The sequence below is a fragment of the Quercus lobata genome, chromosome 2 (genome assembly GCF_001633185.2).
Source record: "Quercus lobata isolate SW786 chromosome 2, ValleyOak3.0 Primary Assembly, whole genome shotgun sequence".
NCBI classification, from domain to species: Eukaryota; Viridiplantae; Streptophyta; class Magnoliopsida; order Fagales; family Fagaceae; genus Quercus; species Quercus lobata.
In genome coordinates this window covers 26,773,344-26,916,124 of record NC_044905.1, presented here as the reverse complement: position 1 = coordinate 26,916,124, position 142,781 = coordinate 26,773,344, and the positions used below count along the sequence as shown (strand labels likewise).

The 142,781-nt window shown below is 38.4% G+C and overlaps 10 protein-coding genes and 1 pseudogene across 19 annotated transcripts in view; 9 read left to right on the top strand and 2 right to left on the bottom strand.

Annotated features, from left to right (window-relative positions):
- The window catches only part of LOC115975144 (nuclear pore complex protein NUP98A-like), a 6,869-nt gene extending 1,842 nt beyond the window's left edge, over positions 1–5,027 (top strand). For 3 of the 6 annotated variants that reach the window (XM_031095814.1, XM_031095816.1, XM_031095817.1), the window contains exons 2-7: positions 1–671; positions 794–1,021; positions 1,114–2,205; positions 2,484–2,687; positions 2,783–3,220; positions 4,541–5,027. The exon at positions 1–671 is cut by the window's left edge. In XM_031095814.1, the coding sequence (XP_030951674.1) occupies positions 1–671; positions 794–1,021; positions 1,114–2,205; positions 2,484–2,687; positions 2,783–3,198 (2,611 nt within the window). In that variant the 3' untranslated portion in view covers positions 3,199–3,220; positions 4,541–5,027. Of the gene's footprint in view, positions 672–793; positions 1,022–1,113; positions 2,206–2,483; positions 2,688–2,782; positions 3,221–4,512 lie in introns of all 6 variants that reach the window. The other 3 variants (XM_031095820.1, XM_031095819.1, XM_031095818.1) reach the window with 3 other exon arrangements.
- Positions 5,028–17,045: 12,018 nt separating this feature from the next.
- Positions 17,046–22,785, top strand: LOC115975145 (nuclear pore complex protein NUP98A-like). Of its 5 annotated transcripts, none has more exons than XM_031095823.1 (7): positions 17,046–17,294; positions 18,305–18,895; positions 19,018–19,239; positions 19,336–19,932; positions 20,059–20,268; positions 20,380–20,867; positions 22,220–22,785. In XM_031095823.1, the coding sequence occupies exons 2-7, from the start codon at positions 18,355–18,357 to the stop codon at positions 22,289–22,291; spliced, it is 2,130 nt and encodes a 709-aa protein (XP_030951683.1). In that variant the 5' UTR covers positions 17,046–17,294; positions 18,305–18,354; the 3' UTR covers positions 22,292–22,785. The 5 variants fall into 5 exon arrangements, with proteins under 5 accessions (XP_030951683.1, XP_030951684.1, XP_030951682.1 ...); XM_031095824.1 differs by having other exon boundaries at positions 18,302–18,895; XM_031095822.1 differs by having other exon boundaries at positions 17,046–17,449.
- A 7,373-nt stretch (positions 22,786–30,158) lies between these two features.
- On the top strand, positions 30,159–39,156 carry LOC115975143 (nuclear pore complex protein NUP98A). The gene is made up of 13 exons (XM_031095813.1): positions 30,159–30,287; positions 30,744–30,813; positions 31,743–32,048; positions 33,343–33,975; positions 34,087–34,314; positions 34,405–34,928; positions 35,431–35,518; positions 35,625–35,685; positions 36,427–36,565; positions 36,659–36,775; positions 36,874–37,051; positions 37,431–37,493; positions 38,195–39,156. The coding sequence occupies exons 2-13, from the start codon at positions 30,798–30,800 to the stop codon at positions 38,821–38,823; spliced, it is 2,982 nt and encodes a 993-aa protein (XP_030951673.1). The 5' UTR covers positions 30,159–30,287; positions 30,744–30,797; the 3' UTR covers positions 38,824–39,156.
- A 1,906-nt stretch (positions 39,157–41,062) lies between these two features.
- On the top strand, positions 41,063–42,129 carry LOC115975142 (60S ribosomal protein L9-like). Its single transcript, XM_031095812.1, has 3 exons — positions 41,063–41,531; positions 41,644–41,766; positions 41,881–42,129. The coding sequence occupies exons 1-3, from the start codon at positions 41,157–41,159 to the stop codon at positions 41,965–41,967; spliced, it is 585 nt and encodes a 194-aa protein (XP_030951672.1). The 5' UTR covers positions 41,063–41,156; the 3' UTR covers positions 41,968–42,129.
- Positions 42,130–42,852: 723 nt separating this feature from the next.
- Positions 42,853–49,142, top strand: LOC115962174 (WAT1-related protein At1g43650-like). Its single transcript, XM_031081064.1, has 8 exons — positions 42,853–42,931; positions 46,211–46,421; positions 46,622–46,684; positions 47,099–47,215; positions 47,656–48,058; positions 48,177–48,282; positions 48,570–48,615; positions 48,740–49,142. The coding sequence occupies exons 1-8, from the start codon at positions 42,853–42,855 to the stop codon at positions 48,951–48,953; spliced, it is 1,239 nt and encodes a 412-aa protein (XP_030936924.1). The 3' UTR covers positions 48,954–49,142.
- Positions 49,143–50,511: 1,369 nt separating this feature from the next.
- On the top strand, positions 50,512–52,774 carry LOC115977988 (WAT1-related protein At5g64700-like). Its single transcript, XM_031100019.1, has 6 exons — positions 50,512–50,957; positions 51,144–51,323; positions 51,415–51,667; positions 51,769–51,927; positions 52,029–52,180; positions 52,435–52,774. The coding sequence occupies exons 1-6, from the start codon at positions 50,770–50,772 to the stop codon at positions 52,607–52,609; spliced, it is 1,107 nt and encodes a 368-aa protein (XP_030955879.1). The 5' UTR covers positions 50,512–50,769; the 3' UTR covers positions 52,610–52,774.
- Positions 52,775–65,036: 12,262 nt separating this feature from the next.
- Positions 65,037–98,787, top strand: LOC115962163 (annotated as a pseudogene).
- A 9,723-nt stretch (positions 98,788–108,510) lies between these two features.
- On the top strand, positions 108,511–110,300 carry LOC115962153 (zinc finger BED domain-containing protein RICESLEEPER 2-like). Its single transcript, XM_031081043.1, has 3 exons — positions 108,511–109,759; positions 109,913–109,940; positions 110,204–110,300. The coding sequence occupies exons 1-3, from the start codon at positions 108,511–108,513 to the stop codon at positions 110,298–110,300; spliced, it is 1,374 nt and encodes a 457-aa protein (XP_030936903.1).
- Positions 110,301–111,002: 702 nt separating this feature from the next.
- On the top strand, positions 111,003–111,942 carry LOC115962143 (endochitinase A1-like). The gene is made up of 3 exons (XM_031081032.1): positions 111,003–111,489; positions 111,566–111,736; positions 111,848–111,942. Exons 1-3 carry the CDS (start codon positions 111,003–111,005, stop codon positions 111,940–111,942), a joined length of 753 nt encoding a protein of 250 aa, XP_030936892.1.
- A 2,186-nt stretch (positions 111,943–114,128) lies between these two features.
- LOC115962132 lies at positions 114,129–114,881 on the bottom strand. Its single transcript, XM_031081022.1, has one exon. It carries the CDS (start codon positions 114,879–114,881, stop codon positions 114,129–114,131), a length of 753 nt encoding a protein of 250 aa, XP_030936882.1.
- A 1,680-nt stretch (positions 114,882–116,561) lies between these two features.
- On the bottom strand, positions 116,562–117,734 carry LOC115962123. Its single transcript, XM_031081011.1, has one exon. It carries the CDS (start codon positions 117,732–117,734, stop codon positions 116,562–116,564), a length of 1,173 nt encoding a protein of 390 aa, XP_030936871.1.
- Between the last annotated feature and the right edge of the window lie 25,047 nt (positions 117,735–142,781).

Here is a 142,781-nt window from a genome sequence, read left to right as displayed (position 1 = left end):
TACCATTATGAGCAACCCAACCTTTAGTTCAACAAGTCCTGCAAAGATTGAAGTCATTGTGTTGAGTGTCCCTGTATTTAGATCTGATGGAGCATTTGGAGCTACAAGCAGTCCTATGTTTGGTTCATCCAGTACTTCTATATTGGGTTCTTCAAGCACACCAACATGTGGTGCCTTAAGTACTCCTGCTTTTGTGTCTTCTAGTGTCCCTTCCTTCAGTGTTGGGTCCACTTTAGATTTTGGCCAATCAACTCCTGCAATTAGTGCTGCAAGCATACCTACATTTGGTGTTATGAGCACCCTTGCCTTTAGTGTTACAAGCACCCCAACCTTTAGTTCAACAGCAAGTCCTGCATTCTTTGTGTCAATTACTCCTGTATTTGGTTCTAGTGGAGCAATTGAAGCTTCAAGCAGCCCTATATTTGGTTCATCTAGTACTTCTATGTTTGGTTCGTCAACCACTCCTGCATTTGGTGCCTCGAGCATGCCAACACTTGGTGTCCCAACTACTCCTGCATTTGGTTCCTTTAGTGCTTCTGCTTTTGGGGCTTCTAGTAACCCATCTTTCAGTGTTGGTTCCACTTCAGCTGTTGGCCAATCGACTTCTGCATTTGGTAGCAGCCCATTTGGTACCACTGCCACTCCTTTTGGAGCTCAGAATTCTCCTTTTGGTAAGTTATTTTGTGACAAGCTTCCTTATTTGTATGGCGGACTTTTGTAGGATTATACATCTTTATTTTTGTATCTTAATCAATAATTATTGAAATTTGTCTCCATATGAGCTGTTGTACAGGAGCACAATCTACAGCACCAGCATTTGGTGGCACTGGCATTGAGCAGTCACCTTTTGGGAGTCAACGTGGGGGAAGTAGAGTAGCTGCTTACACTCCAACAACTGAAGCAGACAGTAGTGCTGGTGCACAGGCTGGTGGGAAATTAGAGTCAATATCAGCTATGCCTGTATACAAAGATAAAAGCCATGAGGAGCTGAGATGGGAGGACTATCAATTGGGAGATAAACGTACATTTTTTAAAATGTGTCAAAATTCTAAAATTTTTATGGTGCTTACAGCCAACTATAATAAGACTTTATATTATAATTTGAAATTTCAGGTGGACTTGCTATGACCACCTCTGCCTTTAGTGCTACGTGCACCCCAAGGTCCCCAACCTTTATTTCAACAGAAACTCCTACATTGTGTAGCATAGGGATTGCATTTGGTGTGTCAAGTGCCCCTGTATTTGGATCTGGCAGAGCATTGGGAGGTTCAAGCACACCTGTATTTGGTGCTACGAGCACCCCAGCCTTTGGTACAAGAGCAACGCCTGCATTTGTTAGCAAAGGGACAACATTCGGTGTGTCAAGTGCCCCTGCATTTGGATCTGGTGGAGCATTTGGAGCTTCAAGCAGTCCTATATCTAGTTCTTCAAGCACCCCTGTATTTGGTGCATCAAGCATGACTGCATTTAGTGTCTCAAGCACGCCTCCGCTTGGTACCTTAACTACTCCTGCATTTGGTGCCTCAACTGCACCTGCTTTTGGGGCTTTGAGCATGCCTGCATTTGGTGCTACGAGCACCCCAGCCTTTGGGACAACAGCAACTCCTGCATTTGGCAGCAAAGGGGCAACATTTGGTTTGTCAAGTGCCCCTGCATTTGGATCTGGTGGAGCATTTGGAGCTTCAAGCAGTCCTATATCTAGTTCTTCAAGCACCCCTGCATTTGGTGCGTCGAGCATGACTGCATTTAGTGTCTCAAGCACGCCTGCGCTTGGTACCTTAACTACTCCTGCATTTGGTGCCTCAACTACGACTGCTTTTGGGGCTTCGAGCATGCCTGCATTTGGTTTTATGAGCACCCCAGCCTTTGGTACAACAGTAACTCCTGCATCTGGTAGCAAAGGGACGACATTCGGTGTGTCAAGTGCCCCTGTATTTGGATCTGGTGGAGCATTTGGAGCTTCAAGCAGTCCTATATCTAGTTCTTCAAGCACACCTGCATTTGGTGCATCGAGCATGACTGCATTTAGTGTCTCAAGCACGCCTGCACTGGGTACCCTAACTACTTCTGCATTTGGTGCCTCAACTACACCTGCTTTTGGGGCTTCAAATGCACCATCCTTCAGCTTTGGGTCCACTTCAGCATTTGGTAGCAGCCCATTTGGTACCACCACTACTCCGTTTGGAGCCCAGAGTTCTCCCTTTGGTGAGTTATTTTGTGCCAAGTTTCTTTGTTCTTGTGAGGAATTTTGTTAGGTTATACATCTTTAATTTGGTATCTTATTCAATGTCATTTTGTGTCCAGCTTTTTTGATAACTCTTAACTTTTATGTACAGTATTTTAAAACCTCAATTTTTCAAAGTACAAGCATACTTTAACATATTTTCAGCAAAAACAATCAGCAAAAAGTTAAATAAGCTGATGCCAAATACACACTAATAAATATTGAACTTGGTCTCCTCTCCTTATGAGCTACTGTACAGGAGCTCAACCTACAACAACATTTTGTAGCACTGGCTTTGGGCTTGGGAGTAAACGTGAGGGAAGTAGAGTAGCTGCGTACACTCCAACATCCGAAGCAGATGGCTGTGCACAGGCAGAATTAGAATCAATATCAGCCATGCCTGAATACAAAGATAAAAGTCATGAGGAGCTGAGATGGGAGGACCATCAATTGGGAGATAAAAGTACATTTTTTTAAATGGGTCAAAATTTAACAATTCTTATGGTACTTACTGCCAGTGATAATAACTAACACTTTACATTATAATTTAAAATTCAGGTAGACCACTTCATCTTCCTGCTGGTGGGATTTGCTTTGGTTTGTCTCCCTCACCAACATATGGCCAATCAGCTGCAAGTCCTAGCCTTGGTGGTTTAACTTTTGCAGGGTCAGCTACTCCTACGTTCGGTTCTTCACCTTTTAGCACGTCAACTTCATCCAGCCTTTTTGGATCAACATCATTATCAACAACAAATGTATTTGGATTTAGTTCATCTCCATCTATTTTTGGTTCACCATCATCTCTCTTCAACTCTGGTCCATCTCAGGCAACAAATCCAGCATTTGGTAGGTACACTCAGTCATCCCCACTATTCCAATCATCTACGCCTGCAATCGGGCAGACAGGCTCTACTTCTGGACAGACAACTTCCCTTGGGCAGAGTACAAGTTCACCCATTGGTCAAGGAATCTAGTGCTTCCTCTACTGGATTTAGAGTAAGTACTTCTTTGAGCACATAGCCCCTTATTAATTCTAGCAACTCATTAGGTTTCAATCAATGAAATGCAAATAGCTCTATAATTGATTGAAGTTTCTCTCATTATGTCATTTTTAGAGCTTTTTGTTTCATTTGTTTAATGTAGGTTTTGAAAGAAAATAGGAAAATAATTAATAATATGATTTCTAGTATGAGTTTCTTCAATTTTGGTTCGATGATGCCTATATGCTATTTCCAATACTCATCTGTGCTATGCTGCGTTGATTGGAGCAAGAGGAAAAGATTCCTTCCCATTTTTCTCTCTTTGTTAGGTTCTAATATTGGTCATCACCAACTTATTATCTCAAATGGGTCTTGATTTAATGCACAATGTATGATCGGATGGGAACGGGACGTAAGAGGCAAGAAATGTTGTCGATACTATAGGAGTTAGCTCATACTTGTTTTAAGGCCACTAGCCAAAGGGCCTTATGGGCTGAACGGAGCATAACAAGAGAAACAGAGTGGTTATTTTGGGAATTTGCACCGGGTAGGGTTATGGTATATATAAACACTGTTGTAACCCTAATTTCTCATTTAGTGGATTATTAGTTGCCCGCTCCCATGGACAAAGGCACATTGCCAAACCACTTAAGTTCTTTGTGTTGATTTCTATCTTCTCTCTTCTTTAATCTTGTGTAACCTGATTTTCACAACAAATACAAATAAATTTAGTGTGAAGTACTACTTTGGCAAATTTGGCTTTCATAAAATTCTTCTTTTTGTTATATAATTTACACTTGAGCAAAGATTGAAGAAACTTAATAATGCTATTCATTTGTGTCTATTTATTACGGCTTATTAGCTAGCCATCATTTTTTTCCCAAATTATTGGGTATAGCTTCTTAAAGTCTCATGTTTGTTGGAATTTTTCCTCTCGGACCTTTATGGCCATTATTGTACCAGGCTCTGTCCTGACCAAGCTGTTACTGCTTCCTTATCTTAGTTAATGAAATTATCCAGTTTACCAATATACATATATATATATATATATATTAACAAGTAGACACTTATGGCATAGTCTTTATGAGCCACAATTAAAATATTGTAGTTTCTTTGTGACAATTCATTGGTTGGTGTAGAACTACTCTTGTTGTCTTATTTAGTGAATGCGAGTATTATTTGATTTTGTAAATGTAAGTTGCTTCTTGTTATAGTGCCTGCAATTTCATGCTCATGTTGTCTAATTCTGGGTCACAAGACCAATGTTGAATAAATTTGTTGCTTTAAGGTATATATAATTCTTGACAGTTTCTTTACTCGGTTTCTACTGCTCCAGAAGAGGCGCCTATCCCTCTGCCCAACCAAGCCACCAACACCATAGTAGATGCACCTGCACAAGAGGAAGTTAAGGGTGACTAGTCTTTTTAGTCTTCTCAATAGGTGTAGTTGGAGGCAACTGCAAGAGCCATTCCAGTGGAAGCATCGCTGAACATCTTGATGCCAACTTTTTTTTAAGTCAATTTATAATTTTCTCTTCACTTCTTGCAGCTAGAGTTAAGGTACAGGAACCTCTTGGCAAGCTGAAGTCAGATATCATATACTGAGAAGCTAATACTTCAGAAGTGCTGATGTGCTGGCACTAGAAGAGGCTGTGCAGCTGACCTAAGTTCAGAGAAGTGTGTTTTTTATCCTCTTCCATATGTGAATCCGCATCTTTTGTGGGATTCCCATGAACTTGACATTTGACAACCCTCTATGTATATAATCGAAGGGCACTTGTACTTGTTTAATATATAATCAATAAAACCTTCTGGTGTAGGGAATGTGTGTAGGCTGAACTGTTTTTAGTTTTGTTTAGCAATGGAAGTTGCTTAGAACATTTAGTAGGTGGTTAGGCACCTCTACAAGAACACTAAGTTCCAATGAAAAGCACACAAAGGCTTAAAATCACTAATTCTCAAAAATTCATCACTAAAATGAGAGTACAAGAGTACTTATACAATTTGTCCTACAACTAACAGCCATTAGTTTCTTGCCAAGTGTCAAACTAACACTAGTTACATCTAATACAAGTAACTAATTCATCACTTCCTGTCTCAAAAAAAGAATAAAGGTGCTTCAAAAAAAGAATAAAGGCTTAAAATCACTAATTCTCTAAAATTCATCACTAAAATGATCACAAAAATGAGAGTACAAGAGTACTTATATAGTCTGTCCTACAACTAACAGCCATTAGTTTCTTACCAAGTGTCAAAATAACACTGGTTACATCTAATACAAGTAACTAATTCATCACTTCCTGTCTCAAAAAAAGGATAAAGGTGCTTCAAATATAACTAAGTTAATAATAAAGTGCGTTAACAACTATTTTTCATTTGTTGATCCTGCTTTGAAGCGCATGGCCATGCGTACTCGATAAATTTGTCTGCCAAAAATTCTAATCAAAGGTGTTCTAGGATCTTTTGATGGGTCAAAAGAAGTTTTCTATAGTCATGTACAATTAATAGTTAAACACATTAGGGCATTCAGGTGGCAAATTGGCTGTTGTGTTGCTAAGCTTTCTATCTTTTGGTAGAGATTTCTGGATTCTACAGTGGTATCCTTCCCCGTTCCTGAAAGCTACTTTTATATTTTGTTTGCATAGAGGGGGAGTAGAGGGAAATAAAGCAGAGGAAGGAAGAGTAAGTTAAATTATCATGTTTTGTTGAAATGGCTTGAATTTTAATGACGGTGGATTAACATTTCGGCTAAGCATTAAATGCTATGTTGTATGAATAGTCAAAGAAAATGGCAAGGAAACAAAACCGACTTGAACAATATTCATGCATGCTGAAATTTTAGACTTCTTGGTTGATAGAAGTCTTGCATTCCTATTGGTCTAGAACACTTGAAATGCAGCCGAAATATGTGACTTCATTGAATTCATGAATTGTCAAGGAGTGTAATGAATTCTTAAGCAATAAATTGCTTAGCCACTATTGTTGACTTCCTTAGTAATAGAAGTCTCTAGTGTACTGAAATTTGGTATTTCGGCTAGAGCTTGGCTATAAATAGAGATGGAGCAATTGAGAGCAAAGAAGGCTGTGTGAGAAAAAAAAGAGTTCCTACGTGAGCCTAGGGAGATAGATAATTTCTTCTGTGTGTGTGCACCAGAGCTAGGAAGTTGTGTCTTGCAAATTGTCTAAATACAATAGGGTGTTCTCTACTTATTTGTGAGAGAACCAAGGGTGTATTTGGGGTTTGGGTTTGTGTGAGAGTGTCTTCAAGTCATTGTTGTAATCTCCACATTTATAGTAAAATTTATTCTGTCGCCTCTCGTGGACGTAGGCATATTGCCAAACCACGTAAATTCCATGTGTCATATTATCTTCTCTCTCTCTTCTTTAATCTTGTGTAAACAAATTAATTTCACCCAATTTTTACAACAACTGGTATCAGAGCTCCAGGTTGATTTATTCAATGGAGATCAACGCTTCTATTGCCAAGTTAGATGTAGTTAAGTTCGACGGAACTGGTAACTTCGGGCTATGGCAAAGAAGGGTGAAAGATCTGTTGGTACAACAAGGTTTGGTGAAGTGCTATAAATGCCAAAAGAAGGGGCATATTAAGCGAGATTGTCCAGAGTGGAAAAGATACAAGGACAAATACAAGGAAGGGTCATCAAGATCTGCAAACATTGTGGTAGCAGATTCAGATTCAGATGGAGATATGCTTTCTGTTTCATCTAGTACCAGTAGGCTAAACGATTCTTGGGTTCTGGATTCAGCATGTTCTTTCCACATAACTCCTCATAGAGATTGGTTTGACACTTACAAGTCGGTTAATTGTGGTTCTGTTCTAATGGGAAACGATGCTACTTGCAAAGTTGTTGGAATAGGAACAATTAAGATAAAGATGTTCGATAATGTGGTGAGGACATTAGGAGAGGCACGACATGTTCCAGAGGTGAAAAAGAATTTGATTTCATTGGGAACCCTAGACTCTAATGGCTATTGCTATAAGTCTGAGAATGGGTCAATGAAGGTGTCAAAAGGCGCTATGGTTGTGATGAAGGGGCAGAAAGTAGAAGGTAATATCTACAAGCTACTCGGCAATACCATTGTAGGTGGAGCTGCTGCAGTGACTAAATCTGAGAAGGATGATACACTCTTGTGGCATATGCGACTAGGGCATATGAGTGAGCGTGGTATGAGGGAATTGCAGAAGAGAAATCTGTTGGCTAGAGTTAAGTCATGTAAGTTAGATTTCTGCAAATACTGTGTCATGGGAAAGCAGTGTAGGATGCGATTCAAAATAGCCATGCATAAGACAGAGGGTATATTGAATTATGTACACTTTGATATTTGGGGGCCGGTGCAAGTGGTCTCTAAAGGTGGAGCTCGGTATTTTATGAGTTTCATTGATGATTATTCCAGAAAGGTTTGGGTCTACTTCTTGAAAAACAAGTCTGAGGCATTTGCAAAGTTCAAGAAGTGGAAAGTCGAAGTGGAGAACTAGACTGGAAGGAAGATCAAGTGCCTAAGATCTGATAATGGCACTGAATACAAGGATGGGGAGTTATTGAAGTTTTGTGAAGAGTATGGTATCAAGAGGCACTTTACAATACGAAGAACACCTCAACAGAATGGAATGGTTGAGAGACTTAACCAAACAATCGGTGAGATAGCTAGATGCATAAGACTGAATGCTGGGTTTCCTAAAGTCTTCTGGGCTGAAGCAGTGAACATGGCTTGTTACATTTTTAACCGATCACCTAGAGCTGCACTTGATGGGAAAGTTGTTGAAGAGGTATGGACAGGGAAAGAAGTTGATTACTCGTTGATGAGGATATTCGGGTGTCCAGCCTATGTTCATATTCCTATCGAAAAAAGGTCAAAACTTAATTCAAAATCCAAGAAGTGTATTTTTCTCGAGTTCGAGAAAGGAGTAAAAGAGTACAAGAATTGGGATCCAGTGGCGCAAAAGGTGGTGATTAGCAGGGATGTGGTGTTTGACTAGAAGTCCATGGTGAAAGATTTCAGAAAGGAAGAAGAGTCTCAAGAAAAGGGAAGCAGTAGTGACAGCAATAGATCAATGGTGTAGGTGGAGCTAAATGAAGTGGAGTCTCAGCCAGAGAAGGAACCTCACAATAGTGATCAAGAATATCACAACATGATATCAAAATGGCCCAAACGCAACATAAGACCACCGGTCAGGTATGGTTTCGAGGATCTTGCTTCTTATTGTTTAGTAATCAGTAGTGGGGATCCTTTCACTTTTCAGGAAGCAATTGATAGCTCTGAAAGGGACAAGTGGATGGAAGCTATGGTGGAGGAGATGGAGTTCTTGAATAAGAACAAGACTTGGGAGTTGTCAGAACTTCCAAAGGGAAAGAAACCGATAGGTTGCAAGTGGGTGTTCAGAAAGAAGGAAGCAGTATCAGAAAAGGAAGGAGAATGGTTCAAAGCACGATTGGTAGCAAAGGGATATTCACAAAGATATGGGATTGACTACGATGAGGTTTTCTCACCTATGGTCAGGCATACTTCTATCAGGGTAGTGCTGGCCTTGGTAGCACATCAGGATCTAGAATTGGAACAACTGGATGTGAAGACAGCATTCCTTCATGGGAATTTGGAGAAAGAAATCTTCATGGAACAACCAGAGGGGTTCAAGAAACCTGGTACGGAGAATCCTGTCTGCAGATTGAAGAAGTCACTCTATGGGCTTAAACAATCTCCCAGACAATGGTACAAGAGGTTTGATTCCTATATGATCCAGATCGATTATACCCGTTGTGAGTATGATTGCTGCGTATATGTTAAGATTCTTGATGATGGTTCTTATATTTTCTTGTTACTGTATGTTGACAACATGTTAATTGCTACAAAGAGCATGTGTGAGGTTGACAGGTTAAAAGCTTTGTTGCGCAAAGAGTTTGACATGAAAGACTTGGGTACTGCTAAGAAAATTTTGGGTATGGAGATTTGTAGGGATAGAGATTCAAGAAAGCTGTGGATATCTTAGAAGAACTATATCAGAAAAGTTTTTGAAAAATTCAACATGCAAGATGCTAATCCTGTAAGCACTCCATTGGTGAATCACTTCAAATTATCTAGTAGCCAATGCCCGAAGAATGAAAAAGAAATTGAAGACATGTCAAAGGTTTCATATGCAAGTGTAGTTGGGTGTTTAATGTACGCGATGGTTTGCACCAGGCCAGATTTGGCTCATGCAGTAAGCACTGTCAATAAGTACATGGCAAACCTAGGTAGAGAGCACTGGAATGCAGTGAAGTGGATATTCAGATATCTGAATGGAACCGCGGGATATGAGATCCTATTTGCGAGGCAACATGGTGATAATTCAGTGGTAGGATATGTGGATTCAGACTATGCAGGCAATATAGATGATAAAAGGTCTACAATAGGTTATGTGTTCACACTGCTAGGAGGGCTTGTTTGTTGGAGATCCACACTACAATCCCTAGTAGCCGTGTCTACTACAGAAGCTGAGTACATGGCGGTAGCTGAAGCTACAAAGGAAGCACTGTGGTTGAAAGGGCTAGTCAAAGAGCTTGGTTTGAACCAAGGAGGAGTTCAGTTGCATTGTGACAGTTAAAGTGCCATTTACTTGGCAAAACATCAGGTTTATCATGCTAGGACAAAGCATATTGATGTGAGATTCCATAAGATAAGGGAGTTGACTGCTACAAGAGAAATTATTTTTGAGAAGATTGACACTTCAGAAAATGCAGCTGATATGTTTACGAAGCCGGTACCTACAAGCAAGTTCAAGCACTGCTTGGACTTGATCAGTGTTTGTGGTTTGTGATAGCCCGTAAGGGCTAAGGTGGAGGCGATTGAAAATTTTAGTTTGTGAAGCTTGATACAATTCAAGCCAAGGTGGAGATTTGTTGAAATAGCTTGAATTTTAATGACGGTGGATTAACATTTCGACTAAGCATTAAATGCTATGTTGTATGAATAGTCAAAGAAAATGGCAAGGAAACAAAACCGACTTGAACAATATTCATGCATGGCTGAAATTTTAGACTTCTTGGTTGATAGAAGTCTTGCATTCCCATTGGTCTAGAACACTTGACATGCAGCTGAAATATGTGACTTCATTGAATTCATGAATTGTCAAGGAGTGTGCTAGCCGAATTGAATGAATTCTTAAGCAATAAATTGCTTAGCTACTATTGTTGACTTCCTTAGCAATAGAAGTCTCTAGTGTGTTGAAATTTGGTATTTCAGCTAGAGCTTGGCTATAAATAGAGATGGAGCAATTGAGAGCAAAGAAGGCTGTGTGAGAAAAAAAAGAGTTCCTACGTGAGCCTAGGGAGATAGATAACTTCTTCTGTGTGTGTGCACTAGAGCTAGGAAGTTGTGTCTTGCAAATTGTCTAAATACAATAGGGTGTTTTCTACTTATTTGTGAGAGAACCAAGGGTGTATTTGGGGTTTGGGTTTGTGTGAGAGTGTCTTCAAGTCATTGTTGTAATCTCCACAGTTATAGTAAAATTTATTTTGTCGCCTCCCGTGGACGTAGGCATATTGCCGAACCACGTAAATTCCCTATGTCATAATATCTTCTCTCTCTCTCTCTTCTTTAATCTTGTGTAAACAGATTAATTTCACCCAATTTTTACAACGTGTTTTAATTTTTTTAAGGGTGGAGGGGGAGGGGTTTGGAATGATTTGGAGGGGTTCTAATTACTTCTAACCCCTTATTTTTAATTCTCCCAAATTGGAGAGATTTGAAGGGAAAGTGGAGTATAGAAATGCTTGACCAAATAAATTACTCAATTTACCCTTATTATATTAACAAAATTACAAATTATGAAAAGGCTAATTATTCCTCTCCCCCTTACTTAATTTTAAAAAATCCAAATAAGGTAGAGAATAACCATTCCCTTCTACTTTCCTCCCCTCTACTCTCCTCTCCCTCCAAACTTCCAAATATAGCATTAGAGAGGAGAGAATATCAGCTATATATTCTTGAGATCAATAATTTCCTTGCATCAAACATTGATAATACATAGAGGGCTTACTACAGGGAGGCTCATAATTCTTGAAAATGTTTCCAAGTCTTGGTTGGGTGGGTTCTTCAATATGAACTTCCCCTATGTTTGGTTTGCCATCGTCTATTCCTTTATGTGAAGTCCTTAAGCTCATGATATTTACCATGACCAAGGATTATTCTAAGAAGGTGAAAGGAAGGTTTGTACACGCGTAAAATTTGAACTGAAATCATGACTCAAGTCACCATTTCAATTCCGATCTCGCTTATGTACAGTCGTGTAAAAGTGTGTATAATAACTAATAAACATTAATTATAAATGGAAAAAGTTAACGACTATCCTAAGAACATTGTTTTAAGAAATATTTTTAGAAATATTTTATAGGTAAATAAAAAAATAACTTTTTTATTTTTTATTTTCCATAAAAGTGTTACTAAAATTTTCTTAAAATTATGCATTAACAAATGCCTAAAGGCATCCATTAACCGAACCAATCATAAAATAATAATCCCCATGGCTAGCTTCTAGAATCCAATTTTTATTATATTCTTTTGTATGAAACTTTTGTGCAATTTGTTTTTGATTTTGTGTGTGTGTGAGTATATATACACACGATTTTAGATTAAGTCTTGTGGGGGGCACGAGGATCCAAGACAGTCAATAAAGGGGGTAAGGGCATTTCCAAGGAGCTAGACCTCGAGGAGTGTAAGGACTAAGGCCCAAAATAGTGTATTGGGCCTTAGGCCTTGTTCGAGGACATAAACAAGTTCAAGGAGGAACGAATAGTTACTAAGGAATTCCCAATTGAAATCTCACAAGTGGGGTATGAATAGAAGGATATCCAAAGAGGAATACCTCCTCGGATACGACAAATGTAGTCCAAGTATGTACTAAATTGCCCCGTGAACATATGAGAAGGAAGGAAACTCAAAATATCTAAGGAAAAGTTGCTACCATCGCATTAAATGCATTGCAACTACTTTTCTAGCCACATTTATGTGGAGAAGACCTCTGAACAATGCTTCCTTGGCTACCACAACTCACAGAAGGCTGAAAGGAGTGTCTGATGGGACGAGTACTCAAGTAGAGACTCAGATGATCAACAAGTGTAGGATTAAGATGATCCAAGAGCAGCTATATAATGTGAAAGACCCTCCGTGAGAAGGGGATCGAAAAAGAAAGAGAAAAAAGACGAAGCAATCTAAATCATTCTGAGTGAACATTATATCTAGATTTAACCTTCTCGGACTGGAAGTTTATTGGTATCAGCATCCTTGGTTTGTGTTTGAATGTCATGCAATTCAATACTAACTGTTGTCCAATTTATAAGGACCTAGTTCTTTGACCCATTCTCTACAAATTCATTGTATTGGGCTCACTGGACCAAAATTCTATACATTTTGGGCTTAGGCCTCAAACTATGACCTTACAGGGAGTATTGGCGGGATGTCCTCAGAAAGTACTCCCTTAACTCATATAGAGGTTGAATGGCCACAATTGGTGAAGGCACCGAGGACACCCACCTAACCTCAGAAAGTCAAGAGGCAGAGTTAAAAGGAGCATAGCACAACCCAAAAGTGGAAAAGGGTAACTAAGCATTGAAGAAGGAAGAGAAGAAAAAGGAATGACAAAGCAACCATCCCCTCTACATTAAATACACTGCAACCACTTAGCTGGCCGCATTAATGGGGAAATAACCAAGAACAGTACCCACACAGCTCACATCTTAGTGTAAAACCTTCTAGCAAGGTCTTGATAGGACAAGTATCAAGGAAGTCTGATCCTAGCCCTCCAAATGTAGAGTCTAGATGCATTTTGACTAATTATATAATGCCAAGAAGCACCTGGATCAGGGACAGATTTGGGAGAGAAAAAGAGAGATTATCCAATTGTAACCTCTTCCTCGGACTGAACCTAAGGACGAACACTTATCCATTTCTAGACTTTTTCTAATTGAATACATTCAATCACACCTGAGATTAACTTGGCTATCATTATTTATCTTGCCACGGGTATTTATAGATTGACCTTGCATCCCATCTCTAAAATTAATTGTGTGAGCAGAAGGTAACACGTTAAAATCTGTTTAATCCATTAGTTCCACTTTTTGCCCGCCACAAGTCTCATGTTCTTAACTTTGTCAATTAAAGTCCCAAGCTTATGAAATTATTTCAACGTGAGACCACGCCTATCTCCATGATTCATTTATGTTATTTTGGATAGTAATGTAATAGAGAAAACGGTGAACTATTGATAAAATCTTATGTTTCACTTAGGTTAATTTATTTTGATTTCTTAATACTCCTTTTCACTATAAGAGAAGCTTTTTCTTTCTACCATCTCTATTCATTTATGAACAAGTTTTAGGTGAAATGCGAAGTTTAATCAATAGTTTCCCACTTATTTATGCTTTGCTACTACTTAGTAATATAGATGAGCAAAGGCTTCAAATTGAAATGATTTCATAAATTGGGAAGTTTAATTGACAAAATTAAAAACCTAAGACTTAATCTAAAATATGGTATAAACTTTGGGTCTTTTATGTAATTTTACCTAAATTTATTTAGTGGGAAAATAACATTGACACATGAGAGAAAAGTTGTATTTGACTTTCTTTTTCTTTTCTTTTCTTTTCCAGCCTTTGGTTTGTTTATTTGCCATGTGTCTTTCATCTAATTAAAAATTGGAGGAAATGAGAGGATTTTGAATGGAAGGGGAGATAGACCATATATTTTTATATAAGTATTGTGGGGGGACATGGATCAAAGGTAGTTAATGAGGCCACAAGAGTAATTCCGAGGAGGGGAATTATACAGAGAGGACTTGTTTAACTAGTAAGGAGTTCGGGATGATGCTACTGATGAAGATATCAAGGATTCCTACTTAACCTCAGGAAGGTTGAGAATCCGGAATGAAGGAAGCATGGTGCGATCCCCAAGGAGACAAAGGTAACTTGGTTCTGAACAAGGAAGAAAAGAAAAAGAAAGGACAAGGCAGTCATCCCCATATCAAATGCATTGCAACCACTTATCTGGCTGCATTAATGGAAAAATGACCATGAATAGTGTCCTTCACAACTCATATTTTGTTGTAGAAATCTTCTAGCAAGGTCTTGATGGGACAAGTATCAAGAAAATCTTATCTCAACCCACCAAGTGTAAGATCCAGATGCATCCTTTCTAATTTATATAAAACCAAGGAGCACCTGGATCAAAGTGGGCGGGAGATTGAAGGGAGAAAAACAAAAGAAAGAGAGAAACCATTCAGCTATACTTTCATCCTCAGATTGAACCTGAGGACGAACACTTAACTAATTTCTACGCTATTTCTAATTGAATATTTCCATTTTGCATAAGAAAATTCAACTCTGATCTTTGTTTCATGTTGCACAACAGGTATTTCATGGTTGACCTTGCATCCTATCTCTATAAATTCATTGTGTGAGTGAACTGTAGTTTAATTAAAACCAATATTAATTAACCGATTTACTTTTCGCCCTCCACAAGTATCATTTAAAATGTATCATTTTACTTATCTTTCTGTTAAATTTATGAAAGAGCACGTTAGTACTCATTGAAACATTTGCATTTTATTTTAAAGCATATGAAAGAAAATTTGAAATTAACTCAAATAAAGAAAAGCCTATTTTAATCTAGAAAAAGAGAGAGTAAATTTTAAGCCCAATAATTTAAGAATGTAACGAATAGCACATGTAATTTTGCAAGTAATAGGTTAAACCCTAACGTTTCCAAAAAGTATGGTACTAAACTCTGCGATTTCAAAGATTACAAATTATACCCTCAACATATATGAAACTCCAAACATAATGCATTTCTACTTAAATGGGTTAAAGTTTAAATTGTTACTTATTGAAATTTCAAGGTTTAATTTTTAGTTTTTGAAATTATAATAGGGATGACAAAATTCCCTACTTTGTCTAACTTGTCCTATCTCGCACTGATTTTCCAGCTCTTTAGAACTGATAGGGTGAGGGACATGATTTGCTTGCTCCACCTTATCTTGCCTAGTCCTAGATTTGTGTGTTTCTATAGACAAAAGAGATTAAATTATATTTAGATAAACACACACACACACACACATATATATATATATATATATATATATATATATATATCCAACTTATAAATAATTTCATTTTTTATACATATTCTATTATCAAAAAAAAAAAAATTTATTTTTGTCTCTCTTAGCATATTCATGACACCCCTCCTATTTTGCTTCCATTTTTGTCTTGTTGATGTTTAAGTAACTTCATTAGGAATGGTAGAATATCTCCAACCGTCATGCCCCAAACTTGCCATGCTTTTACCTCAAAAAGGGAATGGGGCACCTTGATCCAATCCCCCTCCCCTACACTCTGCCTCATTGCCATCCAAATTATAAGATTTATTTATTTTTTTTTAATTTTGAAATAAAGTGTTAAATTTATTAGATAAGGTTTTGGTCCAGTGCTCATGTAATGGACTTGACACAATGCTGATATGTGACAAATTTTGGATAAGTATCCACATTGTTTTGAATCCATTACATAGGAGCATTGAGTGATAGGCGTGTAAAAATAGAATTTGTAAGGCATAATTACTACTGCTCTTCCACCAAATTTAAGTTCTACAAGAACACTAGACTCAATGGCAAAGCTAGAAAAATTTTCTAAGAGGGGTTAAGCTAAATACTATAACAAAATTCTTTATAAAAAAAGTATTAATATATAATTAACTTTAACTTAACAAAGTTTCCTACTTTCTTTCACGGTTATATTGAGCTTGAACTAAATTTTTTTTAGCCAATTTTTTTTTTCTACTATAAAGCTAAGCAATCACTCAAAAACTCATTCTCATATCTATAATGGTAATCTATGATCATGTTCAAAGAAACAATATCTATTAAGTTCACATCTTTGTGCAATTTTCAGTATTTTGGATAAAGAATTGAGCAATGGCATCCAAATTTTGAACACTTTTTCTTTTAAAATATGCATCAATTGTGAATGATTTCCTTCCTTAAATTACTAACACTTTTTCTATTACTCTTTTTTTTTGTCACACATACTACTTTATCAAATAAAACTATGTAAATAAAAAATAAAAAAACAAAAAAAAAACCATAAGACAATAACAAACTTTAGGGTATGTTTGGTAAATATGTTTAAACACATATTTTTAGTTTTCAAGCAATATTATATGTATTTTCACACATTTTTTCACCCACACGTATTTTTAAAAACTACAAACAACATTATCAAATGGGCCCTTAATTACTTAAACCATTTTCAAATAAACTAACTATCAAAGATATGAAGTTTCCCAAAAAAAAAAAAAAAAAAATCAAAGATATGACATAAAGAAGAAAACGCCAACAAGAAGACTCCACTACTAGAGATTCGTTTGGTACATGTATTTAAACAATAATTTTTAATTTTTTTGGTACATGTATTAAACAACCAGTTTTTTTAAAATACATGCGTTTAAAATAATATACCAAACGGCTCCTAAACTTCAAAATATTCAAAACGGAGAGAGAATGACAGAAATAAATAATAGAGAGAGATACAGATACTACTGCTCCACTACCACTGGTCTGGAGGAAGGTGATCGCCGATCATCAGAGCAGAGCAGACGAAAGGGAAGATTTCTTTATATTTGCGAGGGATCATTGATTTTTTTTTCCCTTACTTGGCTGATTTGGGTATTTGCTATAGATTTTTTTTTTTTTGGTTTGGATTTGAAAATTTGTTATTGAATTGAATTTGGGCCAGACGCTTTTTTTTTTTTTTTTTGGGTCTTTGTATCAATTGAATTTTTTTTTTTTTTTATATATATCTGGGCTTTTCTATGGAAATTCAAGATTAAGGAGACCAAAGCAACCAATAAATTTTAAAAACGTTTCTGGTATTGACGTACTTTTCACGCAGAGTAAGTGAAACTGTGAAAACGTGAGTGGCTTAATTTAAACGCAGCCCAAATATTATATATACGCAGTGAGAGGCAGTTCACAACCTTAAAAATAAAATTCTAGTGTGTTACTACTGTTTATGCTTTGATACCAAATATCTACGATTCACCACGGTATGTACCTTCCTTCAAAACATGTGATTTTTTTGACATAAAACTGTTTTACAGTAACTTTTTTTTTGAGAGATGCGATGACCTTTTTAGTTCCATACAAGTACAACATAATTCAACCACGCACAACCAAACATGCCAATGTCTCACCCGTAGAGGTTTATTATTTTCCAATCTCTTTCATCTTTATTTTCTATAATATACAAACTTGGAGTTATTTGTTTCCCATTAGATGAAGTTGTGCTGGAGTTTGAATTAAACATGGATTTTGTTTTTCATATCAAATGGGTTTATTCTTGAGACACTCTGGTTTGACATGCACTGGCAGTTGATGCAATGCACAAAAGCTTTTGGGCTGATTGTTAAAATCAGTTTGTCTTGTGTGGAAATTTTTTAAGTTCTTCACTAGTTTCATAGAATCATGTCTCTTGTATTTCTCTTCTTGCCAGACAAGTCATTTGTCAGAATTATGGTATTTTTTTTTTTTTTTTTTGGTATTGTTTCGTTGTTGTGTATTTATTGGAATTGCTTTGGGAAAGCCAATTATAGAGGACAGGGTTATGAAGTTATGAGGGAAAGGATTATCATAAATGAAGTAATAGAACTTAATAGTGCTTATTCTAGCTACAGTTTTTTTATTTTATTTTTTTTTTATTTTATTTTTATCATTTTGGCAATGGGGTTGGTTTCCTCTTGACAGTTTGAACAGCTAGTCAAATATTAACTAAAGTATTAAATTGGTTTGTTTTAAGTTCATATTTATTTACTTTTGAGTAAATGGATGCTTGCATTCTTTTTCCATATGAATGAGTTTATCTTGAATGAACATCCTCTACAATTGGCTATAAAGACAAGATTACTGGAGAGTAACTACTTCTATATATGATCTCTTAAGCATATGGACATCTTAGTACTCTTTGCAAAAATAGTTTTTAATCTACTGAACATGTGTTCTTTACTCTTTTTAAGTTGTTTTTTTGAACTGATAGCTCTCATCTGTCTTTGGTTAGAAGACTTCTCTTGGAGGCTTTGGGTCCACTCTTACCCGAACAAGACCCTATAGATGCATAATTTAACAATCACATCTGGAATTAGAAGTAGCATATTTGGTTCCTCCACACCTTTTGGTGCAACAAGTCAGTCTGCATCTGGTGCAAGCAGCACCCCTGCCTTTAGTGTTACAACCATGCTTTCATTTAGTGCTACAAGCACACCTGCAATAGGTGCCATGCCCACCCCTACCTTTGAGGTTAGCATCCCTGCCTCTGGTGCTATAAGCAACCTTGCCATTAGTGTTACAAGCACCCCAACCTCTAGTTCAACATCAAGTCCTGCATTCTCTGTTTCAATTACCCCTGTATTTGGATCGGGTGGAGCAATTGGAGCTTCAGGCAGTCCTGTATTTGGTTCTTCAAGCACTCCTGCATTTGGTGTCTCAACTACTCCTATATTTGGTTCCTTTTCTATTACCCTGTCTCTCAGTGTTGAGTCCACTTCAGCTTTTGGCCAATCAACTTCTGCATTTGGTAGCAGCCCATTTGGTACCACTGCTACTCCTTTTGGAGTTCAGAATTCTCCTTTTGGTGCTCAGAATTCTCCTTTTGGTAAGTTATTTTGTGACAAGCTTCCTTATTTGTATGACGGACTTTTGTAGGATTATACATCTTTATATTTGTATCTTGTTCATTAATTACTGAACTTTGTCTCGTTATGAACTGTCGTATAGGAGCCCAGTCGACAACGCTAAGATTTGGTGGCACTAGCATTCAGCAGTCGCCTTTTGGGAGTCAAAGTTGGGGAAGTAGAGTAGCTGCATACACTCCAACAACTGAGTTTCAGAATGGGGCACCAACTGCTGGGAATTTACAGTCATTATCAGCCATGCCTGTCTACAAAGATAAAAGTCATGAGGAGCTGAGATGGGTGGACTATCAAGTGGGAGATAAAGGTAAATTATTGAAAACATGTCAAAATTCTGAAATTCTTATGCTGCTTACAGCCAACAATAATAAGTAAGACTTTATATTATAATTTGAAATCTCAGGTAAACCAGCTATGACCGCCTTTAATGTTTCAAACACCCCTGCCTTTAATTCTATGTGGACCCCAAATTCAACAGCAACTCCTAGAATTGGTAGCATGGGGACTGCATTTGGTTTGTCGGGTGCCCCTGTATTTGGATCCGGCAGAGTATTTGGAGGTTCAAGCAGTCCTGTAATTTGTTCTTCAAGCACACCTGCATTTGATGCCTATGCGCCTGCATTTGGTGCCTTTTGCAGGCGTGCATTTGGTGCCTCAATTTCTCCTGCATCTGGTGCCACAAGCACACCTGCATTTGGTGCTGTGAGCACCCCAGCCTTTGGTTCAACAACAACTCCTGCATTTGGTAGCACAGGGATTGCAATTGGTGGGTCAAGTGTCCCTGTGTTTGGATCTGGTGGTGCATTTGGAGCTTCAAGTAGGCCTATATTTTCTTCAAGCACCCCTAAATTTGGTGTGTCAAGCTCACCTGCATTTGGTGCCTCACCTACTGCTGCCTTTGAGGCTTTTAATGCCCCATCCTTCAGCCAATCAACTTCTGCATTTAGTAGCAGCCCGTTTAGTAATACCACTACTCCATTTGGAGCCCAGAGTTCTCTTGGTGAGTTATTTTGTGACAAGCTTCCATCTTTTTGTGAGGAATCTTGTTAGCTTCTACATGTTTAATTTTGTATCTTATTTAATAATCATTGACCTTGGTCTCCTCTCCTTATGAACTGCTGTACAGGAGCTCAACCTACAACAGCATTTGGCAGCACTGGCTATTGGCAATCACCTTTTGGGAATCAAGCTGGTGGAACTGCGTACACTCCAAAATCTGAAGCTGACTGCAGTGCACAGGCTGCTGGGGAATTAGAGTCAATATCAGCCCTGCATGAATACAAAGATAAAAGTCATGAGGAGCTGAAATCGGAGGACAATCAATTAAGAGATACAGGTATATTTTTTGAAAATGTGTCAAAATTTTAAAATTCTTATGGTGCTTACTGCTCACTGCCTACTGCCAGGGATCATAACTAACATGTTACATTATAATTTGAAATTATAGGTGGACCACTTTGCGTTCCTGTTGGTGGGATATTCTTTAGTTCGTCTCACTCACCAACATTTGGCCAATCAGCTGCGAGTCCTTTCTCTTTCTCAATGCCTTCCAATCAATTTGCACCAAAAACTTCCAGCCTTGGTGGTTTAACTTTTGCCGGCTCAGCTACTCCTGCATTCAGTTCTTCACCTTTTAGCAAGTCAACTTCACCCAGCCTTTTTGGATTAGCATCATTATCAACAACAACAAATACATTTGGTCTTAATTCATCTCCATCTATATTTGGTTCAGCACCATCTTTCTTCAACTCTGGTCCATCTCAGGCAACAAATCCAGCATTTGGTAGTTACACTCAGCCATCCCCAGTATTGCAATCATCTACGCCCACAATCAGGCAGATTGGCTCTACTTTTGGACAGACAACTTCCCTTGGACAGAGTACAGGTTCACACTTTGGTCATGAAATATGTGGTGCTTCCTCTACTGGATTTAGGGTAAGTACTTTATCAAGCAGGTTATCCTTGATTAATTCTAGCAATACATTTGGGTTATGATCAATCAAATGTGAATAACTCTTAAAATTATTGAAGTTTCTCTCATTATGTCATTTTTTGAGCTTTTTGTTACATATGTTTAATATAGGCTTTGAAAGAAAAAAGCAAAATAATTAATAGTATGATTTCTAGGCTGTTTTGATTGGACCAAGAGGGAAAGATTCCTCCCCATTTCTCTCTTTGCTAGGCTCTAATATTGGCCATCACCCATTTGTGATCTCAAATGGGTCTCAATTCAATATTCAATGCACAATGTGTGATTGGATGGGAAGGGAATGGTAGCGGTAAGAAATGTAGGGGATACTGTTGTAGTTGGCTCATATTGTTTATAGGTCACTGGCCAAAGGGCCTTATGGCTGAACAGAGTGGAGTGTAACAAATGGAACAAAGTGGGTATTTTGGGAATTTGCATTGGGTAGGGTTATGTTATATAAACACCATTGCAACCCTAATTTCTCATACTATGGATTATTAGCCGCTCACTCCCACGGATGAAGGCACATTACAGATCTGCACTAGAATAAGCCATGGGCATGTAAATAAATTAGAAAAAAAATTATGTTATTATCTTGGAATAATTATAAGAGTAATGTTTTTACACATCATCAACATTTATTAGTTATCTTTGACTAGAACGATTTTTTATTTTTGAAGCCATATTTCTGAATTGATTGTTAAAGTAGTTGCATTATATCAATTTATTATTTATGTATGTTGATTGGATGAATTCAGCTAGCCCTTTCTCATTTTTGCACCTAATGGTGGTAGTAAGTCAGCAAGTCTCTTGGATCTTGAAGAGTCCATATTGTAGCCTTTAACTAGTCTTATTGTGGTACTTCTGACCTTTGGAGGATTGTATACCCTCTCTTCTCACCTTGCTTTGAACCAATTTCTTATAGTAGGCAATTTGTTACTTTCTAGGTTTGTTCTCTATATTTCTGAACTCATGTGCATTGAAAAGAAGAAACTTGATTTCTTCTATTTTGATGATATATTTGTTCTTAGTAGTGTTTTTGTCCTATTTTCCAAGTTTGTTCTGTATATATCTGAACTCAAGTGTATTGAAAAGAAAAAACTTTTTTTTTTCTATTTTGATTATAATGTTTGTTCTTAGCAGTGTTTTTGTCCTGTGTCTAGGCTTGTTATGTATATTTCTAGGTTTGTTATGCATATTCCTGAACTTGGTTGTATATTTCTAGGCTTGTTTTGTATATTTTTTAATTTGTTAGTCATTGTCTTTTTGTTTGTATAAAATTTAAGCTCACCTATTTGTTTTGATGTTATTTTAACAGGATGACAAAAATTCCTCTCAGGGCACGAATACTGTGGTTGGTTGGGTACCTTTCGGTTGGCATGGAGTTTGAGACTAAGTAGCATGGATACTTCCACAATGTGGTTGTTTTTGAAACTTAGTAGCATGGATAGTGAGGAATTTGGTTATGTGACTTATAAATTTTTTGTATTCTACATTGGCTCTAATATGACACAAGCTTGTCCGAAATTGCAAGGAGTGCATGTTGCTAATGCTGATGGAGTGCATATTGATAATGCTGATAAGGGTGCAGAGATAAGTGATGGCTGATAAGGCTTGCCTGCTAAGGACAGAATGCTTGTTGGTTGCCCAGCTTTTTTTTTATATATAGGAATTGTTAGTTGATCAGGTTGTTAGCTATTGTTTAAATAAGGATTGCTAATACTTCAATTAGGATTGCTAGTGGTAAGGTTTACCAGGTAGAATTGCCAAATTTCCTAGCATTATCACTTGTTATTTTGAATTTCCAAGCATTGAATTCGCATTTAAGCAAAGAATGAAATAGAGAAGGCAAGCAAATTAATTCCAGAAAATTTTCTACTCTTTTGTCACGTTCTTGGAGGCTAGTCTATTTTGACTGCAATTTCTATTACCAAACCTGGGTTGTACCACCTCAAATTTAATTGTGCTTTATATTACACATATATGGCATAATGCCACGTTCTATCTCTTGATCCAAGGGTTGAAATCATCTTAGGAGTGCAAAATTTCACTAAAGCAACACTACTAGTGTTTCAAAAATCAAAATTTCACTAATATCATGCTTATTGCAAGGCTTATGAACTTAAAAGCAACATCTAACCATAATTGTGCCCTTTAAAGTTTAAACATAAAAGTGCCAAAATAGGGCATGTACAATTTCCTGCTGTAGTATCCTGCTTCACCGGAAATAAACATATGGAATTTAGTATAATTTTTCACAAAAATTGTGGTTACAAATCCCTCCTCTCTAATAAATTCCACAAAGGCAAAACATCTTACAACAGTGAGATCCCCAATTGAAAATTATAAAAAATAAAAAATAAAAAAGTTGAAAGTAAAAGAAAGGTTATTGCAAGCCCTCTTTTCATGTTCATTAAATGATCACTATTTAGTGACTGGCAATATAAACACAACCGATTGTTCCTATTTTTAACCACATTTAGATGGTCTTGGTTCTCCAATCCTTGGACTACATGGCCCTCTTACACTAAGCACAGGAGATTGTATACATTATCTAACAATAGTGGCCTCTGAAAGACTTCTAGATTCTTTGGATGATGTTACATTGTGGATTGTTACCTTGGGACTGTACATCCTTAAAAATCTCACCCCTTCTAGCTGTAATTAATAAGTCCTCAAAAAAGAAAGGGATTTGATCACTTCCTACAAGATTTTAGTACAAACGCCAAAAAAAAAGTTTGCGCAATCCAACAGGGAAACTTCCTACATGAAGTAGTGAACCTAAAAAAAGGCCTCATTGGTCTCAGTAAAGACTATCTCATTTGCTTTTTTTTGGGGATTAGTAATAATAAAGAGTGTCTCAAATTTTCAACCGAAGTCCAAATTCATCCTTGAAAAAAAAAACATGAAATGCCAATATTAGATGATAATTTGACCAAGACAAGTAAAGCAGTTTAAAAATTAGTATGCAAGCCATGAAAAAAAAACACGAAATTCCAATATGAGATTATAATCTGACCAAGACAAGCAAAGCAGTTTAAAATTTAGTATGCAAGCCTAAGATGAGCTCAAGTAATCGATATCATAATTTTACGTCAAAAGCCTACTGCAATGATCTAAAATTCATTACAATCATCTCTGTCATTCCTTTACCCTAGGGATTACTCTAATTCCAGCACAGGCATATGCATATTCTAGAGGTGAATAGCGTAAAAGTTTAAACTACCTCGAATCATATATACTGTTGGGGTTGGGGCTTTGTTTTGTTACCAAAAGGAAACTCTATAAATGATATCACAAATTGCATAACAATTGGGCCTAAGATTATACAAATTTTACCAAACAAATAAGTAATTAGAAAGAAAGATCAGAAAACAAAGTGCACTGAACCACACTAACCCCTAATTTGTTTAAAACTTTCATACAATCTGCTTTGGTTTTGTGCATGTATATGGATTGAGATCCAGTGCATCTTGCAATTACAATACTCATATGAGATGTAAAAGTTAATGAAAAAAAAGGGTAAAAAAATATTTTTAAACTTTTACATCTCACATGTGTGGTAATTACCAATTACATGATGCAATTGCACCATATCCAAATCCGTACGTGTATGTATACATACACGCTTCAAAATAAGGTATGAAGGTTTTAATTTTGTTGATTAAAGTTTCAAATTTATGAAATTATTTCAATGTGAGACCATGTCTATCTCCATAGTTCATTTATGTTACTTCTGGGAAGTATGAATCAGTAAAAAGAATTTTAATTGTTGATAAAACCTTGTTTTTCGTTAGATAATTTATTTTGATTTCTTGATACTTTTTTTTTTGATAAACATTTCTTGATACTTTTTGTTTCGCTATAAGCGAAGTTCTTTTGTCTCTAACATCTTTGTAAAATGGTTTAAAATAATGATATTTGAAAAAGTTTTAGGTGGTTCCTATTATTCTATGCTTTCTTACTACTCCTTAATGCATAAGGACAGAGACTTCAATTTGAAACGAGTTCATAAATTAGGGACTTTAATTGATAAAATTAGATACTTGAGACTTAATTTGAACTATGGTATAAAGTTTGGGTCTTTAATGTAATTTTCCCTAAAATTTATTTATTTATTTATTCATTTTTGAGTAAATCCCTAAAATTTTTTTAATCTAACGTTAAGATTGCTAAAAGCTTATTTTGGCAAGTCTTTAAATCCAAATGACTTCAACTTTAGCACCTTTCACAATTTTTTTAAAAATAACAAATAAAATGGGTCTTCCTACATATCTTATTGTAGGATAATTTATTTATTTATTCTCTCTATTACCTAGTCCATACAAATTCTAGGTTGATTTGATATGAAATGGTTGTATTGACATGCAAAAAAGTTGATAAGATTAATATGAAAAATATACTTCAGATTTACAAACTCATTCTTGAATTTTTTTTTTCTCCTTTTTTTTTATTATTTATATATATCATTTTTGTCATTTCATTTTACCTTTCTTCTATTAAATTTATGCAAGAGCATGTTAGTATTCTGTTGAAAAGTATGCATTTTTTTGATAGCATATAAAAGAAAGTATGAAATTAAGATCTCTTAAATTTCATAGAGATTAAATTGTAACATTTTTTAATTTCAAGGACAAGAACAAAATTAAATCAAGAAAACCCTATTTTAATTTAGAAAATTGTACATTTAAACCTTATAATGTAGGAATGTAACAAATGAAACATGAAATATCCAAAAATAATGTAAGGACTCAATTTGTAACGATCCCAAATTAATATTGGGTTCGCACGTTAAAGGCCCAAACAATAAAATTTGTAGAGAGTGGGCTGAAAGGCTAGGTCTTGGTCACCGGACAGTGGTTGGTCATTGCGTTCATGGTAATCGCACAAGGGTGAACCGTGCTTGTCCAAGAAGTCTTTCTCCTCGGCACAAACTGGGAGGCTTTGCTTCTTGGCCTTTTTTCTCCCCTCTTCTTTTGGCTTGCTTATTTCTCCTTTTATATTGGCCTTTAGCCTCCCTCTAACGTCCACGTGTAGGTTTAGCTTTCCAAAGCTGATACTTGTCCTATCAGCCTATACTCAAAGTGGTTGGGGGTGGTTGTAAAAGCTGAAAAGTATTACTCTGTCAAGCGCAGAATACTTAATCGCAGTAATGGTAGCCCTTCACTTGTCCTTTGTTGCCACACTATTTAGGGGTCTTTTCCCCATCAATGCAAAAGTGTTTAGCTTTTCCATGAACTGTTCCTATACCGTACTTCCTCTTTCTTTCAGGAGCGCTTTGGGATGCTGAGGACATCATTGTCCTCGGCTTTATCTCTAGGCCATTTGGACTTTCGTTGCATATCCTCGGCAATATCTTTCCTCGGCTCGGGCCTTAGGTCTTAATGTAAAGTGGGCTGGGGTCACAAATTCTCTGGCCCCACAATAACCCCTTAAAATCCTGATGTCCGACATCTCGGTCGGAGATGATGGTTTTGGTGATGTCAGGCCTATGTCACGGCTTACCCAGCCTTGTCCTTCATCAATGTCGGTGCCTCTTCATTTGCCTAGGACACGCTTCTGGTTATGAGACATTCCTTTAATTTTACTCACACCGCGTTCCTGTTGTTTCGGTGCACGAGGTGCGTCTTTAATAAGTTCCCTTTGCGAGGTGACGCAAATCCAACGGTCGAAGACGGTGTTGGGAGTTGAGTGGAATTTATCTCGTTTGTAGCTTTTCTTTGGAAATTTGTACAGATTAAATGCCACTATGCTTGTCCCCCATATAAGAAGCGCAGTGGGAGGTTATTTTCTTTATTCATAGACTCTTTAAGCCTTCCAAATCCCTAACCTCCCAGTTGTGCCCATAGCCCCCGTTACTAGTGTGACTAAGCCCTAGGGAGTGATATGGTCAAATCTAGGATGAGGGCAAAGGGACCACACCTTATCCAAAAGCATTGGATTTCCCTGAGGCTCAAGATGGCCTGGTCAGGGTAAGGGAGACAAAGACTCAGGACATTTCTTCCCCTTGATAAGGCGAGAAAGGAGCCCTTTCTTCCTTCAGCCAAAATCCGAAGCAGGTAGAGGTTGCATCAAATCTTTGGTGCGACAGAACTAAGGTTTCTCATCGTCAGTACCATCCGCTCTCTCTCGAGCGCTGCTAATATGACACCTGCCTGATGGGAGTCAGAGCTGGTACAGGGATCTGGCGTCCCCGCTTCTTCCTCCCTTCCTTCCCTGGTGCCACCTTTTGCCTCCGCTTCTTCTTCTCTTCCATCATTGGGGCCATCCTGACATGCTTAGCCGCTGCTAGAGTAGAATTTTAAAGGATTTAACGTTCCCCTGTATCTTTTTCTTTTTGCTTTTCTTTTTTACTTCTGTAGTTAGCTTTCGATATAGGCTTGTTTAAGCCCCTTATTGTACGCTGTACCACTTCTTTGTCTAATAAAAGATGACTTTATCTCATTTTGCGTGTTCTTTCATTTCTTCTGTAATTATTTTGTGAATGGATGTGTTGGTACCCTTTTCTTTTGAACAATACTTAGGGCCGAAACTCTTGTTAACAAAAAGCTATCACTTTGAACTTATTAAAACTGACAGGCACAATAATGCCGACTTGAAGTAGGTTAGCCATATGAGACTGACCGAAATAACCGTTGAATGCTCTGTATTGCATATGAGGTGATCACCCGAGGATGGGTAACCTAAAATGAACCATCTGAGAGGGTCGTCAAGCACTAGGATGCTTTGCCACCTTTCTGTCTGACAATATTCATAGCCCCTATAGGTTTGAGTCCGAAGACCATGCAATACCTTGGTTCTGTCCAAAACTTAGATTTTCTTTAAATAGTTGGTTTCCCCATAGATTTGAGTCCGAGGACCATGCAATACTTTATTTCTGTCCAAAACTTAGATTTTCTTTAAGTAGTTGGTTTCCCCATAGGTTTGAGTCCGAGGACCATGCAATACCTTAGTTCTGTCCAAAACTTAGATTTTCTTTAAGTAGTTGGTTTCCCCATAGGTTTGAGTCCGAAGACCATGCAATACCTTGGTTCTGTCAAAAACTTAGATTTTCTTTAAGTAGTTGGTTTCTCCATAGGTTTGAGTCCGAGGACCATGCAATACCTTGATTTTGTCCAAAACTTAGATTTTCTTTAAGTTTCGAGGATTAGCCCCTCGACCAAGGGGTGAGGCGTTGACATGATGTTGGAAGCCCCTAGAACTGCCCGTGCCACTGGTGCTTCGAAGTGTAGCCCCTAGTGGAACTTCATATTAGGGCAACAATAGCGTGCTGCTGGAAATGACGGAGGGGCTTTCTCAGTCCCTTGTTTGACAGGAGCTCGATCCTACCACCGCCTGTGCCAATGCATAAGCCTTCCCACAGATGGCGCCAATTGTAAGGACTCAATTTGTAACGATCCCAAATTAATATTGGGTTCGCACGTTAAAGACCCAAATAATAAAATTTGTAAAGAGTGGGCTGAAAGGCTAGGCCTTGGACACCGGACAGTGGTTGGTCATGGCGTTCATGGTAATCGCACAAGGGTGAACCATGCTTGTCCAAGAAGTCTTTTTCCTCGGCACGGATTGGGAGGCTCTGCTTCTTGGCCTTTTTTCCCCCCTCTTCTTTTGGCTTGCTTTTTTCTCCTTTTATATTGGCCTTTAGCCTCCCTCCAACGTCCACGTGTAGGTTCAGCTTTCCAGGGCTGATACTTGTCCCATCAGCCCATACTCAAAGTGGTTGGGGTGGTTGTAAAAGTTGAAAAGCATTACTCTGTCAGGCGCAGAGTACTTAATCGCAGTAATGGTAGCCCTTCCTTTGTCCTTTGTTGCCACATTGTTCAGGGGTCTTTTCCTTATCAATGCAGAGGTGTTTAGCTTTTCCATGAACTGTTCCTATATCGTACTTCTCCTTTCTTCCAAGAGCGCTTTGGGATGCCGAGGACAGCATCGTCCTCGGCTTTATCCCTAGGCCATTTGGACTTTTGTTGCATGTCTTCGGCAATATCTTTTCTCGGCTCGGGCCTTGGGCCCTAATGTAAAGTGGGTCGGGGTCACAAATTCTCTGACCCCACAAATAATATACTAATTCCATAGTTTCAAAAATTACAAATTATACCCTCAACATATATTAAACCCAAAGACAATTATTTATTGTTAAATAGTTTAAGGTTTAATTTGTTTATTATCGAAACTTTAAGGTTTAAATTGTTATTTTTTAGATTATAATAGGGATGCGAAAATTCCCCACTTTGCCTAATCCGCCTTACCTAGTGTTGATTTTTCCTAATCCAAAGGGGTGATGGGCTTTTGAAAGGGGGGGGGGGGAGGTTTGCTTGCCCCACCCATCTCATCTTGCCCTTGTGTGCATGTGGGTGTCTATATATATATATATATATATATATATATATCAAACTTATAATTTATTTATTTTTATTAACATTCTATTATTATTCCCAAAGTATTTGCCTTTTGTATCTCTTAGTATTGATGTTGAATTCACTTCATTAAAAATGACAAATATCTCCAATTTGCCCCGTTCCGAAACTTGTGAAACTCCCTCATTAAAGAGGGGATAGGGCACACTTGATCCAACCCTCTCCCCGCATTCTACCTCATTGCCATTCTTAAATTATAAGATCTAATTTGCTAATTTTGAAATTTAATTTGTTGGGCAAATCTTGGTTCCAAAACTCTTATGCCATTGGACTCGACACAATGCTAACATGTGGCAAGTTTTGGACGTGTATTCATGTTGTATTGGGTTATAAGCTATCGGAAACTACAGGATATTGAAAGAAAACTATATTCCTAAACTAGGGGAATGCACTTCATATTGGGCTTATCGAAAATTACCAAAATATTTGTAAGAATGATCATATTATTTGTTTTGTCTAATGTATCTTGATCTTGTACAGTAATGAATCAATGGGTAATATTGAAAGTTAAAAAAAAAAAAACTTTTAATCCAAACCCTTTAATTATTTTTTTGTTTAAAAACTTTCAACTTTTTATTTTTTAACTTTCCATATCACAACTTGATGGTAATTGCATCAACCTCATTCTCTCTGTTTGTTTTTAAAAAATGAAAAATAAATAAATACAACCACTTAAAGAACTATAAATTGAATTTTTTTAAAAGGAAAAAAGAAAAAAGCTGAGGTACGGACGTTGTTTTCACGCAGACAAAGAGACTATAGTGGTAAAAGATTAGTTAAAACGCTACGCGGATTTACCCTGAAGCAGTGCCATATAAAAGGAACGAAAAAAAACCAATATTTTACATCTACGATAAATAAAAATTCTGAAGTTTTGTTTATGCAACTCCTCCAAACCCTTGTAATCATATATTCTTCCCCAATCTCCCACACTGCTCTGAGCCTCTGAGATCGACGCTTTCAGTTTCGGTATGTTCTTTCAAAACCCTAACACACACACACACACACACACACACACACACACACACACTCTCTCTCTCTCTCTTTCTCGCTGTTTTCGCTTTCACTTTCTACGACTACTTTTATACTTAGGTTTATTTCAATTTTTCTCATCAGATTAATCACAATATACTCTAATTTATTCAATTCGAAACCTAATCCGCTTTCTGATTTTGAATCTTTTCCACAAATTTATACGCCTCGATTCATTACGATTCGATATTTATAGTAACACTACGAGTAGTCTGTGTAATTTATGGAATAATGGAGTTTGGATCCGAATTTGCACATCATTCATATACCTAGCCTCAATGCTCGTGAACCAATCGCCGTGGAACCAATAACATTGTGGAATGTTGATTTTGGTTTTTGGCGTTGTTGGTTTATTAAGTATTCTGATTTGTGTTATGCTTTTCTCTATTTCAGTTTTCGGACACGTCTTCGTCTTCATCTTATTGGCCAAGAGAGTTAAACTGAAGGATGTTCAGTTCGAACCGTAAGTGTTGTTCAACTAAGTTTTTATGTCATCCTTGAATCAATGTGTTTTTGTTATCCTAAATTTCATGTTCTAGGATCTTATGTTTTCTCTTCTGTTATCTTATGTTTACTTTTGGCTTGTGGGAAATCAACTCTTACTGGGGAGCTTGTATTTGATTGGATTAAATTTCATTTCAATGTTATTGATATGTTAGTGCACGTGTTTTGTACACGATGCTAATTTGCTTAAAGCTTTTCCTTTTCTCTTTGTCACTTATTATTATTATTTTGTTTTATGCCTCAGTGTTTGGTTAATATATGTATTTACTTATCTGTTTAATTAGATTTTTCTGGAGGCTCTTACAGCTGATCCTAATTTTTTTTTTTTTTTTTACATTTTTTATGCTTTTGTGCCATTATGAGTAGGTCTTTGATATTCCTAGAAAAATTATACTTGCAGATATTAGAGGCTTTTCTTGATTCTGTCATTTTGGTGGTGTATCTAGAGTGTCATTTAAGTAGGATGCATGGACATTTCATTTGGGGTGCCGTACCCGTGTCGTAACGGTATCCTATCTGCTGTATCATGTTATAATTTTTAAAAAATTGCTTGTGTCGCTGTATTGTACCCGTACCCCGTGTACTAGTTTAAATTTCAACTACAATTATACAAATGGAAAAATTTGTTTGCTTCCATCAAAATTATATCTCATCTTTACTTCTTTAATAATTTTGTTGAGCTCTTTTGATCATCAAATGTTCATATTCTTTTATTAAGGTGAGTATGACTTGCATTTACTCAAGTTAGTTATTTTGCTATGATTATGTTTGTCATTTGGTTTTCTTTTTCCATCTGCTCATCTTCAGAATTGTATGTAATGATCTATAGGTTTTGTTCTCTGGGCTTCCTTTTGAAAGGAAATTAATTAGTGCTTATTTATAAAACAGCTTTTGGGCAGTCTTCTAGTAGCCCATTTGGGTCCCCATCAGTCTTTGGGCAGACCAGCAATGCAAATAACAATCCATTTGCTCCAAAGCCCTTTGGTACTTCAACACCTTTTGGTTCACAAACTGGGGGTTCTTTATTTGGGGGTACATCAACTGGAGTTTTTGGTGTAACAACCCAACCGTCTTCACCATTCTCTTCCACTGCGACCTTTGGTGCTTCATCATCACCGGCATTTGGAAGTACAATGTCTGCTTTTGGAGCATCTTCTACTCCTTCTTTCGGTACTTCATCATCATCATTTGGTGGTATGTCTTAACAGTTTTTTTTTTTTACTTGTCCAATTAGTTGCTTATTCCTTCTCATACAGTTTAACTGATTGTTTGGTTTTGATTTAATTGCTGAGAAAGATGGCTTTTGCTGATTATTTCCTGATGTATCATGTCTCTCAGCATCCTATGATCATTTATTTGTAGTGTGTGAATTGTGTGATAACTGGTTTCCTGTTCATATTTAGACTTTCTTTTTGTTATATTCAAATGCTATTTCAGAGTCTTGAGTATCCATGGAAGAGAAAGCTGTGCTTCAGCTGAAGTATGGATATTGTTTTCTGTATGAAGTGGATGTATTCTTTATAAAATTTTTTTTTTTTGGATAATCTGATTACAAAATGGAAAACTAAGCATTATTCTTGATACACTCTGATTTGATATGCATTGGTGGTTGATGCAATGGACAACAGCTTTTGGTTGATTTTTTAAATGAGTTTGTCTAGATAATTTTTTTTTAAAAAAAAAGTGTGTTGGATAGAAAATTGTAAGTTCCTCACTTGCTTCATTGGATATCATGTCTCTTGTACTTCTCTCCTTGCTAGACAAGTTATTTGTCAGCTTTATGGATTTTATTGTATTATTTGGTCATTTTTTCTATCTGGAATATATGTAATTACTTTTTTTTTGATAAGTAAATATAATGGAATTACTTTGGAAGGCAATTATAGGGGATAAGGGTATGAAGTGATGAGGGACAGGAATTTTTTATTATTGGTAAGTTATAGGTGCACCTTGTGGATCTTAAACCCATGGCCTCATCCTCCACCTTGCTCTTATAGGGGTTGGAGCTGCCATTTGAGCTAGAGCTCATTGGTAAGTGATGAGGGAAAGGAATATCATAAAAAATATAATAAAAATTTATTTTTCGAAGAGGTAGCTTTTACTACTTTATTGCAGCTGCCCTTTCTATCATTTTGGCGTTGGTTGGTTTCACCTTTACAATTTGAACAGATCACTAAATAATAACTAAGACATTAATTGAATTTGCTTTTAGTTTATATTTATCGACTTTTGAGTAAATGGATGCTTGCTTTTTTTGTTTTTCTTTTTTCTCCCTGCACTCATATTTCTCCCTTCTTGACCACAAGAAGTACTTTAAATGATCATTCTCTGCAATTGACTATATAGGTTAGATTATAGAGAAGGTAATAATATTTCTCTTAAGTAGGTGGATGTCTTATCTACAAAAGTACTTTTTATGTACTCAACTTGTTCACTTTTTTTCTTTCAAGATTTTATCTGAACTGAAAGCTCTCTCCTATCACTATAGGGTCATCTGTTTTTGGTCAGAAGCCTGCTTTTGGTGGCTTTGGGTCCACTCCTACTCCAACAAGTCCCTTTGGAAGCACAAATCAACAATCACAGCCAGCATTTGGAAGTAGTATGTTTGGTTCCACTGCACCTTTTGGTGCAACAAGTCAATCTGCATTTAGTGCAAGTAGTACTCCAGCTTTTGGGTCAACCGGCACTCCTGCATTTGGTGCTGCAAGCACCCCAGCCTTTGGTGCTACAAGCTCTCCAGCCTTTGGTTCAGCAACAACTCCTACATTTGGCAGCACAGGGACTGCATTCGGTGTGTCAAATGCCCCTGTATTTGGATCTGGCGGAGCATTTGGAGCTTCAAGCAGCCCTATGTTTGGTTCCTCAAGCACACCTGCATTCGGTGCCTCGAGCACTCCTGCATTTGGTGCCTCGAGTGCTCCTGCATTTGGTGCCTCAACTACTCCAGCTTTTGGTGCCACAACATCTGCATTTGGTGCTGCAAGTACTCCTGCTTTTGGGGCTTCTACTTCCCCGTCCTTTAGCTTTGGGTCCACTCCAGCTTTTGGTCAATCAAGTTCTACATTTGGTAGCAGCCCATTTGGAAGCACAACTCCTTTTGGAGCCCAAAGTTCTCCATTTGGTGAGTTACTTGTGACAAGCTTCTGTATTTCTGTGAAGAACTTTTGTTAATCTTTATTTCGGTATTTTAATCAATACTTATTGAACTTTCTCCATATGAGCTGTTGTACAGGAGCACAATCTACAGCACCAGCATTTGGTGGCACTGGCATTGGGCAGTCACCTTTTGGGAGTCAACGTGGGGGAAGTAGAGTAGCTGCTTACACTCCAACAACTGAAGCGGACAATAGTGCTGGTGCACAGGCTGGTGGGAAATTAGAGTCAATATCAGCTATGCCTGTATACAAAGATAAAAGCCATGAGGAGCTGAGATGGGAGGACTATCAATTGGGAGATAAAGGTACATTTTTGAAATTGTGTCAAAATTTTAAATTTCCTATGGTGCTTACTGCCAGCGATGATAACTCACATGTTAACTTTGAAATTTCAGGTGGACCACTCCCTGCTGGTCAGCCTTCTGGTGGGATAAGCTTTAATTCATCTCCCTCCCCATCATTTGGCCAGTCAGCTGCAAATCCTTTCTCTTCCTCAATGCCTTCCAATCCATTTGCACCAAAAAATTCCAGCATTGGTGCTTTAAATTTTACAAGCACAGCTACTCCTCAGTTCAGTTCTTCACCTTTTAGTGCATCAACTTCATCCAGCCTTTTTGGATCAGCATCATTATCAACAACGACAAATACATTTGGTCTTAATTCATCTCCATCTATATTTGGTCAACCATCTATCTTTAATTCTGGTTCAGCTCAGACAACAAATCCAGCATTTACTAGTAACACTCAGTCATCCCCTTTATTCCAATCCTCTCCACCAATCGGGCAGACGAGCTCCACATTTGGACAATCTTCATTTGGACCGACTACAAATTCACCCTTTGGTCAAGGACTCGGTCCTTCCTCCACTGGATTTAACACTTTTTCAAGCACTCCATCACTTAGTTTCAGTCAAACAAATGTGAGTAATTCTTCAAATTATTTGAATGCCTTTTTATTATGTCATTATTTAAGCTTCTTGTTCCAAATGTTTTATTTAGGAATTTGTGTGAAGTACTTATTTTTCAAAATTTGCCCTCAAACTTTTTAATTTGTTATGTAAAATATGCCTGAGTAGGAGCTGAAGAAGCTAATAATATTTTTTTTCTTTGAAACTTATAAGTTATACCATAGTCTTTATAGACCATGATTACGACCTTGTTTTTTTTTTTTTTTTTAATAATAATAAATAAAGGTAGCCGGTGACAATTCATTGATCTGTATCTGACTACTCTTGCTGTCTTATGTAATATGTTGCATATGCAATTATTTTATGAATTTGCTAGTCTAAGTTCTTATTTATACAGCCTCCTGTCTCTGTGAACGTGTAATTTTGTGCTCCTGTTGTCAGTGTTGAATTTTGATGCTTTAGGTAATATTGCTTCTTGAGCAATATAGTTTTTTAACTGTGTCTTCACCTGTAGCCCTCTTTTTCAATGCCTTTTCAACCGGCTCAGCCTGCTCAGACAGCTAGCACTTTTAACCTTAGTAATTATGGTCAGACACAACCAGGTAACTTCAGTTTGTACTGTTTTTCTACGTTAATTTTTTCTAAATAATAGACCTTGAGGTTTTCATTTGATGGTATGCTAACTTAATTGCTTTTCGGCCTTTGTAGCTGGTGGAAGTATCTTTGCTGGATCATCAGGCACTTTGGGTCAAAGTAACATTGGACAATTGTATGCCACTTCTGTAGTTACTGCTTTATGCATTTACTATCATTTAAAATCCATGCATACAAAGCCCATGTATTTGTGTCATACATGCATCCACACCCAATAACACTCGTGTTTCCATTCAGATTAGAGAGAAGTGTTTGATTGATACAACTCAAATTCAGCTTACATGAATTTTAAAGTGGCAGAGATTTTAGGATGAAGAAAACTGTATTTGGTGAAGATGCTTTAAAAAAAATAAAAAATTTGTAGTCTCATATGTCACCTAAATACTGATATGACTGGTTTGGGTTATTATTTATTTGGTCTGTTTAATGGCTGCCCCTAGGGCATTTGTTAATGGACTATTTTAGGAAAGTTTTGATTCCACTTTTATGGGAAATATAAAAATCTGTAAAAAAAACAAATCAGCTTCTTTTTTCTTTTCCCATTAAAAGTTTCTAAAAATATTTTCTAAACCAATGCTCTTAGGGCATCTATTAATTTTTCCCTATTTATAAAAGAAGTGGTTTGTTTCGGTTATTACCTACACCACATTGCCTGAATTGCTGCATCTGGTTTGTCACTTCTTGTGTGGGTGTCTTTACTCTGTTTTATTATGTCCATCTCTTGGTTAACATCTATGGATTGTTTTTTCTATTTTATATCCATATCTTGGATTAACATATTTTATAACTTTATGGACACAAAATTGACATTTTCCCCCATCAATTAATGATTTGCATTGTATGCTCATCTTAACAGGTCTGCTACCCAGAGCTCTGCAGTTTTACAACCAGTACCTGCTACAAATCCATTTGGAACACTCCCTGCATTGCCTCAAATGTCAATTGGTCGAGTTGGAACCACACCTTCAATTCAATACGGAATTTCCTCCTTGCCAGTAATATGACACTCCTTACTTTGCTTTTTTGAATTTGAATTGGTATAATTTTGAGATGAGTATGAACATGGTATTGATAACGCTTTCTATCAGGTTGTTGATAAACCTGCTCCTGTCCGAATATCATCCTTATTGACTTCTCGACACCTGTCACAAAGGCGGATTAGGTTGCCTGCAAGGAAATATCATACTAAGCATGATGGGCCGAAGGTGAGAATGATGCTTCTGTTAAAACTTAATCTTTGTTTTAAAATGATTATAACGTAGCTATGCAGTATGTTATGTTAATTGCTACTTTTTGTATACAGGTTCCATTCTTTAGTGATGATGAAGAAACACCCAGCAGCACACCAAAGGCAGATGCTCTTTTCATTCCTAGGGAAAATCCAAGATCACTGGTCATTCGTCCCATAGAGCAGTGGCCTATGAGAGCTAGTGTTGAGAAAGCATCTCCATTGAAGGAATCCACTTTGGTGCATGAGAATGGTAACTTGTTAATAGCATTTAATCTCTTTATTCTGCTTTATGCTTGTCCCATAGTGTTAATCCTCATCCTTGGCCCCCCTCTGTCTGTCTGTCTGTCTGTCTGTCTCGTATGCTTTACTTTACACTGGTGGAATCAAAGTTGAGAACAATTTATGGGTGTGTATAATGACTTTATGACAGCAATGCCAGGAATCATTGGGCATTATTCTCTCTCCCCTGTTAAGATTTTTGTCTTAGCAGGAGTATACGGATTTTTTTTTTTTTTTTTTTTTGGTAATTGTAATCCTCTCCTTTCAGATTCTGGGATTTTTTTTGTTCACTGAATAAGTCAAGGCTAAATAGTTTTTGGCTGACTCTTTTAAATACAATGTTGATTCAGGGAAAGTTTCTGAAGAGGCAGGCACTCCTTTTCAAGGTGGCTCCATCTCTGAGTATAAGGATAGTAAGTAGATGTTTCTTTATGACTTGTTTCAACTAGTAATTCCTTATAACTTCATTTTGTATGCAATTCTCTCTTTCTATGTCAATAATGCTTTTTTTTTTTTTTTAATTTATGATATGGAAAATTATGTGAATGGTAGAAAAGAATACATATGGCTAACCCTGACTAATCTATTGAGAATTCATAGCCAGCCCCCAAAATATTTTGGACTAAGATTGGTTGTTTAGCTTGTTTTGGTGCTGTGAAATTATGTGATTGATATTATGTGATTGAAATTATGTGGCAAATTTGTTATTAGTTCTGGGATCAGCTGATGTTTCCACTTAATTGTTGCTTTTTACTGACCATTTGCTGTAAGTCCAGCAGTAGGGTAGTTTGGAAGGTGAATTACTGATTTCTGGACATAAGGAATCCTGCTCTTTAGATTAGAATAGCTGCCATAGGACTTCATAATATCATTTTCTCTAAGAGTATTCAGTTGGGGAAATTTAAGATCTCAGTGGTCAATATGGAAGTCCTGTTTAAGAAAGATATAACATTGTATGAATTACTGATCTGCGAATTTAAAGATAGTTTGTGTAAAGGTGATGAATAATTTGTTGGGTTATAACTTGAGTTGAGACATGTAATTAATGTGTTTTTGGTTGAATACTATCTTTATTTTGGACACTAATTTGTCTTAATCTCTGAAATTATTGCAGAAAGTTCAGTTGAAAATGGTCTTGCCAAGGAACGTGTTCATAATCTCAAAGTCAATCAGAAACCAAATGGGGTTCATGAAGATCATTCTGTTCAAAAAGGGGATTCTTATATGACACTCAGTGGACACAGAGCTGGTGAGGCTGCCATTGTGTATGAGCATGGGGCTGACATTGAGGCACTAATGCCAAAGCTCCGACGTTCTGATTACTACACTGAGCCGCGAATCCAAGAACTAGCAGCGAAGGAAAGGGCTGAGCCAGGGTTCTGCCGTCATGTCAGTGATTTTGTGGTTGGACGTCATGGCTATGGCAGCATCAAATTCCTAGGCCAGACAGATGTGCGGCGGCTTGATCTTGAGGCTCTTGTTCAGTTTAACAATCGCGAAGTGATCGTATACATGGATGACAGCAAGAAACCTCCCATTGGACAAGGCCTAAATAAGCCTGCTGAGGTAACACTTCTTAATGTAAAATGCTTTGACAAGAAAACTGGACAGCAGTATACAGAAGGGCCAAAGATTGAAAAGTACAAGGAGATGCTGAAGAGGAAGGCTGAGGACCAAGGTGCTGAGTTTGTGTCTTATGACCCCATCAAAGGAGAGTGGAAGTTCAGAGTCAATCACTTCTGATTGCATACTGGGAGATGAAGATGATTGGGATATTTGTTCGCTGACAAGAAAGTGCCAGCATCAATGTGTTTCATATCTGATTTTGGGAGAAGACGATTGTATTAATGCATTATGGGTTTTGTCCTGAAAGAGGATTGATTTAGTTTTTTCTTTTCCTGTATAGAATTCACCAAATTGTGGTATATCAATGCGTCACGTGCCCTTTTTTGTGTTGTGGGTTTTACAATTTTTGTTCACTTTTTTCTAGGCTCGAATGGGCTTTGTATTTGATGTTCAGTCATTTTGATATGTTATTTTTAGTTTTCTTTCAATCAGCTTTTTATTGTGGTGAAATATATTCATTCGATGGGCAGAATTTGCATCTGAAATTTGGTCATTGGAGTCCGAAATTTCCTGTAAAAGCTTTTACTTATGAACTTAAAAAAAGTACGTGCTATGTTAGAATGTACAGAGAATAAATGAGTCCGCAAGGTTACCCCTTGTACGTGGAATTGTTTTGATTCTCGAAGTTGCTTAAGGAGCCAAGCTCTGCATTGAACATCCACAACCAAGGCTAAGGGTATGTTCTTTTTATTCTTTTAAAAGTCCGGGGCTATTGCTGCACCAATATGGTAAATCAGGGTATGATTCATGCGTGTCAATTTTATGATTTACGAATGAGATTCTTCATGTGGATCAGAAAGCAAATTTTTGGGTAGACGTGTTGGCAGTGAGTCCAAAGGAGAACGCCTGGAGCTGAAACGCCCTTAAGATCAGCTTCCATCATTTTGTACATTTCCCTTCTGTGGGGTGTCATGCTTATGGCATCAATGAGATGAGATAGAGATGTACATAAACTAGTGACTGCTAGTAAATATCAGTGTGGTAACAATGTGATGAGTTGTGTGTATTAATTAGTGACTACTTGTAAATATCAGCATGGTAACGGAATAGCTACCCTTAATTTTCCCCCCCTTCTTGTAATGGAAGGAAAAACCACATGTGATGCGATTGTGCAGGCCTACGAGGAAGTAAACTGAAAGTAAAGACCCATTGATGTATTAGGATTTGGATTTGTTAGCTATTGCACCGCACCGTGCAATACCTCCTTTAATGGGAGACAAAGGTTAAAAATATAGAGGTTAAAAGATTTAAAAAATGTGAAAGATGAAGGTTAAAAAAAGTAGAAGTTAAAAAGATTAAAAAGAAAAAAATTAGTCCAAGGGTTGAGATTCAAAAGTGCTTTTGATATCAACCCTTTAATGTGGTATTGCATTGTACCGAATCTCAATCCGATGTATTAGGCTATGTTTGGAAACTCTAAAAACTAATGCATTCTCACGATTTTTTAGGTGCAAAATGTGTTTGGGTGATGGATAACAATTGAGAAAAAAACTTTATCTCTCAAGACATTAATTTTTAGGTCTATGATCACATTTGAGTAAAGTTTTCACTTTCTATTGTATTTGATTGAAAAATGGGGAAATTAATATATATATATATAAATATATATATATATATATATATATTTGAGGGAATCATTTCTCGCGGGAAACAGACAGAGTAAGAGCCATCTATCAAGGAATCCAAACAGCTTTAGTAACTTTAGCAGAAAATCAATGCAGATTAATAGCTTTAACATGAAATTCTTTATCTGTGGACTTAGCAATTTTGGACCTTATGCTAATAGAGTTAATCCTCTCCTAAGCCTGGAGTGGAGGCTTCATCATGGTCAAATAATTCATGATTATAAGAGTAATAAGGATCGTTATTAGTAACAAAGACTTCTGAGGATGCCTTGGAATCTTGGTCATCTTCTTCCTTCTCTAAGTTAGCATTTGCTGCTTCTTTATATATATAAGATTTACACTCCCTAACCTTGAAGAGAATCGATTTTGATCACATAAATTTCATATTTTTGTCAACTTACATACACACTAAAATTATTATCAATTACACATGCACACAAGACAAACAAGAATGATAATCAATTCTGCCAATATTTAAAAAAAAAATGATTTATGTCTTGATTTGGGGATAAATAGACATTATTATGGAACCGATGCAATAAAATTATAAATATTTAAAACCTATAAAATTAAAATGTATAAGAAAATAAAAAGTGTTAAGAGGCTAGCCATGGGCCTGAAGTTTGGAAAATAGAGTCTGGGATTGGGAAAGCCCATAGGTGGGCCTGTTCGAAGACAAAATGAAGATCAGAAAATCCAAAGTCACACACATATATATAAGGGCTTCAACCAATTCTTCAGTTGTATCAGTTGCTAGGGTTAGGGTTAGGGTTGTGAGGAGGCGTTGAGAGTTGAGACCTAAGAAGAAGAAGAAGAAGAAAAGAGATGAAGACGATTGTATCTTCAGATACAATGGAGATCCCCGATGGGGTGAAGATAAAGGTGCACGCGAAGGTGATAGAGGTGGAGGGCCCACGCGGAAAGCTCACCCGCAATTTCAAGCACCTCAACCTCGATTTCCAGCTTCTGAAGGACGAGACCACAGGGAAGAGGACGCTGAAGATCGAGGCGTGGTTCGGGTCTAGGAAAACCTCGGCCGCGATTCGGACCGCACTGAGCCATGTGGAGAACCTGATCACTGGTGTGACCAAAGGGTACCGATACAAAATGAGATTTGTGTACGCCCATTTCCCCATTAACGCCTCCATCACCAACTCCAATCGCTCCATCGAGATCCGAAACTTTCTCGGCGAGAAAAAGGTCCCTTTTTCTTTCACACAAACACTCTCTGTCTTTGATTTGCTTTGCTTTGTTTTGCCTTTCATGGTGTTGATTTTAGACCATTATCATGTATGTATAAATGGTGCGTCAGGTTCGGAAAGTGGATATGCTTGAGGGTGTGACAATTCTTCGATCTGAGAAGGTGAAGGATGAGCTCGTTTTGGATGGAAATGATATCGAGCTTGTTTCACGCTCAGCTGCTCTTATCAACCAAGTATGTTACTATGGACTCTAATTACTATTAATGTATGTTTGTGTTTGTGTTTAGTCATATGATATCACTCTCAAATATTGTCTTTGTCTTGTTTTGTTTTGTTTTGATGAACAGAAATGCCACGTCAAGAACAAAGATATCCGCAAGTTTCTTGATGGCATCTATGTGAGTGAGAAAGACACAATTGCTTTGGAAGATTGATTATTACAACCTAGTTATTTTGTTTTTCAATAAGCAATGGATGTAGTGCTACATGGTTTTTGGATTATCAAATTTTGGATTTTTACCTTCTTTGATTATGTCATTCTGCTTTGCTGGATTTTTAATTTTTTGCCTTATTAATATGAGTTAGTATTGGTTGAATGGCTTTTCATCTTATACAACTCTACAATTGTGTCTATGCCTCTTAGTATTTATGTTGCATACTTTTGAGTAAAAATTCTTATTTTGGAGCAGAGTTTGGTCTTCTAAAACAAACTCTGTGGATGGTGGACCTGAATTAGACCTACCATGCTAAGTAATGGGCTAATATTGGCCAGACTTATTGTTCACATAGTTATCATTTTGTTCACGTGTGAGTAGAATAGTTGATTAAGTGATCAAGTCCCACATGCCAACAGCTATTGTGATTCTGTGGTATTGTCTGGTTGTCCTAGAACTTGGTTTGAATCCCCCTTATCCACTTATTTTAGGCAAAACATAGTGGACAAATCCTACATCAATAGGTAGCGGGTTAACCTGCTTACTACTATCTTGTTGTGTCAAGATTTCATAATAAGACTCCTTTAGTCCTTAAAGGTGTGTGCTAACTCTCTACTCTCAGTAATTCAAGATCCCTACAATAGTAATCATAAGATACACATTTAGAATTGTATTTTGAATTTGATGACTTTGAGGAAAAAAGTTCAAACTATTATTAGTTTGAAGCTCGCACTCTGAATGTTCATTTTCTTTGGTTGGATCCCCAATGGGGTAGTTGAATTCTGTGATTGGGTAGATAAATGCCAACTTTTAGTTATTGAATTTATTGTCATTGGATGTCTAGTATCAGTTAAATTACCATTGGAGTAGGTTATCAAACTAGGCATGGGTGTGTTTGAATTTTTCAAGACGCGTTATGTGATAGCTTCAGATGCTGATATTGCCTATAACTTTAATGATTTTTGTGTGTGATATGTGCTTGATCTTGATCCATGTAGAGTCCATGCTAAGTCATTCTGATTCGACCCTTAATTCTAAAGAGGATGGTTCAAGAAGTCATCCATGTATGATAAAACCTGAATCTATCTCCCTTACTCCGAATCATGAAGATTCTTTACTTTTTGTGCATTGATGGTGTGGAACTTACCAGTTATCATCCATTCAGGATGACCCAAATTTATTGGTTTTTTTACTTAACAAATAATTTGGAGGTACGAGACAAGGTTTCTTTTTCTTTTTAAAACTATTACGTGGTATGAGACAAGTTAAAGTTTTGGTGTCAGAATATACACATGCAAATCTTGTGTCATTGCAAAATTGTAGAACTGTCTCTTTGCTTACAAGTGAGGGACGAGGATATGAACCCAAGTTCTACTCTACATATAGAGGAGAAAACCTGGGTAATGTCTTTGAATCATAAGGTTCTTCGTGAATCAGATTTAATACTTTATCAATGAGTTTTGACTTTAAAGTGAGGGAGAAAGAAATGTTTAAATCAATAATCTCGACTCCAATACATGCTATCCCCTTTTGATTGTGTAAATCATGATTGTATAAACATGATTTACAATCATTTATAATGAATATTTATTGATTGAATATATGTTCAAAAATAAAAGTTGACAATTCTGACTCATCTCACACTAGATTAGTAAAGGGTTCCAGTAAATGCAATTGGCAGTTTTTAAGAGTTCATTGATTAGGGATGATAATTTTTGCCCGACCTGTGGGTATTTGGCCCAGCTCGATCCTAATGGGTTGGGTTTTACTCGGTCTGATAAGGAATAGGGTCGGGTTTGGGTTTAAAAAAGAAAACCCGAATCGGGTCCGGGTTTTTACAAAAATCTGACCCAAACTTGGACCCGACCTGACTCGGTTATATATAATTTATAATTCCTCAAATACCCTCACATATATATATATATATATAGTTTTATAAACCCTAAAATTTCTATCACTCATCCTCATTTCATTTTAGCTCACACAACCCGCCTCTCTCATCTCTATTCTCTTCAGTCTCACTCACACAATCTCACTCTCTCACTCACAATCTCACTCACTCTCAATCTCACCTTCGGCCAACTCTCTTATCGTCAATCCAACTCTAACCGCCGTTCCAAGCCATCGTCGCTGTCCCAAGCTCTGTTAGTGTCATTGGTCCCAAGCTCTCTACTCTCTCAACTCCGTTTCGTCCTTGTAGTCGTTGATCTTGCACACTGTCGCACAGTCCTCTGCCCCTCTCATCTTCCTCGCCCATGGCCACAAGCGTGACACGGCCTCACTCCACCTCGTTCTCCATTTTTTTTTTGGGTTCAGTTCGCCTCAATCATGTGAGTTTGTGTTTGTGTTTATGATTTCTGAAAGGGGAAAATGAAAATCATAGATTTGATATTTGTGTTTGGTTTGTGATTTTGAAAGGGAAAATCATAGATCTGATTAGGCCAAAGAGTATTCCTTTTAAAATGAGTTTAAAACTATCATCTATAAGTTTTATTACCTACTCATCTCCATAATTTATATTTTATATACTAAAAAGAAAAAAAAGGCGTGGAGAAATGGGCAATGGCCATTCAATTCTTTATTTTTTGGTTGGGCCACGATTTGGGCCCCAAATTGGGCCCAAATCTGGCAGGGCTTAACAAGGCTTGCGGGGGCGAGTTCGGGCTCAGGGAAAAAAACCCGGTTAGTAAACGGGTTGGGTTCGGGCTGTGAGCTAAGACCCGCAGGTCGGGTCCGGGTATGAGAAAACCCGACCCGAACCCGACTCGTTGCCATTCTTATTATTGATGCCTTAATGCTAAAAAGTGTGTAAAACAAACGCTACCCAAAGCAAAAATAGCTTCGAGTCACTTCATGCTACTAAAAAAAAGCTAAGTTAGTGTGTAATCAACTAAAGCAAAATAACAGGAACACATCCAAAGCAAAATAGCTTTGAGTCACTTCGGACTCTGGAGGTTTGCCTCTCAATATAAACAACTAAATTTAAGTCCATTTTTCAGGTCCGCTTAAATAATAATCGACTAGCAATCCTTTTTTTCATCTTAGAGTTTTTAAAACCCAATCTTCTATAATAAAATAAGTAAATTGATTCGTCAATATATTAAAATAGATAATAAAATGCCTAGTGCCTTCTAGTTTAACTGATTTCCTTCTTATGTTGTTTTCAATTCAACGGAGATATTTAGGGATCAAATCTCTTTACTTTGAAATAGGGAATTATCATAAAAAAAAAAAAAAAACCAAAATAATACCAGTAATTAATGTTTGTTTGAATTATTGTTAATATATGTTAAAATTTTAATTTACTCATTTCACAATAGACAAATAATTAAATTACTCTTTGAGAATGCCGTTCTTGGAAACAATAAGAAGATATGTCGAAAGACCTTAATTTAAGCTTACGTCGAATGTCCAAAGATACAAGGTGCCATGAACTTTCCACCATTCATAAAGCATCGAACTTTTTGAGCAACACATTATAAAAGAAGAGAATGACGCTTCAGAAAAATAATAACCAAATTGACCGTTGTGTATATTCCACTTAACAGAGTACAAAACAAAAGGATGAATAAAAAAAAATCTGACATTCCTTTGCATTGTAATGTTGTAGAGTCGATCGCTACAGCGACCAAACCTTTTTTTTATTTTAGAAGAAGAATACAGCAACCAAACCTTGTTGTTTATTTTAGGAAAGTCTATCTAGTCTGCCTACCCACCCCAACATAGCACGTCATTAGCGCTTAAATATAATTCACTGCTTTTTTTTTTTTTTGATGAAAAAGATAAATTCACTGCTAGCTAAGATGACTCACCTTTTGTGCACGATTAGTTTAATTTACTTTCTACCATTAATAAAGTGTGTCAAGTCTCATATCGGAGAATGTTGATTTAGACCATATAACCAATTACAAGGAGTTCTAATTGTGATTGCTGATTAGAGTTTTCGTGCAAATATAACCAATACTTCTATCATGTCCTAATGAAATGATATTGGTTATGGGGTAGCACACCATGTTGATCTTATACTATGTATGTCTTTTCTAAGCAAAAGTAGTGAACTCTGTTTGCTGGTATTTGCCATAGTGCATTTTATTTTCAATGCAAAGAGGGACTCCCACTAAAAATTTAAAAGGAAAAAACGCCATTCCATCTATTGCAGTTGTTTATGTAGATTTCCCTTTTAAGGTTTAATTCTCTTCCATTTTGCTTAATAATTGCCATATCTCTCAGTTTTATTTTTAAGGCTGCACCATGAACCTTTACAAAGCTATAAAAGTAGCAGTAGTTAACCACCAAACCCTGCTGGCAATGATTTTGATACAGTTGTCATATGCAGGCATGGCCTTAATAAGCAAGGCTGCCTTCAATGAGGGAATGAGTCCTCTGGTGCTCAATGCTTATAGGCAAGCTATTGCTACAATCGTTTTGGCACCCTTTGCATTTCTATTGGAAAGGTTGGTATTCCTTTCTGTACATGGTTTTAGCTGTCAATCTTTTCCTGCCATTATTGGTCTCAACTTCCAGAAGTATAGTAACTTTAACTTTTCCCAAATAAAAATTGTAAATGTAACTCATGCTGAGTATAGGTTCTAATATGCTTCCTCATCAGGTTATCAAAAAAAAAAAAATGCTTCCTCATCATGTTATTCTATAGGATGACACATTGTTTGCTGTCATTTTGTCTATTCTGCAAGATCTCCCTTGCTGCTTTATGTGGGTGAGTACACAAAGAACTTGCAATAAGCAGCAAAAGTGTGTATCATAATGTTGGCTTAGTATTCTGAAAGAACTTCCGAGGCCTCTAGGAGTTTTTTTTTTTAATTAAAAAAAATTGCAATTTGGATTTTTATTTTGGGGTGATTTGGAAGCAACTTCATAAATCTAGCTAGCCACATCACCAAAAAGAAAAAAAGTCAAGACCTTTTGAAGGAAATTAAGACATGTAGCCCATTAATCATCCTTAAGACTGTAGTTTGCAAGCCAATCTAGACCTGGTGATAGGTAACCAAATGCCTCTGATGATTAAAAGAATTATGCACATCTTGCTCAACTACCTTAATCAGCTTGTTTACTTTTTCCCTTTTTCTTTTTGGTCTGAAACTTTTCCAACTTGTTGATTATTGAAATGTAGACCTGCAGCAAGACTGGATTTCTACTATATGGCCCTCCGTTATACCTCAGCCACATATGGCACTGCAATGCTTAATACCATTCCAGTAGTCACATTTATCCTCTCTGTTCTGCTGAGGTGAGGCAAAAATTTTGCTTTCCACCTACATTGAATTTCATTTATATGCAAGTATACAGCTAGTATTCAAGAGAGAAGAATACTATTTATTTATAAATGAATCTACAAGTTACATTTGCTTTGCCTTGCAAGTTTTAACTGATCTTCGCAGAAGCTTGGTTGAATATTACATAGCACGTGAACTCCCTCTCCTAATAACACATATATAAGTTATGACATACTTTTCTGACCATATTAAACTGTGTTATAAAGTCAAATGGGTACTACTGCATAAATCAACCAATGGGCAAAGATATTGATTAAGAAACCATGTGGTTATCTGGTACACCATTTTGTACTTTCGTCATTGCTAGTAATAGTTAATTGGTTATGTCTATCTTTTAGCTATCTTATTCTTTCCAGCATTTATCACAAAATTATTGAAAAACACAAAATGGTAGGATGGAGACTGTAGGTTGGAGCTCATTTTATGGTATATTAAAGATTGTCGGTATGTTCATAACTGTTGGAGGAGCCATGCTACTTAGCTTCTACCGGGGTCCTCCTTTGAAAAACCCCCATGCTCTAAGCCCTGTGGGAAGCAGCACTGAAACATCTCACGTTGGGGGTCATAAGAACTTGATTGTCGGCCCTGTGCTTATGTTTCTCTCTTCTGTAGCTTGGTCATTATGGCTCATCATGCAACCAAAGCTTCTTACGCAATATCCTGCCAAGCTAAAGCTGTCCACTCTGCAGTGTCTCCTCAGTTCTGTGCAATCCACTGTCATAGCAGCTGCCTTGCAGCAGAACTTTAACTCATGGAAGATAGGATGGGATATTCAACTTGCTTTCCTAGCGTATTGTGTATGTCTCGGCTTTCTTTGCTTCATTATATTTTTATTGCTTTGTCAAAATATTTTTTTCCTCCTTATTTTCTTTATGGTTGTTGGATTAATGCATGTCTTGCTTGTATAATATGAAGGGTATTCTAGTAACTGGATTCACATACGGGCTGCAAATTTGGTGTATAGAGAAGAAAGGGCCATTTTATGTGGCCATATTTTCTCCACTTTCATTGCTTTTAACTGTTAGATTTATGGTTAAGTGATTAAATTCACCATTTCTTAATAGCTTAAGCTTTTGGGACAGTCAGTAATTTAACATAGTATCAGAGCAGGAGATTCTGAGTTCGATCCCTGATTTTACTCTACCTCCCATTTAAAATGTTAAATTCCCACTTGTTGGGCCCCCACTTATTAAGGGGAAGTTTATGCCCACAAGTGAGGGGGAGTGTTAGACTTATGGTTAAGTGATTAAATTCACCATTTCCTAATAGCTTAAGCTTTTGGGACAGTCAGTAATTTAACAATAACAATTATCTTCTCTGCTCTAGTATGGTCTGAGCAGTTAAGTTGGGGAAGGTTCGTTGCCTCCAGTTAATTTGAACGTAGCTTTACAAGAACAATTAAAAAAGCAGTACTTTAATTTTTCTTCTTTTGTGTTATTTCTAGGCTAATTTCTTGCCATTCATGTTCTTATTAACAGTCTATTGGGTGGCATTATGGTGGTTGGAGGTCTTTATTCTGTCCTGTGGGGAAGGAGCAAGGAGTACAATCAACTAATGCTCAAAAGTGAACCTCCCAGTGAGAAGGCCAAGATATTGAAAGAGACTGACCAATTTAGGCTGATCACATTGTTTTCCATCCACACACATGCGTGTATGTTAAATATTGGTTTTCCATGTTATGTAGAGTACTGATTCTACTGAACTAGTGATTGAAGATATGATTGTTTTTCTTTTCTTATAATTCATTTTAAAATTCCTGTCCCTGTTTTGCATGCTCATCCTACTTCGTATTTTTCAAAATATTATTCATTGCTTAGTTCAAGTTTCTCTGACCCTCTAAAATCTTTTTACAAGTTAATGGTCTTGCAGCAGTATTACTGTGGCACATGATTTTCAGGGATATTGCCATGTTGGTTTATCTTTTGAAAAACATGAGAGTGGATTTCCTGGTAGCATTTTGACCTTGGAATGAAATAACACACTGTATTAGCAATTTGTAAGGCAAGTTGAAACAAAAAATTTTACCTGCCAATGTCTCCTTCAGTAAAATGCTTGAATTTTAATTAATTAATTTATTTTTTAGAGTAAAAAATATATTGAATGAAAAAGGAAGAACGAACTCCATCTATTCCTTGAGCTATCAGGACTGAGCTTAAAATCAAAGAGATTGTGATCCTTCCTGTCATATTACAACTGGAAGCCCTATGGGCGATGGATTAAGGCTCTGTGATTCTTCTGAAGAGATGTTAAGAATGCTATTTGCATTGAGCAACAGTGTGATCTATCCACTTGCTGAAGTTGCATTCATTCTTGAGAAACTGATGGGCCACGATGAGTTGGATCAGGCAATCTGAGCAATGGGGCATTCATTACAAACGTGTTCAAAAGTGCTACAGCAACAACTCAAGTCTTCGATAGATAGTCTAGTGCTCAAAACTGTACAAGTTGGTAGCACATTCAATGTCAATCATGCCATCTTCCATTAAAGCTAAGGTTTACATGTTCCACTCATTACCATGTTGATACTTAATGGGACAGTTTTGTAGATTAAATTAAGAGAGAAGGTACTATTAGAATAAACCTGCAGTCAGACTAACTGAAGAACACATTGTTCACTTCACAATTAGAAACTCCTTCCTTTTATCTAAAACACAGCACAAACGTATCAACACTGCAAGCAGTCTGTTAGACAGTCAGGATTGAATTTATAGGTATTGGACATATTTCTTAAATGATTTATCCGATCAAATCGCTATAAACAACACTAACTGTTAATAAATTATCAATTTTCTCAAAATGTTAAATTATTAGGAAATGGTAAATTTAATCATTTAACCATAATTCTAACAGTCCCTCTTATGTGTGAGCTAAAACTCCGCCTTAACAAGTGAGGCTCAACACATGGGTTTTTAAGATTTTATCTGGGAGGAATAAAAGCTTAAGCTATTAGGAAAACAAACTTAAGCTTAATAGTTAAAATGATTAATTTAAAAGTTTAAGCTATTAGGAACTGGTAAATTTAATCATTTAACCATAGTTCAAACAAATATAAATTGAGGTAAAATTACAAAAAAGCAAGCTAAATTACCTACGTTTCAATCTTTTATGAGGGTTTTCCAAGATCAATAAGTGCTGAAGTACTGTTCCTTCTGCAAGGAATAAATAGTGCTAAAGGTGTGTTGAACTGTTCCTTCTGTAAGGAAGTTTACTCAAAAGCAGTACAGCTCCTGTAACTAGACATTCCATAATAAAATTTCTTTATAGAAATCACAGAATTAATGGAAAATAAGAAATATTAAATGGGAAAAGAGACAGTGTCTGATAGGTTGGCTTCTGTTTCAAGTGTGGTACTATGCTTTTCAAGCATACTGGTAGTGTGATAATGCATTCCACTTGCTATTATTCAAATGTCATTCTTCCCATATGAGGCTTAAAAAAATGATTCTTTGAAGAGGTGGATGAGGTTGCCTGTCCACTACTACTTAAACCAGATGAACATCAAGAGGAAATGCATTATGAAGCCATGAAGTCCAATGCTTCTTATGGGGCAATGGCAATAGTCCAGTTAGCATACGGTGGAGCAAATATCCTAATGAAAATTGCCCTTGAAAAGGGACTCAATCAACTTGTCTTTGTGGTTTACAGGCATATAATTGCCATGCTTTTGTTAGGTCCCTTTGCTTATGTACTTGAAAGGTTAGTTATCCTTCTTATGGTCAGTATTCAGTGATGTGCGTGCGTGCGTGCACCATTTTTTCCCCTACTGAGATGTAAGCTAATCACTAGAAAGGCATATGGTCAGTGATCATATGCCTTTCAGGTTCATGACTAGTTGCCGGAGCATTTGAGAAAAAAAAAAATTATTTTCTTCTTGCAAAGCAGGAAAAATCGACCTCCACTCTCATTCTCTGTGATTGCAAAGATTTTTTTGCTTTCGTCACTTGGGACAACCATCCATCTTAATGTTTACTATGCTGGTTTAGCATACACTTCTCCAACAGTTGCAAGTGCCTTAAGTAATGTTATCCCTAGTTTGACCTTCCTCATAGCAGTAATACTCAGGTATTATCTCGGCTTCCCTCATATAAAATGCTGTTACCTTCTTTACTAGTTCACCTGATGCCCTTCATTTGATTTTATATCTCTGATTTAGGATGGAGACATTGAACATAGCAAGTGTTAGAGGTCAAGCTAAGGTGCTGGGTACACTGATTTGCATTGGTGGGGCACTTACTTTTACCTTCTGGAAAGGAAGATATCTTTTCAAAGGCTTTGTGCACAGGCCTCTGATAATCATCTGTAGCACCAACAGTTGTGAGTTGAAACATGGCAAGGATAACTGGATTAAGGGTGCTGCACTTATTCTGACAAGTCACATAGCATGGAGTGCATGGCTGATTCTCCAGGTGATGCACTATATATTTTCAAATGATAGCAATATATATTGCATGAAGAAATTCCTTTCTTTTTTCATTTTTTTCCCCAAATTTGGTCTATTTATTCTCAGGCTGTGGTCTACAAAGTCTACCCCGCTAGATTATCGCTGAACACTTTGATTTGCTTCTTTGCATCATTGCAATCTTTTTTTCTTGCACTGTTTTTTGCAAGAAATCTAGACTTATGGAAGCTGGAGTGGAACATGCAGCTATTAACCATCCTCTACAGTGTGAGTGTTTACTCTTTCAAATGCATGTCTTTCATGGAATTTGATACCTTTGAAAGTAAAACACTATATTCTTCATCTCTTCCTGCTTACTTTTGTAATAGGGAGTGGTGATCTCAGCTTTAGTCTACTACTTGCAAACATGGTGTATCAGTAATAAGGGACCAGTTTTTGCAGCAATGTTTAGTCCACTACTCTTAATTATTGTGGGAATATTCTCGGCAATTGCTTTTGCAGAGAGACTACACTTGGGCAGGTGGGCTATAGATAGAACACAAATTCTTTCCGCCACTTGAAAGTCATTGGTTTCTGATTCTCCTATCATAAAAATTTGCTTAAAACAATCCAGTTGTGGCTTTCTATCACAATTTTCTGTTTTCTGCTACATGTCACAATTGTTAGTAAATAATAAAACCTAATAAGCAATCTGGCATTGTGTGTGTTGTCCATATTGCTAGGGAGGAAATGAGAAACTAAACTACTTTCTTTTGTATATTTGGTGTTACACAGCTTGGTAGGAGCGTCTCTCATCATTGCAGGCCTTTACTGTGTACTTTGGGCGAAAAGGAGAGACAATCTTGTCATTGGACAGCCAGACGATGAAAAAGGATTTGATGATCACAAAATGCAAGAGATTTCGATCAATGAGACCGAGATGAATTCTGTCACAAATGAAACAAAATGAAATACACCTTTATTGGAAAATAAATACAAAAATAAAGGTGTTTTTCATTTCCCTTGTAAAACAGATTAGTTGTTTTTACTTTCGTTTGATTGTCAAAGCAACCATTCTTATCATTTCGTTGCAAGTAAAGGTTGTAAACCTGAAACATCACTCTATGAAGTACTTCAGGAATTTGCAACTGGATTGGAACTTTCATCATTAGTAATCCTGGATGCCACTAGTTCTATGAACCGAACAGAATGATATGTACAAAAGAGAGAGAGCACATTGTTGCTATTTCAAGTTTAGAAGCAGGGAGTGCAACATGTGAAGTAAATTTATACTTTGAAGGATAAAGAGATGCAAAGTGATTATAATCACAAAACATACAACATTTCATTTGGTAGAGAAGGGACCTGACACACGTTGAGACATGAATATTACGTACCCCAATCAATTAATGCAATTTTCTGCTTCTCTACTGTGGCATGAATTAAAGTCTTTTAAGATTTTCAAACCATTAGCAAAAATCTCCAAGATTTGTCCCATTTTCCACAGTATAGAGGTCACATTGTTCATAAGATTCCTCCCTACCAAATTGACATCCTGAATTTGACAAATTAGCAAGCATAATTTCTTCATTAAGATATCAATTACCGAAAAAAATCAAAATACCAGTGTCCACTTTTTAAGCATCAAGAACATATGTGTGCTTATACAATTACTAGCCTCATCACATGCGATTTGCGCGTGCGATGAGGTTTTTGTGTGTGTGTGTGTGTGTGTGTGTGTCTAGTGTCATAATTTCCTCCCTTATTTTTTATTTTTTACTTGGATAAGTTTGTTTTGAAGACATGGATTAGTAGGAGAGTATCCTATTTTGTAGGCATTTTAGGTGGAGTTGGAGATATATTTTTACCGGATTGTCCTCAAATTTTTTCCCTGTTAAACTAAGGTTTAGGGGTGTTTCTGAATCACATTAAAGTCCTGTCCAAAGAGGGAAATCCTCTTATAAATAGTATAGATATTAAAAGTTAAAACTAGTTGCATAACAACGCGATGCGTGAGAATATATAATTTTTTAGATGAATTGCAAATGATACCCCTAAAGATTAGGGGTGTTTGAATTTTACACTCTAAAATTTTAGAGTTTGGATTTTACAACCTAAAGTTTGGGAGTGTTTAGACAGAAGTGGATTGAAATGGACTGGAATGACCAAACTAGACTGAATGCCGAAACTTAATTATTAAAAATAACTCAAAAAATTAATAATAATAATAATTATTATTATTATTATTATTGTAGGGTCCCGATTTGCGGCCCAAATCCAAAATGTATGGAATCTCGGCCCAATGAGCCCAATATAATAAATTTGTAGAGAGTGGGTCAAAGAACTAGGCCCTAATGAGTTGAACAACGACTAGTACTGAATTGAATGACAATCAAACACAAATAAGAGATTTAGATATCAATGGATTTTCAGTTCGAGGAGGTCACACTTGTATATAATGATCATAGTTGGGTACAAAGACAATTTAGATTGCTACAATGTTCTCTCTCTATTTTTTCGATCTTTTTCTCATGAAGGGTCTCTCACATTATATAGCTCCCTTTGGAACATCTTGATTCTACACTTGTTGATCATCTGAGCCTCCACTTGAGTACCTATCCCATCAAACACCCTCTCTAACTTTCTGTGAGTTGTGGTAGCCAAGGTAACACTGTTCAGAGGTTTTCTCCACATAAATGTGGTCAGAAAAGTAGCTGCAATGCATGTAATGCGGTGGCAGCAGCTTTCCTCTATATATTTTTGGGTTTCCTTCTTTCTGGTATGTTCATGAAGCATGTTCCTATCATTGTAGCTTCTTGGAGGGTTATTCTAATGCTAGAATACATATTTGAGATGCATAAACCACATTCGAGGAGGAATTCCTCCTCGGACCACCTTCCATTCGTTCCTTATTCATGAGACTTTAAATTGGGACTCTTAATAACTATTTGCCCCTCCTCGGACCATTCAACGTCCTCGGACAAAATCCCAAGGCCCAACATATTATTCTGGGTCTTTATCCCTACAATAGCCCTTCAAAATTCCGGTTTTTCCCTCTCATCCGAGGAGAAAAAGTGGGGTTTTGATTTCTAAGAGATGAGACCAACTGATTCCTTGATTCACACATGTGGGAGTATGGTTTTACGCACCTTATAATTGCTATTGTTGCTTCGTAGTCCACGAGGCATCATTAATTGCTCCAGGCAGTGCTATGTTCCTCGCATCCAATGGTGAGGCGCCAATCCAACGGTTGATATCTTTCCTAGAATTCTGAGTGGGAGTATTCCCACTCATTTCCTCCCTTTATATAAAGCATCGAAGGAAATCACTTTCTCCTTATTTCATAAGTTTTCAAATTCTCCAGAGATTCCAAGCACTCAAACTCATAGAACTCTCTAAGTTACTAGATCTCCCACACCTTTTCTTCGAGAAATCCTTGAAATTTTTTTTTAAAGTTTTTAGAGATTTAAGCACATCTTAGTTCTTGTAAGTTTCTATCTCTTTGAATTTTTCATTCTCTCCTCAGTCTATCTTCTCGGCCTACCAGTTCTTAGTTAGCCCTTTAATTTGTCTGAATGGGTAGATTCAAGCATTTAGTAAACTTCCCTGCCAAAATAGAGGCCTTTAAGAAAAGATACCACATTCCACAGGAGGTTGCTCAACAATACTATTCCCCGGAACAGATAGTGTCTCATAGAGAAAAGGGGGAAGTCGTCATCCCTATGATAGCTTTCATAGAAGGGGGGATGACTCTCTCCATGGGTAGGATAACACGGGATTACCTCCTCAATCATAGGATATGTCCCCATCAATGTGCACCCAACCACTTTAGGGTCCTAGGTAGTGTTGATGCTCTCAACAAGCATCTAAACTTGGGGCTCACCTGGCACGATGTGGTCCACATGTACGAGTGTCACTCCCTAAAAAATGCTAGATATTATCTAAAGTCCCAATCGGACATTGTCAGATTAGTATCAGGTCTGCCTAAATCTAACAAGGGTATGAAAGACGACTATCTGATAGCTTTGGGAGCATGGCATGATGGCCTTCCCTGCCTCGTCCAAAAGGGAGAGACAGGTGGGATACCTTAGAGTTAGGTTCTATAGTAAGAGATCTAGATTTTTTTTTTGACCCCAACCATGTCGTTATTTCTCTTTCAACCTGTTTTCTTTTGATAATGAATTTTAGCTTTCTAACCATATTTTGTTTCTCAGCTACCTTTGCAGACAAGAGGCACATGGCACCTAGGCTTAGCTTCACCAATGTCGCCACTCTCAATTATCTGCTGAGATTTGAGATTTTTGTAAGTGAAGACAGGCAGCTATAAGTCGTCCACTTAATTTTGGACTTCCAGCCAATCTCGGAGATATATCAAGATTTCGGCAACGCTATAAGATTGGGTGACCCCAGATTGGCTCAGATCGACGTTTCATGGCCAAATTTCTTAGCCCGGAACGATCTTCCACCAGTCGCACTGCCACTTCCACAAATTCTACCTAAAGTAGAAGTAGTACCCGAGGAGGAGATTGCCTCATCGCGTCTATCATTAGAAGAGGAGATAGACAAGTTCCACTTTGGAAAAGAAGAAGATCCAGGGGTTCCATTAGTCACCATCTCGGACGCCGAGGGCGAAGCAGATAGGCACTCTGGTGTTCGTACCCCTGTTTTAGTGATTGCCTGCCCAGATAGCTCTTCCGAAGAAGAGGAAGACAATATGGCATTGAACAAGGGCAACAAGAGTTTAAGAGAGCTCATGGCTTCCAGGGGCAAAGTTTCAACTTCGAAAGAAGCCACCAAGTCCCAAGTTCCCTCCAATCTTCCCCCTCCTCCTCCTTAGATCCCCACCGACCTTGGACTAAAGCCAATTGTTGACTTGAAGAAGAAAATGCCAATCGAGGTGGGTCCTTAGAAAGGGACAAAATAACAAAAAGTTGTCCAAGATGCTCGTGACAAGAGGTCTAAATCCGTGGACAACCGGGAAGAACTAAATAGGGCTAATGTGCGCATGACACAATGCACATGGAGTCCTCGGCTGGAAGTGGATGGGACTCCCATCCCTTGGAACACCTCAGTCTGAGAATTCCAAAGGGGTCGAGCGGGGTACATAGCTAAAGCCTTGGAGCAGCCTTTACTCCTTCCGAAGGATATGAAAGCTTACAAGCACTTCAAGCAGAACGACCTCTTTTTGTCACTGAAGAGGGACCTTGCTATGGTAGGCAATCCGCATACTCATGAATTTAGATACTAAATTGTACTTTCGTTCTTTCTTTACTTCTTGACTCATATTATTTTTCTGTGATCTTTGGGCAAATTACTCAACAAGTTTTCATGGCCGAGAAGTGGAATCGTGACACTCATAAACAGGCCAAGGCCGAGGCCCTCTCTCGTGTTGAAGTTGAGAAATCGTTGGGGGCCCTTAAACAGAAGCAGGTTGAGATGTTCGAGATGCTAAAAGAGGTGAATCAAGCTCGTTCAAGTGCCGAGGCCGGTTTGAAAACTGTAGAAAGGCAAGCTGAGGATCAGCGCCAAAAGCTGCACTTGACTGAGATAAATCTAGCCACTGAGAGACAGTTGGTCCTAGATCTTAAGGCCGAGTTGCAGAGGGCCAATGAGGCAATTCAGCTATCCAAGGAGGCAACCGAGGCTGAGAAGCGGGCTTCTTATCAACTTGGCGTGGAGGAGACGCAGATAAGGCTTGCTGAGGAGCTTTCAGAGGTATGCAAGGATTGCTACAATGTGACATGGGATAGGGCCCTTAGCGTTACAGGAGTCCCTGTGGACTCTGTTTGGAGGCAGCCCGGGAGTGTTTATTATCATCTGGATATCTGTGAAGTCCCTGGTGCTGTTTCCTTTCCCTCTGCCCCTGCTCCAGAAAATTTCGAGCAACCGCCTGCTATCCAAGATGCTCTCCCTCCCCTTAAGGCTTTGAAGGGACCTAACCAAGCTGGTGATCAAGGCCAAGGGGCCGAGGTAGAGAAAGAAAAGGGTAAGGGCGGGAAAAAGACCTCCGCAGAAGCCAAGGACGCTGCCAAGGACAAGGAAGTTGTAGGCAAGACGAAGGAAGCAAAAGCCAAGAACTAAGAAGTTGATCCTAAGGCCAAGGATGCTCCTACCTCCTAGCCGAGCTAGAAAGAATATCCTCCTGCTCCTGGTGCCAGAGTTTAGTACTTAGGCTTCTTTTTGTAATTTCCTTTGCAGTAATTTGTTTTTTTAAATGACATTATGTCAATGTGTATAATGTATTTTCTTTTTCACTTAATGAGAATGTTTTTCTCTTCATCTTTTGCTTTTTGGTTTTGTGTGCTCCAAGTACCACTATCATAAATAGTATTGAACCTTTGTTATTTTACCTTTAGTAAAAACTGATAACAATATACCGTTAACAACTTAAGGAGTTGGCTATAATACTGGATTTGTCATGATAGTTAGTGAGAGACAAAAAAAGATATCATAATGTGTTAATCTCTCACATGTATGTGGTCCGAGAGCCCATACATAATTTAGGATATGTCTAACACTAATAAAAGAATGAATAAATGTCATTGAGCGTTAATTTTACCCAAATATGTGGTCCAAGAGACCTAACATAACTTAGGATCTGTTTAACACTTATAAAGAATGAATAAAAGGAAGTACGATGCCTTCATGCAACAAGTGAACATATTGACAAAGGAAAACTTTCATTAATAATAATTCATTTTCAAGTTGTTTACATTCTAAGGGCATAGTATTACACGCTCATCTAAGTCTTCAAGAAAATATGCTCCTATACTAGCCATCGAGGTGATGCGATATGGTCCTTCCCAATTAGGCCCCAGCTTTCCCCACGCTGGGTTTTTTGCAGTGCCCAGAACTTTTCTCAACACCAAGTCACCAGGCACTAATGGCCTTAGTTTTACATTGGCATCATAACCCTACTTGAGTTTGTGTTGGTAGTATGCCAACTGAACCCTTGCACTTTCTCTTCTTTCTTCTAACAACTTATTATTACTACTTAGATTAAACGAGGTGGTTCTTAATGTTGGGAAGCCAGTTTCTAAAGGAATAACAGTCTTGGCCCCGTAAGTCATTGAAAAGAGAGTCTCCCCGGTTGATCTGTGAGATGTGGTTCGATATGTCCACAAGACATGTGGCATTTCTTCCACCCACTTTCCCTTAGCATTGTCTAACCTCTTCTTAAGCCCATTCACTATAACCTTGTTAACCACTTCGGCTTGCCCATTCCCCTGGGGATAAGCTGGGGTAGAATATCTATTCGTAATTCCCAATTCCCAGCAGTATCTTTTGAAGGACTTGCTATCAAACTGAAGGCCATTGTCCGAGACGAGGGTGTAAGGGACCCTGAACTGGGTGACAATGTTTTTCTAGACAAACTTCTTGGCATCTACATCTCGGATGTTCGCCAAGGGCTCGGCTTCAACCCACTTAGTAAAATAGCCAATGCCGACCAGTAAATATCGCTTATTCCCTGCTGCTTTGGGGAAAGGGCCCACTATATCTAAACCCCATTGAGCGAATGGCCAAGGGCTAGATAGTGGGTTAAGGACTCCTCCCGGCTGATGTATATTTGGTGCAAATCTTTAGCATTGATCACATTTCTTCACATATTCTTGCGCTTTTTTCTGCATATTTGGCCACCAGTAGCCCTGAGTGACGGCTCTGTAAGATAAAGATTTGTCTCCTGTGTGGCTTCCAAAAATTCCTCCATGTAATTCCTCCAGGAGTAGTTCTGACGCCTCAGGGTAAATGCAAAGTAGATATGGCCCAGAAAAAGAGCGCTTGTACAATCTTTGGTCCTCGAATAGCCAGAAACGAGGCGCCTTTCTCCTTACCTTATTTGCTTCTGATTTGTCTTTCAGAAGGATATCTTCTCTAAGGAGTAGTACTATGGGATCTATCCAGCAAGGCCCTACTCTGACTTGGTGAACATGGTCCACTTTTTCCTTTACCTCTGTAGGTTTGCACAAGTCCTCTATAAGGATAACCCGAGGTAAGTTCTGCGCCAAGGAGGTTGCAAGCGTGGCTAGGGAATCGGCATGTGTGTTTCCACTTCTAGGGACGTGCAATAGGCTAAAGGATTTAAATCCTAATTGCAAATGCCTGACTTGACTTAAATACCCTTGCATTCTTTCATCTCTTGCTTCTAGTTCGCCCTTTACTTGGCCGACAACTAGTCTTGAGTATGAAAACATCTTCACTACCTTTCCTCCCATTCTTTGAACCATGGACATTCCCTCCAGCAAAGCTTCATATTCAACCTCATTATTTGTGGCCGAGAAGCCCAATCTAATTGATTTTTCAATGGTGAGCTTCTCGAATGAGATCAGAACTAGCCCCACTCCAGAACCCCTTTGATTTGCCGCACCATCGATGTAAACCTTCCAGAATAAAGGTTCTTGTAGGGAGATTGTACTAATCGATTTTCCATCCATGTTCTGTGTCGGTGCTGCTTCTTCTAATAGGGGTTCAGTGAACTCGACCATGAGGTCTGCCAGTACCTGACCCTTGACAAAGGTACGAGGCATGTATTTGATGTCAAAAGCCCCTAGAACTGTATCTCACTTTGCAATCCTCCCCGTGTAATCAACACTTCAAAGTATGGCCCTAAGTGGAAGTTGAGTTAGGACGACGACTAGATGTGCTTGGAAGTAATGGGGAAGCTTTCGTGTACCATGCACCACTGCTAGGATGGCCTTCTCCAGCGGTAGATAGCGAATCTCGACCTCATGTAGTGACTTACTCACATATTAGACTGGCCGCTGTATGCCACTGTCAACTCGTATCAACACCAAACTTACAGCATGAAAGGTCACTACAATATAAGCAAACAGGACCTCATCCATCTCAGGACTGGACATGATAGGTGGTCGAGATAGGTATTCTTTAAGTTGTTAAAATGCCAAAGCACACTCCTTAGTCCACTTAAATCCCTTCCATTTATTTATCAATAGGAAGAAAAGTCTGCATCTATCTGTGGACCGAGAGATAAATCGATTTAGAGTAGCAGTCATTCCGGTTAGATTCTAAACTTCTTTGGGATTCCGAGGTAGTTGCAAACTATTTATCGCCTTAACCTGGTCGGGATTAACTTCGATTCCCCTGTGGATCACCATATAGCCCAGAAACTTGCCTGATCCCACGCCAAAAGAACACTTGGAGGCGTTAAGGCACAGCTTGTGTTTTCTCAGTATTTCAAAATTATCTCCGAGGTCTCCCACATGCTCGGACACCACCTTGCTCTTCATCACCATGTCATCTCTATAGACTTCAATATTCTTGCCCAACTAAGGTTCAAACATCTTAGTCATCATCCTTTGATAGGTGGATCCCACATTTTTCAAACTGAAGGGCATCACCTTTTAATGGTAGTTTCTAGTGGGAGTAACAAAAACTGTCTTCTCTTGATCATCTAGAGCTAGTGGTATTTGATGGTATCCTTGAAAGACATCTAAAAAGCTCATCCGAGGATGGCCTACGGTAGCAACTACTAGCTGGTCTATTCGAGGCATAGGGAAGGGATCTTTTGGGCAAGCCTTGTGGTGTCAAAGATCTAGGGTGTTGTGGCTAAGTAAAGGTGACAATAATACAACTTTCTTTCACAGTAATGCTACAAAGAGATTTAGGAAGAATCGGATTAGAGGAATAAGAGACAAGAATGGAGCTTGGCTGACCGAACAAGATGAAATTGGGCATGTGATGGAGAGTTACTACAAAGAACTTTTTTCCATATCCAACCCGAATCTAGAAGTTGATTCTCTTGAGAAAATCCCATGCATGGTGACCAATGAGATGAATGCTAATTTGATGAAGGAATTTACAAAAGTGGAAGTAAAGGAAGCCTTGAATCAGATGGCACCTCTAAAAGCGCCAAGTCCTGATGGTATGCCACCGTTGTTCTATCAACATTTTTGGTCGACGATGTAGCATGATGTTACTTTAGCCATTCTCTCATGGCTGAATTCAGGTATCCTACCCGAACCCATCAACCATACACTCATTACTCTTGTCCCTAAAATAGCTAATCCTAAACTTGTGTTTGAATTCCACCCTATTAGTCTTTGCAATGTCCTATATAAGATTTACTCTAAGGTCTTAGCAAATAGGTTGAAGAAATTTTTACCTTCCCTAATTACTAAACATCAATCTGCTTTTGCTAAGGAAAGACTTATTTCAGACAATATTATGGTTGCATTTGAGACCCTTCATCATATGAAGTACCATAATTTAGGAAAACATAGTTTTATGTCTATCAAATTAGACATGAATAAAGCCTACAATCGGGTGGAATAGGTATATTTGGAGAGGCTTATGGAGAAAATGGGTTTTTGTGCTAGATGGGTCGCTCTTATGATGAGTTGTGTGAAAACGGTGTCATACTCTATCATGGTGAATGGGGAGCCCATTGGAATCATCCATCCTAAAAGAGGAATTAGACAAGGAGATCCCCTATCTCCTTTCCTTTTCCTTTTATGTATGGAAGGCCTTCATGCTCTCATTAAACACTCGGTGAGGAATGGGGATATTAAGGGCTTTTCCTTGTGCAAACGAGGCCCTAAACTAACCCACTTGTTTTTTTGCAGATGATAGCTTGCTTTTCTGCAGGTCAATCTTTGAGGATTGCAATAATGTGTTGAAGTTGTTGGGTGAATATGAATCTTGGTCAGGGCAAAAAATCAACAAAGATAAGACCGCAATCTTCTTTAGCAAGTCCACCACGGACGAAGCAAAATCAAGCATAAAGAATCTCTTCCAAGTTCAAGAAGTAAAGTCTTATGAGAAATATTTGGGTCTTCCCTCTTTTGTGGGTAGGGGGAAAAAGGCTAGTTTCAATTATATAAAAGAGAGGGGTTGGAGAAAACTCCAAGGGTGGGAGGGTTAATTGCTCTCACAAGCCAGGAGAGAGGTCCTAATCAAATCTGTGATCCAAGCTATCCCTACTTATGCTATGGGGTGCTTTAAATTACCATTGGGGTTTTGTGATGACATTGAGGTAATGATAAAGAAATTTTGGTGGGGGCAAAGGGGTAATAGAAGGAAAATTCATTGGATCCAATGGAGTGAATTGACCAAGTCCAAAATGGTAGGTGGTATGGGTTTTCACGACTTGGCTCACTTTAATGACGCCCTTTTGACGAAACAAGCTGGGCGGCTCTTGCATAAGAAGGAAACTCTCTTCTACAAAGTCTTCAAGGCAAAGTTCTTCCCTAATCACTCTCTTCTAGAAGCTAAGGAATTAAGTTCGGGGTCCTATGCTTGGAAGAGTATATTACAGGGTCATGAAGTTATCCTAGATGGTGCTTGCTAGAGGGTGGGGAATGGAAAATCAATAAAAATCTGGCAACACCATTGGCTGCCCCAAAAACATCCAACTAAGGTACTCTCCCCAATGGTGGAAACAATGGAAGAAGCTACAGTGGATTGCTTAATTGATGAGGGAATTAGAACGTGAAATGCTGTGATGGTGGATGGGATCTTTGCACCACAAGAAGCTGAAGAAATAAAAAAATATTCCGTTGGCTAGAAAAAGATACGGAAGACACTCTGTATTGGCCATGGGAGTATGATGGGAGGTATAGTTGCAAAGCGGGCTATCGATTCTTGAAGGAAGATGAAGTTGGTTTTCAGGTGGCAGAGCATTAAGACCATGAGAAAGAGCTTTGGAAGAAGATTTAGGCTCTTGAATGCCCAAATAAAGTAATAAATCTAATTTGGAGGGCTTGCCGTAATTCACTCCCTTCGAAGTGCAACCTATTGCGTTGAACAATTATTACAGAGTAGAGTTGTGATCACTGCAAGGAAGAAAATGAAGACATGGTGCATGCGGTGTGGAGCTGCAAAGAGTTGGACGAATTTTGGGGAGTGAATAATATCTAGAGCTTTTGGAACCAACAGAGCTTCTCTAGTTTCAACGAGCTCTTGGCCTGGGTATTCGAACATCAAAGGAACTCGGTCCTATTTGCCTTCACCATTTGGTCCATTTGGCACCAAAGAAACCAGGTGAGAACCCAACAAGCCCATCGCCCTTTAAACCAACTCTCTCAATGGGCTCATGATAGTTATGCGGAATACAAAGCATTGAAAATAGTGCCAATTCCCAGTAGGCCGAAGAGGAGAGTTCAGTGGAAACCACCTGATCAGGGTATGTTTAAAATTAATTTCGACGGAGCCATTTTCACCAAAGACAAATGCTTAGGTCTGGGAGTTATCGTTCGAGACAAGGAGGGACTTGTGATTGCTTCCATGGCTACTTAGGTTCCTCAACAACTCCAACCAATAGAGATTGAAGCATTGGCTGCCAACAAAGCCCTCGAGTTTGCTAGAGAAATGGACATATCGGATGCTATACTGGAGGGCGACTCTTTACTGGTGATGACAGCATTGAAATCTAAGAATCCTGGGCTAACCCCTTCTGGCTTACTGATATAGGACTCTTTAACTCTATCTTCAGGTTTTTCCAAATTGTCCTACTCTCATACTAAGAGAGAGGGCAACATAATTGCACACAACTTGGCTCAGTTAGTGGTTAATTTTCCAAATTGTGTAATTTGAATGGAAGATGTTCCATCTGATGTACTGTCTTCTTACCATGTTGATTTAGCTGGTATTTTATAATTAAATGCATCACAATGCCGTTTCTTAAAAAAAAAAAAAAAAATGACCGTTGTGTATATTCCACTTAACAGAGTACAAAACGAAAGGATGAATAAAAATAATATCTGACATTCCTTTGCATTGTAATGTTGTAGAGTCGATCGCTACAACGACCAAACCCTTTTTTATTTTACAAGAAGAATACAGCAACCAAACCTTGTTGTTTATTTTAGGAAAGTCTATCTAGTCTGCCTACCCACCCCAACATAGCAGGTCATTAGCGCTTAAATATAATTCACTGCTTTTTTTTTCTTTTTCTTTTTTTTTGATGAAAAAGATAAATTCACTGCTAGCTAAGACGACTCACCTTTTGTGCATGATTAGTTTAATTTACTTTCTACCATTAATAAAGTGTGTCAAGTCTTATATCGGAGAATGTTGATTTAGACCGTATAACCAATTACAAGGAGTTCTAATTGTGATTACTGATTAGAGTTTTCGTGCAAATATAACCAATACTTTTATCTTGTCCTAATGAAATGATATTGGTTATGGGGTTGCACACCATGTTGATCTTATACTATGCATGTCTTTTCCAAGCAAAAGTAGTGAACTCTGTTTGCTGGTATTTGCCATAGTGCATTTTATTTTCAGTGCAAAGAGGGACTCCCACTAAAAATTTGAAAGGAAAAAACGCCATTCCATCTATTGCAGTTCTTTATGTAGATTTCCCTTTTAAGGTTTAATTCTCTTCCATTTTGCTTAATAATTGCCATATCTCTCAGTTTTATTTTTAAGGCTGCACCATGAACCTTTACAAAGCTATAAAAGTAGCAGTGGTTAACCACCAAACCTTGCTGGCAATGATTTTGATACAGTTGTCATATGCAGGCATGGCCTTAATAAGCAAGGCTGCCTTCAATGAGGGAATGAGTCCCTCTGGTTCTCAATGCTTATATGCAAGCTATTGCTACAATCGTTTTAGCACCCTTTGCATTTCTATTGGAAAGGTTGGTATTCCTTTCTGTACATGGTTTTAGCTGTCAATCTTTTCCTGCCATTATTGTTCTCAACTTCCAAAAGTATAGTAACTTATCCCAAATAAAAATTGTAAATGTAACTCATGCTGAGTATAGGTTCTAATTTGCTTCCTCATCATGTTATTCTATAGGACGACACATTGTTCGCTGTCATTTGGCCTCTTCTGCAAGATCTTCCGCAAGGTCTTCCTTGCTGCTTTATGTGGGTGAGTACACAAAGAACGTTGCAATATAAGCAGCAAAAGTGTGTATCATAATGTTGGCTCAGTATTCTGAAAGAACTTCTGAGACCTTTAGGAGGTTTTTTTTTTTTTTTTTTTTTTTTTTTTTTTTTTTTTAAATTAAAAAAAAATGCAATTTAGATTTTTATTTTGGGGTGATTTGGAAGCAACTTCATAAATCTAGCTAGCCACATCACCAAAAAGAAAAAAAGTCAAGTTATCCTTAAGACTGTAGTTTGCAAGCCAATCTAGACCTAGTGATAGGTAACCAAATGCCTCTGATGATTAAGAAGAATTATGCACTATTAGAAATACTGAATGCAATAGTATTGTATTTATCAAATGAAAGAATATACATGACTGCCTTTATATAGGAGGCATATGAGTGCAGTACAAGAATTTGTGCTATACAATTAATCTAGTTGGGCCTAAACCCCACAATACTATATACATTAACAGCTCCCCTCAAACTCAAGATGGATGTGAGACTAACTTGAGGTTGTCAACCAAAGTACGAAGGCATCCTTTAGGATGTGACTTGGTGAAAATATCTGCAAGTTGATCTTTAGAAGAGACTGAGATCAGCTTGAGAGTACCATGGACAAGATGATAACGGATAAAATGATAATCGATTTTGATGTGTTTAGTTTGTTCATGGAAGACATTATTGTGAGCAATATGAATGGCACTTTGGTTGTCACAATAAAGAGGAGTAGCAAAGGATGTAGACACACCTAAGTTTTTGAGAAGCCATCGTAGCCAAAGGAGCTCAGATATGGTATCAATAAGGCACGATATTCTGCTTCAATATTGAAGCGGGCCATATGAGTTTGTTTCTTACTTCGCCAAGAAATTAAAAAAGAACCAAGAAGAAAGCAATGACTAGTGGTGGACCTGCGATTAGTAGGATCTCCTGCCCAATCAACATCAGAAAATGCACGGAGAATAAGAGGAGATTGAGCAAAGTAGAAAAGACCATGGAAGAGAGTGCCCTTTAGGTATCGAAGAATGCATAGAACAGTAGCATAGTGAATCAATCATGGAGCAGACAGATACTGGCTCACCTGGTGAATATCATAAGAAATGTCTAGATGAATGACAGTGAGATAAACTAGGCTGCCAACCGAGCGTCTGTAAAAAGAGGGATTGGACAATGGTTTCCCCCCTAAGGGAGTCAGATGAGCTTTAAGCTCAACTAGAGTGTCAATAGTCTTACTATTAGTGAGTCTAGCTCGAGACAAGAGTTCAGAGGCATACTTGACTTGAGTAATATAAAGTTCATCTGTAAAATGAATGATTTCAAGACCCAAGAAGTAGCTGAGATGTCCAAGATCTTTCATCTCAAATTACTGATTGAGAAAATCCTTGAGTTCTTGAATGCCGCTGAGGTCATCACTAGTTATGATCATATCATCCACATACAGGAGAAGTAAAATAGTGCCTGTAAGGTTGAATTTATTCAACCATCTAATTGGCTTTATTCCGTGCCAAATTTGCTTGTAATTCAGCATTTAGTAACCCTGTATTTAGGTGGGTTTGATGTAAGGGTAGTGAGTGAGATAGAGTGAAGATTGCTCAAGAGTGTGCAAGAAAACAGAGACTCGCAGCTGGGCCTCGCGGGTGACTCGCGGCTTCAAGCCGCCAGACGCAGCACACGTGCCAAGCATGCTGGAAGGTGAACAGTCACGCAAGCTGGAGCACTACGGGACAAAACAGGACAACTGGCCATACGGTTATCTCGCGACTAGATCTCGCGACTTAGTCAAGCCGCGAGGTCAAGCCGCGAGCCACCCCTGTTTTGTAAAACCTGACGTTTCACATTCCTCTCCCACTCCAGTATAAATACCCCTTTTACCCACGATTGTAAGAGAGCTTCCAGAGAGAATTTTGAGAGAGAAACCCTAAAGAAAAACAAGATTGATTCACCCACAATCTATACATTAGAGTCTCTTCAAATTCCTCAACTCTCTTCCTCTCCATTGTCAAATCCTTGAGAGGCATTATACCAAACTTGATTCTCACCATTATCATTACTGTGAGAGAGCTGTTTGGATTTCTAGGAAACAGTTAGGAAGGAACCAATCTTCATTGGTTGATGCTACGGTCTAGTAGCGGAATCCGGGAAGCTAGAAAAGAAAAAGGTTCGGCGCAACCTCGTTAGAGCAAGAAGCTTGGAGGGCTTAGGTGCACTGGGTAGATTAGGCTTGGAGGGTCTATTGCTGTCCATGTATCCCAACTGTATTTTCTAGTGGATTGTTTTCCGCTTGGAGGGCGGCGGAGAGGTTTTACGCCGAGGGAGGGCTTCGGTTTCCTCTTCGATAACACATCGCGTGTTGTCTTTGTGTTAGCATCTTCCTTCCTCTCTATCTTTGCCTTTTTATTATCTGCTGTGGATTGTGTTTTGTTTCGGCTTCGATAGTTTTTACCAATTTCATATTATAGCGTATGTTAAGTTTCCGCACACTAGTTGTTTGAAATATTGCTTGAATTTGTTAAGTTGTAATTTGGGGGTCTAAACGTTCAAAGGTGTTTATACACGTTTTTGAACTTTCAATTGGTATCAGAGCGGGTACGCTTGTTGTGGTTTTACTACCTAAGTGTGATCCTAGACCCCTGTGTTGTGGTAGTTTTTATGGAAAATACCATGCTGAATTGTAGCTTAAGTATTTGTGAAAATGACTCTATGCATATGTCTGAAGGGTGTTTTACTAATGATCTCGTAGAGTTGTTAGAAACTAAGAAACATGCTAGAGTATTTGTTCACATGCTGGAATATCTTGAAAATCAGAATCATGTCTTACACAGTAGCATATCTGAATCTAAATCATTGATTAAGAAATATAAAAGAAAGAATAGAATGTTGTGTGAGATGATTGAGAGTCTGAAAATGAAAAGTCAATCTGAAAGAAGCATGAAAACTGATGATGAGTTTGTGTTTGAAGGTCAAGAATGTTTGTCACATGTGAACCTATTTGTGCATACCTCATTGAAAGTGTTTAATGCATGTTTGTGGTATCTTGACAGTGGGTGTTCTCGCCATATGACAGGGGATAAGTCACTGTTTAAGACACTCAAAGAAAAGGTTGGTGACTATGTGACCTTTGGTGATGGAAGTCATGCTCAAGTCCTAGGCAAAGGAACCATTGAGATACCTGGTTTGCCGCTGTTGAAAGATGTGCTGTACATAAAAGGGCTGAAGGCGAATCTGCTGAGCATCACTCAAATTTGTGATGATGATTTCCTGGTACAATTCTTTAAGAAGGGATGCTTGATCATCAATGAAGAGGGGATTCAGGTTTTGGAGGGAAATCGGACTACAGATAACTGTTATGGAATAGTTCCCACGGCACCCATATCGTGTAGAAGTGCTCGTGTGGATATGTTGGAGCTGTGGCATCACAGATTTGGGCATGCCAACTTCAAACAAGTAGCAAAAGTCTCCAAACTTGAAGCAGTCGAGGGACTTCCTAAGTTTGGAAAAGTGAAGAAGACCGTTTGTGGTGCATGTCAAATGGGGAAGCAAACTAAGGCAAGTCATCACAAGGTGAATGTGATTGCCACTTCTCGGTGCTTGGAGTTACTTCATGTTGATCTAATGGGGCCTACCAGAACTGAAAGCCTAGGGGGGAAGAGATACATTATGGTCATTGTGGATGACTACTCAAGATACACTTGGGTTGAATTCCTTAGAGAAAAATCAGAAGCATGTGAGAGGTTGGAGATTCTGTGCAAGAAACTACAAAACGAAAAAGGGGTCCCCATTGCCAAAATTAGAAGTGATCATGGGAGGGAATTTGAGAATGCAAGATTCGAGTCCTTCTGTGAGAAGAATGGAATCAAAAGAGAATTTTCAGCCCCCAAAACTCCACAACAAAATGGAGTGGTAGAGAGAAAAAATCGTGTGATTCAGGAGATGGCAAGAGTCATGTTGCTTAACAAGCAAATACCTCAAAAATTTTGGGGAGAAGCTATCAACACCTCGTGTCACATTGGCAATAGGATTTTTTTTCGTATTGGTACAAAGAAGACCGCCTATGAGATATGGAATGGGAAGAAGCCTAGAGTGAAGTATTTCCGGGTGTTTGGAAGTAAATGCTATATCCTAAATGATCGGGAGAATCTTGGGAAGTTTGATGCGAGAAGTGATGAGGGTATTTTTCTTGGGTACTCTACTACGAGTCGAGCGTATAGAGTGTTTAACAAGAGAACAAAGACTGTGATGGAGTCCATAAATGTCAAGATTGATGATGCCTTATCTAAGGTGGAGATGATTAATGATGTAGAAGGGCCGAGCACCAAAGAGCCCGATGTTGAGGTAGAAGCTTTGGATATAGAAGTTGAAGAACCTATACCAGACGTAGAATCGACTCCCATCAACCCAAGAATGGAAACGAGATCGATGTCTAGAACATCAAGTCCTCTTACTCCTCCGGAAGTTCATCCTCCTATCTCTCGAAGTGATGAAGTCTCTACATCAAAAAGGCCATCTTCAAGAGTTATTAAGAACCATCTGGAAAGCAATATCATAGGATCTCTTGATGAAGGTCTTCGCCTCAGAAAAGGAAACATTCTGTTAGCCAATCATGTAACATATCACTGCTATCTTGCACAGTTTGAACCAAAAAGGGTTGAAGAGGCTCTTCAAGATGAGAATTGGGTTGAGTCAATGCATGAAGAGCTGAATCAGTTTGTGAGGAATGATGTGTGGGAACTTGCTCCAAGGCCTGAGAACGTTCATGTTATAGGCACAAAATGGATTTTTAAAAACAAAACTGATGAAGATGGAGAGATAATTCAAAACAAATCTCGGTTAGTAGCTCAAGGATACACTCAAGTAGAAGGAGTAGATTTTAATGAATCTTTCGCTCCTATGGCAAGACTCGAATCCATTCGAATCCTCATGTCCATTGCATGCACTTTGAATTTCAAACTCTATCAAATGGATGTAAAGTGCGCATTTCTGAATGGATATCTAAATTTGTAAGGTTGAATTTATTCAACCATCTAATTGGCTTTATTCCGTGCCAAATTTGCTTGTAATTCAGCATTTAGTAACCCTGTATTTAGGTGGGTTTGATGTAAGGGTAATGAGTGAGATAGAGTGAAGATTGCTCAAGAGTGTGCAAGAAAACAGAGACTCGCGGCTGGGACTCGCGGGTAACTCGCGGCTGCAAGCCGCCAGACGCAGCACACGTGCCAAGCATGCTGGAAGGTGAACAGTCATGCAAGCTGGAGCACTACAGGACAAAACAGGACAACTGGCCATATGGTTATCTTGCGATTGGATCTCGCGACTTAGTCAAGCCGCGAGGTCAAGCCGTGAGCCACCCCTGTTTTGTAAAAACCTGACGTTTCACATTCCTCTCCCACTCCAGTATAAATACCCCTTTTACCCATGATTGTGAGGGAGCTTTCAGAGAGAATTTTGAGAGAGAAACCCTAAAGAAAAACAAGATTGATTCACCCACAATCTATACCTTAGAGTCTCTTGAAATTCCTCAACTCTCTTCCTCTCCATTGTCAAATCCTTGAGAGGCATTATACCAAACCTGGTTCTCACCATCATCATCACTATGAGACAGCTATTTGGATTTCTGGGAAGCAGTTAGGAAGGAACCAATCTTTATTGGTTGATGCTACGGTCTAGTAGCGGAATCCGGGAAGCTAGAAAAGAAAAAGGTTCGGCGCAACCTCGTTGGAGCAAGAAGCTTGGAGGGCTTAGGTGCACTGGGTAGATTAGGCTTGGAGGGTCTATTGCTGTCCATGTATCCCAACTGTATTTTCTAGTGGATTGTTTACCGCTTGGAGGGCGGCGGAGAGGTTTTACGCCGAGAGCTTCGGTTTCCTCTTCGATAACACATCGCGTGTTGTCTTTGTGTTTGCATCTTCCTTCCTCTCTATCTTTGCCTTTTTATTATCTGCTGTGGATTGTGTTTTGTTTTGGCTTAGATAGTTTTTAACCAATTCCATATTATAGCTTATGTTAAGTTTCTGCACACTTGTTGTTTGACATATTGCTTGAATTGGTTAAGTTGTAATTTGGGGGTCTAAACGTTCAAGGGTGTTTATACACGTTTTTGAACTTTCAATTGGTATCAGAGCAGGTACACTGCTATTGGTTTCATTACCATTGTGTGATCCTTGACTCCCTTTTGAGATGGATAAGTCTCAATCCCTAAATGCACCTCCATATTTTGATGGTAGTAATTATGCTTTTTGGAAGGTTCGCATGAGAGCTTTTCTGTGTTCTATTGATGAATCTGTTTGGGATGCTGTTGAGATTGGTTGGACTAGACCTGAGGCAACCAAATCCACATGGGATAAGGCAACACTTGCTGCATCTAATGCTAACAGTAAAGCAATCAATGCTATTTTCTGTGGTGTGTCTCCAGATGAATTTCACAGGATTTCTCATATTACCGTTGCCAAAGAAGCATGGGAGATCTTGGAAACCACCTTTGAAGGCACGAAGAAAGTGAAAGACACCAAGTTGCAAATGCTAACCACTCGGTTTGAGGAGCTCAAAATGAGTGAGGATGAGTCTTTTGACTCTTTCTATGGGAAGCTAAATGAGGTGGTTGTCAGTAAGTTCAACTTGGGGGAGAAAACGGAGGATTCAAAAATTGTAAGGAAGATCCTTCGATCATTGCCGGAAAGTTTTCGTGCTAAAGTGACAGCGATTGAAGAGAGCAAGGACCTTGATGACATCAAAGTACAGGAGCTGGTTGGTTCTCTGCAGACTTATGAGATGTCACTGCCCAATCAACGGAAGGGTAAATCTCTTGCTCTAAAGACCATTAATGAGAAGGTGGAAGATCAAGACTCATCGGGAGAAGATGTGGTTGACAAAGATGTTGCATACCTTGTCAAAAATTTCAGAAAATTCTTGAAATTCAAAAATAATGGCAAATTTGATGATAAAAAAAAATTCCAAAGTTATGGAAGGGTGAAAAGGGAATTCAAAAAGAAAGATGGAAAAGAATCCCAACCCACACAAGGTGTCACTTGCTTCGAATGCAACGGGCATGGACACTTTAAGAAGGAATGTCCGAATTATTTGAAATTGAAAGGCAAAGTGTATGCCACGACATTGAGTGACTCGGATTCATCTGACTCAGAATCAGAAGAAAGCTGTGATGGAGAGGGGAACTATTCAGCTTTTATGACTATTGCTCATGTTGAGTCTTTGGATGAGTTGAATCTGCTTGTACGAGACCTTGGAGAACATAGTGATGATGAATCACTAGGAATTGTTGAAGAATCAGATGCTGAAGAAGATGAAAGCACAGCAAATCTTCAAGAGAATTATAACTCACTCTTGGAGAAGTCGGGTGAGTACACAAGGGTGGCCAAGGCTGCTGTGAGAAAAATGAAGAAGGCTGAGGAGGACTACAAAAGTCTCCTAATCCGATATAGGGAGGCCAAATGTGAGATAGAAACACTGAATGGTGAGCTGTCCGAAACTTACACAAAAGTGAGATTTCTTGAGAATGAGGTTGTGCAAGCAAATGCTAAAATAGAGAGGGTCACCACCAAGAAGCTAGATGATGTTATCTCATCTCAAAAGAGCTTTTCAGACAAATCCGGATTGGGATATACCGGAGGAAGTAGTTCATCTGGAAATGTCACTAAAGAAGTGAAGTTTGTAAAGGCCAAAGATCCAGTTGTAGCTGACCTTACTGATGAGAAGCTCAAGGTGGAGGAGAAGAAGAATGTGGTGAACCAACGGATGTTGAATCCCCGTAATCAATCTGTGGGCAGGTCTGAATCTCGTGCCAAGTCACGCCCACGACCACAAAGAGGTCCTAGAGCAACTTATGTGTGTCATTATTGCGGACTTCAAGGGCATACTCGACCAAATTGCCAAAAGCTGAGAGCAAAGAATAGTGCAACTCCTCAAAGGTCAGGAGGACCTAGAAATGATAGAAGAAATTGGGCAGGTGATCAATCTAGAGATCAGAATGGTGATCCCGGAATGATGAACGTGATGAAGATGATTGGTGCATTCACCAACTGCTTGGAAAGCTTCTCACGAAGGTTTGAAAGCCCTAACTCCCGTACCCAATCCTATAAGGAAATCACCCCAAACGCAAGTGACGTGTGGGTGAAAAAGGGTACTCATGCATAAGCATTACAACATGTCCATGCATTAATACTTCCTATGCTTTGTGACGATGTTTGTTTGTTTGTTTGCTTGCTGTTTTTGCTGTTGGTTGTTTGCTTGTCTACTTGTGCATATTTTTAATTTTGTCTTATCAATCTTTTTGTTTTTAGTGTCAAAAATCCAAAAATCACATAAAAATTAGAAAATCAAAAAGCTTGATTGACTTTGTTGAGTTTTTGTCTCAAAACTTGTTTTGCCTTGTACCTTTGTGCTAATGGCTTTGTGCATTTTCGAGCATTGCTTGTTTTCAAGCACTCATATCACTGTGGGAAAAATCTTGAAATCTATGTGATTGTTGTAAATAGATCTTCAAACTTGTCATGAATGATTAGTGAATGGTTATGTTGATCTTGAGATATGCATAGACTTGTGTCTATATATCTTCCCACTATTTTTTTTTTTGTTTTTGCTAAAAAGAGCTCACCAAATGTAAATCTCCAAATGAAAAGAGATATTGAGCTGCAAAAGCCTGTCGCACATTCTAGTATTCGACTAGGAAAAAGGGTAAGCGACTTTATATTAAAGAAAATGTTTATTCAAAAAGCCAAAGGCTTGTTCATTAAAGTGAAATGTCAAATATCACTCTCACAATGAGAGGTAATTGCCTCAAAAGATCGAAAAGATCAAATGTTATGATTAAAAGTGGAGTCAAATGTAAAGCTCCAAGTTATGTTATCAAGTTTTGTGGGAGGTCATATATACATATTTCTATAATTGAGATTGGTCACATGATCTAGTGCTAATTGTGTATGTCTTGGTTGAATTGATCATTGAAGTTTCACATTAGACAAAGGACTATCTCATTGTTGATATCCACACACAACACACAAGTTTATGTTCAATAAATGCCATATTCATTTGTGTGATTGTACTTGATGAAAAGTGTTTTCACATGCTCAATCTTTGTTAATTCAAGTACAAAAAGATTTTTGAGTGTTTTAGGTGTTTTTGGAAAGTATTTTGTTTGAAAAATATGAAAATTTCAAAAATCCAGTTTTACCCTGTTTTGGCGCCTCAGTCGCGAGTATGTCAAGTCGCGAGTCTCAGTCGTGTCTTCGCGGGTCATTTTTGGCTACTTGTTCGCGAGTGGAAGGTCCAATCGCGAGGGTTACTCAGAGATTTTCGCGGCTGAGCTCGCGACTCACTCGCGGGTAGACCTTCCAGTCGCGAAAAACACTTAGAAAAATTTTTCAAATTTTTGTCCTTGAGTGTTTTGGCGGCTTGAACTGGCGACTGTGTGGCGACTTAATCAAGTCGCGAAAAACGCGTGTTTGGCAGAAATTGGAGCAGTTTTTAAATTTTTTTTTCAGTTTTCCCTCGAACATTTGTGACTGTTCATCTTCTCTCTAAACTATCTCCCTCACAACCACTCCGTGCTCCCATTTCCAATCTCCATTGTTGCATATTTTCTTCTCAAATTCTTCAAGTCACAGGTATGGGTTTTCAGTTTTGAACTCATTTCTAATTGATTTTGTGTTTTTCCCCTTGATTTTCCGTATATGTTTATGATTTAGAAATGGGTTTGTGTTTCAGCTATTGCTCTTCGTTCATGCTTATCTTGCGGATGCTGTTGCTAAAGTTTGTTTTGATCTTGGTTGTTTCCTTTTTGGTCTTCATCCTATGCTTAGCTAAGTGTTTCTTTTATTTTATCTGATCTTGAGCTGTTGAGTTGTTTCAAAATGTTCCGTTTAATGATGTGCGTTTTACTGTGCTGAATGTGCATGTTCTATTGTGTTAATCTGTTGGGAGCATCTGTTAGTTTCAAAATACTGATTGTGAGTCATATCATTTTTCCATTATATGTCTCAATGACATATATCTGCCTTTAGGATAGTTTCTATATCTACTGATTTTATTCTCCCCTGCATTCTCCATGTTGTTCTTGTGTTTCCCATTTTAGGCTTGTTTATCCATGTGGTTGATCTAAGTAGCTTATTGTTTAAGTGTTCAAGTTCATCTGTGTGGCTGTAATCTCTTTGTTAATTACATGTTACTGACTAGTTCTATACATATACTGTTCTATGCTGTTATGGCCTCTTCTGACTGTTCACAGATGGCTCCCTCACCTCCGAAAAAGAAAACTCCTACAAAGAAGGCTGACAAAAGATTGAAAATGGATTCTAAACTGTTTAGGTCAGTTCATCACTTTGAGAGATACAAGGATATCTTCTTGAAAGCAGGAATTATTCAAGAAAGATTTGTAGATTTGGAGGACTTAAGACAATCCTTTATCCCCAGCTGTTTTGAAGGAAGAGGATGGGAAAAACTTCTGAGTGATTTCCCTGTAGTGTGTGAACCCCTGATTAGGGAATTTTATTCAAATGTTGTGATAAAGGAGAATGAGTTAAGCTGCTGGGTTAGAGGTAAAGAATTCATTTTGGATGCACATGTCATAGATGATGTGCTAGGGCTTGAAGGTTTAGAAGATCAGGAATTTATCAATTACAAGGATAGGAGTGTTTTTATTGAAACAGTTCAACAAAGGATAGGTGGGCAGAAAGAAGGGAAATGTTTGAATACCACTGCCTTTCCAGTGGACATGAGGTGTCTAACAATAATAATGATGATTAACCTCTATCCCATAAAGAAGTTGACTACAATCAACTGTGCAAGAGCAATTTTTCTGATGGATCTCAAAGAAAAGAATTTCATTGACATAAGTTCCCACATATATGACACCATTGTGGATGAGACAAGAACAACCTCTAGGCCAAAATTGATCTTTCCCAGTTTGCTAATGAGGATTTTTAGAAGGAAGGGTGTTCCAATCCCTCAAGACATCAGTCCCATGTCCACACCTTCTGCAATTAACAAGCTTACCTGCAAAAGGATAAGTGTTAGGCTTCCAGGAGAAGATGATGAAGGTGATGAAGGAGAGGGTGTCCCAATGGAAACTGAAGCAGAGGCAGCAGGGCATGCATCAACCTCAACACCCAGGAGGAGTGGCAAAAGGTCTAGAGCATCAACTTCTTCAGATACACCTCCAGATGCTTTCCAAATCATTCTGGAACGACTTGATGGGATCAGAGAAGTCCAGACTGAGCACTCTGAGAGGATGAGAGCCATGCAGGACCAGATTGATGTTTTGTTTGCAAAACTTGACAGCTTCACCACTCAGCATGAACAGTGACCCTTTGGCCATTCCGGTCAAAAAGGGGGAGATGACATTGATGATGAGAAGCAGAAAAGCAACTCTTAAGGGGGAGTAATGTGTTGAGGGGGAGTTGTCAAAGTTGTCAAAATCAGAGACTTTGTTTTTATATGCTTATGTTTTGGGTATTTAATGTTTATATGGGTTTGATACACTGTATTTTTGGTGTATAGTTGTTTCTAACTCATAACATATACTCTTGGTTTAATCTTTTATATATTTTGATGATGTTATTCAGGATGTTTTGTGTTTGTACCCATGTGCTTTTGTAAGCTTTTAGGGTTAATGTTTTATGCATATTTTGTAGGCTTTATGATATGTACCTTGCTTAATGCAGCCTTTATGCTATGTTGAAATCAGTACTTTAATCTAAATGTCTTGCATTTTGATTTATGTACTGTCACTCTTGTGCCCTTGTAGGATTGTTCCTAGATGCATATACCTTGTGTACTATGCATTGGTTGAGTGTTGAACATACAAGTGTCCTGCCTTGGGCTTGTTAACTTGTATGTCCTTGTGTTCATTCCAAGTGTGAATGAGCACTGTGATCACTACCTTGTGGTGTTCACTTGGTTGATCAAGCCATGGTTTGTTTCTTAACTCCATCTTTGCTTGATCACATATTGCCTGTTTCATATGCATTTTATGATTTTCTGCTTACAATGATCATGGTGTATTGTTGTGTTTCAGGAGTATTATGTTCATATGATTCAAGTGCTTCACAGCTTCTAGAGTTAGGTGTGAGTGAGTTTTGTTCAGCTGTTCCCAACTCATATGTTAAGTCTAGAGTCTGTTTTAGGGTTTTGTCACGAAATAGCCAAAGGGGGAGATTGTAAGGTTGAATTTATTCAACCATGTAATTGGCTTTATTCCGTTTCAAATTTGCTTGTAATTCAGCATTTACTAACCCTGTATTTAGGTGGGTTTGATGTAAGGGTAGTGAGTGAGATAGAGTGAAGATTGCTCAAGAGTGTGCAAGAAAACAGAGACTCGCGGCTGGAACTCGCGGCTAACTCGCGGCTGCAAACCGCCAGACGCAGCACACGTGCCAAGCATGCTGGAAGGTGAACAGTCATGCATGCTGGAAGGTGAACAGTCATGCAAGCTGGAGCACTACAGGACAAAACAGGACAACTGGCCATACGGTTATCTCGCGACTGGATCTCGCGACTTAGTCAAGCCGCGAGGTCAAGCCGCGAGCCACCCCTGTTTTGTAAAAACCTGACATTTCACATTCCTCTCCCACTCCAGTATAAATACCCATTTTACCCACGATTGTGAGTGTCACGCCCCGAACCCAACTATAAAGATAGGCACGTGACAACCGCCACACGCTTATAAAGTAAGCTCTTTACAAGTGTGCAAGGCTCTCTTAGTAACTAAAATTTATCCTCAAAATTAAATAAATTAAATAAATCCAAAGTACCTCAACAATTTCATTATGAATAGATCTCCAATATTTAATAGGAACAAAATCCAAACCTTATGTACATAATGCCAATTGGCCAATAAATATAAAACTATTCGAAGACCATTCAATCCCAAAATCACTAAACTTCTTTTCCCGCTCACTTCACAACATCAGAACTCCTAAAACTTATTATTCTTCATAATCTGAAATTGGAGGGGAAAAAAAAAGGGTGAGTTGACAACTCAATAAGTAACCAAAATCCTCATAAGTTCTATCAAGCTATAAATCTGTAAAGTAATAAGATGAAATAAGAGTTTTCAAAAGTTATAATATACTATGGCTTTCCAAGAATAACTAAGAAGTTTCATAGTCTTAAAATAATAAGTTGCAAATAGATAACATACTTTAACCTTACAATATATATCATAGATGGTTTAGAAATTAGTTAATTTTCCATATATCAGAAGCTATAGCTTACAATAGTTTCCAAAGATACATGAGCAGTTTAAGTGACTCAAATAGTTAAATACTCAAACATTTCCAAATTCACATATGTAGTTTTAAGGAGTCAAGCGGTTCAAATACTCAAACGTAATTTATATTCTTAAAAATCTTATGACTATGGTCACGCTATATCCCCGTAACTGGGCATCAGAGTACCAATGAATAACCCCCACTGGCTGGGTATCAGAGTACCAATGAATAATCCCCATTGGTTTGGGTATCAAAATACCAATAAATAACCCCTATTGGCTGGGTATCAGAGTACCAATGAATAACCCCCATTGGCTGGGTATCAGAGTACCAATGAATAACCCCCATTGGTTTGGGTATTAAAATCAATTCATAGTCAAATTGTCCATAATCATATGTATAAAATCATAGCTTCTAACAAAAATATATCTTATTTAAATACGTATATATAATCATATATTCAATAATCAAATATATTTGTGATATTTCTATATTCTTATTTTAAATCAATATAGCTAACAAATATCAATTAAATAAAATAAATCTTATATTCACTGCTCATAGGTATTTGTGAAAATTCTTTATTCGTTACTTTGAATCAGTATAGCTTAAAACAATTAAATAAAATATATCATATATTCAGTAATCAAATCTATTTGTGATAATTCTTTACTTGAAATCAGTAATACAATAGAAATAAAATTGTAATAACTGTATACAAATTTCAGGAGTTAAAATACGTAAAATAAAACTAATTAGGATAAGGTTACTTACCTCCAAAAGCCATACCAAAAGAAACTTCACCTTAACACTTCTTCAAAAAATCCTTAGATATCATCACCTAAAACAATTTTGCAGGTATCCTTTACTCAATAATCAAATAATTTAAGAATGACTTATAACAGTATTTGGCCAAAAGAACGACTGCTAGAAATATCTAATAATTTCTTTTTATTATCTCAAAGTAAAAGTCCTTGTATGTATCCTCTACTGCCTCTAAGAAAACCTAGGATACATATTGTCATATAGGGTCAAAAGCATGGCCTAGCCCATGTTCCATGATCACTTGCTGACTTCACCATACGCCTCAGTTACCAAACCAATGAACTAATAATAATAATAATAATATAATATTAATAATAATAATAACAATAATATTAGAAGGAAGCTGGCGTTGCTATGACATGGGGATTATTCTATGGAGTTATATATATATATATATGCTACTGCCGCCTCTAGCTTTCTTTTTCTTCTTTCTTTTTTTTTTTTTTTTTTTTTTTCAAACTCCATCAATCCGGTACTATTCCCTTAAGAACATTATGCAGAATAGACCCACACGGCCATGTCTAAAGAAAGTCACACTGTTGGCCGAAATACTCACATTAAAAAAAAAAAAAAAAACTTTAATTCTAAATAATACTTAGATTTGACAAGAAAGAGAGTCTTAAGCTCTTACCTCAAAGGCATAGTCAATCATTCTCTACTTCAGTCTTCTGGGTAGTCTCCTCTCTCAAAATATCTCTCCATATACATTGACTTAATAAACTTATATTTATAGCTAGAGTTTCAACCTTATTTTCTAAAAAACCCCTTAGCAATGTTAATTATAACAATTGACCCCATAAACAAATTTACTTAAATACCCTTCCTTTTAAATCCTTTTTTTTTTTTCCGGGTATTACAGTGAGAGAGCTTCCAGAGAGAATTTTGAGAGAGAAACCCTAAAGAAAAATAAGATTGATTCACCCACAATCTATACCTTAGAGTCTCTTCAAATTCCTCAACTCTCTTCCTCTCCATTGTCAAATCCTTGAGAGGCATTATACCAAACCTAGTTCTCACCATCATCATCACTGTGAGACAGCTGTTTGGATTTCTGGGAAGCAGTTAGGAAGGAACCAATCTTTATTGGTTGATGCTACGGTCTAGTAGCGGAATCCGGGAAGCTAGAAAAGAAAAAGGTTCAGCGCAACCTCGTTGGAGCAAGAAGCTTGGAGGGCTTAGGTGCACTGGGTAGATTAGGCTTGGAGGGTCTATTGCTGTCTATGTATCCCAACTGTATTTTCTAGTGGATTGTTTACTGCTTGGAGGGCGGCGGAGAGGTTTTACGCCGAGGGCTTCGGTTTCCTCTTCGATAACACATCGCGTGTTGTCTTTGTGTTTGCATCTTCCTTCCTCTCTATCTTTGCCTTTTTATTATCTGCTGTGGATTGTGTTTTGTTTTGGCTTAGATAGTTTTTAACCAATTCCATATTATAGCTTATGTTAAGTTTCCGCACACTTGTTGTTTGACATATTGCTTGAATTGGTTAAGTTGTAATTTGGAGGTCTAAACGTTCAAGGGTGTTTATACACGTTTTTGAACTTTCAATCTAAATGAAGAAGTGTTTGTTGAGCAACCAAAAGGATTTGAGGATCCTCATTTTCCAGATCATGTATTAAGATTGAAGAAAGCCCTTTATGGCTTAAAACAAGCGCCTAGAGCCTGGTACGATCGTCTTACACATTACCTTCTAGATAGAGGTTTCAAAAAAGGGTATGTCGACCGAACTCTGTTTGTCAAAAATGATGAAGATTATCTCCTTGTGGCACAAGTCTATGTTGATGACATAGTGTTTGGGGCAACCATCGAAGATCATGCTACTGAATTTTCTGAGGAGATGAAGAAGGAGTTTGAGATGAGTATGGTGGGGGAACTCACATTTTTCTTGGGTCTTCAAGTCAAACAACAGAAGGAGGGTATATTTGTATCTCAAGAGAAGTATGCCAGAAACATTGTCAAGAAGTTTGGACTAGACTCCAAAAAACATGCCTCCACTCCCATGAGCTCATCCACTAAATTGAATGTTGATTCGTCTGGAGTCGAAGTAAGTCCTACATTATATAGGAGCATCATAGGGAGTTTGCTCTATCTTACAGCCAGTAGACCGGACATTGCTTTCAGTGTTGGCGTTTGTGCCAGGTACCAAGCTAATCCGAAGGAATCTCACTTGACTGCTGCTAAGCGAATCATTCGATATGTGAATGGTACTTCAAACTATGGTCTGTGGTATTCAAAAGACTCAAATGCTTGTCTTGCTGGGTATTCAGATGCTGACTGGGCTGGCAGTGTAGACGATCGGAAAAGTACTTCAGGCGGCTGTTTCTACCTTGGTAACAATCTTGTCTCGTGGATAAGCAAGAAGCAGAATTTCGTGTCTCTATCTACTGCTGAAGCAGAATACATCGCTACTGGAAGTTGCTGCACTCAGCTTCTTTAGATGAAGAAATTACTTCATGACTATGGAATTCCTCAAGAAACGATGTGTGTCTTCTGTGACAACACCAGTGCCATCAATCTTTCCAAGAATCCTGTCCAGCATTCAAAATCTAAACACATAGAGATACATTACCATTTCATTCGGGATCTGGTAGAGGAAAGAGTTATGTGTCTTGAGTTCATACACACCGACAATCAAAAGGCGAACATCTTCACCAAGCCTCTCGATGGTCCACGGTTTGAATCACTCCGTAAGACCATTGGTGTTGGTACAATTCATTGACTCTCTTGTGTGTTGTGTGCTTCACATATTTATAATATGATAAGTTTGTTTGTGTTGGAGCACACACTTCTTTGTTAGCTCTCTGTGCAACATGTTTATTGTTTGTTTGTTCATTTGTGAATACTGTTGCTTCTTTCTATGTTTGTTCAATCTTTTTCTTCTTTTATGTAAAAAATCCAAAAATCACATAAAAATTAGAAAATCAAAAAGTTTGATTGACATTGTTGAGTTTTTGTCTCAAAACTTGTTTTGCCTTGTACCTTTGTGCTAATGACTTTGTGCATTTTCGAGCATTGCTTGTTTCTTTGCACTCTTATCTCTGTGGGAGAAATCTTGAAATCTATGTGACTGTTGTAAATAGATCTTCAAACTTGTCATGAATGATTAGTGAATGGTTTTATTGATCTTAAGACATGCATAGACTTGTGTCTATATATCTTCCCACTCTTTATTTTTGTTTTGCTAAAAAGAGCTCACCAAATGTAAATCTCCAAATGAAAAGAGATATTGAGCTGCAAAAGCCTGTCGCACATTCTAGTATTCGACTAGGAAAAAGGGTAAGCGACCTTATATTAAAGTGAATGTTTATTCAAAAAGCCAAATGCTTGTTCTTTAAAGTGAAATGTCATATATCACTCTCACAATGAGAGATGATTGTCTCAAAAGATCAAAATGATCAAATGTTATGTTTGAAAGTGGAGTCAAATGGTAAGCTCCAAGTTATGTTATCAAGTTGTGTGGGAGGTCATATATACATATTTCTATAATTGAGATGGGTCACATGATCTAGTGCTAATTGTGTATGTCTTGGTTGAATTGATCATTGAAGTTTCACATTAGACTAAGGACTATCCCATTGTTGATATCCACACACAACACACAAGTTTATGTTCAATAAATGTCATATTCATTTGTGTGATTGTACTTGATGAAATGTGTTTTCACATGCTCAATCCTTGTTAATTCAAGCACAAAAATATTTTTGAGTGTTTTAGGTGTTTTTGGAAAGTATTTTGTTTGAAAAATCTGAATATTTCAAAAATCCAGTTCTGCCCTATTTTGGCGGCTCAGTCGCGGGTATGTCAAGTCGCGAGCCTCAGTCGCGTCTTCGCAGGTCATTTTTGGCGACTTGTTCGCGAGTGGAAGGTCCAGTTACTCAGAGATTTTCGCGGCTCAGCTCGCAACTCACTCGCGGGTAGACCTTCCAGTCGCGAAAAATACTTAGAAAAATTTTTCAAATTTTTGTCCTTGAGTGTTTTGGCGGCTTGATCTGGCGATTTTTTGGCGACTTATTTAAGTCGCGAAAAACGCGTGTTTTAGAAATATAGGGGCAGTTTTTAAACTTTTTTTTTTCCCTCGATCTTTTTGTGACTGTTCATTGTCTTTCTCATCTGCTCTTACCCATTCACACCATGCCTCCATTTTCGATCTCCATTTTTGCCTCTTTTCAGCTCAAAATCATCGAGTAACAGGTATGGTTTTTCTGTCTTGAACTCTTTTCTACTTGTTGTTATGGTTTTCCCTCTGGATTATTCGCATTTGATTGTGATTTTGAGATGGGTTTTTAGCTCAGTTATTACTCTTTGTCCATGCTTAGCTTATGGAAGCTTTTGTTTCTGTTTTGAGCTATTTTAAATTGTTGGTTTTGTTCTTCATCATGTGCTTAGATAGGGTTTGCTATTTTTGGTTTATCATCTTGTCTGATCTGCTGTTGATGTGTTGTTTCAAAATGATCCTGTATTGAATGTGGGTTCTTTTTCAGCTGATTGTGTGGTTTTATTTTGACCCCCTCTACTGTGTAGTTCAATTTGGGCCATTTGTGTCCCTCATTGCTATTTTCTAGACATTTTCATCCAGCTGTTAGGGTTTCTTCATTATCCCTATATTACCACTAACTCACTGCTAATAAAGTCTGTTGGATTGTGTTTTGTCATTTCCTTGTTCATAATACAGACTAGACATGTCACCATTCAAGAAAGCAACTGTGAAAGGAGGTAGTTCCAAAGGGAAGGAACCCGTAATTGATGTTGATGATTACCCACCTCAAACAAAAGAGACTCGCTCTTCATCAAAGAGATTTGATCCCAACAAGTTCAGATCCTATGCAGCCTATCAGTCTCATGAGAATTATTTTCAAAATGCTACACCATTACTAGAAAGAACTGTGGATCAGTCCTTACTTCATGACACTGACATTCCGAAATGGTTTGCTCACAAGGACTGGAATTACCTTCTCTCTGATCTGGATGACGCATATGAAGATTTGGTAAAAGAATTTTATGCCAACGCAATTGTGGAAGAAGATGAACTTAAGTGCTGGGTTCGGAAAAAGAGCTTTTCTGTCTCCCCTGCATATCTAGCAGAAATCCTTCACATCAACAGACCAATATTCCGACATTCACCAGTTTATGATGATCTCTGTCCTGATGAGGAGCTTCTCAAAGAAAGTCTTGGTCAAGACTTGGAGTTCTCACCCAATGGAAAATCCATCAGTGTTTCCTCTCTTTCTCCAAAACTGAGAGTGCTTACAATTGTGATGTTTCACAATTTGTACCCTTTGTCAAGCACTGGGTATATGAACCTCGGACGTGCTTTGTTTCTTCATGATCTAATCTCTGATGTGGAAATAGACATCTGTGCTCATATCTTTCATGTTCTGCGCAAAACGGTTCTTCGAACTGAGTCTCGGATATGCATTCCTTTCTACAGTCTCATTTCACGGATCTTGAAGCTCAAGGGAATTTATCCAACGGCAGATGAATCTCCTATCTCAAAACCAAGTCCAATCAACATGCGTACATTCAATGCATGCATTGGACATAGTCGGAAGAGAGCCAAAACAGAAACTTCTACATCTCACAGCGGCTCTCATTTCAGCACTCTCTCCCTTGATGAGAAACTTGATCGCATTGTGTCCTCTGTCCACGAGTTGAATACAAAGATGTCTGGACTCACAGCTTCTCTACACCATCACAGTACTCGATGGGATATGAAGTTTACCTCTCTTCAAACTCAATTGGATCAAATTCAGAGAAAGATAGAAGAGGATGAATAGCCTATTCCATGACAAAAAGGGGGAGTGATAGGCATGATCAGAAGGGGAGGATATTACCTAAGGGGGAGTGTCTTTACATTCTTCTTCAGTTTAAGTTTTCAGTTTAAGTTGTTATATTGTGTTTTGTAAACTGTTATATGGTGGTTTGTACCCATGTGCTTTTGTAAGCTTTTAGGGTTAATGTTTTATGCATAGTTTGTAGGCTTTATGGTATGTACCTTGCTTAATGCAGCCTTTATGCTATGTTGAAATCAGTACTTTAATCTAAATGTCTTGCATTTTGATTTATGTACTGTCACTCTTGTGCCCTTGTAGGATTGTTCCTAGATGCATATACCTTGTGTACTATGCATTGGTTGAGTGTTGAACATACAAGTATCTTGCCTTGTGCTTGTTAACTTGTATGTCCTTGTGTTCATTCCAAGTGTGAATGAGCACTGTGATCACTACCTTGTGGTGTTCACTTGGTTGATCAAGCCATGGTTTGTTTCTTAACTCCATCTTTGCTTGATCACATATTGCTTGTTTCATATGCATTTTATGATTTTCTGCTTACAATGATCATGGTGTATTGTTGTGTTTCAGGAGTATTATGTTCATATGATTCAAGTGCTTCACAGCTTCTAGAGTTAGGTGTGAGTGAGTTTTGTTCAACTGTTCCCAACTCACATGTTAAGTCTAGAGTCTGTTTTAGGGTTTTGTCACGGAATAGCCAAAGGGGGAGATTGTAAGGTTGAATTTATTCAACCATCTAATTGGCTTTATTCCGTGCCAAATTTGCTTATAATTCAGCATTTAATAACCCTGTATTTAGGTGGGTTTGATGTAAGGGTAGTGAGTGAGATAGAGTGAAGATTGCTCAAGAGTGTGCAAGAAAACAGAGACTCGCGGCTGGGCCTCGCGGGTGACTCGCGGCTTCAAGCCGCCAGACGCAGCACACGTGCCAAGCATGCTGGAAGGTGAATAGTCATGCAAGCTGGAGCACTACGGGACAAAACAGGACAATTGGCCATACGGTTATCTCGTGACTAGATCTCGCGACTTAGTCAAGCCGCGAGGTCAAGCCGCGAGCCACCCCTGTTTTGTAAAACCTGATGTTTCACATTCCTCTCCCACTCCAGTATAAATACCCCTTTTACCCACGATTGTAAGAGAGTTTCCAGAGAGAATTTTGAGAGAGAAACCCTAAAGAAAAACAAGATTGATTCACCCACAATCTATACATTAGAGTCTCTTCAAATTCCTCAACTCTCTTCCTCTCCATTGTCAAATCCTTGAGAGGCATTATACCAAACCTGATTCTCACTATTATCATTACTGTGAGAGAGCTGTTTGGATTTCTGGGAAGCAGTTAGGAAGGAACCAATCTTCATTGGTTGATGCTATGGTCTAGTAGCGGAATCCGGGAAGCTAGAAAAGAAAAAGGTTCGGCGCAACCTCGTTGGAGCAAGAAGCTTGGAGGGCTTAGGTGCACTGGGTAGATTAGGCTTGGAGGGTCTATTGCTGTCCATGTATCCTAACTGTATTTTCTAGTGGATTGTTTACTGCTTGGAGGGCGGCGGAGAGGTTTTACGCCGAGGGCTTTGGTTTCCTCTTCGATAACACATCGCGTGTTGTCTTTGTGTTTGCATCTTCCTTCCTCTCTATCTTTGCCTTTTTATTATCTGCTGTGGATTGTGTTTTGTTTCGGCTTAGATAGTTTTTACCAATTTCATATTATAGCGTATGTTAAGTTTCCGCACACTAGTTGTTTGACATATTGCTTGAATTAGTTAAGTTGTAATTTGGGGGTCTAAACGTTCAAAGGTGTTTATACACGTTTTTGAACTTTTAGTACCTTTGTCAGTGCGATGAAGAAATAAGGCAGAATCATAATGACTGGCCATGTAACCCAAGCGAGAGATGGTAAAACTGAATTTGGCAAACCAAGCTTATGGAGTTTGTTTAAGGTCATAAAGTGTACATCGAAGGTGACAAACCTTGTTAGAGTCAACAGAGAGACCAAGAGGAGGTTGCATATAAACTTTTTCACTTAAATCCCCATTAAGGAATGCATTTTTGACATCCATCAAAAAAATGTCTCATTTATTGGCAACAGCAACAGCTAAGAGGGCACGAATAGATAAAATACGAGCAACCGGAGTAAAGGTCTCTTCATAATTAATCTCATACTCTTGTGTAAAACATTTTGCAACGAGACGAGTTTTGTAGCGCTCAATGGACCCATCAAAGCGAGTCTTAATCTTGTAGATCCACTTTCAACCAACCACATATTTCCTAGGGGGGGTGTCACCAAATCCGAAGTATGGTTTTTAGATAATACATCAAGTTCCTCTTTCATTGCAATCTGTCATAAAGTGTAAGGTTGAATTTATTCAACCATCTTATTGGCTTTATTCCGTGCCAAATTTGCTTGTAATTCAGCATTTAGTAACCCTGTATTTAGGTGGGTTTGATGTAAGGGTAGTGAGTGAGATAGAGTGAAGTTTGCTCAAGAGTGTGCAAGAAAACAGAGTGTCGCGGCTGGGTCTCGCGGGTGACTCGCGGCTTCAAGCCGCCAGAAGCAACCTCACGTGCCAAGCATGCTGGAAGGTGAACAGTCTGCTAGCTGGAGCACTACAGGACAAAACAGGACAACTGGCCATACGGTTATCTCGCGACTGGATCTCGCGACTTAGTCAAGCCGCGAGGTCAAGCCGAGAGCTTCCAGAGAGAATTTTGAGAGAGAAACCCTAAAGAAAAACCAGATTGTTTCACCCACAATCTCTACCTTAGAATCTCTTCAAATTCCTCAACTCTCTTCCTCTCCATTGTCAAATCCTTGAGAGGCTTTATACCAAACCAGGTTCTCACCATCATCATCTTTGTGAGTCTGCTGTTTGGATTTCTGGGAAGCAGTTAGGAAGGAACCAATCTTCATTGGTTGATGCTACGGTCTAGTAGCGGAATCCGGAAAGCTAGAAAAGAAAAAGGTTCGGCGCAACCTCGTTGGAGCAAGAAGCTTGGAGGGCTTAGGTGCACTGGGTAGATTAGGCTTGGAGGGTCTATTGCTGTCCTTGTATCCCAACTATATTTTCTAGTGGATTGATTACCGCTTGGAGGGCGGCGGAGAGGTTTTTCGTCGAGGACTTCGGTTTCCTCTTCGATAACACATCGCGTGTTGTCTTTGTGTTTGCATCTTCCTTCCTCTATCTTTGCCTTTAAATTATCTGCTGTGGATTTTATTTTGTTATGGCTTAGATAGTATTTAATCAATTTCGTATGATAGCATATGTTAAGTTTCCGCACACTAGTTGTTTGACATATTACTTGAATTGATTAAGTTGTTATTTGGGGGTCTAAACGTTCAAAGGTGTTTTTACACGTTTTTGAACTTTCAATTGGTATCAGAGCGGGTACACTTGTTGTGGTTTAAATACCTAAGTGTGATCCTTGACCCCTTGTGTTTATTTGCCATGGATTGTGCTTTGTATGACTCTTTGCATGATTTGGTTGGTGATGAATGTAACATGCCACGTGTTTGTGAAAATGCCTCTATGAGTGTTAATCCTCATAAGTGTGATGACATGTTATTTGAATCTATGGGTGTTGTTGACAAACTCTTCAAGAAAAATGCTAAGAAGTTTCAAAAGAATTTGAGCAAGTTATTATGTGAAAAGGATGATTTGATTGCTAAGCTCAATGAATCCTACAAATTGGTTGAGAAATATGAAAAACTTGCTGAAATTTCTCTTGAAAAGCTGAAAGAGTTTGAATGTTTGAATATGGACTTGGATGCTAAACTTGTTTTGTCTAACAAACTTGTTGATGATCTTAAATGTGAAAATGAATCTCTTAAGATGCATGCCAAGTGTTTGATTGCTGAACCCATTGATAAAATGGATGATAATATTTGTTGCAATCATATTGTGGTACCCGATTTTGTGCCTAGTGTGTGTTCTACCTTAAAGGACAAATCGGTGTACATTCCTCCACATAAGAGAAATCAAAAGGTGGAGAGAAAGGCTGTTAAGTCAAAGCCTTCATTTAGGTCTCAACCTAAGGTTTTGAATGGATCTAAATTTGTTCCAACTTGCCACCATTGCGGTGTGATCGGTCATATAAGACCTCAATGCTCCAAGTTGAAAAGGGAACAAAACAATGTTGCTAGATCTTTTCCCAAGAAGCCTAGTAGACCGAAACACATTGTGTGTCACCATTGTGGTGCCTTAGGTCATCTAAGACCTCATTGCTCTAAGTTTCAAGCTCTTAAGAGAATCAAAAGAAAAGAGAAACTTGAGCTTTTTGGAAGTTGTGCTTTGAAAGCTAAACCGGATTGGATGGAAAATGGTAAGTTGTTGAAGAAAGTGGTTAATGCTCTTACCTCTTTGTCTATGTGCATCTCTGGTTCTCATTCTTCCAACCCTCGTCTCACTTCTCTTGAGACACTCATTCCAAACAATCGTTCCGTTTGGATGAGGAAGGGTTCCTATGGTTGAGCCTTTGCTCTTTTGGTCCTTGATCTAATTCTTTCGATCTTTGTTGGACCCTTCATGCATTAAATGTCATATCATCATGCATTTTGTGCATCTTGCATTTATTTGTATGCATTGTTTCGTTTTTGATCTTACTTTTATGTTTCTATTTTGTGTGAGTAAAAATCCAAAACCACATAAAAAGTGAAAAATTCAAAAAGTTTGATCGTATTTGTTTGAGCACATATCACATGTGAGTTTGGCCTTGTACCTTTGTACAAATGGCTTTGTGCATTTACGAGCTTAGCTTGTTATTTTTGCACCTATATCTTTGTGGGAAAAATCTTGACATCTTTGTGTGATTGTTGTAAATCGATCTTCAAGCTTGTCATGAATGATTTGTCAATAGTCATGTTGGTTTTGATACATGCGTAGACTTGTGCTTATATCTCTTCCCACTCTTTTATTTTTATTGCTGAAAGAGCTCAATAAATGTAAATCTCAAAATGAAAAGAGATAATGAGCTGCAAAAGCCGTCGCATATACTAGTATTTGACTAGGAAAAAGGGAAAGCGACTTATATGAAATTGTATGATGCCCAAAAAGCCAAAGGCTTGTTCATCAAATTGAAATATCACAAATTTCAGGCATCAATCTCAAAATGAGATGTTTTGATTCAAAATGATCAAATGTTATGAATTGTAAAAAATCCAAATGAAAAGCTTCAATCTTATGTAATCATTTTCTTGTGGGAGGTCATATATGTTCATTTCTATAATTGAGATAGACCACTTGACTTAGTACTAGTTGTGTATGACTTGATTGAATTGATCATTGAAGCTTCACTCTAGACTAAGGACTATTCCACATTTGATACACACACACAACACACATGCCTAATGTTCAATGAATGTCTTATTCATTTGTTAGATTGTACTTGTCTAAATGTGATGTGTGTTGCTCAATCTTATATGGATTAATCCAAAAAGATTTTTGATCATTTTATATGTTTTTGGAAGTGATTTTTATCATTTTTTGTGTTTATGTTTAGTGCTTACTTTGTTTTTCAATGTTTAAACATGTTCTGTTTTGAAAAACAAGTATCAGAATTTTTGGCCACTCATTTTGGCTACTTGCGCGAGCTGCCAGTTTTGGCTACTCGGTTTGGCGGCTTGCAAGCCGCGAGTCTAAGCCGCGAGTTCAGATAGAGAGGTTTCGCGGCTCACTCGCGACTTGGCTCGCGACTCGCCAGTCGCGAGTCGCCCAGAATCAGCTTTTTAAAGAGCTTTTTCGTGGGAAACTTGTTTTAAACCTCTCCCATTCTCTCTAAAACCCCTCTTTCAATATTTTTACATCAAAACCCAACCAACTTGAATGGTTTTTCATTCCATTAACATTTCTATGGTAATTATAAATTCTTTTCATTATTTTTGATCCTTGGATTATGTTTTGGAGAGTTTTGTGCTCTTGGTTGGGATTTTTATCATTGGGGTTGGGAAAACTTAATTTTTGTCAAATTTCTTCATGGGATTGGTTTCTTTTGTTGATATGCATTGGATGTTGGCCCCTTGTGGCAGAAAGAACATGTATTAAGGGTGGATTTCATGATGTTCATGCATTGTTTCACATTTTTGTTCATAGTGTGCATGCTAGGTGTTTGATAAAATGCCTCTTAGACATTTTCTCGCTTGTTTGGACTCGATGAGTACCAAACTTTGGGGTTTCTCATGTTTCCTCATTAGGAACATGTTTGGTTCATTAGTTGTGTATTTTGCACACTTTGCCCCACATGTGCATTTTTCATGCATTGGTCATGCATTGCACTTAGCCACCTCTTGCACACACTTTTGTTACCCTTGTCATGCATTGGTCTTTACCTTATTTTTTCATCCTAACATGTCATTTCTGTCTTATGCTTTGTAGCATTTTACTTTGTCATGGGTTTGAGCTTCATTTTCTCATTCATCTTGCACCCCTCATGCATCATTAGCATTGTTCATATCTTCATCTCTTGCCCTCGTTTCTTCTTGACCCTTTGTCTATTCCTGACAAAAAGGGGGAGAGTATACTCTAGAGTATGTTTCGGAGTATTTTGTCATTTCTATATGACTCTTGTGCACATCCTTAGGGGGAGAAATTTTATTTCTCATGCACATTCGTAGGGGGAGAGATATTCCATAGGGGAGATGCATATACCAAGGGGGAGAAGACATTGTGTTAACTAGAAAACCTTGTTTTGTTTGTTTTCTTGTTGGCTTTATGGTGCTTTGTGTTATGCTTTGGTGTTCTCATTGCATCATGTTTGTGCTTTGGACATGCATATATCCCTATGTTATTATGCTTCATTAAATGCATGTTCAGATGATCATTTGCTTTGCTATGTGATCATTGTAGTCATTTCTATACTTGTTATATTATACTTGTCTTTTATTACTTGCTTTACCTTGAGGGTCTAATGTGTTTTGTGCAAGTGTTTCAGGGTACAAGTATATATATGTTCCAAGTGCATCACAGCTTCTCATCACTTTGAAGGGGAGAAATTTTAAGCACTTTTAGTTTATATTGTTTAAATTTTTATTCAATATAATGTCATTTGTACCCATGTGCTTATGTAAGCTTTTAGGGTTTATGTCTTTTGCATAGTTTGTAGGCTTTATGGTTTGTACCTTGCCTAGTGCAGCCTTTATACTATGTTGAAATCAGTACTTTAATCTAAATGTTATGCATTTTGGTTTATGTACTGTCACTCTTGTGCCCTTGTAGGATTGTTCCTAGATGCATATGCCTTGTGTGATATGCATTGGTTGAGTGTTGTGCATACAAGTGTCTTGGCTTGTGCTTGTTAACTTGTATGTTCTTGTGTTCATTCCAAGTGTGAATGAGCACTGTGATCACTACCTTGTGGTGTTCACTTGGTTGATCAAGCCATGGTTTGTTTCATAACTCCATCTTTGCTTGATCACTTATTGCCTGTTTCATATGCATTTTATAATTTTCTGCTTACAATGATCATGGTGTATTGTTGTGTTTCAGGAGTATTATGTTCATATGATTCAAGTGCTTCACAGCTTCTAGAGTTAGGTGTGAGTGAGTTTTGTTCAACTGTTCCCAACTCACATGTTATGTCTAGAGTCTGTTTTAGGGTTTTGTCACGGAATAGCCAAAGGGGGAGATTGTAAGGTTGAATTTATTCAACCATCTTATTGGCTTTATTCCGTGCCAAATTTGCTTGTAATTCAGCATTTAGTAACCCTGTATTTAGGTGGGTTTGATGTAAGGGTAGTGAGTGAGATAGAGTGAAGTTTGCTCAAGAGTGTGCAAGAAAACAGAGTGTCGCGGCTGGGTCTCGCGGGTGACTCGCGGCTTCAAGCCGCCAGAAGCAACCTCACGTGCCAAGCATGCTGGAAGGTGAACAGTCTGCTAGCTGGAGCACTACAGGACAAAACAGGACAACTGGCCATACGGTTATCTCGCGACTGGATCTCGCGACTTAGTCAAGCCGCGAGGTCAAGCCGCGAGCCACCCCTGTTTTGTAGAATTCTGACGTTTCACATTCCTCTCCACTCCAGTATAAATACCCCTATTACCCACGATTGAAAGAGAGCTTCCAGAGAGAATTTTGAGAGAGAAACCCTAAAGAAAAACCAGATTGTTTCACCCACAATCTCTACCTTAGAATCTCTTCAAATTCCTCAACTCTCTTCCTCTCCATTGTCAAATCCTTGAGAGGCTTTATACCAAACCAGGTTCTCACCATCATCATCTTTGTGAGTCTGCTGTTTGGATTTCTGGGAAGCAGTTAGGAAGGAACCAATCTTCATTGGTTGATGCTACGGTCTAGTAGCGGAATCCGGAAAGCTAGAAAAGAAAAAGGTTCGGCTCAACCTCGTTGGAGCAAGAAGCTTGGAGGGCTTAGGTGCACTGGGTAGATTAGGCTTGGAGGGTCTATTGCTGTCCTTGTATCCCAACTATATTTTCTAGTGGATTGATTACCGCTTGGAGGGCGGCGAAGAGGTTTTTCGCCGAGGACTTCGGTTTCCTCTTCGATAACACATCGCGTGTTGTCTTTGTGTTTGCATCTTCCTTCCTCTATCTTTGCCTTTAAATTATCTGCTGTGGATTTTATTTTGTTATGGCTTAGATAGTATTTAATCAATTTCGTATGATAGCATATGTTAAGTTTCCGCACACTAGTTGTTTGACATATTGCTTGAATTGATTAAGTTGTTATTTGGGGGTCTAAACGTTCAAAGGTGTTTTTACACGTTTTTGAACTTTCATAAAGGTCAGTGGAAGCCTCACAATAGGTGTGAGGCTCGTGCAGTGTAGCAAGGGTAGTGTAACAATGATAATCAAGTAAATGTGTAGGAATAGATCTTACCCGAGTTGAGTGACGAGGTGGAATGTTTTGTGCAAGATCTTCAGGCGAAGCAAGAGCAGGGGACCTAAGCTCAAGGTTGGGGTTAGGTAGCTCGTCTTTGACCTGTTCATCTTCCACCTGTTCATTAAAGGGTAAATTAGGAAAAGGATCAATGATATCTAGTGGTTGGACAGAGAAATCTACAAGAGAATCAGGAGTAACTATAGAAGGATTAAGAGTAGCTACAAAAGGAATACGTGCCTCATCTGGAAAAAGATCTAAGATAGAGGAGGAAAATAGGGAGGCATGGAAGTGAGAGAGCTCGACAAAGAGGTGATGTTCCCAAAAGACAACATTGTAGGAGATACGAAGACGATGAGAGACAGGATCATAACACTGATACCCCTTTTGAGTTTCGCCATAGTCAAGAAAACAACAAAGCCTTGACCGAGACTTAAGTTTGTTATGCTCATGTGGCTGAAGAAGAACGAAATAAGCAGAACCGAAGGAGCGTAGGTGGTGATAGTCTGGAGGTGACCCAAAAAGGCACTCATATGGAGTTTGATTTTGGATAACAGGAGTTGGAATGCGATTAATAGCATGAACATCATGAAAAGCAGCTTCGCCCCAAAAAGGAGCAGGAACTTTGGCAAAAAGAAGAAGAGCATGAACAGTGTCAAGAATATGACGAAGTTTTCGTTCGGCTCTACCATTTTGCTGAGAAGTACTTGGACAAGTTAGTACATGAATAGTGCCATAGGAATGCAAAACAGCTTGGAAAGCATATTGAGTGTACTTAAGAGCATTATCAAATCGAAAAATTTTGATGTGTTTGGAAAATTGAGTTTCAACCATTTTTGCAAAATTAGAATATACTTGCAATAATTCAAAACGATGTTTCATATTAAAAATCTAGCTATAGCGAGAGTAATCATCAACAAAGACAACAAAATATCGATACCCACCAATATTAGAGATAGAGGAAGGCCCCCAAATATCAGAATGAATAAGGTTGATAGGCCACAAACTGAATGACCCCTTGTGATAGAAATTAATTAATTAATTAGCCAAGTTATTAATTAATCAATTTATCATGCAAACGCGTGGTAGCACAAAAAAATCACCAACAAATTAAATATGTAGTGAAAAATAAATAACACGGTGATTTGTTTACGAATGGGGAAAACCTAACAGCAAAAACCCCACTGTGTGATTTTCAGGTCACCACTCCCGAAACTCCACTATTATCACAACAAGCGGTTACAAGTAAAGAAATCCAAGTACCTTACCACCTACAGTTGAACCCTTACCCCAATACCCAATTGGACTTATTCTGTAGCGACAGTTCCCCTTTCTGATGCACGACTCCCAGTACGTGACTAACCAATTGCGCGGATCCCAGTACGCGACTTCAATCACCAACTAAGAAGGTTGTTGGTTGCAAAGTTTTTCAGTTCATCCAAACGATGAAGATCAAGAAGATGCTTGGTCACAAAACTCTACGGTGCACATACACAGCAACTTCTTCAAGAGAAAGAGATGAACTAGGGCAAGAACTTCATCTCTGGTCACAATTTGCTTAAACAGAGTTTGCTCAATGCTTGTGCAACTTGTGAACACTTTGACGGCTCTTAAATTGATCCTTTTATATGTCTAGGGTTAGGAGAAAAGAAGGCCTAAAGACACATTCACGGATCCCAAGAAAATCATATTGAAATTCTGAAAATCTTAAATCTCGATAGATAGCAGATGTCGAGCAGGTGTCGAGCACACCGAATGAAGAACCGCTTCCTAAGCTCGATAGATGTAGTTGTCGACCAGCTATCGAGCTTTAATGATTTTGCACTCTGAACTTGTTTTCTTGAACAGACTTAAAAGCTTCAATACGTGATCTTGAAACAAGGTTTCTTGAAGTATTTAAAACATCATAAATCTACCCAAATATAAGTAAAGTACGTTTTGTCAAAAGATAAGCCAATTACATAAAATCAAGACATATGTTCTTAACATGTGAAATACATATGTCCTAACAAAGGTCAAAGATATCAGTGAATATTGATTCACTAGTATTGAAAGGCAAAGTTGGTTGTTTTCCTAACTGACATAAGACACAATTAGAATTTTCTGTAGACACTGAACCTACAAACCTCTAGAAGCCAATTGTTGTACTTAAGAGGAAGATGCGTGACCAAGTCAAGCATGGCAAAGTGCAAGGGAAGGAACAGAAGAAACTGCAGTAGCTGCAGCAACAGAAACATGAGCAACAAGTGGAAGACGAAGGTTGTCCATGGGAAACATATGCCCAACTCTGGGATCGGTCCCAAGCTCTTGTCTTGTCCTTGGATCCTACACAATACACCATGTTGAATATGCTAATATGGATGCGGAAGAGAAAGTATAAAGTATAGAACACAATAACATACGAGGGTTACGTGGTTCAATCTAACGGCCTACATCCAAGGAGGAAACCCTAAAGGGCTACATCAATAATAGATTAGAATGTAGTACAAATCCTGTGTTACAATGAATCATAACATGTGTATGTATAGTAAACTAAACCCTAAACTAATAGACTTCTAGTACAAGTAGAAGACTTGGCTTGCACACAAAATAGAATTAGGCTTGGGCCTATGCTAATGAGCTAATATATCTCTAACACCCCCTCTCAAACTCAAGATGGAAGCTTGATGGAATCTTGAGATTTGATAAGGTTGAAAAGATCCCTTAAATGAAGTTTGGCTCTGTGACGGTAGTTTGAGGAAGGCAATGGTCTTGCAGTGTTGATGTGACTTCTAACGATGGCATGACTATACTGGAGAATTTTAACGGCAGTAATGGGAAGCCAAAGAATATGAACGTAGTGAAAAAACACCGAGGAAGAAAAAGATTGCTCTTAAATACATCGTAAGGATAGAAAACCATGGCCACAAGAAGGTAGCTCTGATACCATGTTAGAAATACTAAATGCAATAGTATTGTATTTCTCAAATGAAAGAATATACATAAGTGCCTTTATATAGGAGACATATAAGTGCAATACAAGAATGTGTGCTACACAAGTAATCTAGTTGGGTTTAAAGCCCACAACACTATAGACGTTAACATGCACATCTTGCTCAACTACCTTAATCAGCTTGTTTACTGTTTCCCTTTTTCTTTTTGATCTGAAACTTTTCCAACTTGTTGATTATTGAAATGTAGACCTGCAGCGAGCTTGGATTTCTACTATATGGCCCTCCGTTATACCTCGGCCACATAATGCACTGCAATGCTTAATACCATTCCAGTAGTCACATTTATCCTCTCTGTTCTGCTGAGGTGAGGCAAAAATTTTGCTTTCCATCTATATTGAATTTCATTTATATGCAAGTATACGGCTAGTATTCAAGAGAGAAGAATACTATTTATTTATAAATCAATCTACAAGTTACATTTGCTTTGCCTTGCAAGTTTTAATTGATCTTCGCAGAAGCTTAGTTGAAAATTATATAGCATGTGAACTACCCCTCCTAATAACATATGTATAAGTTATGACATACTTTTCTAACCATTTTAAACTGTGTTATAAAGTCATATGGGTACTACTGCATAAATCAACCAATGGGCAAAGATATTGATTAAGAAATCATGTGGTTATCTGGTACACCATTTTGTACTTTCACCATAGCTAGTAATAGTTAACTGGTTACGTCTATCTTTTAGCTATCTTATTATTGCCAGGATTTATCACAAAATTATTGAAAAACACAAAATGGTAGGATGGAGACTGTAGGTTGGAGCTCATTTTATGGTATACTGAAGATTGTCGGTATGTTCATAACTGTTGGAGGAGCCATGCTACTTAGCTTCTACCAGGGTCCTCCTTTGAAAAACCCCCATGCTCCAAGCCCTGTGGGAAGCAGCACTGAAACATCTCACGTTGGGGGTCATAAGAACTTGATTGTAGGCCCTGTGCTTATGTTTCTCTGTTCTGTAGCTTGGTCATTATGGCTCATCATGCAACCAAAGCTTCTTACGCAATATCCTGCCAAGCTAAAGCTGTCCACTCTGCAGTGTCTCCTCAGTTCTGTGCAATCCACTGTCATAGCAGCTGCCTTGCGGCGGAACTTTAACTCATGGAAGATAGGGTGGGATATTCAACTTGCTTCCGTAGTGTATTGTGTATGTCTCGGCTTTCTTTGCTTCATTATATTTTTATTGCTTTGTCAAAATATCTTTTTCCTCATAATTTTCTTTATGGTTGTTGGATTAATGCATGTCTTGCTTGTATAATATGAAGGGTATTCTAGTAACTGGATTCACATACGGGTTGCAAGTTCGGTGTATAGAGAAGAAAGGGCCACTTTATGTGGCCATATTTTCTCCACTTTCATTGCTTATAACTGCTATCTTCTCCGCTCTAGTATGGTCTGAGCAGTTAAGTTGGGGAAGGTTCGTTGCCTCCAGTTAATTTGAACGTAGCTTTACAAGAACAATTAAAAAAGCAGTACTTCAATTTTTCTTCTTTTGTGTTATTTCTAGGCTAATTTCTTGCCATTCATGTTTTTATTAACAGTCTATTGGGTGGCATTATGGTGGTTGGAGGTCTTTATTCTGTCCTGTGGGGAAGGAGCAAGGAGTACAAACAACTAATGCTCAAAAGCGAACCTCCCAGTGAGAAGGGCCAAGATATTGAAAGAGACTGACCAGTTTAGGCTGATCACATTGTTTTCCATCCACACACATGCGTGTATGTTAAATATTGGTTTTCCATGTTATGTAGAGTACTGATTCTACTGAACTAGTGATTGAAGATATGATTGTTATTCTTTTCTTATAATTTATTCTAAAATTCCCGTCCCTGTTTTGCATGCTCATCCTACTTTGTATTTTTCAAAAAAATTATTCATTGCTTAGTTCAGGTTTCTCTGACCCTCTAAAATCTTTCCACAAGTTAATGGTCTTGCAGCAGTATTACTGTGGCACATGATTTTCAGGGATATTGCCATGTTGGTTTATCTTTTGAAAAGCATGAGAGTGGATTTCCCGGTAGCATTTTGACCTTGAAATGAAATAACACACTGCATTAGCAATTTGTAAGGCAAGTTGAAACAAAAAATTTTACCTACCAATGTCTCCTTCAGTAAAATGCTTGATTATTTATTTATTTATTTATTTTTTAGAGTAGAAAATATGTTGAATGAAAGAGGAAGAACAAACTCCATCTATTCCTTGAGCTATCAGGACCGAGCTTAGAATCAAAGAGATTGTGATCCTTCTGTCATATTACAACTGGAAGCCCTATGGGCGATGGATTAAGGCTCTCTGATTCTTCTGAAGAGATGTTGAGAACGCTATTTGCATTGAGCAACAGTGTGATCTATCCACTTGCTGAAGTTGCATTCATTCTTGAGAAACTGATGGGCCACGATGAGTTGGATCAGGCAATCTGAGCAATAGGGCATTCATTAAAAACGTGTTCAAAAGTGCTACAGCAACAACCCGAGTCTTCGATAGATAGTCTAGTGCTCAAAACTGTACAAGTTGGTAGCACATTCAATGTCAATCATGCCATCTTCCACTAAAGCTAAAGTTTACATGTTCAACTTTGAAGAGGGTAAAAATCTAGGTTGACGGATCTCCATGAAGTGGGCTTGAAGGATCCACGTCCAAGGGTTGGTAGAGGGCAAGCCCAATTGTGCAAAGGTCTGTTATGGACAGATCCTGCATAAACAGATGCGACAGAAGCCCTAGATGGAAATACTTGCGACACACACTTAACCACCACAAGATCCCAAGGCAAATAGGAATTCTAGCACAAAGAGGATTCTGGAAGATGCGCGCATTAATGAATATCTTCTCTATAAGGAAATGTCTTGTCCATCACGTTTGAGACTATTCAAGAGGATTCCTATAATGAAAAAATTTCTACACCAAGGAGGAGAGGTCAACCTTCTATTACTATAAATACCCCAATACCCTCACAAATCTAGGAACGCATAATTTACCCTTCTTTAGCACTCTAAAATTGTGAAAATAATTTTAACTTAACCTTTGGAGGGTATTCAGCCGGCACCACACCGGTGCTCTCTATTAGGTCTTCTCTCTTTTCTGTGTAGGTATCGTTACGAGCGTGCGAAGATCGTGTAGCTCACTGGTAATATTTACGGCATCATCACACTTATTACCATGTTGATACTTAATGGGACAATTTGTAGATTAAATTAAGAGAGAAGGTACTATTAGAATAAACCTGCAGTCAGACTAACTGAAGAACACATTGTCCACTTCACAATCAGAAACTCCTTCCTTATATCTAAAACACAGCACAAACGTATCAACACTGCAAGCAGTTTGTTAGACAATCAGGATTGAAGTTATAGGTATTGGACATATTTCTTAAATGATTTAACTGATCAAATCAAACTATAAACAACACTAACTATTGATAAATTATCGATTTTCTCAGAAGTTTAAATTATTAAGAAATTGTAAATTTAATCCTTTAATTATAATTCTAACACTCCCTCTCATGCTGAAACTCCCCCTCAATGAGTGAGGTTCAACACGTGGGTTTTTAACATTCTAAATGGGAGGAATAAAACTTAGGACTCTGATACTATGATAAATTACTGATCAATATATATATATATATATATATCTATATTCTATATATTACTAAAAACTGAAGCGTAGCGTTTAATGCTGTTGCTTTCACGTTGCGCCACATCAGCTGCCACGTCATTCTTTTTTTCTTTTCTTTTTTAAAATATAATTTGTCCTACAATTTTAAAATGGTTTTTACAATTTTTAGCCCTAAAAATGCAGTCCACTACTTATTTATTTACTTCCACTATCACCTTATAATAAATTCAGCCCACTACTTATTTATTTACTTTCACTATCATCCTATAATAAATCTGTATAATTAATCCAGCGCACCTCTTATTTATTTAGTTCCACTATCAAGCCCAATCCAAAACTTTTTCAGTTTAGCTTTAAGGTTTTGTGTGAGCCTTTTCAGTTCAATGTTTTTTTTTCAAATTTTCTTATAATTGTTTTTAATATTTATTTATTTTTAATATTTACACTTCTCCAACCTTTCTCTCTCCCTTACCATTTCATCTCCCCACTACTTCTTCAATCTTTCTCTCTCCCTTACCTTTTCATTTCCCCACTACCTTCTACATTAATATCATTTTTCATCTTTCACTTCATCTTCCTTTATTTTTGTCTCTTCTTATTCACATCATCTTACTATAAATTTGTCACTATTTCTTCTATTCTATGCATAGTTTTCCCTTACCAAAAAAAAAAAAAAGGTTCCCTTTCTCTCTCTAAATTTTTTGGTGGATTTTTTTTTTTTCTTGCATCTCTACTTTAGGTTGATAATTTTTTATATTCTTTAAAACTCTATTTTGGGTTAATGCGATTTAGTTTTGTTTTTTAAATTGTTTTTTTTTTTAATTCCCTTTGATTGTTAAATGTTATCCTATTGCGTTCTAAAGAATTAAATAATAGCATATAAAAATATAATATTATTCTATTACATGGCATGATTTGGATAATTTGGTATTTATTCTGTTACATAGCATGATTTTTTATAGTGCTCAATTTAGATGTTAAACTATGAGACTTTACTAATTTTTGTTTATTTTCTAATCTTTTGTGGTGGACAAAGTACTCTTAATAGTTATATTAGAAGTACTCTGTAATACCATTTATTTAAAGAAAAGCAAAGGTTAGCCAAACGAAAATAATCGAATAGGTGAAAAATTTTAACTTTTGCAATTTTATTTTTATTATTATTATTTTATAACAATGCATGTATAGAAATTTAATTCTTAGATTTTTCTAATAATTGTTTATTTGATAATATGTTTTGGGCGGCTGAAATTATAATTTCTACAAAGAAAATAACCTTAATAGTTTATTGTAGGGGCCTTTTTTGTGTATGGTATATTGGGTTGCCTCCTGCGGTGATGGGCTGGGCTGCCTCCGGCGGTGATGGGCCCGAATATTTCTGAGTAAGGGAGTTAGGGCCGGTCCAATTGTAACTCAACTTGGGCCGGTTTGTGCACAAAATTATGTCTTGTCTGCCAGGAGTAAACTTACGGCAAGTAGAACTGTTGCAGACGAATTACGGCAGACAGATATAATAATGACCAAAACAGAGTACTCTGACTATTTAAATAAATGGCTATATAATCCCTACTTATGAAGCATGATTACAATTATGATAATGTCATTGCACAAAGAAAAGTAAAGGAGAAAGAAAATAACATAAACTAATCCAGAATGAGCATAAATCAAGTTTTAAGTCTAGTTTGCTGGAATAAAGTCAAAGAGGGGAGAACACCTCTTCTTAATGCAAATAATCCCCCAGGAAAGAGATCCTGCCGTGGGGATTAATGATTTTGAGGGAGTCGGACCTGAATGGTTATTGCCCAAAAAGAAAGAGTCCTTATTTACGTTTGTGGAAGAAAGTAAGATTTGAAAGGGGAGAAAGGGAAATTGATCTACCGATGCATGCCTACTGTATTACCTCTCCTTCTTCCTTAATTTTCTCTCTTTTCTTCTCTGTTTTCTTTCTTATCTTTTTTCTCTTCTCTTTTACTCTGTTTTTCTTTCTACCACGTAAAAAATGCTCTGTTTCGATCCCCTTTTCAGGGCACGGCAAGGACCCTTTTATAGTGCCTGTCGTGACCAATATTTTACTGTTTTGCCCCTTAACCGCCTTTGTTTGGTCTGGGCGTACTTGCCGACCACCAGGTCTGTGCGACATCTACCCTTGCCAGACAGAAGCAGGTTTGTTTCATTCCTCTGTATATCGTAACACTTCTTCCTGCCACGGTATTAATTCTTTCTCTCTCTACTCTCAAGGCATGCACCCAACGGTTCCCCCTCAAACTTGCCTCTTTTGGGTGGTCTATCATCCCAGCAGGACGTACCTCCCAAAAGGGCTTGGGCAGGAACCGCAAAATAGATATTTTCCCCTCTCCCCACCACCAAACCATACCCCCTTTACCTATTACCTCTGGCCCATGGCCCCACCATGTCCTATATTGGCTGGGTACAGGCTGGTGGTGTCTGGGCCTTGCGCGTACTTTCCTTTCAGATATGTCTAAGAGTCTGCCTGCTGCTCATGCGTCTGCCGTGATCTGGAGACTCTCCATCTGCGTTTCCTGACCCTTCATGTGGGCTTTTCTTTGGTTTCCCGCTTCATTCAGGAGCTGGGCTTCGTATGATGATGGGCCTTACATTTCTTTGGCCCACTTTTGATTTTCTTTATTGCCTGCTACGTTGAACTGTTATTCCTGCCGTAATAATTTAATCCTGCTAGACCTCTCTTTGGGCCAGCCATTTATTCCTTTCCTCAGTGGCCTGTTATGGGCACTGTTTTGCTTTTACTCATGGGCTCCTATGTCCCTTTGGGCTTTCCTTTAGGCATCCATGGCCTGATTGCTTTCTTTGGGCTTCCTCGGCCCGTTTGCTAATTCCACACTCCCATGGGCTTTTTTACTAACTTCATTGGGCTTCCCTGGCCCAATAACCTTATTCTTATCTTTGGGATTCATGGGTCTGCCATAAACTCCTTACTCTCTTAGTTTGCATTGCCTTGGGCTTGCGGTGGCCCTTTCTCACTTTTCTACCTCATACTCTGCCCATGGGATGCTATTCCTTTCTTTCCTAGCTTCTTTGAGCCCGCTTGTCTCTTCAAGACCCATTTATTTATTTGTTGGACCTGTGATCCATTATTCCTGTCGCTTGGGCCTAATGGGTTTTTTGCTATTTATCTTGTCAATTCTTTGTAGCCCTCATTATTAGGCTTTTCTGTCTGCTTGGGCTTCCACAAATGGCCCTCAACATTTAGCCTGCTAAACATATGAAACGTTCCTGCGATTCATATGTGAATGAAAAAGCGTTTCTGCCCTTCTCTCATCTTTTTTCTTTTTCTCTTTTTCGTGGGTCTTTTTTAAGCTGTGGACCCCTTCTTATACATATATATATATATTTTCCTTCCTGCCGCGAACAGGGTTGTCTCTTCGAATTTCCCAGTTTGGCAATTATTTTCGAAACAGAGCTGCCGCTTCATTAATTTCATCCCATTCTGATGGCTGACCCGTCACCTTCTTTCGTGCTGTTATTAATGACCTGGGTATTTAAGGAAGAATCCTTCTGCACTTTAAGCACAAACTCTTTCCTTTCCCAGAATGCACAACCTCTGTCTCTTACTCTCCTTTTTCTTTTCAAGCACTCATACCCGTTTTCTCTGACTAAGCCTCCTCACCATGTCATCGGTGAAAAGCCAAGGCTTTTCCCGCCGTAAGGGGAAGGCGATTGCTTTCGATTCTCCCGCCGTTCCTGATGTGGGTGAGGAGATGGAACGTTCCGATTTGGAGCGATCCACTGAGGAAGAGACGCAACGCGACCCTAATAGTGAGTGCGCTCCTTTAATCGACTTGTGGTATGAAGTCAATCCTTACTTCCCAAAAATCCCTGGTGACTATGTACCGCCGCCGCCGGGTCGTGTATTGATTGCCCTTGTCCGGCGAAACCCCGACGTTTCTTGGGCTCCTTTAGCATCTTCAATCCCCAATCTGTCCATTCGCCAAGGTATCTTGCTTCCTGTACCCCTTCATTTTGAATTTGGGTCTGACACAGCCTCAGGTTGGAAGGAATGGGTTGACAGTGAGCTTTACGACACGGGTTTTATGGGTTTGTTGCAACGAGCCGGCGTCTTGAAGGCTATAGTCTCGTCTCGCTACTTGTCAAATTTCCGAGACCTCTATAACCTCCGTCATTTGGTCCGGCGATGGTGTACTACCACCCACACCTTCTTTTTTTCGTGCGGCGAACTCACCGTGACCCTCGAGGATGTGGCTAACCGGTTACTCTTGCCCATTCTTAGCGATGCTGATCCTGCCGCCCTAGAGCTTTCTCTAGAGGAAGAGGCCATTGAGGATGAACTGAGGAAAAGGATCGCCGGAAACGCCAAGTTGTCCTACTGGGTGAGTTCTTGCTCTAAGTTTTCTGTTGCTGCCCGCCATGCGGCTTTTATTGCATTTTGGCTTTGCAAGTTTGTTTTTGGGTCCCACCCCCACTATGCCATAAAGTTTTTGTACTTTCGTTTGGCTATCAAAATATCTGCTGGGGTGAGCCTGCCCCTGGCTCCTATGTTCCTGGGGCACTTGTATGTTCAATTGGATATTCTCCGTAGTGATGAGAGTCAGGCTGGGTCCTGCCACATTGTTACCTCTTCCGTTCACTATACCATACTTCAACAGCTGTTGTTTGAGCGTTGTGCTCAGTACTTGACAAAATGTAGACCCGTTCGGTTTGCCAGAGAGAAGTACCAGACATGTCCGAGGGTGATTACCGACTTTTGTGGCAGGTTTGAATCCGATTTTTCGCTTGCTTTTCGTTGGTCTGGTTTGAAGCCGATTGGCTATTCTGTGGTTGAATCTTTTGATGAGGACGTGGGTTTCTCTTGGAGAGCCTATAGAAATTTGGGCACAGATTATACTTGTGCGGATTCTGCCATAGGTTCGTTTGTTGACACCATTGGGACCACTACCCCATTGGTTAGCTTTGATGAAACTGGGATTACCTATCTTGCTGCTACCAATGCCGGATGGCTGCCTTACCTAGCCGAGGAAAGCATTATGTTTGTTCACTATCCTGCCAACCGGGTGAGAAGGCAGTTTGGGTTGGATCAAGACATCCCTGATGATATTTCTTTCCTTATGGAATCTCCTACGTCAGCCCGTCCTTTCCTGCGACACACTGCCTTTGAATTTTGGAAGAAGCGTTTCAATGCCATTACAGTTCCCGGTTCACTAAGGGAGGGTGTCTGTACTTTTCCCATGCACGGTTACTGGCACACAGTGATGGATACATTTGTGACTGAGTTAGCGGGCAGCCGTGGCTTCTCCCATATTCCTCCTAAAGGGCTAGGTATGGTTGTCTCAATTAACCCTCGCCTGCTGCTTCCTTCTAAATCTGTTTTGGCATATGCTAGAAAATAAAGTCGGTCAGCCATCTTTGAATGGGATGCAGAAAAGAAAGGATGGTTCTGGCATGCTGGTGACTATCCCCCTGGTTGGGAGAAAAGAGTTAGAGTAATAAACATCTCTGCACCAATCAAGAAAGCACCTGCCAAACCCAAGTCTGCCAGCAAAACCAAGCCTGCCATACTATTGCCTCCTGCAGGTGCTCTTTTGGCTAGCAGAACTCGTGGTAGCAAAAGAAAAACTACTCCTCATCCGTATCTGCCGCTGAACGGAGGGTAAGTTACTTCTCCCCTTTTTCTTCTTTAGCAAAACTTCTTAACTTTCTTGCGGCTAACTCGCTAATTTCCTCTGCTTCTTTTCTTTTAGTCCAAGCATAAGGAACATTCATCCGTTACCTGCCCCATTTTGCTTGATGAGCCTGAATCTAGGGGTGTGCAAAATATCCGCTTAACCCACCGACCCGTCCGACCCGCAACCGACCCACTCGCCATGTGCGGGTCATTAAGTTAGGCGGTTTGGGTTGGGCGGGTTAGACCCCAAAAATTGCGGATTGGATTGGGTTATGGATTGAAAAATTGCCAACCCGCTACAACCCAACCCGCCCGCTTAATTAATAATTTTACATAGATAAAAAAAATATATTAGTTGAAATTGTTAAGTATTTAAAATTAATCAATTCACCTAATAAATTTTTATAGCTAATTAATCATCAATTCCCTAAACAGAACCAGCCTTCAAAAAATTCCTTAAACAAAATCTAAAAAGTCAATATTGAAACCCTAAACACTCTTACCTACCACCCACCCCATTTACTTCAGCCGTATATACATTATATTTATACTATTGGTATTTATATGCTCTAAGTCTTACTTTTTCTTCTCACTGCCTACACCTTCAGTTCAGCCACTGTTTTGCCCTTTTTCTTCTTTAACTTTTTTGAAACTTATTTTATATCCTTTCAACTCTTCATCGGTAGCACAAAGGTAATTGCTTATTTGCTTTCTTGTCTTTTATTGTTTAGTTTTTGTGTCTTTCTTATTTCAGTTTCCATCATTTGAAATATATATAATATAAAAAGTGATAATAGAAACCTATTTTATATCCTTTCAACTCTTCACTGACAGCACACTTGATATTGCCAATTTGCTTTCTTGTCTTGTATTGTTTAGTTTTTGTGTCTTTCTTATTTCAGTTTCCATCATTTGATTAATTTATATAATATAAAAAGTGTTAATATATTACATGCAAAGCCATTCTATTTCTGGTAGAGGCAATTCATTGTATATTCAAGTATTTATTGTTCATTGTATATTCAAGTTAATATGTTATATTGTTATATATTACATATTCGTACGGTTCATCTTATTCTTTGTCTTTGTCTAATTTTTTTAATAGGTGCAAAGCCATTCTATTTCTGGTAGAGGCAATTCATTGTATATTCAAGTATTTATTGTTCATTGTATATTCAAGTTAATATGTTATATTGTTATATATTACATATTCGTACGGTTCATCTTATTCTTTGTCTTTGTCTAATTTTTTTAATAGGTGATGGAGGGTGAAACATCTAGTGCCCACAATGAAAAACCCAATGACAAAACTGAGTCTCCGACCATAGGTAATACCAATGCACTTCCTCCTAAGCGTCCTAAAAAGAAAAAATCTGAAGTTTGGGATCACTTTTCAATGATGGGTGATTGTGATCCTAATAACCCTAGAGCAGCATGTAATTACTGTGGTAAAGACTATGGATGTCGTGGGAAAAGGGATGGGACTAGTAATTTACGGAATCATCTTTATAATCAATGCCCCACAACCCCTTATAAGGTCATAGACAAAAAACAAAAGACACTTTGTTTTCTTAAAAAAGAAGAAGGGCAATCTACTCTTAAAGCAGTGGGGTTTAGTGAAAAAATTGCTAGGAATGCCCTAGCAAAGATGATAATTGTTGATGAGTTACCTTTTAGGCATGTAGAGAAGGAAGGCTTTAAGTTTTTTGTTGAGGTTTTGGAACCTAGGTTCACTATCCCTTGTCGCACCACTGTTGCTCGTGATTGCATGCATCTTTATTATGAAGAGAAGAAAAAATTGAAAAAAGCATTTCAAAAGCAACGAGTATGCCTAACCACTGACACTTGGACATCAATTCAAAATCTTAACTATATGTGTCTTACTGCTCATTGGATTGATAATGATTGGAACTTGCATAAAAGAATCTTAAATTTTTGTATTGTTCCTAATCACAAGGGTGTCACAATTGGCAAGCATATTGAGAAGTGCTTGCAAGAGTAGGGGATAGATAGGATATTTACAATCACACTTGATAATGCAAGTTCAAATGATATTGCCATACAATATCTGAAAAGAAAAACTAAGGATTGGAAGACCATCATTTTGGATAATGAGTTTTTGCATATGAGGTGTTGTGCACATATTGTTAATCTTATTGTGTGTGAGGGCTTAAAAGATCAAAATGAATCAGTTGTTAAGATTAGAAATGCAGTGAGATATGTTAGGTCTTCTCCATCTAGGCTTCAAACTTTTAAGAATTGTGTAGAGCGTGAAGAAATTCCTAGTAAAAGTCTAGTATGCCTAGATCTTCCAACTAGGTGGAATTCGACCTATATGATGTTGGAGGCAGCTGTAAAGTTCCAAAATGCTTTTGAGCGGCTACAAGAGGAAGACTCACAATTTGACTCATATTTCAATGATGATGATAATGATGAGAATGAGGTTGGGGTTGAGGATGATAATGGGAGAGGAAAAGGGAGGGGGAGAAAGAATATTGGGCCTCCTAATGTGCTTGATTGGGGAAAGGCTAGAATCTTTGTGCAATTTCTAAAACTTTTTTATAAGGTGACTTTGCGATTTTCAGGCTATTTATATGTCACATCTAATGAATTTTTCCATGAACTTGTGTTAGTGCAATCTAAATTGTTGACTTTAAGTAGAAGTGAGGATAATATGTTAAAGAATATGGCTGCTAGCATGAGAAAGAAATATGACAAATATTGGGAGAATATTAAAAATATCAATTTTTTGTTGTATGTTGCTGTTGTGCTAGACCCTCGTTATAAATTGAGATATATCATGTTTTCCTTTAAACAAGTTTATGAGAAATCCAAGGCAGAAGAACTAACGGCAATGGTGGAGGCAAAATTAAAAAAATTATATGAGCACTATCTTCAAAAGGATACTAGTGCTAATATTGCAAAACCTAGTGTAAGTCAAACTTTTGAAGAGATGGATGTTGATGATGAGGAGGAAGATGATAGCAAGTCATTTTCCTTTCAATATAAGAAACACTTGGAGGAGGCAGAAAGTTTGGAGAATAAATCTGAAGTGGATAGGTTTTTGACAGAAAATTGTGAGGGTCTAGGCAATGCCGAATTTGATATTTTGGCATGGTGGAAGCTTAATAGCCACAAGTATCAAATTCTCTCTCAAATAGCACGAGATGTCTTGGCTGTTCCAGTCTCCACAGTGGCCTCTGAGTCAGCTTTTAGTACTGGTGGACGTGTACTTGATCCATTTCGAAGTTCTCTAACTCCAAAGATGGTGGAGGCTCTTATTTGTGGACAAAATTGGTTGCGGTCTTCACCAATTCCAATCAACCTTCGAGAGGCTATGGATGACATAGAAAAATATGAAGAAATTAAGTCAGGTAACATTTTTTTTTAATTATTTGTTGAAGTTGGTTCATGGATACTTTAATTTAGTTCGTTTTGATTAATTGCAGTAACATGTTTATTATATGTAATATTTTTATTTCAAAATTTGCGGCTTTAAATATAAAAGATGTGGAGAATTGATTTAGTTGATTTTGAGGAACTTGGCTTAGGCAGGTAACATCCATTCTCTATCTTCATTTGCTTAAACTTGATTAGATTGATTACATTATAAATTATAACATTAACAATATAATAACAGAGTAAAATCAAGTGTTCAAATGCTTGTTGCCAGTGTAGCTCATAGGGATTTACCATTGCATCATTATATTTGGCATTGTTGTACTTAAAGCAACTTAGGATTATGTGCAATTTTCATTATCTTATATAGATAACAGTAACATTCCTAATTTTATCTTATGTTGTGGATGATTGATTAGGTTGCTACTTGCTTTGGAAGAGTTCAACTTAACTTTTGGAGTGGTACCAAGCTTGAAGTTGATTGATGAAGTCTATTTTGTGAAGAACTTTTGTTAGAATTGAGTTTATTTTCAGTGGGTTTAATTTGATTACATTATGGCTTTTGAGACCATACCATTTTGAAGTTTATTTGTTATGTTGGTATGTTATTATTTTGAATCCTTGATGTGACTTTGGGAATGTTAAGACTTTGAGTTTGTTGATTTAATTCTACTATTTTTAAATTTCCTAAGTTGTAAGGCAGAGCCTACTTTTGTTAGAGATGATATATCTCTTTTTCATTGACTCTATGTTTGTGTTGGAATTGAGATTATTCAATGAAATCTACCTTTAGTTTTTTGTGTGCATTAGTTATATTTTGAGATTATCAATAACAAATTGTAGTTTGTGATAATTAAAAAAAAAAAAAAAAACATTGTTAATGCCAACCCGCCTAACCCGCCTAACTGAGTTGAAACTGCCAAAATTTGTAACCAATCCGCCGGATTTAGAATTTGGTGGGTTGGTGGCGGATTGGAATTTTCCCAACCCGCTAGTAGCGGATTGGATAGAAATATTAGCCTTTACCCGCCCAATCCGACCCGCGCACACCCCTACCTGAATCTGAGGTGAGTCCCTTTTCTTCACTTCTCTACTCTTTCTTTTTCGCACGCCTCTGCCACGGGTCTTTTGTTTTTTACTTAACAAAAATTTTTTTTTTAGGAGGAGCCTGAGCCTCTATCTATATATCGCCCCACTGCCGAGGAGATTTCCGCCTCCATGGGTGTACCTATGGAAGGCTTTTTTGATGGGGCTGAGGTAGTATTAGCAACGCCTGCCCCTTCTACTGCTGCACACAAGACTCCTGCCAAAACTCCCACTCCTTCTGTCGAGCCGGTACCTAGAGAGGGTATTCATGTCGAAGGGGTTGGTGAGACTATACCTTTACTTGCCGAGAGACCCACTCCTTCAAAGGGAGCCATTCCTCCTGCTGCTGTTCAAACTAAGGTCACTTCTCCCGTTCTGCCGCTTGTGGTTTCGACTAGTGACCCTTTTACAGCTATCTCCCAGGCTGCAAAGGGTGGTGCCTCGCTTGTTGTTACTCCTTCCTCCATTCCCGGCTCCGCTACTTGTGGCCCTGATCCGGACTTATCCTCGGAAGGATCCGATGACATTCTTGAGGATCCTGATGATGCACCTATGTTGAAAAAGAGAATTTCCGATTTTGATGAAGAGGGGAGTGCTTCGCTCGAGCCTGACTTCATGGGTACGTATCTCTCTTCCCCTTCTCCTTTTTTTGCTGTATTTGCGTTTCATTTGCATACTTATCTCCCCGCTTGCAGAGACTTCTGAGGGGCCAGAAATTGCAGCAGGCGTGGGAATGACTGCTCTTGCCACACCCGTAGCACCTATTCCTGCTGCACCTTCAGTACCTGTTTCAGCCATACCTACTACCCCTGTTTCTTCTGTGCCCGCAGTACTTGTTTCTGCTACACCCGTAGCCCCCATTCCTGGTAACTTTGGCAATTTTCCTTCTCTTCTTATTTCATCTTCTTTTTCTGCAAGTCTTCTCTTCCTGTGCCATTTTTTTTCATTTTGCCTTGCATTTCCTTTTTTTTTTATAGGTCCACTCCTTACTATCCCTTCTCAGTTTGAGGCGGGTAGTAGTTCTGCCGCCATCCCGGATGATGCTGCGTCCTTCCTTGTCCACTTTGACTAGCCAGAGGTTAACGACCTTGGTTCGGCAGACTTCTGGGCTTCCGGTCCTCCTTATGTAGACTTTTATGGCTTCTGAGTCCCTGAGGACTGCGTCTCACACTTAGTGATGATCTATAGCCGTCACAGCAATTTTATGCAGGAGTTTCGCCTTGGTCGTTCTGCTAAGGAGCATTTTTGAAAATGCTAGGGTGTGTGCTGAATGACATCGAGCATAACTTCATTGACTCTGTTTCTGCCAGGAGGATCCTGCAGTGAAGGGCCGTGATTCAAGAGCTCATCAGTGTGGGTTTCGCCATGGAGTTTGTTCTTGAACATCTACGTGAGGTTGCCCGGGCCTTTTTCATGAGGAAAGTTCAGCCGGCCGTTGATGCCATAGATGCCCATATCGAGCTTTTGAAGAAAGAGGTGGCAGATTTGGAGGGTCGCCGTGAGCGTCTTCTTTCCGGCATTAGTGGTCCTAGTCGCTTTGGAGATCAGAGTCTCATTTCCAGACTTCATTGATGATGGCACCGTTTCCTTTCCTTTTCTTTGTTTTCTCTGTTTTTGTTATGTCACACAGAACACTTATATGTTTCCTGCCGTAGTTACTTGGCTTGTGTTTGCCACAATTTGGGTTTGTAATAATGCTACACTTTGCTACTTTTTCTTTACTATTGCTATGACATGATGCTAATATTTCATACTTTTTCATTGCATACTCATGAAAGCACGTTACAATTTCTTCTGCTACATAGTTACTTGGAGGAATAAAAGAAAAAGTAAAGGAAACATAAACAAAACTAAGGAAAGGGGCAACCACATAACTTTCTTCTTTAAGGAAAATAACACTTCAGCCATTTTCCATTGATGGGATCCATCAAGTCCCTGCCATCCATTTGAGTTAGGCGATAATACCCACTTTGATGCGCTTCCCTTATTACAAGGGGTCCCTCCTACTTTGGTGAAAACTTGGATGGTCCTGCCAGACCTCGCCTGACGTAGTATGCCACTTTTAACAGTAGTTGTCCTTCCGCAAACACTCTTTCCTTGGTCATCCTGCTGTAGGCTTCAGTCATCTTCTGCCTATATCTCCGGCTGCGTTCCTGGGCTTCTTCCCTCTTTTCATCAAGTTCTTCCAGGTCCTCAAACCTTTCTGCCGCGAAGACTTCTCCCTCTTTTTCTTTTTCTCGCATCTGTGGCTGATTTTGGTGATTTTCTGTAGGCCCAGAGAGCATCTAGCAGGTGCATCGCCCATCCTCCCACATACTCTTGGCTCATCTTGCTGATGATCTTTATGAGAATTTTGTTTGTTGCCTCTGCCTACCCATTCCCTTAAGGGTAATAGGGTGATGACCTGTGGTGCTTGACTTGGTAGAACTCTAGCATTCTCCTTACATCACTGTTGACAAATGGTGTGCCATTGTCACTGATGATCCTGTGGGGCACCCCAAACCTCACAATTATATTTTCTTTGATGAAGTTTGCCACTGCTCCTCTTGTGGCCTTGCGGAGTGGTACTGCTTCCGCCCACTTAGTAAAATATTCTGTAACTACCAATATCCATATGTACCCACATGATGGTGGGTTGACTAGCCCTACCAAATCTAGCCCCTAAGTGTGGAAGAGCCGTGGGGTGACCATGCTGTGCAAGCCTTGTGGATGGGTATGAATCAGGTTGGCTTGTACCTAGCAACTGTAACACTTTTTTACAAATTCTACCACATCTTTCTTCATGGTTGGCCAGTAGTAGTCCATCTACAGCAGGCATCTGTAAAGCTTTTTCTTCCCCTGATGTTCACCACATTCCCCTGAATGTACTTCTTTTATCATTTCTTTAGCCTCTTCAGGACCCAAACACCTCAAAGGGTCTCCATCATATCCTTTTTTGAAAAGGACCGTGTTATGCAAGAAGTAACGTGTTGCCAACCTCTTAAGCTTGTACCTTTCACTGTGCCTTTGTGGCAGGACGCCTTCTGTTAAGTACTGCATGAAAGGGCTTCTCCAATCCTCGCTGATGAACACAGCGTAACTCTCCTCCCTGTCTGCCATAAGCTGGCAGGTCCCACACTGGGTTTGGACTTGATCTGCGTCTTTACCCATGCTTGGCCAATAGAAGCCAGCCCTCTGGAGTCTGCGGTAATGGCTGACTTCCCCGCAAGACCCGCAAGTCTTGTCGTGTATTTTTTTCAATTTTCTCAAGGCTACCTCCTAGCCCACGCATCTGGATAAAACCTTACCTGGCATCTTGCGGTACAACTCTTCTTTTACCAAGGCATAGTCTTTTAATATCTTCAATTCTGCTGCGTCGTCTCCCTTCACCAAGGTTTCCTTTATGGGGATTCGCCAATCCCCTTTGCCCTGTTCCTCCCGGAACTTTTCCTTCAACACCTCAATGATGGATTCTTCCCTCTTGCTGACTTCTATATTAGTGCTATTCCCTTTGAAGATTATTTGCGAACCCAGTGCAGCTAACGCGTCTGCAAACCGATTTTCATTTCTCGGAGCATGTTCTATCTCAAAGGTTGAGAATTTCTCTTCCATTCTCTGGGCCATCACTCTGTACGGGGCTAGGCTGGGCTCCTTTAAGGAAAAACTTCCTTTGGCCTGGCAGACGACCAAGTTTGAATTTCCCAGTACCTTCAAATGTTTGACTCCCATTTCGAGCTCCGTGGCAAGCCCAGTTAGATAGGCCTCATACTCTGCCGTGTTGTTTGAACAGGGGAATTCCAACTTAAATGACAGTGCCACTGCCTTGTCTTCTTCATGATACAGAACTACTCCCACCCCTTCGGAATGGGTAGTAGAAGACCCATCAAATTTCATTACCCACTGTACCCTGACTTCTTTTGCCATAACTACTTCCCCTAGAACTTCATCATCTAGTGGGAATTCTTCCTCTCCTGGAAACTGCGCCAATAAATCTGCTATAGCCTGACTTTTCACTGCCCTAGGTGTCCCCATTCTCAAGTCGTATTGTGATAACTGTAGCAACCATTGGGATATCCTGCCGAAGAGAATCGGCAGTTGTAACAGAGCTTCAATGGCATGTGACTTAGTCATCAGCCACACTTCATAGGCCAAGAAATAGTAACGCAACCTCTATGAAGCGTATACAATGGCTAGGCATGCTCTCTCTGCCTTTGGGAAACGAGTTTCTGCATCTTTTAAGGCGCGGCTGATATAGTATATTGGCTGCTTGATACCACCTCCATCTTCCTGAGCGATTAGTGCGCCGATGGCGTACGAGTTGGTGGCCAGATAGAGTAGCAGTGGTCTTTTATGAATAGCGGCCTACACCGTGGGGAGGTTCATCATTATCTGCTGTAGCCTTTTGAAGGCCGTCTGCTACGCTTCCCCCCATTCAAAACTTTGCCCCTTCTTAAGCAACTTGGTGAAGGCAGAGGTGATTGATGCCAACCCAAGGATGAATCTCCGGATATATGAGACTTTTCCTAAGAAGCTCTTCAATTCTTTTACTGTGGCAGGAAGTCTCATAGTTGTTATAGCCGTGGCTTTGGCCGAATCCACGTCTATGCCTCTGCTGTGAACCAGGAAACCCAAAAATTTCCCAGAGGATACTCCAAATGTGCACTTGAGGGGATTCATTCTTAACTTAAAAGTTTTGCATCTTTCAAATACTCTTTTTAACACCCGAAAGTGTTCTTCTCTCCTCCTTGACTTAACCGCTATGTCATCCATATAGTCTTCTAGCTCCTGGTGCATCATGTCGTGAAATATGACCGTCATTGCTCGTTGATAAGTTGCACCCGTATTTTTTAACCCGAAGGGTATCACAGTATAGTAGAAATTGCCCATGGGTATTCTAAAGGCAGTTTTTTCTGCATCCTTTGGCGTCATCTTGATCTGATTGTACCCGCTGAAACCATCCATGAATGAGAACATGGCGCTTCTTGCCGCGGAATCTATCAGTAAATCCATGTTCGGCAATGGGAATTCGTCCTTTGGATAAGCTTTGTTAAGATTTCTGAAATCTACACAGCATCTTATCTGGCCGTTCTTCTTCTTTACTAGTACTATGTTGGATAGCCAGCGAGGATGCTAGATAGGCTTGATGAATCCTACGGCTAGCAACTTCTGCACTTCTTTGACTATCTGTCCTTCTATGACTATCTACCTTTCTATTTCTGTGTGAAATATCCTGGCAGGCTGGGCCACCGGCTTGGCCTCTGGGTCCACATTCAATGTATGCGCAACAAGCCCGGGATCGAGCCCTGGCATTTCATTGTAATCCCAAGAAAAAATGTCTTTGAATTCTTTTAGAAACAGTATGAGTTCTGACTTCTCCTTTTCTGTCAGGCTTGCACTAATTGAGATGGGCCTTGGTTCTTGCGAGTCAGACCCTAAGTCAACCTCTTCCAATTCTTCCTCTGCCATAACCTAGATGTCCTTTTCTGCCATAACTGCCTCACCCTTCTCTTCTTCTTTTCCCAAACTTCCTTCAGCAACGCAACACGCCAAACTCTTGTGTTGCCCTTTTTAAGTGGGACCCACTTGCATCTCACCTGTGGGCCCCACACACCTTCATAATTTATAGACAATCTTGCTATCAAGGCCTCGGACCCTGATGCACTGAGGTATTTCGTCTGGCTCTACGGCAGACACTTCTTTCCTTTTCTTCTTTCACGCCAGTAGCTCTCTTAAATCAGGTTCTGGGTCATCTTGAACATCCTCCCACCTAGGCACAAAGGTGCCTCGTGGCTTTGCAACCGAATTTTCTCCAGATGGAGCCCATTGGTCATAAAACATGGTTTCCACCAAGTGGGCTTCTGCCTGCTCGAACGGCGAGGGGTTCGCCGCAATGCGTACCATCCTGCCATTCAATCTTCCCTTCACACATTGGTGGTAGGTGGACGGGACTAGTCGATGTTTGTGTAAGCAGGGTCTTCCCAAAAGCACATGATAAGATACTTCCGTTCTGACCACGTGGAAGCAAGCTAAAGAGGCTATAGGGCCTACTTTCAACCATAACTGAATGTGGCCTGCGGTGTACTCACCTCTTCCACCGAACCCCGTTACTTCCATCGGGCATCCTTGGATCTTTTTCTTTGAAATTCCTGCCGCTTGCAAGGTGCTCAACGGAATGAGGTTTACGGAAGCACCCGTATCCACCAGGGCCCTTTTAATGGGGATTTGATTTATAGATGCTGCTAAATAGAGAGGCCTCCTATGGTCTGGGTGCCCCACTTCCATATCCTCACTGCTAAACTTGATTTCTGTTGATTCCTGCAGGAGGGCCCCGTCTTCTGGCATTTCTGTTGACAGGCATTCCACCTCTGCCCCGGAGGCGATGCTTACCAAAGCCTCCGTGGCTATTTTTCTTTCTTTTGCTGTGAGTCCTAACTGGTCAAATAGATTTTTGAACTTGGCACTCTGCTGAAGAGTGGTAATCGCCGCGGCAGGCGGGGCCAAGTTTTCTTCCTCGTCTTCTCCCGGGTCTGCACATATCACCACTACTGCTACACCCTTTCCTTTGTGGTTTGGGAGTGGGTTTCTTTGGACTTCCTGCTGGGTCAGCTCTAATGTGCCTTCTTTGATCCTACGGTGCACCAGCCTGCGGAGCGCCCAGCATTCTGTGGTGGGATGTTGTACATAGTTGTGCAAGTGGCAAAAGCGAGGATCCCTCCTTTCTTCTTCCATAGGCTCTCTAGAAACCTGGTTGGATTTAAAGATCCCGTCTACTATCCATTTGTCAAGTAACGCATCCAGCTCCTTAGCAGTACATGGTAAGGGTGGGGGCGTATCATACTCCCTCCCCTTTGTTTTCCTTCTCTGGTTTCCAGTGGACACCGCCATAGCCTGCGGTGCGTTTCTCTTGTCTGAACTGGGTTTCACGGACTGAGCCGTCTTTCTAACTTTCTGCAATAGCTGTGCGAACTAGGAAATCTCCAGATTCTCCAGGACAGCTCTGAACTCCCGAATCATATTGGTCATGCACATTTCTACCAACGTCCTTTCTTCACAGTGGTCATAGCAATCAAGTGCTATGTCCCTGAACCGTTTGATGTACTCCATCAGATCCTCTCCATTCCTTTGCTTGGTTGCTTGCAAAATTGCAAGCGTCACCGTTTCTTCCCCGTGAAAGTATTTAGTGTAAAATACATCCACCATGTCATCCCAGGTTGGGATTGATCCTTGTTTTAAGCCAATGTACCAGGTGTATACCCAGTTGCACAGTGACTTTGAAAACTCCTGTAGACATAAGTCTTCGTCTACTGCATAAGGGCTAAGGGTGTCAATAAATTTCATGTGCTCTACTGCACTTCCCTTCCTGCCATCGTACTGGGTAAAGGCCCTTGGTTCATACCTCTCGGAGTACGGCTTACTGAGTACTTTTAGAGGATAGGGAGGTCTTCGTGCGTAAAACCTCTCCTTTGGTGTTCTGGCTCTCTCTTGCTCCAAGAGAACCGCTACCTCAGCCATGGTAATGAAACGCTGTCCTACGTTTCGAGGGACACCTCCTGCCAGTGTCTCTTCTCTGTCTGCCACATGATCCGGATCATGCTGGCTGCCTTTCTCTTTTTTTTTGTCCGCCTTCAATTGACGGATCTCTTCTATCATTTGTTGCTGCGAGTGCTGCAATGATTGCAATACTTCAACAAAGGTGTTGACATTGTCTGTGGGGACTCTTGTCTGAGGCTGAGGATCAGCCCCTGTTCTGTTGGCACCTTCTGTTTGGTTAAGTTGCTCTTGGTGAGGCGTTGTTGGCCTAGATTCTGCTTGTGAGGGTACGGCACTCATATTCCGTGTCGTCCTGGACTTTGGTGGCATTGTTTGCGAGGGGCTCTGTTTTCTTTTCCTTTGCCCCTGTTTGCTTCCCAATTCCCCAAAGAAGTCGCCAATTTAATGTAGGGGCCTTTTTTGTGTATGGTATATTGGGCTGCCTCTTGCGGTGATGGGCTGGGCTGCCTCCTGCGGTGATGGGTCCGAATATTTCTGAATAAGGGAGTTGGAGCTGGTCCAATTGTAACTCAACTTGGGTCAGTTTGTGCACAAACTTATACCTTGTTTGCCATGAGTAAACTTACGGCAAGCAGAACTGTTGCAGACGAATTACGGCAGGCAGATATAATAATGACCAAAACAGAGTACTTTGACTATTTAAATAAATGGCTATGTAATACCTACTTATGAAGCACGATTACAATTATGATAATGTCATTGCACAAAGAAAAGTAAAGGAGAAAGCAAATAATATAAACTAATCCAGAATGAGCATAAATCAAGTTTTAAGTCTAATCTGCCGAAACAAAGCCAAAGAGGGAAAACGCCTCTTCTCAATGCAAATAATCCCCTTGGAAAGAGATCCTGCCATGGGGATTAATGGCTTTGAGGGAGTCGGACTTGAATGATTATTTCCCAAAAAGAAAGAGTCCTTGTTTATGTTTTTGGAAGAAAGTAAGATTTGAAAGGGGAGAGAGGGAAATTGATCTACCGGTGCATGCCTACTGTATTACCTCTCCTTCTTCCTTAATTTTCTCTCTTTTCTTCTCTGTTTTTTTTTCTTATCTTTTTTCTCTTCTCTTTTACTTTGTTTTTCTTTCTACCACGTAAAAAATGCTCTGTTTTCGATCCCCTTTTCAGGGCATGGCAAGGGCCCTTTTATAGTGTCTGCTGTGACCAATGTTTTACTGTTTTGCCCCTTAACCGTCTTTGTCTGGTCTGGGTGTACTTGCCGACCACCAGGTCTGTGCGACATCCACCCTTGCCAGACAGAGGCAGGTTTGTTTCGTTCCTATATATATCGTAACACTTCTTCCTGCCACGGTATTAATGCTTTCTCTCTCTACTCTCAAGGCATGCACCCAACGGTTCCCCCTCAAACTTGCCTCTTTTGGGTGGTCTATCATCCCAGCAGGACGTACCTCCCAAAAGGGCTTGGGCAGGAACCGCAAAATAGATCTTTTCCCCTCTCCCCACCACCAAACCATACCCCCTTTACCTCTTACCTCTGACCCATGGCCCCACCATGTCCTATATTGGATGGGTACAGACTGGTGGTGTCTGGGCCTTGTGTGTGCTTTCCTTTCAGATATGTCCAAGAGTCTGCCTGCTGCCCATGCGTCTGCCGTGATCTGGAGACTCTCCGTCTGCGTTTCCTGACCCTTCATGTGGGCTTTTCTTTGGTTTCCCGCTCCATTCAGGAGTTGGGCTTCGTATGATGATGGGCCTTACATTTCTTTGGCCCACTTTTGATTTTCTTTATTTCCTGCTACGTTGAACTATTATTCCTGCCGTAATAACTTAATCCTGCTAGACCTCTCTTTGGGCTAGCCATTTATCCCTTTCCTTAGTGGCCTATTATGGGCACTGTTTTGCTTTTACTCATGGGCTCATATGTCCCTTTGGGCATCCACGGCCCGATTGCTTTCTTTAGACTTCCTCAGCCCGTTTGCTAATTCCACACTCCCATGGGCTTTTTTACTAATTTTATTGGGCTTCCCCGACCCAATAACCTTATTCTTATCTTTGGGGTTCATGGGCCTGCCATAAACCCCTTACTCTCTTAGTTTGCATTGCCTTGGGCCTGCAGTGGCCCTTTCTCACTATTCTACCTCATACTCTGCCCATGGGATGCTATTTCTTTCTTTCCTGACTTCTTTGAGCCCGCTTGCCTCTTCAAGACCCATTTATTTATTTGTTGGGCATGTGATCCATTATTCCTGCCGCTTGGGCCTAATGGGTTTTTTGCTATTTATCTTGTCAATTCTTTGTAGCCCTCATTATTGGGCTTTTCTGTTTGCTTGGGCTTCCACAAATGGCTCTCAACAATTATCAAAAACAAAATTTTATCCCAATATTGGTTTAATTAATCATTGTCAAGTTTTATTAACTTTTTTTAGTTTACGTTTTTTTGGTGTTTTGGATTGTTCCTATATTACATTTATGATTGTTCCTATAATAAATTAAAATATAATTACGAAATACATTACTCATTATTAGATTAGTTTAAATTGTAAAAAAAAATTAATAAAACCATCATAAAAATAATTATTACGCGCAACGCGCGGGTTCGTAGCTAGTATTACTAAAAGCTGAAGCGTAGCGTTTAATGATGCTACTCTCACATTGCGCCACATTAGCTGCCATGTCATTCTTTTTTTTCTTTTCTTTTTTAAAATATAATTTGTCCTACAATTTTAGAATGGTTTTTACAATTTTCAACCCTATAAATGCAACCCACTACTTATTTATTTACTTCCACTATCACCCTATAATAAATTTGTATAATTAATCCAGCTCACCTCTTATTTATTTAATTCCACTATCAAGCCCAACCCACTAAAAGCTGAAGTGTAGCGTTTAATGCTGCTGCTCTTACGTTGCGCCACATCAGCTGCCATGTCATTTTTTTTTTTTAAATATAATTTGTCCTATAATTTTAAAATGGTTTTTACAATTTTCAGCCTCATAAATGCAGTCCACTACTTATTTATTTACTTCCACTATCATCCTATAATAAATTTATATAATTAATCCAGTCCACCTCTTATTTATTTAATTCCACTATCAAGCCCAATCCAAAACCTTTTCAGTTTAGTTTTAGGATTTTGTGTGAGCCTTTTCAGCTTAAAGAAAAGGAAAAAAAAAAAAAAAAAACGTTGAAGCCTTTCAAGTTTTAGGGTTTTTTTTTCTTATAATTGTTTTTAACATTTATTTTTTTAATATTTACACTTCTCCAACCTTTCTCTCTCCCTTACCATTTCATCTCTCCACTACTTCTTCAATCCTTCTCCCTCCCTTACTTTTTCATCTCCCCACTACTCTCTACATTAATATCATTCTTCCTCTTTCCCTTCATCTTACTTTATTTTTGTCTCTTCTTATTCATACCCTCTTACTATAAATTTGTCACTATCTCTTCTATTCTATGCATAGTTTTCCCTCACAAAAAAAAACGGTTCCCTCTCTCTCTCTCTAAATTTTTTGGTGGATTTTTTTATTTTTCTTGCATCTCTACTTTAGGTTGATAATTTTTTATATTCTTTAAAACTCTATTTTGGGTTAATGCGATTTAGTTTTGTTTTTTAAATTGTGATTTAGTTTTGTTTTTTAAATTGTTTTTGTTTTAATTCTCTTTGATTGTTAAATGTTATCCTATTGCGTTCTAAAGAATTAAATATAGCATATAAAAATATAATATTATCTATTACATAGCATGATTTAAATAATTTGGTATTTATTCTGTTACATAGCATGATTTTTTATAGTGCTCAATTTAGATGTTAAACTATGAGACTTTACTAATTTTGGTTTATTTTCTAATCCCTTGTGGTGGACAAAGTACTCTTAATAGTTATATTAGAAGTACTCTATAATGCCATTTATTTAAAGAAAAGTAAAGGTTAGCCAAACGAAAATAATCGGATGACAAATTTTAACTTTTGCAATTTTATTTTTATTATTATTATTTTATAACAATGCATGTATAGAAATTTAATTCTTAGATTTTGCTAATAATTGTTTATTTGATAATATGTTTTGGGCGGCCGAAATTATAATTTTTACAAAGAAAATAACTTTAATAGATTATCAAAAAAAAAAAATATCCTAATATTGGTTCAATTAATCATTGTTAAGTTCTATTAATTTTTTTTTAGTTTACGTTTTTTTGGTGTTTTGAATTGTTCCTATATTACATTTATGATTGTTCCTATAATAAATAAAAATATAATTACGAAATACATTACTCATTATTAGATTAGTTTAAATTATAAATTTTTTTTTAATAAAACCACCATAAAAATAATTATCACGCGTCGTGGGTTTGCGGCTAGTATTACTAAAAGTTGAAGTATAGCGTTTAATGCTGCTGCTCTCACGTTACGCCACATCAGCTGCCACGTCATTTTTTTTTTAAATATAATTTGTCCTATAATTTTCTGAGAGTGCTTTTTTCTTTAGCACACAGGCCCAAGGATCCTAGGCCAAATAGTTGTATTTTGGTGGACTGGGCTTGGTTCACCGCAGCTAAATGGGGGCTGATTACGAACCAACTTGTGCGCAAGTCACATAAATCTCCTCAAGGCAAAAATGCGATTCCTCCTAAGTAATAAAATACCATTATAAGTGTTTTAGTATCATAAAATGACCCTTTACTCTTACAAAATAAGTAAAATAGATGTTCATAATATTCACAATGAGAAAGAGATTGAAATAGAATATTTAAGGCTTATCTTTTATCGTATAAACATTTTAAAGAATTCCTTCACTTGGTACCCCGGGCGTACTGTCGTGGGATCCCGGGACGTACTGTCGTGGGATCCCGGGGCGTATTAGGCCTGTAAGAACCCAGAATCTCTGGTTCTCTGCACTGTACAATCTTTCTCCATGCTTGTTATGCAATGGAGTTTTGTCCTTTCCTTTTACCTCTATAGGTCCTACACAAGAACAACTATACAATGCACATATCTTCAAATAATTGTTAGTTTCTTAGATTAGGATATATATATATATATATATATATATATACATATACATATATGTAAATGAATTTCATAAGAATGATTCAGCCACGAGGATCCTGGCCCCAATTCTCACAGACTTGGTGCTTTTGCACAAAACTTGTGGGATTTGGAACTCAAGTCTGAGTGGCTTTACTTGGGCAAAAGACTTAGCTTTACAAGCAAGAATATATGTATTGAGCAGCAAGAAGCAGTAAAGGAAGATAATATGACCTTTTTACTGGAAATCTAAACATAAATTGGGCCTTAATGTTGATTCTTCTTGCTGCTTGAATTGGGTCTTCTTTACTTTTCATGGAATGGGCTTTCTTGTGAAATTTTAGCCTTCAACATTAGCCCCCCGAGCTCGTGGGTTACCTGTAGCCCACGCACGAGAAAATAAATTGTTTTTGGACACTTTTCTGGTTTGTAGAACCAATGTGTAGATCAAATAATTCTTGAGGGAAACTCCAAAGGAATTGCTACACTTCCTTCATGGGATGAACTAACATGTTGCAAAAGATTAAAATTCACCTTCATATTAGTATTAGGCTGTAGATTGGTATTCAATAAATCAACTTTTTCAAACTAACAATAATATATGCAGATATATATGTATAACCAAATTATATTGGTATCGCATTTGATGCTAAAAGTATATTTTTAGCACTAACGTTTTTTTTTTTTTTTTTGCTAGCAATTCTAGGATATGCCTTTTTGAAAGTAGCATACAAAAATCGTGATGAATGCATATTAAATCTTAATATAAGATAGCATAGCTTTGTCAACAAGATTTTGTTTGTTTTACAAAATAGGTTGAATGAGGGGAGCCCCCATGAACTTTGCCAAAGATATTCTATGCATTGTAATACATGCTTGCTATGGCTAAGGTGAATAACACCAAGATGTTTGCCCCATAAGATTTTTAGTCCATGAATAGTGACTTACCAATGGGACCATGATATCATAAATCATTGAATCAAAACATACTGATTTAGAGTCTAATCAAGGTTAGCTATTCTTCTCAAAATGTATTAAGAGATAGAAACTTCCCTAAGGACATGACTTAGAAGGCTTAGGAACATCTCCACGCCTTGCTTTAGCTAAAGACCTTGCTCTTCTGGTGGATGCTCTTGATCTTTGCCTCATTCTTTTTCCAAATTGTGAGAGATTATATAATATTTCAGATTGCAGTAGATTATTACATACCATGCCACCAATTATATTGTTGTTTGAATTGCTATATTCCATATAGTTCATAAGCCAAAGAAAATAATAGTGGCTGAACTTATGTACAGTAAAGTTTGCACTAGACTTCTTAATTTTCATCAAGTAAAAGATATATCTAAAGAAAATTTATAATCTTGTTTTAACCCCCAGTGTATGCATTGGAAAAGCCAATTGCCAAATAAGATATGGCAATAAAAATTACTTCATGTATATGAAACCATGTGAGGATCTCAACCACACAAGAATTCCAAATTTGATTTTTGATAATTGGTCAAGTAAGAAGACCAAAATTTTTAGAATTTTCATTTTAATCTATATGAATAAAATATTAGTGCATGGGTGATACGTCTTGCACAACATTTTGCAGTGTTTTGATATATTCAAACATGGTATTAATGAGTGGGCTTACCGAAAGGGTACCTTTCTTTTGTTGAGTCGAAATACCTCCAAGCCTTTGGTGAGTTTGCACCTTGTTGGAGGAGGGAAATGTTGCTAGCTGGTTTGTAATGTCATTGACTAATCTCTTTGTATAGAGACTTGCAAAAGTATCCATGCTTGTGTGGCTTTGAGTGATGTACTCTTAGAATTTTTTTTTTTAAGTTACACCTTCCTTGCTTCTTTAGGCTCTCTTGAACCAATTCCTTTCAAGGAGGTCAATCTTGTGCACTTTACACACCCACTTTTGGGTTTTCATACCTACTCAAGGCTCTTTCTCTTTGTACCCCTCGTTGGGCTTTGCTTACAATTTGCATCCTTTGCTAGGACGTGCTATGGCTTGTACCTATTGCTGGTACGTGCTACAGTTTGTACCCAGTGCTAGTATGTGCTACAAGTTGTAGCCAAGACTAGGATATGCTTACAATCTGCACTTTTACCTATTTCTGGTATGTGCTTCAGCTTGTACCCATAAACTTTTGCTTTTGACCATTTTCTTGGTCGTACTTGGAAACTTTTGCTCTCGGCCAATTTCTGGGCCATGTATTTAGAAAAATTGTTCTAGGCCAAGTCTTGGGCCAGGTACATGGAAAGTTTCCTCTTACCAAGTCCTAGGCCATGTCACTTGGAAAAATCTGTTTTGGTCAAGTCCTGGGCTAGGTACATGGAAAATTTTCCCTTTCCCAAGTCCTAGGCCATGCCACTTGGAAAAAATCTGTTTTGCTCAAGTCCTGGGCTAGGTACATGGAAAATTTTCCTTTTCCTAAGTCCTAGGCCATGCCACTTGGAAATTTTCTGTTTTGCTCAAGTCCTGGGCTAGGTACATGGAAAATTTGCCTTTTCCCAAGTCCTAGGCCATGCCACATGGAAAATTTCTATTTTGCTCAAGTCCTGGGCTAGGTACATGGAAAATTTTCCTTTTCCCAAGTCCTAGGCCATGCAACTTGGAAAATTTGTGCTTTGCTCATTGAATTTTTTCAATCTTCAGAAAAAGTTCCTTCGTAGCCCCTCATTTTCAAGTGGGCTTACTGAACTGATTTCTTTTCTTTTCTTTAAAGGGTTGAGGATTTGTTTTCTTCTCCGAGGATCTTCTAAAATATCCTTTCTTGGCTGTGAACAAATTCTTTATGGAAAGAATCTTCTTTTATGAGTCATCTAAGGTTGCTCTCAATGGTAGACTGATGGCCAGGAGCTCCACCAAGATGATTCTGTCATGGTGTTTTCTTCAAGTGGGGGATCTTCATACGGGGATCTTCGTACGGGGATCCTGGAAGAGGATGACTTCCTCTAGGCATGCTCGTTGAAGGCTGTCTTCACAAACCTCATAGTCTGTTTCTTTACAAGGACCTCTACCGCTACTACTTTTTTAGAGATCTTCTCACTTAATAGGTATTTCTCTTCTTCAGGGAACTGGGTCAGTGAGTTTGTTACAGCTTAGCTCTTGATAGCTCTGGGGATCCTTCAGACCTATGTTGTATTGGGAAATTAATATTAACCACCTGGCTACTCCTCAAGATTCCAAGGGCTGATTGAGGAGGGTTTTTATTGGATGAGAGCTTGTCACCAATAGGATTTGGTGGGATGAAAGTAATGATTCAGTTGTTGAGATGCATAACTGCCATACACGCCCTTTCTATGTTGGGATACCTCATTTCAGTGTCCTTCAATGCTTTGTATGCTTGGGATCAAGATCCCAGGTACAAAAATAGTGATTTTGCCATGGATAGTACCCATATGGTAGGTAAATGACTCATGATCTGTTGAAATTTTATGAAAGACATTTGGTTGCCCAACTCCCCATATGAAAATATTCCCCTTCTTCAACAGTTTGGATAGTCCACTAATGACCAAGGTTGGTCTTGGTGTGAACTTCCTAATGTAAGAAACTCTTTCTAAGAAGCTCTTGAGTTCCCTGATCGTGGTATGCCTCTTCATGGTTGATATTGTTGTTGCCTTAGTTGGATCTATGAGGAGATCGATGTTAGGTAAAGGAAATTTATCCTTTGGATGTGCCTTATTTAGTTTGAAGGAGTTCACGCCAATAAATCTTCATATATTATTATTTTTTTTTAATAGCTCCACCAGTTGCTTTTTTTTTTGGTACTAATAACTGTTTGTTGATTAGGATGTGCCCCAGGTTCCTTGAGTCAGCCCCCAAGTTCACCTCTTTTAGTTTTTCCTTTGGTAGGATTTATGCCTTCCTTTCCATATCTGTAAGTTTCTCCAGAACCTTCATAAGTAGTATATTAACCTTCCTCCTTCTGTCTTTTTCTGTCCAAGGAATCCCTCAAACAATGGGTATTGCTTCTTTCTTCTGGGATGGGAGCCCCCCGGGATCCTAGAGATGGGAGCCCCCGGGATCCTAACAATGGGATATTCTCCAGTTGGAGCTGATTCACCATAAAGTATATTTTCCACAAAGTTTACTTTGTGCTGGATGAAAGGACTAAGATTGACAGCGACTTTTGTGGGCTTCCCATTCAATCCCTCTTTCACGTACTAGTGGTACATTAAGAGGATTAGGCAATAGTTGTGATGTCATGGTTGGCCTTTAGAGCTAGTTGTAGGTGTCCTCCAGTGGTCTCTATATCTCCTCCAAATCCTGTTATTTCCATAGGTGAGCCCAATTATTGAGCTGTAAGAACTGATAGATGCACTGTATAGTTGTTGAGCTTTCAATAATGTCGATGTAAGGTTGAATTTATTCAACCATCTAATTGGCTTTATTCCGTACCAAATTTGCTTGTATTTCAGCATTTAGTAACCCTGTATTTAGGTGGGTTTGATGTAAAGGTAGTGAGTAAGATAAAGTGAAGTTTGCTCAAGAGTATGCAAGAAACCAGAGACTCGCGGCTTGGCCTCGCGGGTGACTCGCGGCTGCAAGCCGCTAAACGCAGCACACGTGCCAAGCATGCCGAAAGGTGAACAGTCATGCTAGCTGGAGCACTACAGGACAAAACAAGACAACTGGCTATACGGTTATCTCGCGATTGGATCTCGCGACTTAGTCAAGCCGCGAGCCACCCCTGTTTTGTAAAACCTGACGTTTCACATTCCTCTCACACTCCAGTATAAATACTCCTTTTACCCACAAATGTAAGAGAGCTTCCAGAGAGAATTTTGAGAGAGAAACCCTAAAGAAAAACGAGATTGATTCACCAATAATCTATACATTAGAGTCTCTTCAAATTCCTCAACTCTCTTCCTCTCCATTGTCAAATCCTTGAAAGGCATCTTACCAAACCTGGGTCTCACCATTTTCATTACTGTGAGAGAGCTGTTTGGATTTCTGGGAAGCAGTTAGGAAGGAACCAATCTTCATTGGTTGACGCTACGGTCTAGTAGCGGAATTCGGGAAGCTAGAAAAGAAAAAGGTTCGGCGCAACCTCGTTGGAGCAAGAAGCTTGGAGGGCTTAGGTGCACTGGGTAGATTAGGCTTGGAGGGTCTATTGCTGTCCATGTATCCCAACTACATTTTCTAGTGGATTGTTTACCGCTTGGAGGGCGGCGGAGAGGTTTTACGCAGAGGGCTTCGGTTTCCTCTTCGATAACACATCATGTGTTGTCTTTGTGTTTGCATCTTCCTTCCTCTTTATCTTTGCCTTTTTATTATCTGCTGTGGGTTGTGATTTTAATTTGGCTTAGATAGTTTTACCAATTCCATATTATAGCTTATGTTAAGTTTCCGCACACTAGTTGTTTGACATAATACTTGAATTGGTTAAGTTGTAATTTGGGAGTCTAAACGTTCAAGGGTGTTTATACACATATTTGAACTTTCATTTGGTATCAAAGCGGGTACACTGTTATTGGTTTCATTACCATTGTGTGATCCTTGACTCCCGTTTGAGATGGATCGGTCTCAATCCCTAAATGCTCCTCCATATTTTGATGGTAGTAATTATGCTTTTTGGAAGGTTCGCATGAGAGCTTTTCTGTGTTCTATTGATGAATCTGTTTGGGATACTGTTGAGATAGGTTGGACCAAGCCTAAGGAAGCCAAATCCACGTGGGATAAGGCAGCACTTGCTGCATCTAATGCTAACAATAAAGCACTCAATGCTATTTTCTGTGGTGTGTCTCCAGATGAATTTCACAGGATTTCTCACATCACCGTTGCCAAAAAAGCATGGGAGATATTGGAAACCACCTACGAAGGCACGAAGAAAGTGAAAGACACCAAGTTGCAAATGCTGACCACTCGGTTTGAGGAGCTCAAAATGAGTGAGGATGAGTCCTTTGACTCTTTCTATGGGAAGCTAAATGAGGTGGTTGTCAGCAAGTTCAATTTGGGGGAGAAAACGGAGGATTCTAAAATTGTAAGGAAGATCCTTCGATCATTGCCGGAAAGTTTTCGTGCTAAATTGACAACGATTGAAGAGAGCAAAGACCTTGATGACATCAAAGTCTAGGAGCTGGTTGGTTCTCTTCAGGCTTATGAGATGTCGCTGCCCAATCAACGGAAGAGTAAATCTCTTGCCCTTAAGACCATTAATGAGAAGGTGGAAGATCAAAACCCATCAAGAGAAGATGTGGTTGATAAAGATATTGCATACCTTGTCAAAAATTTCAGAAAGTTCTTGAAATTCAAAAATAATGGCAAATTTGGTGATAAAGGAAAATTCCAAAGTTCAGGAAGGGAGAAAAAGGAATTCAAAAGGAAAGATGGAAAAGAATCCCAACCTACACAAGGTGTCACTTGTTTCGAATGTAACGGGCATGGACACTTTAAGAAGGAATGTCCGAATTATTTGAAATCGAAAGGCAAAGTGTATGCCACGACATTGAGTGACTCGGATTCATCTGACTCAGAATCTGAAGAAAGCTGTGATGAAGAGGGGAATTACTCAGCCTTTATGAATGTTGCTCATGTTGAGTCTTCAGACGAGTTGAATCTGCTTGTACGAAACCTTGGAGAACATAGTGATGAAGAATCACTGGGAATTGTTGAAGAATCAGATGCTGAAGAAGATAAAAGCACAACCAATCTTCAAGAGAATTACAACTCACTCCTGAAGAAGTCGGGTGAGTACACAAGGGTGGCCAAGGCTGCTGTGAGAAAAAATGAAGAAGGCAGAGGAGGAATACAAAAGTCTCCTAATCCGATATAGAGAGGCCAAATGTGAGATAGAAACACTGAATGGTGAGCTGTCAGAAGCTTATACAAAAGTGAGATTTCTTGAGCAAGAGGTTGTGCAAGCAAATGCTAAAATAGAGAGGGTCACCACCAAGAAGCTAGATGATGTTATTTTATCTCAAAAGAGCTTTTCAGACAAATCCGGGTTGGGATATACCGGAGGAAGTAGCTCATCTAGAACTGTCACTAAAAAAGTGAAGTTTGTAAAGGCTAAAGATCCAATTGTAATTGACCTTACTGCTGAGAAGCTCAAGATGGAGGAGAAGAAGAATGTGGAGAACCAACGGGTGTTGAATCACCGAAATCAGTATGTGGGCAGGTCTGAATCTCGTGCCAAGTCTCGTCCACGACCACAAAGAGGTCCTAGATCAACCTATGTGTGTCATCATTGCGAACTTCAAGGGCATACTCGACCAAATTGTCAAAAGCTGAGAGCAAAGAATAGTGCAACTCCTCAAAGGTCACGAGGACCTAGAAATGATAGAAGAGATTGGGCAGGTGAACAATCTAGAGATCAGAATGGTGATCCCGGAATGATGAACGTGATGAAGATGATTGGTGCATTCACCAACTGCTTGGAAAGCTTCTCACGAAGGTTTGAAAGCCCTAACTCCCATACCCAATCCTATAAGGAAATCACCCCAAACGCAAGTGACGTGTGGGTGAAAAAGGGTACTTATGCATAAGCATTACAACATGTCCATGCATTAATACTTCCTATGCTTTGCGACGATATTTGTTTGTTTGCTTGGTGTTTTTGCTGTTGGTTGGGTTGCTTGTCTACTTGTGCATACTTTTAATTTATTTCATTTTTTATCAATCTTTTTCTTCTAGTGTCAAAAATCCAAAAATCACATAAAAATTAGAAAATCAAAAAGTTTGATTGACATTGTTGAGCTTTTGTCTCAAAACTTGTTTTGCCTTGTACCTTTGTGCTAATGGCTTTGTGCATTTTCGAGCATTGCTTGTTTCTTTGCACTCATATCACTATGGGAAAAATCTTGAAATCTATGTGATTGTTGTAAATAGATCTTCAATCTTGTCATGAATAATTAGTGAATGGTTATATTGATCTTGAGACATGCATAGACTTGTGTCTATATATCTTCCCACTCTTTATTTTTGTTTTTGCTAAAAAGAGCTCACCAAATGTAAATCTCCAAATGAAAAGAGATATTGAGCTGCAAAAGCCTGTCGCACATTCTAGTATTTGACTAGGAAAAAGGGTAAGCGACCTTATATTAAAAAGAATGTTTATTCAAAAAGCCAAAGGCTTGTTCATTAAAGTGAAATATCAAATATCACTCTCACAATGAGAGGTGATTGCCTCAAAAGATCAAAATGATCAAATGTTATGTTTGAAAGTGGAGTCAAATGTAAAGCTCCAAGTTATGTTATCAAGTTTTGTGGGAGGTCATATATACATATTTCTATAATTGAGATGGATCACTTGATCTAGTGCTAATTGTGTATGCCTTAGTTGAATTGATCATTGAAACTTCACATTAGACTAAGGACTATCTCACTATTGATATCCACACACAACACACAAGTTTATGTTCAATAAATGCCATATTCATTTGTGTGATTGTACTTGATGAAATGTGTTTTTCACATGCTCAATCTTTGTTAATTCAAACACAAAAAGATTTTTGAGTGTTTTTAGGTATTTTTGGAAAGTATTTTGTTTAAAAATCTGAAAATTTCAAAAACCCAGTTTTGCCCTGTTTTGGCGGCTCAGTCGCGGGTAAGTCAAGTCGCGAGCATCAGTCGCGTCTTCGCGGGTCATTTTTGGCGACTTGTTCGCGAGTGGAAGGTCTAGTCGCGAGGGTTACTCAGAGATTTTCACAGCTCAGCTCGCGACTCTTTCGCGGGTAGACATTCCAGTTGCGAAAAACACTTAGAAAAATTTTTCAAATTTTTGTCCTTGAGTGTTTTGGCGGCTTGAACTAGCGATTTTGTGGCGACTCACTCAAGTCGCGAAAAACGCGTGTTTGGCAAAAATCGAGGCAGTTTTTAAATCTTTTTCAGTTTTTCCTCAAACTTTTGTGACTGTTCATCTTCTCTCTCAACTATCTCCTTCCCAAACACTCCGTGCTCCCATCTCAAAACTCCATTGTTGCGTATTTTCTGCTCAAAATCTTCAAGTAACAGGTATGGGTTTTCATTCTTGAACTCCTTTCTACTTGATTTTGTGTTTTCTCCTTTTGATTTTTCGCATTAGTTTATGTTTTTGAGATGGGTTTATGTTTTGGCTATAGCTCTTTGTTCATGCTTAGCTTGTGGTTGCTGCTTCTTGAGTTTGAAATTTTTTTGTTGTGTTTGGTCTTCATCATGTGCTTAGCCGAATTTTTTGGTTACTCATTTTGTTTAAACTTGTGCTGATGAGTTGTTTCAAAACGTTCCATTGTGGATGTGTTGTTTACTGTGCTGAATGTGCATGTTTTATTGTGTGAATACATTGGGAGCATCTGTTAGTTTCACAATGCTGATTATGAGTCATATCATTTTCTTTCCATTGTATGTCTCATTGACATATATCTATCTTTAGGATAGTTTCTATATCTGCTGATTTAATTCTCCCCTACATTTTACCTGTTGTTCTTGTGTGTCCATTGTTTAAGTGTTCAAGTTCATCTGTGTGGCTGCAATTTCTTTGTTGATTACATGGTACTGACTAGTTCTACACATATGTTGTTCTATGCTGTTGTGGCCTCTTCTGATTGTTCACAGATGGCTCCCTCACCTCCAAAGAAGAAAACTCCTGCAAAGAAGGCTGACAAAAGATTGAAAATGGATTCTAAACTGTTTAGGTCGGTTCAACACTTTGAGAGATACAAGGATTTTTTCTTGAAAGCAGGAATTATTCAAGAAAGATTTGTAGATTTGGAGGATTTAAGAAACTCCTTTATCCCCAGCTGTTTTGAAGGGAGGGGATGGGAAAAGCTTCTGAGTGATCTCCCTGTAGTGTGTGAACCCCTGATTAGGGAGTTTTATTCAAATGCTGTGATAAGGGAGAATGATTTAAGCTGCTGGGTTAGAGGTAAAGAATTCATTTTGGATGCACATGTCATTGATGATGTGCTAGGGCTTGAAGGATTAGAAGATCAGGAGTTTGTCAACTACAAAGATAAGAGTGTATCTATTGAAACTGTTCAACAAAGGATAGGTGGACAGAGAGAAGGGAAATGTCTGAATACTACAGCTTTTCCAGTGGACATGAGGTGTCTAACAATAATCATGATGTTTAACCTCTATCCCATAAAGAAGTTGACTACAATCAACTGTGCAAAAGCAATTTTTCTGATGGATCTCAAAGAAAAGAATTTCATTGACATAAGTTCCCACATATATGATACCATTATGGATGAGACAAGAACAACCTCTAGGCCAAAATTGATTTTTCCTAGTTTGCTAATGAGGATCTTTAGAAAAAAGGGTGTTCCAATCCCTCAAGACATCAGTCCCATGTCCACACCCTCTGCAATTAACAAGCTTACCTGCAAAAGGATAAGTGTTAGGCTTTCAGGAGAAGAAGATGAAGGTGATGAAGGAGAGGGTGTCCCAATGGAGACTGAGGCAGAGGCAGCAGGGTATGCATCAACCTCAACACCCAAGAGGAGTGGCAAAAGGACTAGAGCATCAACTTCTTCAGATACACCTCCAGATGCTTTTCAAATCATTCTGGAACGACTTGATGGGATCAGAGGAGTCCAGACTGAGCACTCTGAGAGGATGAGAACCATGCAGGACCAGATTGATATTTTGTCTGCAAAACTTGACAGCTTCACCACCTAGCATGGACAGTGACCCTTTGGCCATTCCGGCCAAAAAGGGGGAGATGTTTCTTTCTAGTGTTGATGACATTGTTGATGAGAAGCAGAAAAGCAGCTCTTAAGGGGGAGTAATGTGTTGAGGGGGAGTTGTCAAAATCAGAGACTTTGTTGACTTTGTTTATATATGCTTATGTTTTAATGTTTATATGGGTTTGATATACTGTGGTTTTGGTGTATAGTTGTTTCTAACTCATAAATTATACTCTTGGTTTAATCTTTTATATATTTTGTTGATGTTATTTAGGATAATATTGTGGTTTGTACCCATGTGCTTTTGTAAGTTTTTAGGGTTAATGTTTTATGCATATTTTGTAGGCTTTATGGTATGTACCTTGCTTAATGCAGCCTTTTATGCTATGTTGAAATCAATACTTCTATCTAAATGTCTTGCATTTTGATTTATGTACTGTCACTCTTGTGCCCTTGTAGGATTGTTCCTAGATGCATATACTTTGTGTATTATGCATTGGTTGAGTGTTGAGCATACAAGTATCTTGCCTTGTGCTTGTTAACTTGTATGTCCTTGTGTTCATTCCAAGTGTGAATGAGTACTGTGATCACTACCTTGTGGTGTTCACTTGGTTGATCAAGCCTTGGTTTGTTTCTTAACTCCATCTTTGCTTGATCACATATTGCCTGTTTCATATGCATTTCACGATTTTCTGCTTAACAATGATCATGATGTATTGTTGTGTTTTAGGAGTCTTATGTTCATATGATTCAAGTGCTTCACAGCTTCTAGAGTTAGGTGTGAGTGAGTTTTGTTCAACTGTTCCCAACTCACATGTTAAGTCTAGAGTCTGTTTTAGGGTTTTGTCACGGAATAGCCAAAGGGAGAGATTATAAGGTTGAATTTATTCAACCATCTAATTGGCTTTATTCCGTGCCAAATTTGCTTGTATTTCAACATTTAGTAACCCTGTATTTAGGTGGGTTTGATGTAAGGGTAGTGAGTGAGATAGAGTGAAGTTTGCTCAAGAGTGTGCAAGAAACCAGAGACTCACGGCATGGCCTCGCGGGTGACTCGCAGCTGCAAGCCGCCAAACGCAGCACACGTGCCAAGCATGCCGGAAGGTGAACAGTCATGCTAGCTGGAGCACTATAGGACAAAACAGGACAACTGGCCATACGGTTATCTCGCGACTTAGTCAAGCCGCGAGGTCAAGCTGCGAGCCACCCCTGTTTTGTAAAACCTGACGTTTCACATTCCTCTCACACTCCAGTATAAATACCCCTTTTACCCACAAATGTAAGAGAGCTTCCAGAGAGAATTTTGAGAAAGAAACCCTAAAGAAAAACGAGATTGATTCACCAACAATCTATACATTAGAGTCTTTTCAAATTCCTCAACTCTCTTCCTCTCCATTATCAAATCCTTGAGAGGCATCTTACCAAACCTGGTTCTCACCATTTTCATTACTGTGAGAGAGCTGTTTGGATTTCTGGGAAGCAGTTAGGAATGAACCAATCTTCATTGGTTGATGCTACGGTCTAGTAGCGGAATCCGGGAAGCTAGAAAAGAAAAAGGTTCGGCGCAATCTCGTTGGAGCAAGAAGCTTGGAGGGCTTAGGTGCACTGGGTAGATTAGGCTTGGAGGGTCTATTGCTGTCTATGTATCCCAACTACATTTTCTAGTGGATTGTTTACCGCTTGGAGGGCGGCGGAGAGGTTTTACGCCGAGGGCTTCGGTTTCTTCTTCGATAACACATCGCGTGTTGTCTTTGTGTTTGCATCTTCCTTCCTCTTTATCTTTGTCTTTTTATTATCTACTGTGGGTTGTGATTTTAATTTGGTTTAGATAGTTTTACCAATTCCATATTATAGCTTATGTTAAGTTTCCGCACACTAGTTGTTTGACATAATGCTTGAATTGGTTAAGTTCTAATTTGGGGGTCTAAACGTTCAAGGGTGTTTATACACATATTTGAACTTTCAGTTGATTTTGTTGCTAACTTGCAATATAGTGTTTCTATTGATTTTCTTCAAAATATATTTAAGGTCCACTGCATAATAGGCTTTAGCCCCCAAGACATGAGGCAGTTGTTGAATCATGCTTGATCCACCTTCTCTTGATGCTATTATGGAACTTCTATCCATTTTCCGGATGCCTCCATTTTTTTTTTTACAACCATTTTACTTTGCTGGATTCGTGGAAATACTTCGCCTTTGCTGGAATAAAGGATCTCCTCAGTTTTGTTGGGATCAAGGATCTCCCAGGCTTTACTTTCCTGGAGTTAAGGATCTCTTAGACTTTACTAGAATTAAAGATGTATTCAGCCTTGCTAGAATAAAGGAAGGATCTCTTTAGCTTTGTTGGGATTAAGGATCTCTTTAGCCTTGTTGGGATCAAGGATCTCCTCAGCTTTGTTGGGATCAAGGATCTCCCAGGCTTTGCTTTCCTGGAGTCAAGGATCTCCTAGACTTTGCTAGAATTAAGGATGTACTCGACCTTGCTGAAATAAAAGATCTCCTTAGTTTTGTTAGGATTAAGGATCTCTTTAGCCTTGTTGGGATCAAGGATCTCCTCAGCTTTGTTGAGACCAAGGATTTCTTAGGCTTTGCTGGGATCAAGGATCTCTCAGGCTTTGCTTTCCTGGAGTCAAGGATCTCTTAAACTTTGTTGGAATTAAGAATGTACTCAGCCTTTCTGGAATAAAGGATCTCCTCAGTTTTGTTGGGATCAAGGATCTCCTCAGCTTTTTGGGGATTAAGGATCTCCCAGGCTTTGCTTTCCTGGAGTTAAGGATCTCCTAGACTTTGCTGGAATTAAGAATGTACTCAGCCTTTCTGGAATAAAGGATCTCCTCAGTTTTGTTGGGATCAAGGATCTCCTCAGCTTTTTTGGGATTAAGGATCTCCCAAGCTTTGCTTTCCTGGAGTTAAGGATCTCCTAAACTTTGCTGGAATTAAAGATGTACTCAGCCTTACTGGAATAAAGGATCTCCTCAGCTTTATTGGGATTAAAGATCTCCTAAGCTTTGCTTTCCTGGAATCAAGGATCTCCTAGACTTTGCTAGAATTAAGGATGTACTCAGCCTTGCTGGAATAAAGGATCTCCTCAGCTTTGTTGGGATCAAGGATCTCCCAGGCTTTGCTTTCCTGGAGTCAAGGATCTCCTAGACTTTGTTGGGATTATGGAACTACTCCATTTTCCTAAACCCGTGGGTGGAGCCAAGGAACTTGTACATTTTGTTAACCTGCGCCATATGATATTATTATCAAGTTGCTGCAAAATTATTTAGCCCCACAACGTGAGGAGATTGCTTTGCTATGTAATTTATATTTCATCAAATCTCATTGATTCACTTACCTCTCTTTCTTCTTTTTCTTTTTAAACAAATGAAACAGTATCATGAATTTCTTTTTAAAAGAAAGAATACATTAGCCCCCAAATGTGGGGCCATTTCTCTATTATGTAGCTCATACAATCTTCATTTCATCAATCTCTATTTTTAATTTTTTTGGCACATTTCTCCATTTTTTTTTTTAATAATGAGACAATGTTTTGATTGTTAAAATATTATTACATGGCCCCTCTTACCCCTTTTTGTAAAGAGTAGAATCCTCATGAGGAAAAAGATTTTGCTTCTTCTAGCTGAGTACAATATTTATTTTTCAACTTTTTGGTTGTACTCCATAGGTTGGCTATACTCTCAAAACACTTTTAGTATTAGTTAAGTTTTTCATGAAACCAGTGAGTTGCCTTTGGAGACCAATGGTACAAAGTAATTTCACACCACCAATACCTCATTTAACAAGCATCTTCAAGTTTTGGAGTTCAAAGTTTAGGACTAAACTATCTGCATAAATATTAATCAAACTGACCAGCTTTCTTCTCATCACTCCCTCCTACCCTTTCTAATGCTTAGGGTGTGGAGTCATTAGCAGCCAATCCCATGCCATGTTCAAAACATTGTGAACTTTTGATCAATGTCAAAACCATTTAGCAACATGGTCTCAACCACCAATAAGTTGAAATAAAACAATATTGCAGTATCTTTTATGAATATTTTTAAAATGAGGTCCATTTAGTTGGAGGATGAGCATGACAACCAAACTTATCTATGATTCTATATTGTGTAGAACAAGTGTCTACTTCTATTACTAAACAATACAATGTTTTTGCTTTCATGCAACATAGTGAAAGCTATCCATTTGAAAACCATAGATTTCAGTCCATTATGTTCAAAATATAAAATGGAGAAAATAATGATGCATAAAACTTATCTTATGTTGGGAAATTCCCCAAAATTCCATATAGAGTCTCTCGGTAGAACGCTCGTTGGAGGAACCCACACTTTTGGGATCTTGATGTTGAACGCACCAAGAGGAACTTTCCTTCCTCTAAGTGTTTCCTAACTTTGGAGCTATGCTTGCGAAGGGACTACTTTTTCCCTCTCCTTTTTCCCAGTCCCCAGTGGAGTCGCCAAAATGTGAGAGTGCTTTTTTCTTTAGCACACAGGCCCAAGGATCCTAGGCCAAATAGTTGTATTTTGGTGGACTGGGCTTGGTTCACCGCAGCTAAATGGGGGCTGATTACGAACCAAGTTGTGCGCAAGTTACATAAATCTCCTCAAGGTAAAAATGCGATTCCTCCTAAGCAATAAAATACCATTATAAGTGTTTTAGTATCATAAAATGACCCTTTACTCTTACAAAATAAGTAAAATAGATGTTCATAATATTCACAATGAGAAAGAGATTGAAATAGAATATTTAAGGCTTATCTTTTATCGTATAAACATTTTAAAGATTTCCTTCACTTGGTACCCCGGGCGTACTGTCGTGGGATCCTGGGACGTACTGTCGTGGGATCCCGGGGTGTATTAGGCCTGTAAGAACCCAGAATCTCTGGTTCTCTGCACTGTACAATCTTTCTCCATGCTTGTTATGCAATGGAGTTTTGTCCTTTCCTTTTACCTCTATAGGTCCTACACAAGAACAACTATACAATGCACATATCTTCAAATAATTGTTAGTTTCTTAGATTAGGATATATAAATATATATATATATATATATATTAATACATATACATATATATAAATGAATTTCATAAGAATGATTCAGCCACGAGGATTCTGGCCCCAATTCTCACAGACTTGGTGCTTTTGCACAAAACTTGTGGGATTTGAAACTCAAGTCTGAGTGGCATTGCTTGGGCAAAAGACTTAGCTTTACAAGCAAGAATATATGTATTGAGCAGCAAGAAGCAGTAAAGGAAGATAATATGATAAATAAATATGCAAAGTAATTGTTAGAAATCCTCAAATCAATATGAGATATTTCATTATTTTTCTTGATTGTGGATTACAAATGTGCTCACTAAGACGTGATACAAGGTTCAAATAAGCTCAAAAATTACAGACTTTGATAGCTATTCAAGCCTTTAAGACTTGCAAATTTTGAATCCTTTTGAATCCAAGTATGTGCTATAGTGGCTGTTTCTGGGATATCGGGAGACAAATATATGCTATAGTGGCTGTTTCTGGGATACCGGGAGACAAATATATGCTATAGTGGCTGTTTCTGGGATACCGGGAGACGTTCCTCTGTTTTTCTTAAATTTTACAGAGTTCTCATGGCTCTGTTATGATATTCTTCCTACTGAAAATCCTCCCCCTCCCTTCAACATGGGTTTTCTCTTCCTTTTATAGTGTATTTTCTAGGGCTCTGAGGTACTAGTGATTTCTCTCTTTTGCCCCTCAAAGCTCGTGCTGTGACATTTTCTTAGGGGCTGGTCTCTTCCCTTTTTTCTCATGGTTTTCATCTTTTAATACTGTTTCTCTAAAAGTCACTTGCTGACTTTCTATTTCGGGGCGTCCTTGGGCAACTAGCCTTCAATCTCTCTTCCTTCAAGATTTCTCACTTTTCAGACTCAGCTGTGGTTGTATTTCCTTGCTGTCATTATTCCCAAATAGTTGAAATCTTTTACTGCTGGATTGAAAGTTCTATTCCAGTTGCTTCTACGTATGATTTTCTCATTCTTGGTTCCTTGTGGTACAGCTCCTTTGTTCATGAATGTTTGCTTTATACTTTCTGATTCTTTGCTGCACCACTGGGTACTTGAGAAAGACATCTCTGTTCTTCATTTCTTGTATTTCGTGGTACCTCTCTTGAGCTGTCTCAATCCCACAGTAACTGTGCTGCATTACCTGAGGATCTCGGGCCTCTAGCAGCCTCTGGGTATCCCGGCCCAGTTCTTTCACTGGATTTTGCTGGACTTTTTGATGACCTTTTTACTGAAAATCTGAACATAAATTGGGCCTTAATGTTGATTCTTCTTGCTGCTTGAATTGGGCCTTCTTTACTTTTCATGGAATGGGCTTTCTTGTGAAATTTTAGCCTTCAACAAATTTTTAAATGGTTTTTACAATTTTCAATCCTATAAATGCAGCCTTCTACTTATTTATTTACTTCCACTATCACCCTATAATAAATCCAGCTCACTACTTATTTATTTAGTTCTACTATCATCCTATAATAAATCTGTATAATTAATCCAGCCCACCTCTTATTTATTTAGTTCCACTATCAAGCTCAACCCAAAACCTTTTTAGTTCAGTTTTAGGGTTTTGTGTGAGCATTTTCAGCTTAAAGGAAGGAAGAAAAAAAAAAGTTGAATCCTTTCAAGCTTTAGGGTTTTTTTTTTTTTCCAATTTTCCTATAATTGTTTTTAACATTTATTTTTTTAATATTTTCACTTCTCCAACCTTTCTCTATCCCTTACCATTTCATCTCCCCACTACTTCTTCAATCTTTCTACCTCCCTTACCTTTTCATCTCTCCACTACCCTCTACATTAATATCATTCTTCCTCTTTTCCTTCATCTTCCTTTATTTTTGTCTCTTCTTATTCACACCATCTTACTATAAATTTGTTACTATCTCTTCTATTTTATGCACGGTTTTCTCTCACAAAAAAAAATGGTACTCTCTCTCTCTCCCTCTCTCTCTCTCTCTCTCTCTAAATATTTTGGTGGATTTTTTTTTTCTTGCATCTCTACTTTAGGTTGATAATTTTTTATATTCTTTAAAATTCTATTTTGGATTAATGCGATTTAGTTTTGGTTTTTAAATTGTTGTTATTGTTTTTTTTTTTAATTTTTTTTTTATTGTTAAATGTTATCATATTGCGTTCTAAAGAATTAAATATAGCATATAAAAATATAATATTATTCTATTACATAGCATGATTTGGATAATTTGGTATTTATTTTGTTACATATCATGATTTTTTATAGTGCTCAATTTAGATGTTAAACTATGAGACTTTACTAATTTTTGTTTATTTTCTAATCCTTTGTAGTGGACAAAGTACTCTTAATAGCTGTATTAGAAGTACTCTATAATACCATTCATTTAAAGAAAAGTAAAGGTTAGCCAAATGAAAATAATCGGATAGGTGACAAATTTTAACTTTTGTAATTTTATTTTTATTATTATTATTTTATAACAATGCATGTATAGAAATTTAATTCTTAGATTTTGCTAATAATTGTTTATTTAATAATATGTTTTGGGTGGCCAAAATTATAATTTCTACAAAAAAAAATAACTTTAATAGATTATCAAAAACAAAATTTTATCCTAATATTGTTTCAATTAATCATTGTTTAGTTTTATCAATTTTTTTTAGTTTACTTTTTTTTGATGTTTTGAATTATTCTTATATTACATTTATGATTGTTCCTATAATAAATAAAAATATAATTACGAAATACATTACTCATTATTAAATTAGTTTAAATTGTAAAAAAAAATTTAATAAAACCACTGTGAGAGTGCTTTTTTCTTTAGCACACAGGCCCAAGGATCCTGGGCCAAATAGTTGTATTTTTGGTGGACTGGACTTGGTTTACTGCAACTAAATGGGGGCTGATTACGAACCAAGTTGTGCGCAAGTCACATAAATCTCCTCAAGGCAAAAATGCGATTCCTCCTGGTACCCCGGGCATACTGTCGTGGGATCCCGGGACGTATTAGGCCTGTAAGAACCCAGAATCTCTGGTTCTCTGCACTATTAGGATATATATATATATATATATTAATACACATACATATATGTAAGTGAATTTTATGAGAATGATTCAGTCACGAGGATCCTGACCCCAATTCTCACAGACCTATGCTTTTGCACAAGACTTGTGGGATTTGGAACTCAAGTCCGAGTGGCTTTGCTTGGGCAGGGACTCAGTTTTACAAGCAAGAATATATATGTATTGAGCAGCAAGAAGCAGTAAAGAAATATGCAAAGTAATTGTTAGAAATTCTCAAATCAATATGAGATATTTCATTATTTTTCTTGATTGTGGATTACAAATGTGCTCACTAAGACGTGATACAAGGTTCAAATAAACTCAAAAATTACAGACTTTGATGGCTATTCAAGCCTCTAAGACTTGCAAAGTTTGAATCCTTTTGAATCCAAGTATGTGCTATAGTGGTTGTTTCTGGGATACCGGGAGACATTCATCTGTTTTTCTTAAATTTTACAGAGTTCTAATGACTCTGTTATGATATTCTTCCTACTGAAAATCCTCATTCCTTTCAACATGGGTTTTCTCTTCCTTTTATAGTGTGTTTTCTAGGGCTCCATGGTACTAGTGATTTCTCTCTTTTGCCCCTCAGAGCTCGTGCTGTGACAGTTGCTCAAGGGCTGGTCTCTTCCCCTTTTCCTCATGGTTTTCATCTTTTAATACTGTTTCTCTAAAAGTCACTTGCTGACTTTCCATTCCGGGGCGTCCTAGCCTTCAATCTCT

Bases quoted from the DNA above. Each gene is read 5' to 3' on its own strand.
- LOC115975142 (XM_031095812.1), top strand. From the start codon at position 41,157: ATGAAGACGATTGTATCTTCAGATACAATGGAGATCCCCGATGGGGTG. The intron at 41,532-41,643 runs GTCCCTTTTTCT...ATGGTGCGTCAG, and splicing joins ACTTTCTCGGCGAGAAAAAG to GTTCGGAAAGTGGATATGCT. The intron at 41,767-41,880 runs GTATGTTACTAT...TTTGATGAACAG, and splicing joins CAGCTGCTCTTATCAACCAA to AAATGCCACGTCAAGAACAA.
- LOC115962143 (XM_031081032.1), top strand. From the start codon at position 111,003: ATGGGTGTACCTATGGAAGGCTTTTTTGATGGGGCTGAGGTAGTATTA. The intron at 111,490-111,565 runs GTACGTATCTCT...CCCCGCTTGCAG, and splicing joins GCTCGAGCCTGACTTCATGG to AGACTTCTGAGGGGCCAGAA. The intron at 111,737-111,847 runs GTAACTTTGGCA...TTTTTTTTATAG, and splicing joins ACCCGTAGCCCCCATTCCTG to GTCCACTCCTTACTATCCCT.
- LOC115975145 (XM_031095823.1), top strand. From the start codon at position 18,355: ATGCATAATTTAACAATCACATCTGGAATTAGAAGTAGCATATTTGGT. The intron at 18,896-19,017 runs GTAAGTTATTTT...ACTGTCGTATAG, and splicing joins TGCTCAGAATTCTCCTTTTG to GAGCCCAGTCGACAACGCTA. The intron at 19,933-20,058 runs GTGAGTTATTTT...ACTGCTGTACAG, and splicing joins TGGAGCCCAGAGTTCTCTTG to GAGCTCAACCTACAACAGCA.
- LOC115962123 (XM_031081011.1), bottom strand. From the start codon at position 117,734: ATGGCGGTGTCCACTGGAAACCAGAGAAGGAAAACAAAGGGGAGGGAG.
- LOC115962132 (XM_031081022.1), bottom strand. From the start codon at position 114,881: ATGGGGACACCTAGGGCAGTGAAAAGTCAGGCTATAGCAGATTTATTG.
- LOC115962153 (XM_031081043.1), top strand. From the start codon at position 108,511: ATGAGGTGTTGTGCACATATTGTTAATCTTATTGTGTGTGAGGGCTTA. The intron at 109,760-109,912 runs GTAACATTTTTT...GAATTGATTTAG, and splicing joins ATATGAAGAAATTAAGTCAG to TTGATTTTGAGGAACTTGGC. The intron at 109,941-110,203 runs GTAACATCCATT...ATGATTGATTAG, and splicing joins GAGGAACTTGGCTTAGGCAG to GTTGCTACTTGCTTTGGAAG.
- LOC115975143 (XM_031095813.1), top strand. The intron at 32,049-33,342 runs GTATGTCTTAAC...CTATCACTATAG, and splicing joins TTCATCATCATCATTTGGTG to GGTCATCTGTTTTTGGTCAG. The intron at 37,052-37,430 runs GTAACTTGTTAA...ATGTTGATTCAG, and splicing joins CACTTTGGTGCATGAGAATG to GGAAAGTTTCTGAAGAGGCA.
- LOC115962174 (XM_031081064.1), top strand. From the start codon at position 42,853: ATGGGTGTGTTTGAATTTTTCAAGACGCGTTATGTGATAGCTTCAGAT. The intron at 46,422-46,621 runs GTTGGTATTCCT...GTTATTCTATAG, and splicing joins TTTGCATTTCTATTGGAAAG to GATGACACATTGTTTGCTGT. The intron at 48,283-48,569 runs TTAGATTTATGG...TAACAATAACAA, and splicing joins ACTTTCATTGCTTTTAACTG to TTATCTTCTCTGCTCTAGTA.
- LOC115977988 (XM_031100019.1), top strand. From the start codon at position 50,770: ATGCATTATGAAGCCATGAAGTCCAATGCTTCTTATGGGGCAATGGCA. The intron at 50,958-51,143 runs GTTAGTTATCCT...CTTGCAAAGCAG, and splicing joins TTTGCTTATGTACTTGAAAG to GAAAAATCGACCTCCACTCT. The intron at 51,324-51,414 runs GTATTATCTCGG...TCTCTGATTTAG, and splicing joins CTCATAGCAGTAATACTCAG to GATGGAGACATTGAACATAG.